The sequence below is a fragment of the Phocoena phocoena genome, chromosome 1 (genome assembly GCF_963924675.1).
Source record: "Phocoena phocoena chromosome 1, mPhoPho1.1, whole genome shotgun sequence".
NCBI classification, from domain to species: Eukaryota; Metazoa; Chordata; class Mammalia; order Artiodactyla; family Phocoenidae; genus Phocoena; species Phocoena phocoena.
In genome coordinates, this window is record NC_089219.1 from 12,650,042 (window position 1) to 12,789,399 (window position 139,358).

General features: G+C 52.8%; 4 protein-coding genes and 2 pseudogenes across 6 annotated transcripts; 1 reads left to right on the forward strand and 5 right to left on the reverse strand.

Moving 5' to 3' along the window:
* The first annotated feature begins 1,894 nt into the window (after nt 1–1,894).
* On the forward strand, nt 1,895–46,259 carry CROCC (ciliary rootlet coiled-coil, rootletin). The gene is made up of 38 exons (XM_065873452.1): nt 1,895–2,097; nt 3,104–3,197; nt 3,795–3,936; nt 4,557–4,711; nt 10,059–10,244; nt 10,344–10,427; nt 10,504–10,565; nt 10,650–10,815; nt 11,347–11,453; nt 14,403–14,639; nt 15,080–15,176; nt 15,858–15,941; nt 16,390–16,623; nt 17,228–17,427; nt 19,375–19,557; nt 21,209–21,353; nt 22,035–22,181; nt 22,572–22,802; nt 23,561–23,754; nt 24,004–24,131; nt 25,188–25,357; nt 27,215–27,394; nt 28,162–28,296; nt 28,692–28,835; nt 29,630–29,868; nt 30,351–30,510; nt 32,538–32,705; nt 33,904–34,276; nt 39,467–39,636; nt 39,735–39,855; nt 40,145–40,308; nt 41,956–42,171; nt 42,823–43,047; nt 43,477–43,626; nt 43,950–44,150; nt 44,356–44,487; nt 45,147–45,323; nt 46,173–46,259. The coding sequence occupies exons 1-38, from the start codon at nt 1,895–1,897 to the stop codon at nt 46,257–46,259; spliced, it is 6,291 nt and encodes a 2,096-aa protein (XP_065729524.1).
* A 2,082-nt stretch (nt 46,260–48,341) lies between these two features.
* On the reverse strand, nt 48,342–53,440 carry MFAP2 (microfibril associated protein 2). Of its 2 annotated transcripts, XM_065891767.1 has the most exons (9): nt 53,408–53,440; nt 51,546–51,623; nt 50,441–50,530; nt 50,229–50,255; nt 50,039–50,125; nt 49,869–49,913; nt 49,031–49,118; nt 48,738–48,811; nt 48,342–48,490 (listed from the first exon to the last, which is right to left on the reverse strand). In XM_065891767.1, the coding sequence occupies exons 2-9, from the start codon at nt 51,580–51,582 to the stop codon at nt 48,387–48,389; spliced, it is 552 nt and encodes a 183-aa protein (XP_065747839.1). In that variant the 5' UTR covers nt 51,583–51,623; nt 53,408–53,440; the 3' UTR covers nt 48,342–48,386. The 2 variants fall into 2 exon arrangements, with proteins under 2 accessions (XP_065747839.1, XP_065747842.1); XM_065891770.1 differs by lacking the exon at nt 53,408–53,440 and having other exon boundaries at nt 48,387–48,490; nt 50,441–50,527; nt 51,546–51,582.
* Nucleotides 53,441–57,051: 3,611 nt separating this feature from the next.
* On the reverse strand, nt 57,052–78,259 carry ATP13A2 (ATPase cation transporting 13A2). Its single transcript, XM_065877044.1, has 29 exons — nt 78,095–78,259; nt 71,149–71,243; nt 70,836–71,018; nt 70,458–70,516; nt 70,172–70,286; nt 69,837–69,916; nt 68,194–68,271; nt 67,942–68,011; nt 66,922–67,056; nt 66,767–66,833; nt 66,369–66,500; nt 65,626–65,781; nt 65,000–65,110; nt 64,869–64,915; nt 64,592–64,780; nt 63,226–63,432; nt 62,659–62,754; nt 62,414–62,573; nt 62,175–62,295; nt 61,913–62,037; nt 61,047–61,207; nt 60,808–60,924; nt 60,627–60,706; nt 59,964–60,116; nt 59,777–59,873; nt 58,712–58,935; nt 58,473–58,624; nt 57,561–57,730; nt 57,052–57,470 (listed from the first exon to the last, which is right to left on the reverse strand). Exons 1-29 carry the CDS (start codon nt 78,102–78,104, stop codon nt 57,336–57,338), a joined length of 3,525 nt encoding a protein of 1,174 aa, XP_065733116.1. The 5' UTR covers nt 78,105–78,259; the 3' UTR covers nt 57,052–57,335.
* A 6,806-nt stretch (nt 78,260–85,065) lies between these two features.
* Nucleotides 85,066–119,994, reverse strand: SDHB (succinate dehydrogenase complex iron sulfur subunit B). 2 transcript variants are annotated; one of them, XM_065873276.1, is made up of 8 exons: nt 119,673–119,994; nt 109,425–109,552; nt 95,434–95,519; nt 92,501–92,637; nt 91,739–91,855; nt 89,244–89,345; nt 87,845–87,967; nt 85,066–85,287 (listed from the first exon to the last, which is right to left on the reverse strand). In XM_065873276.1, exons 1-8 carry the CDS (start codon nt 119,742–119,744, stop codon nt 85,210–85,212), a joined length of 843 nt encoding a protein of 280 aa, XP_065729348.1. In that variant the 5' UTR covers nt 119,745–119,994; the 3' UTR covers nt 85,066–85,209. The 2 variants fall into 2 exon arrangements, with proteins under 2 accessions (XP_065729348.1, XP_065729358.1); XM_065873286.1 differs by having other exon boundaries at nt 85,210–85,287; nt 92,555–92,637; nt 119,673–119,744.
* LOC136138482 (protein FAM210A-like) lies at nt 105,902–106,989 on the reverse strand (annotated as a pseudogene).
* Nucleotides 119,995–128,518: 8,524 nt separating the features above from the next.
* On the reverse strand, nt 128,519–130,486 carry LOC136122292 (polyadenylate-binding protein 4 pseudogene; annotated as a pseudogene).
* Nucleotides 130,487–139,358: the final 8,872 nt, after the last annotated feature.

A 139,358-nucleotide genomic window follows, 5' to 3' on the forward strand; every position in this document is an offset into this window, starting at 1 on the left:
GGGCACAGAGCCTGGCTCATGGTTGGCTCAATATTTTTATTATAAGTTCTAGTCAGCAACTGGAGAATAAAGAAAGGATAAGTGGGTGAGAGCAGCTGGTATGTTTGAAACTCATGAGTGGCCTTTGAGGGACTTTTTGGCTAGGGCCTGCAGCTGGACCTGGTAAATGGCAGCTTTGCAGGGTGGTCAAAGGACTAAGCAGGACTGGGGAGGGAGCGAGTGCAAAGGGTGTGTCCTCTGTGTTTATTCGCCCAACCATGGCTGAGGGTCTACTGTGTACCAGGCAGGGTTCTAGACTGGGTAGGGCGCTGGCTGGGGAGAGGCACAGAATAATTCAGTTCAGTTCACCAAGCACACTGGGTACTGGGAGGAGCCAATAATATTAGTGATGATAACACTAATAATAGACAACACGTATGCACTATGTAACAGTGGGTAATCATTAAGGTAATTCTAGCTGATAGGATAGTGAAATCCTGAAATCTCAGTGGCTTAACACAACAGAAATTTATTTCTCATTTGTGAAAAGTCCTGTTCGGTGGCTTTCTACATGGTGACCCATGGACCCAGATCCCTTCCAGCTTGTGGCTCTCGCATCCCCTAGGAACTCAGCGTTATTTCCCTCCAGCTGAGGGGAGGAGAGGAGTCCTTGTGGGAGGTTTTTATGGGCCAGGTCCGAAGTGGCACACCTTCTTTCTGTCGTAATTCTGCTGGTCAGAACTTGATCACATGGCCATATCTGACTGCAGTGGAGTCTGGGAAATGACTTCTAGCCATATTCCTAAGAAGAATCAGAAATGTTTTTTGGTGAACACAGAGCAGCTTCTGTCACACCATATCCAGGCACATAGCTAAGCGTAGATCATCTTTTTTTAAGCCTCCTAATAGAAGCAGGCACTGTTTTTATCCCATTTTACAGAAAAGGAAACTGAGGCTCAGAGAGGCAAAGTCATTGGCCATTGGCCCAGGGTCACACAGCTTGTGGGGAGGCAGAGCCAGATTGGATTCCTGGCAGTCAGACGCTGAAGCTGTAACATCCAGATCTTTCCTATGAGGAATTCAATTGTCGTTCTGAGAATTGGATGGAAGCTGCAGACATTAGAAAATGCACATACACGCAGGGGTTAGATACGGTTTCTTGGGCTTTATAATAGAACCCAGAAGGACCTGAGGGTGAGAACTTCGTGGACAGAGCCAAGGGCTGGAATCACTCAGCGCCAAGGGTTCTGGCATCCTGCTCCCTTCCCCCATCCCCTAGGGCACTGGCTGGGGAAGGGCACAGAATAATGCAGTTCAGTTCACCAAGCACATCTGGGGCCCCCTCTCTTCCAAGCTGGGCAAGCAGGTCTGGAGAGCCTGGCCTGCGGGTGTTTGTGGCTTCCCCCTGCTCTGGTTATGGGTGTGCAGCCTGTAGAGGGGATTTCTGGAGGCTGTCTGGAGGTGGGAAAATGGAGTCCCAGGGTTTTGTAGTGACAGCTTCCCGCCTCTGGCTGAGTTTAGTTTTGCCTAAATCTGGCCTTGGTTGCCATGGCAATGTGGAGGCACTTATTTTTTTGGCCCAGTGTACCCTGTTCCCTGCTTTTCCATTTCCAGAGCAGATTCCCCAGTTGGGGGTGAGGGTTCCAGGCTCCGCTTGGACTGATGTACGTTTATGCAGCACGTGCTGCATTCCTGGGTCTGACTTAGACACGGTTGGTAGAGCGTTGAAGTACAAATGCCCCGGTCTTGCCCTTGAGGCACTTATTGGGAGGCTGCCTGGCTTAAGTGGAAAGAACTTGGGGCTTCCCACTTCCCTGCAGCAGTGTGCCACTTTGAATAGGTAAGAGCCCCAACCTTTCTGTGTCCCGGTTTTCTCATCTGGAAATGGGTTGAGGTGAGGATTTAATGGGATAACATGAATGTGCCTCCTATGGGACATGGCATTAGAGCAGAGGGCACCCTGAGGCCGTGGGCCAAGAGGGAGCAGGAGCCCAGACACATGGTGCTAATGACAACGGGAAGAGCAGCCGCCATTTACTCGCTGCTCACCACGTGCCAGCTGTGGTGCAAACCCCTTACACTGTTCAACCCATTTAATCTTCACAGTGACTCTATGTGGTAGGTGCTATCAGCTTCATTTTAGAGATGAGGAAACTGAGGCTCAGAGAGGTAACTTGTCCAAGGTCATACTGCCAACAAGTGGCAGAGCTGGGGCTCCGATGCGACCCCATATCTGACCCTGATTTCAGAGCTGACAGCCTAACCACTACACCGCACAGCCTCCTTGCCTTAGGGAAGGAACAATGGCAGGCAGTGGGTGGACCTCTGAGCCCTAGGGTCCGGGGTACAGGGACTGTACATTTCAGATCTTCAGATGAACGAAATCAGTACTGATCACATGCTCACTGTGAGCCCGGTGCCCAGTTGTAAGCTCTCTATGCCACCAGGTGACTCCATGGGATGGGTGCCAATAATTCGCATCTGACACGAAGACACGGAGGCTCAGATAGGCAAAGTTGCTTTCCCTGGGGCACACAGCTAGTGCGGGGGTGGGGCTGGGAGTTGGAGAAGGGGGATTCAGCTCCTTGACTGGGCAATTCCACAGCCTGCTCCTGATGTGGGAAAACGTCATCCCAGCACCCTATAAAGACATTCTTAGCAAACCCTGTGACCCCTTTTCTGGGTCAGTAAAGACAGTCTTGAAGACTGGCCTTTCCCGCCTCCAGTATGCTGACCCCACCCCCTGCGCTTGGAGAGGCTAGATGTGTGTGCCTGTGTGTGTGTGTGTGTGTGTGTGTGTGTGTGTGTAGTGGGGGGGGGTCTTCACCTCCAGGTCCCTTCCCCCTTTCCCTTCCCCCTCCTCTCCATCCTTTCCCTCTTCTTTCCACTCCTTCCCTTTCTCTCCAACCTCCTCCCCTCTCTCCTCTCCTCCCCCTATTCGTCCTTCCTCCTCCTGTTCCCCGCTGCCCAGCTTCCCGCCCACCCTCTCCTTTCCCCTCCCCTCCCCCCTCAGCCCCGCCCACCTCCCTGATCACGTGGGGGCGCCGCCGGATTTAAGCCTAATCTGCCCAGCGCTCAGCACCGCAGTCTGGCTGTAGGGTGGGCGGGCTGTGTTTGTCTCCAGGGCCCTGGCGCAGGGTGCCCACAGCCTCCACCCCATAAACTTGGGGCTGGAGGGGTCGTTGGAGGCCCAGCTGGCACTGGAAGCGGTTATCCAGGTGGGTCCTGGGGGCTGTGCCCACCCTGTCCAGGGCAGGGGAGTGTGGGCCTAGCAGGAGTGGGAGGCGTGGGCACATCTTAGGGGTCCAGGAGTGGGAGAGGTGTGGTGGTGGGGTGCGCAGGGACCCCAGCTTGCAGCTCCCAGCCAGACTGGTGGTAGAGGGGTGCTCAGGTCTCAACTCCGTGACTCCCTTATCCAGTGCCCCTCGAGTGAAGGGAAGTCCCTACTTCCAGAGTTTAGGGTTGAGGTGACCTCTGCTGGAGCAGTGGGGTCATCACCCATCTAGGGCGGGAGCTGGATTGGAGCCCCCAACGCTCTGTGCTGCCCTGGGAGGTCTGTGAGTGGGCCGTGGGCTTTGGTTTGCTTCTCTGGCCCCCGAGGGGGCCTCCTTCCCGGGGCAGGGGGCACACAGAGTATCCTCCCATTGGGCTTTTTGCGATTCTAACTCCCAGGCTTCCTTCCATTTGGGGATTTCCCGAGGGTCTCCTGGGCACCCACATCTTTGTTTGGTGCGGCAGGACTTTGTTTCTCTCCCACCCACACCAGGGAGCCCAAGGTCCCAGGTTCCCCGCAGACCCTCCCTCTTTCCCTGCAGACACTGGAGAGCAGCATCCTGGGGTCGGGCCAGGAGAAGGGCCTGAACGTGCAGGACCCGGCCCAGGATTCCCAGCCCATCTGCCTGCCTGCCCGCATCAGGGAGATTGTCACCCGCAACTTCTCCCAGCCTGAGAGCCCAGGTACCACTCCCCTTCACAGACACTGCCTGCATCTCACCTCTTCTCACATCCCCCTCCTCAACAGTCATAATGACGATCATGAGTGCAGCTTCCATTTCTTGAATAATCACTGTGAGGCAGGCACAAGCCTGTGATGGAGGGTCCCATTTTACAGATGAGGAAATGGAGGCTCAGCGGTGTAATTTTCCCAGACTTGTTCTCCATGCGATGCTGCTGGAAGGCAGGGCTGAGCACCCCCTCCTTGCTTGCAGGCAGCCTGCTGCAAAGACTTAAACCCCAAACACCACATTCTCTCCCAGGGAAGGTGTGAGCTGGGTGAACCCAAGATTAGAGGGGGAGGGCAGCTCAGCTTAGCTCAGGGCTTTGTAGAAGTATAAGGAGTGGCAGTGTCCATTCCCCACCCGGGCAGGAAGGCTGATGGGCCCCTGCTCCCCCTGGAGGGCAACACCCACACCTCATATTTGGGTCGAGAGAGTCTGGGAAGGGCCGCCTCAGCTACAGCTCCTCGTGGGGACCTGGTCTATCTTCCTGCCTCCAGGGATGGGTAGGGCACCTGTAGGGGGAGGCGGTCCCTCAGGATGCAGGTGGAAGCTAATTGTGTGCCCGCTGTCCCTCTCCAGCCCTGCTGCCGGCCACCGAGATGGCATCCATGCTGTCACTGCAGGAGGAGAGCCAGCTTCTTCAGCAGGAGCTGTCCCGCGTGGAGGACCTGCTGGCCCAGAGCCGGGCTGAGCGCGATGAGCTGGCCATCAAGTACAACGCGGTCAGTGAGAGGGTGCGTGCTGCGGGGGGCTGAGAGCTGGGCTAGGGGCTCCCCTGCCACAGGGGTGGGGAGACAGCCAGGGCAGGCCCACTTCCTGGGCAGAATGTGGGCCCTGGAGTCAGGCCGCCTCCATTCAGATTGTGGCTCTGCCCACTTGAGCGGCCTTGAGCAAATCACCCCGCTCTGCGAGCCTGCTTTCCGTAGCGGGGACAGTAATGTGACATGGAGCTGTGAGGAATCAATAAGACGAGGGGATGAAGTGCCTGGAAACTGGGGTATTTCATTCCTGGCTGTCCCAAGCCTGCTTGGGGGGTGGGGCACGGAGAACAAGACCCCTAGAGGCCCCTGCCACCCCTTGAGCCTCTGGGCATCTTCCTGTGCCCCCGGTTACCTGGGCCTTGGGGTCCACCCAACAGGCTGGGGTAGGCACAGGCAGCCACAGACCTGCCCTGCTCCCCGTGGGGGTGAGGCCCAGCAAAGGAAGGAAGGAAGGAGAAGCCGGGCCTGCCTGCAAGTCCAGGCAGGATTCATGTCCCCCGGGACCTGTGCCGCCCGGGCCTGGGCAGGAGGTCAGTGTGAGCGGAGTACAGGTGTTTCTTAGTGCATTTTCTCCTTTAGGCCTCCAGGCTCGTGGGAAATGACCCTGGGGAGTTGATGGTGGCTGAAAGTTGGTGAGAGAGTTGCATGAAGGAGGGAGTGTGTGTGCGGATGGGAGATGTGTGGGTGGTGATAACACTCATTATAGTAGCTGCTGGTTACTGAGTGCCTACTCTGTGCCAAGCATGAGCTGGGTGCTTTACATTTAATGCACCAAGGTCGGGACCATTATGATGCTCATTTAACAGAGGAGACAACCAAGGCTCAGAGAGGGAAAGCACCCTGCTTGAGGGTCACACAGCTGAGGGCTCTGTGTTACAGTTCTGTTTCCTGGGTATGGGAAGAGGCAACCGGCCTGGGAGTTCCATGGGGCACCTGGCCCTGGGAAAGCTGGAAGGGCCTCAGACGTGACCCCTGATGTTACAAACGGAAGATTGAAGCTGGCCCAGGGTCCCCTGTGTGGGACTAGCAGAGCTAGGGATGGCTAGACCCCTGAGCCGGGCCTGTCCACACAGGGGCTTGTATACCCGTGATGGGAAGAGGGATCTGTGTTCCTCTGTGTCGTTGTGGGATGTGCCTGTGTCCTGACATCCGCCTGCCTGGACAAGCCCCTGACGTGTTGGGACTTGCAGAAGAGCAGGATGGTGGCCGGCACTGGGGACCGTGCAGAGCTAGTTTTCCCAAGGTTTGCAGGGGGCGTGGCAGGTGGGCTGGGCGGAGTCTGTATTGTTGTTGGTGGGCCCTGAGACAGCCCCCTCCTAGTTTAGGCTGGTCATCTTTTGGCCCCTGGCACAGTGTCAGGCCCCTGGGGGCTACCTCTTTTACTTTTATTTATTTATTTTTGGCTGCCTCTTTTATTTTTATTTTTTATTTTTTATTATTATTATTTTTTTTTGTGGTACGCGGGCCTCTCCCGTTGTGGAGCACAGGCTCCGGACGCGCAGGCTCAGCGGCCATGGCTCACGGGCCCAGCCGCTCCGCAGCATGTGGGATCCTCCCGGACCGGGGCACGAACCCGTGTCCCCTGCGTCGGCAGGCGCCCTCTCAACCAGTGCCACCAGTGAAACCCTGGCTGCCTCTTTTAAATGCCAATTTCTGACTGACAGTGAGGCTAGCACTGCCCCTCAGGCTGGCATGGGGAGGGAGGAAGAGGTGGAGGTAGCGGGTCCCTTTTCTTCTAGGACACAGCTGTGGGGCTGGGCCGGTTGGGGGAGCTGCTTTAGTCTAGAAAGTTGCCTTGTGTGGCTGGAGAGACCCCTGAATAGCATGTAGAGCGAGCCTGGCAGGAGACTGTCCTCTGTCTGAGATGTGGCCCCCTGGAGGCAGGGGCTGCGTGACAGTGACCTTGAGGCCTTTCCTGGGGGCGGGTCCACAGGGAACCTCAGAGCCTGGAGATCACCTCATTAGAGATGGGGAAACAGGCCCAGGGAGGGGACGTGACAGGCCCAAGGTCGGTGGTGGAGCTGGGCCGAGACCCCTGGTCCGGGGCTCTGTGCTCCTGCGGCGCCGTCACTCCCTGCTGCCCACTTGTCCCCGGGCTGCAGGTGACAGGGCGCCCTTGTGGCTATAACTGCTGCACGTGTGCTGGCTTGGGGGCCAGTCAGTGAGGTTGTTCCGACCCCTTAAACCCCACAGCATCCCTGGGAAAGGGGAGTGGAGGTGAGGTCAGGGTCTCTGTCCTATTGACTACATGTAGGGAAACTGAGGCAGGGGCTCCTAGTGGCTACCTCCCAGGTCAGAGGAAGAACCTCAGGGTCCCAGTGGAGGCCCCCGCTTCTTCCTGTCCCTGACGAGCAGGTGCTGGGCGAGGCAGCTGGGATGGGAAGGAAGGAGTCGGCTCCACAGGCCAGGCCCCCTGCCCCCCCACCCCCAGTGTCCGTGGCAACCTGGACGGGAATGTCGGGGACTGGGGCAGCGGTTGCTAGGGGAGACAGTAAACTTCTTTCATCCCTGGCTTGGTAGCAGCCTCCTTCCCTCTTGAATTACAAGTAAAATTGAAAGGCTGCTTGGTGAGCAGCAAAGTTTGTGGAAAGGGGTGGGGTGTGGCCAGGAGTGGCTTGGGTCTGGCGGGGAGCGCTGGAGAAGCGGTGGAGCACCTGGCGGCTGCAGGAAGCCCTCTAAAGCCACGAAGCAGACAGCAGCTGGTTCACACAGATGTGCAAAATGCACACAACACAAGCCGCAATCAGACCCTCCCCACACACCAACACAAACCCACGTCGGGGAGACACTCAGATTCACAGAAGCTGCCCGGACACCGCACAATCCCACCCACACGCACAGTCACACACGTGGTGTATCCGGCACACGCACACCGCAGACAACACAGCATCGCCTCACAGCTCCTGGACACCTACAGCCAGACAAAGGTACACACAAGTGCACAGACGCGTGCAGAGCCCAGCTTCGCTCCCCAGGTCCGCCCACTTGTGACTGCACACAGTCATACAGACACATGGACACACGGGTGCACCTGAAGACGACCCATCGCCCGCAGCACAACGTAGACCCTGGACTGCAGCCGCCACCTCACCCGGTCCCTGTGAAGGCCCAGACCCAGAGACACACAGGGTCCCACATGGAGACAGATGACAAGACGCACCCCACCCACCCCCAAGGAAGCGCCCGCATCCATGCACAGCACACTCACAGCATCTCGGTGCCACCGTCACCACATGCAGACGCGGATGCTCTGCCCATCACCTGACTTAGGTGGACTTCGCGCAGATACTGGCCACGGGCCCACAGCACACCCTCCAGGTGGAGACCCCCTGCACATTGCCTTCTCCACCCTCAGACCGGATCCCCACCCACATAAGCTGAAGCCTCCAAGCAGCCTCCGTGGGCACAGTCACCCTGCCCAGCGCTGTCCCCGGGGGTGGGCGTGGTTTGGCCGAATATCAGCTTCCCTGTGCACCGAGGCCGAACAGAAATACGGAGACAGGGATTTTGGAGGAAGAGAGAGATGGCTTTATTTTTCTGCCAGGCCGAAGGCAAGACACAGCAGGCTAGCGCCTCAAGAACTGTGCCCCCCACCTTGGGAATCAGGGAAGATTTTATATGTGGGGCTCGCAGTCCGGGTATGTGATAAGGATCAGAGTAGTGAAGGTCTTGCATTCTTCCTTTCCTTTGCATTATTTCAAAACAGTCATAGCTGGCGTCAGGTTGCCCAGTAATTGGGGTCCGGCGGTCTGGTAATGGTGTCCGTTTGCCTCGTTCGTTTGCCTCTGGTTTATCAGCCGGCGACCTTGTTTCTGAAATGCAAAAACTATAGGGGGTGATTTGTTATCCAATGTAAGTGCTGGGACAAAGTAAGGTTAGGGATTGAGAGGCAGGGGATGTAACTCAAAGAGCTAGGCGTGATAGGTGCTGAACGTAAATTACATAGTGTCAGGGAGTGAGGTTAGCTTTGTAAAGTTACTAAAAATTAGTGACAGTTAAAGTAAAACGAGGAGTGATTAACTCTTTCAGGCCAGGTTATGTTTCTTCTCTAGCCTGTTCACTGTTCCCTTTGTTCTCCTTGTTCTCAGGGGAGGGAAAACTTCATTTCTATATTTGCTGCAACAGGGGTGGGGCCGGAGATGCCTCTCAGCTTGGTGGCTCACTGGGTCTCTCCTGCCATACCGCTTAACACAGGCCTGGAGGGCTGACCTGGCCTGGCCCCGCTACTAGCGTGGGTGAGAGTAGCTGCCCTTGCCATTGGCTTCCCTGGGACCCAGTGTGGGTGGGCGTGTGAATACCCTGCCCGGGCTTTTGCAGGCCAGGCACTGGGCTGGGCTCTCGTGCTGTTGGTTCTCCCTGGGCACTGTCGCTTCTCTGTTGGTCTTGCTTGTCCTCAGCGGCCTCCTCCCTCCTCCCTTCCAAACAGCTGGAGGAGGCTGAGGGGCCCCCTGGGACCAGCGGGTACCTAAGGGTGTTAGGGGGTTCCAGGCCAGCAAGGCAGTCAGAGCCGGCAGGCATCCTGCCTCTGCCCCCAGGGTTTGATGATGAAGGAGCTGCAAGCTGCCTGTGGGTAGGGGAAGGGCGGCGACCCACCGCAGAGGCTTCCCATGAGTCGAGGGAGAGGAGGGAGCCCAAGGCTAGGCTGGGCTGAGAGGGCGTTAATAAACCACACCTTATATTAGAACCCGTGTGCGCACCTCTTACAAACCTGAGCCCTGTGTATGTGGGGAGTGGGGGCGGGGTGAGTTCATCTGTGTCACCTTCGGGGTGTTTTAGGTGGCCTCTGTGTGTCACGTGCGTGCATGTCTCTAGGCTCAGATATGCATACGTGTATTGATGCCTGTGAATGTATTCACGTGCTCATGCTGCTAATTCATGAACATTGCGACTGCCACTGTTCTAGAATACAGTGGGGACAAAATCCAGGCTTTTCTGAGCTCGCTTAGGGTGGGGGTGGGGAGACAGGGGCATGAGTCCAATAATTATCCACCACGGGGGGTTGGGTGTCTTGGAGGAGAGGCTCACGGTGTACCCAGGGCCTTTAAGGTTTAAAACCAGGTGCATCTTTGTGCTTTGCATGCACACGTTTGTGGGCCCACCTGCATGTGTCCACGCACACCCAGTCTGTGTATCCGCGCTTGCCCAGTCTGTCTGTCCATGCACGGCTGCATTACCCGTGCACACGTGCATTGCATCATGGTATTGCCCACATGTGCCTGCAAGGCATTGTGGGTCCAGGTCCAGCCTGGCGCCCCCTGCAGAGGCCTGTGACTGCCTTCCCGGGGGGCCCAGGACTCTCACCCAGGGCCCTTCCCTGCAGCTGGAGCAGGCTGTGCGGCTGGAGTCTGGGGAGCTGGAAACACAGGAGCCCAGGGGGCTGGCACGGCAGAGCGTGGAGCTGCGGAGGCAGCTGCAGGAGGAGCAGGCCTCCTACCGGCGCAAGCTGCAGGCCTACCAGGAGGGCCAGCAGCGGCAGGCCCAGCTCGTGCAGCGGCTGCAGGCCAAGGTCAGGGCCACCCACTCCTGCTCCTGCCCACCCTTGCGCTCACTTGGCCTGGCCCCCATGCCCCCTGGGGCTGACCGGCCACTCTCCACCCATCCCCAGATCCTCCAGTACAAGAAGAAGACCTCGGAGCTGGAGCAGCAGCTGCTGGAGAGAGCTGCGGAGCTGGGGCAGCAGCGGCTGAGGGTGGGTGCCGGGCTGTGGCAGGGCAGGCGCTTCCCTCCACGTTGCCCAACCTGATGCCCCCGCTTCTCCCACCCAGGCCACAGAGCACAGCCATGACCTAGAGAGCGCCCTCATCCGCCTGGAGGAGGAACAGCAGAGGTGGGACACAGCGGGGGATAGCACGCGGCTGGCAGGGCTGTCCTCTCCGGCCACGCACCCACTGGTCCCTTTTCCCCCACCCAGAAGCGCCAGCCTGGCCCAGGTGAACGCTATGCTCCGAGAGCAGCTGGACCAGGCGAACTCGGCCAACCAGGCTCTGAGTGAGGACATACGCAAGGTGACCAGCGACTGGACACGCAGCCGCCAGGAGCTGGAGCAGCGGGAGGCAGCGTGGAGGCGCGAGGGAGAGGTGGGCACCGGGGAGCTGACCCGAGGGGAACAGCCTATGGGGGTGGGGGCGGGGGAGGGGGAGGGGGGAGGGGAGGGAGGGGGAGGGAGGGCCCTGCTGGTCAGGTGAGCCCTTTAGCAGAGGTAAATGTTGTCATAATAATAGCCTTGATTAGCACATACCACGTGCCAGTGCCAGGCAGGCAATTTCTCCTCTGTTCCTCATAGTAACCATATGTGGAAAGCGCCGTCATCCTCCTTCTAAAGAGAGGTTGAATAGCTGTCCAGTCATGCAGCTGGCTGGCAGCTGGGATGCAAACCTAGGTCCCCAGTGCTTTCTGCCCTTCCTCACTGCTCCTCGCAGTCCGTGGAGGCTTTGAAATCCAGCTCCCCGAGCCAGCGGGAGGCTTGAGCTGGTGACCATACAGCTCCGGCACAGCCCTGTATGCGGGCCCAGAGCCGGCCCACTGGGAGCCTCCGGGCGTGGTCAGAGCTGGGGCAGGAAGTGGGCCGGCCCCACTCCAGCCCCTCACTCAGCCCGTCTGCCCTCCAGTCTTTCAACGCCTACTTCAGCCACGAGCACAGTCGCCTGCTTCTCCTGTGGAGGCAGGCTGTGGGGGCCCGACGGCTGCTCAGCGAGGTGAAGATGTCCACCGAGAGGTGAGGAGGCCTGGCCGGTGGCGGGGCGGCTCGGGGAGACGCTGCAGCAGCCGGGAGACAACCCTGCTTTGCACACTGAATTCAACTCAACTCAGCTGAACTTCGGTCCAACCCAAAACACCTACCGTGTGCCGGGCCCTACGGAGATGCAGAGGCAACTAGTAATAATTAACTCTTACCAAGATCATGGCAGTCACTTAGTATTTACTTAATGTACTTGCTAAATTGGCTATTTATGACCAAATGACTAAGGCCAAATACCAAATACTATTTGGTATTTACTAAGTTTACTGTTTCCTAGTCATTACCAGTAAATAGTAAACGTTTACTAGGTGTTTGCTCTGAGCTAGGCTCTTTGTACATTTTATTTCATCTCATATCCACAGTGTCCCTATGAGGTAGGAACTGGAATGATCCCCATTTTACAGATGAGGACACTGAGGCTCAGAGAGGTAGAGTGACCTTCCCAAGGTCACACAGCAGTAAGTAAGTGGCTGAATCAGGATTTGCAGTTCCTGCTTTTAATCTACTATGATATTCAGCTTCTGCTAACAAGGACCTCGCAACCTCTAGGGAATTCCCTGGCGGTCCAGTGGTTAGGACTCCACACTTTCACTGCCAAGGGCCGGGGTTCAATCCCTGGTCGGGGAACTAAGATCCCACAAGCCGTGTGGCGTGGCCAAAAATTAAGTTAAATTAAATTTTTTAAAAAAGGAACTTGCAACCTCTAGACTGAGGAAGTGAGTGGTCAGTGACATGAAAGTGGAACAGAAAGGATGTCCTAGATGCTCAGAAAACTGGGAGGGGTGGAGAGGTCAGAAAAATGCTTCATTGAGGAGGTGGAATTTGCTCTGACCCCAAGGGATGGGCGTGGTTTTAACTGGCGAGCTGAGGGCGCCCCAGGCAGAGCAGCAGAAGCAAAGGCTTGTCGGTGCGAGAAAATGGCAACCAGTGGGGTTGAAGCAAAAGGCAAGTGAAAGGAGGTCAGGTTGGAAAAGAGCCTCAAAGGCCTCCTGCCGCAGAGGACTTGGTCCTGCTTGATCTTTGGGCAGGTGAGGCTGCAGAGGCGAGAGCCTAGAGGCAGGCAGACCAATTTGTTTCCTTTTGTGCCTTAAACATTTGTTTGAGAGCGATGATCTTTTGTTGAGATCATCTACTATTCTCCAAATTTACTACTAGTATCCAGATTTCCAGTTGACCCATCAGTGTCACTGATGGTGTTTCTTCACTTTTTGTCTTTAAAATTGTTTGAATTAGGATCCATAGATGTTCACAAAGTGTGAGTGGTTGATTTGTCTTCTAAGTCTCTTTTATTTGTTCAGGAAACCGGGACAGTTGTCCTTAGAGATTCCCACAGTCTGGATTCTGTGGCGTCCTTTAACACCTTTGTCCCCTGTAAATTGGATGTTGGATTTAAGGCTTGATCAGATTCAGGTTCCGGTTGTTGTGTTTTGCTTTGTTTTGTTTTGACAAGACGTCTTCATAAGCGCCATGTGTACTCTGCCATCAGGAGCCTCTGTCTGTGCGTTAGCAGCCCTTGACGCTCAATGCCAAGGTCCAGACGTTCGTCAGAGGCTGCAGAATCATTATTGTCTCATTCGGTCACTTCTTCATGTATTAACTGGAATTCTTCTATAATAAGGCACTTCCTCTTCTTACCGTTAGGTACCCAGTGGTACAGTTCATTCAGGAAAGGGGAGGATTTAACCTATGTGATATATTTAAAATACCTAATTTTTAATTAGCATTTAAAATGTTAACATCTTGCTTTTGAATAACTCACACAAGCACAAGGTTCAAATTTCAAAAGGGTGTATGGTGAAAACTCTTCCTGCCGCCTCTGACCCAGACACTCAGGCTCTATGTTTTTTTTGCGGTACGTGGACCTCTCACCGTTGTGGCCTCTCCCGTTGCGGAGTGCAGGCTCCAGGCGCGCAGGCTCAGTGGCCATGGCTTACGGGCCCAGCCGCTCCGCGGCATGTGGGATCTTCCCGGACTGGTGCACGAACCCGTGTCCCCTGCATCGACAGGCGGACTCTCAACCACTGCGCCACCAGGGAAGCCCCTCAGGCTCATTTGATACAAGCAAATACAGCAGATTGTACATTTCCCCCCCAGCCCCCACTTTTCTTTTATACACTCTTGGGAGGATTTCATCTTTGCAGTTCTTTTTTTTTTTCGGGCACACTGCACAGCTTGTGGGAGTTCCCCAACCAGGGACTGAACCCATGCTCCCTGCATTGGAAGCGCAGAGTCCTAACCACTGAACCACCAGGGAGTTCCCTTTTTGCAGTTCTTGAAGATGCTTTGTCCACCCAATAGTTATCGCTGGGAATTGGTTCCACATCAGGCTCTAAAGAGCTTCCCCATTCGTTTTTCTTGGCTCCAGAGTATTCCATTGAAGGGATGTATCATGATTTTTTTAATAGCAGCTCCCTGCCGAGTTACCTGGTGGCCTAGTGGTTAGGATTCCAGGCTTTCACTGCCGAGGCCCGCATTCAATTCCTGGTCTGGGAACTGAGATCCTGCAAGCCACGTGGTGGCCAAAAGAAAAAAGAAAAGGCGATAGCAGCTCCCTTTCGATCGATACTTAGGTTGCCACCAGTATTTCTTACATGAGCAAGGCTGCAGTGGACCCCCTTATACACAGGTCATTTTCCTTGCGCTGGGGCATATCTGTAGGATAAATTCTGAGCGATGGAGTGAGTGGGTCCTAGAACCTATCCATTTATAATTTTCAGAGTTCTTCTAATTGCCCTCTGTGTGGTTACACTCACCCTCCCACCAGGAGTGTAGGGAGAGCCTGTTTCCCCGCAGCCTCACCTACACTGCATTATGTGACTTTTTGTCCCCAGTCTGATAGCGACAAATGGCATCCCACTGTAGTTTTAATTTACACTTGGGAGCCCTCCCCCGCATCCCATCCCCATCCTGTGTTCTCTACACCAGGGACCTGCTGCAGCTGGGAGGGGAGCTGGCCCGGACCTCACGAGCCATCCAGGAGGCGAGCCTGGGGCTGAGCGCAGGCCTGCGGCTGGCCGAGAGCCGGGTCGAGGCGTCCCTGGAGAAGCAGGCCCTGCTGCAGGCCCAGCTGGAGGAGCAGCTGCGGGACAAGGTGCTCCAGGAGAAGGACCTGACCCAGCTGCAGGTGCAGAGCAACCTGGACAAAGCTGACCTCAATGCCAGGTGGGCGCCCAGAGGCACCACACGAGGCAGACCTCCCCACAGAGTGTACGCCCGGAGATTCAGGGAGGAGGGGGCGTCTGTTCAACAGGGATGGGCCCTTCCCCTGTGTGAGTTCAGCCAGTCTCCCCAGGCACCCCGTTTGGCAGAGGGGGAGATGGAGGTTCATAGGGCTCTTGCCCAGGGCATATCACAAACAGTTCAGCCTCTGCTCCTGAGACCTAGACTAGTCCCAAGGTGTTTTCCCATGAGATAAAGTGGGTGGCCACCTCATTCTCGTTTAGAGATGAGAAAGGAGAGTGACTTCAGGTCACACGGCAAGGGAGGTGAATCCTAGGGTCCCTGCCTCAGGTTTGGGTAAGCATGAAGGACACAGAGCTGGTGGGTTTGAGGAGAAGCTTGGGTGGGTCTCCCATTCACCTGTGTTGCTCCCCTACCTCCAGAGTGACTGAGCTGGCCCTGACAGTCGAGCGCCTTCAGAACCAGAATCTGGAAAAGGATCGGCTCAACAAGGCCCTCACTGAGAAGCTTGAGGCCCTGGTGAGATGCAGGGCAGGGCGGGGGGACCGACCAGATCCATGGACACAGGCTGAGGGCTGGGTAGCTTGGGCCAACCCCAAGCATCCCACTCAGACTCAGTTTCACCCCTCATTAATTGAGCACCTAGTATGTGCCAGCTTTAGTGTGAGCGCCTAGTGGGTGCCAGCTTTAGTGGTAAGCACATTCACCTCCTTTATCCCATTTCATCCTCTCAGCAGCTCTGTAGCATGATCCCCATTATACAGATGAGGAGCCTGAGGCCCAAGGGGAAATACTTGTCCAGAGTCTCAGAGCCATTAAGCTGGGGAATCAGGACTTGGACTCAAAGAGCTAGCCCAGGGCTCTTTCTTTTGGAACTCAGCTGCTGCCCCACCAGAGGGACCCCTCTCAAGGGTACTGCCTGGGTTGGTCATCCTTCTGTGTGGGGTCTGGCCTGGGTTCTACGTCCAGCTCTCCTCCAATAGGCTGTGTGACTTGGGGCAGGACACCACACCTCTCTGGGCCTGGTCTGTTCAGTGAGGAAACTGGGGCCGCTGTGGGGTCTACCGAGCTGCTGGCCCCTGGGCATGGCCTTCGAGGCCAACTGATTGGTGGTAGTCCCGTGAGGGAGACGAAGGTCGGGTTTCTGACTAGGGCAGAGACCCTGACCCCTCTTTGCCTGTCTCCCCAACACCACTCTAGGAATCCCTGCGGCTCCAGGAGCAGGCGGCCCTGGAGACGGAGGATGGAGAGGGGCTGCAGCAGACCCTGAGGGACCTGGCACAGGTTCGGAGCCGGGAGAAGCCAGAAGGGGTGGGAACCCTGAGCAGGGCAAGGCCAGGTAGTCCTGGGCCACCACGACCCCTGGTGGCCTTCAGCTGAACTGCAAGTGGTTGGGGGCCCTGGAAACCTAGGCTGCTGTTTAACACCCCTGCTAGCTCCGCCCAAAATCTGCCACCCCCTGCCCCCCACCCCGGGGGAGTTCCCCGTTGGAGAGGAGGCACTGCATGTTCCCCGCCCATCTGTGAGAAACGCTGAATCATGTCTTCCCAGTAAATGGGAGGCCTTACCTGGTGGGCTGAGGGCTGTGAGCTAGCGGAGGTGAGAAAGTGCTGCAGGGTTAGGGATGAAGCTAGACATGAGGACCCTGGTGGCCCCACTGCCTCCCGAGGCTTCTTTGCCCAACTAACCCCGCAGCTCCCCTTCTCCTTCTGCCTCCCTAACCCACCCTCAGGCCGTCCTGTCAGACATGGAGAGCGGCGTCCAGTTAAGTGGCTCTGAGCGTACAGCAGCCGCATCGGACGGCAGCCTGCGGGGGCTCTCGGGGGCCCGGACCCCGTCCCCACCGAGGCGCTCCTCGCCCGGCCGTGGCCGTTCCCCCCGCCGAGGCCCATCCCCTGCCTGCTCGGACTCCTCCACACTAGCCCTGATTCACTCCGCTCTGCACAAGCGTCAGCTGCAGGTCCAGGTAAGAAGGGGCATGAGTGTCCTGGGGCGGAGCTCGAGTCCAGCGGGGAGGGGCTTGGGCAACCTTGATCGGAGCCGGGGTCTTAGGGGAGGAGCCTGAGCATTCAGGCTAGAGTCAGAGCCTTGAGAAACGGCAACTGAGTCAGGACCCATGGAGGTGGCTGAGAGCACTGGAGGAATCTGAGTCTAGAGTGGGAGGGGCTTGAGAAGCTTGGGGCGGAGCCCGGGGTGGAGTAAGAGGCCTGGTATAGGGAGATGGGGTTCCCACACAGAGCCAGAGAGCCTTGGTGTGTGTTTGGAGGGGGGCGGCGTCAGAAGTAGGGGAGGGGAAGGAGTGTGCTTGGTGGTTTGTCTGGTGTCCTGGGGACTTAGGTTGCCTGGGACCCCAGGGAGATGGAGGCTCAGAGGCCTTGCAGAGGTCTCAGAAGGCTGGTCAGGGCACGATGCAGGGGAGTGGAAACTGAGTCTGGGGGCGTAGCTCCACTTTGCTGCCCCAGGCCTGGACCCAGGCCTAGGCCGCAGCATAGGCTGGTGTGCATTGTGCGGAGAGCGGGGAGGGTGCTTCACAGGGCTCCCCTACACTCAGTGATTCCCGTATGCCACAGGACATGCGGGGGCGCTATGAGGCCAGCCAGGACCTCCTGGGCACCCTGCGGAAGCAGCTTAGTGACAGCGAGGGGGAGCGCCGTGCCCTTGAGGAACAGCTGCAGCGTCTTCGGGATAAGACCGACGGGGCCACCCAGGCCCAGGAGGATGCACAGCGCGAGGCCCAGCGCCTGCGCAGTGCCGTCGACCTCCTGAACAGGTGCGGGGAGGTCAGAGGCGGGGAGCCCAGAGAATAAGTCAGCGTCTGGGCCCAACAGGAGCCAGAGCCTGTGAACATGCAGATTTGCACTAATATGGTCATAACTAGCCGCATGTGTCTGTTCAAATGTAAATTAAGTAAACATTTACAAATGTAAATGTTTGCATTAGCCACATTTCAAGTGCTAACAAGTAGGACATATGACTATAAAACATTTCCATCATCTCCAAGGGCCATATTGACACTGTTATTCTCGACTCTGTCTCTCGGAGATTTTGGAGACAAGAAATTATCCACTCTTAGCTGCCTGGTTGTTTTGATTATTTGGGTGCTTGTTTTTTGGTTTTTCTCTTTGTAAATGTAACCACATAATAAAAAGTTTGAAAAATTGAGGGGAAATAAAAAGATGGGACCTCCTCACAGCTTCGCCTGCTCATCCTAACCCCTGTTAATGCACTGGCTTTGCTTCCGGTTGTGTTTCCTGGCAGTCAGTTTGCAAACCTTTCCAGTATACCTACTATGTGCTAGGCTTATTGCCAAGTGCTTCCTGTGTATTATCTCAGTTAGTCTTCCCATCAAACTCATGCAGTTCACAACTGTTACTGTCCTGAGGTTGAGAGACTTGTCCAAGGTCACACAGCGACGTGGCTGGGGTAGGAATTAGGATTCAGGTCTATCTGACAGCAAAACCAGTGCTTCCCATGCCTTGGAAGGAAAGGGGCTTTTTATGTAGTTGGATTCCCAGCGAACACCTCATTTTTTTTTTTTTTTTTTTTGCGGTATGTGGGCCTCTCACTGTTGTGGCCTCTCCCGTTGCGGAGCACAGGCTCTGGACGCGCAGGCTCAGCGGCCATGGCTCACGGGCCCAGCCGCTCCGCGGCATGTGGGATCTTCCAGGACCGGGGACGCACCTGTGTCCCCTGCATCAGCAGGTGGACTCTCAGCCACTGTGCCACCAGGGAAGCCCGAACACCTCATTTTGCTTTCTACTATTTTTCTTAATTTCATGTCAAATGTTTTTTATTTTTTAAACTTGGACAGAGTTTGACCCCCACCCTTTTTTTTTGATAATTTTATTTACTCATTTATTTATTTTTGGCTGCATTGGGTCTTTGTTGCGGTACGTGGGCTTCTCATTGCGGTAGCTTGTTGCGGAGCATGGGCTCTAGGTGCACAGGCTTCAGTAGTTGTGGCACACAGGCTTAGTTGCTCCGAGGCACGTGGGATCTTCCTGGACCAGGGCTCGAACCTGTGTCCCCTGCATTGGCAGGTGGAGTCTTAACCACTGCACCACCAGGGAAGCCCATGTCGAATATTTTTTCCCACCTACTGCCAGCCTTCGTATCTAATACATCAATATTTACAGTTTGCCACTTTGAGCGCAGGGGGGCGGCAGTGGAGGATATGATAGCGATCAGCCCTAAGCCTGAGCTAGAAACCCCTGCCTTGGAAGGAGCCTCCTCCCTCCCCTGCCCTGGCTACCATGTGCTGCTGGCCTGGCAGCAGGCAGTTGTGGGATCTGGACAGACCCAGCTCTATTGAGCCTCCCAGAATTGAGGGGCATAGGGTGCTCTAGGGGGCATTTCCTGGCCACGTGGACTAGCAGAGCTGGCAACAAAATTGCCCACATGTCTCAGGAGCCTAGCCTGGCATCTTCACCTGGTGGGGTGGTTGGAGATAACGCCAGTGCCTCCATCCATTCCACTGGGCCTCCAAGTGGGCTGGTTGGGGTAGAAGGAAAGCTGAGTGCCCTATGCCGGGAAGAGTCAGCTCCAGGGAGACGTGGATGAAATGAGTGGGCCATGCTTAGGGGCAGGAAGGCTTTCTAGAGGCTGGGGCCTCGGAGGATGGGAGGATGTGGCTCCTGGCTAGGACAGCAGCACGGCCATCTTCCCCGGTGGGAGTGGCCTCTGCATCCCTTCAGCTCCCCCTCCCCTTGTCCTGCAGGGAGAAGGACAGCCTAGCCCACAGCCTGCAGGTGGCCCAGCAGCAGGCTGAGGAGCTACCGCAGGAGCGGGAGAAGCTGCATGCAGCCCAGGAGGAGCTGCGGCGCCAGCGGGAGCAGCTGGAGGAAGAGCGGGAGGACGCAGCACAGGACAGCGCACGGACACGCAGGGAGCTCGAGCGCAGGTGAGTAGCTTCTGGGTCCCTGCCAGGGCCGCTTGGATGGGCCGTGGTGCTCCCGACTGTCCCTGGGGGCTAGGGAGTACTGACTGTGTCTTGGGCCTTCTACCGTCTCGAGGATCCTCATGGCACCCCTCTGCTATAGGGTCTTCTCACCAGACCCATTTCAGGAAACTGAGATTCAGGGAGGTTTAGTCATTTACCTGAGATCAGAGAACTGGTAGGAGGTAGAGTGTGGATGATGATAACAACTGGACTTCCCTGGCGGTCCAGTGGTTAAGGCTCCGCGCTTCTACTGCAGGCGGCGTGGGTTCAATCCCTGGTTGGGGAGCTAAGATCCCACATGCCTTGCAGCACAGCCAAAAAACAAAAAAACCGAATATAACAGTAGTTATATTAACTATATAGCATTAGTATTATTGTTAATTAAGTTAATTAACAATAACATTAATATAACATTAATAATTTTAAAATTTAAAGTTATAATAATAACATCAGTACTTATATTACTAAGTACCAGGCACCTTTTTTTTTTTTTTTTTTTTTTGCGGTACGCGGGCCTCTCACTGTTGTGGCCTCTCCTGTTGCGGAGCACAGGCTCCGGACGCGCAGGCTCAGCGCCCATGGCTTATGGGCCCAGCCGCCCCGTGGCATGTGGGATCCTCCTGGACTGGGGCACGAACCTGTGTCCCCTGCATCGGCAGGCAGACTCTCAACCACTGCGCCACCAGGGAAGCCCCAGGCACCATTTTAAGCACTTAGATTCTCTTATTTAACCTTCATGATAACTCTGTGATGTAGGAGCTATTATTATCTCCATTTGGATGAGATGGATGGCGAAACTGAGGCACAGAGAGGTTATGTAACTTGCCCAAGGTCACACAGCTAGTTAGTGGAAGAGCCAGGATTTGAACTCAGTCATTGGGGCTTCAGAGTTAATCTCTTAACCACTTCACTATTTACTTCTGTGAGGCATTAGTAACAGTGATGTTTAGTACATTGTGGTGGTGGATATTATCCTTGTTTCCGAAGGCCCTTGGAGAGATATGTCAGGTACAATAAGGACACATATCCTTTTTTTTTTTTTAAATTTTATTTCTTTTTGGCTGCATTGGGTCTTCGTTGCTGTGGGCGGGCTTTCTCTAGTTGCGGTGAGCGGGGGCTACTCTTCGTTGCGGTGCGTGGGCTTCTCATTTGTGGTGGCTTCTCGTTACGGAGCACGGGCTCTAGGTGCGTGGGCTTCAGTAGTTGCAGCACACGGGGTCAGTAGTTGCGGCACGCGGGCCCTAGAGCACGCGGGCTTCAGTAGTTGCGATGCATGGGCTCAGTAGTTGTGGCTCGCGGGCTTAGTTGCTCTGTGACATGAGGGATCTTCCCGGACCAGGGGTCGAACTCGTGTCCCCTGCATTGGCAGGCAGATTCTTAACCACTGTGCCACCAGGGAAGTCCCAGGACACATATCCTTTTCACAACGTTATGAGGCGAGCGTTACCCCATTTTGCAGATGTGAAAACTGAGGCCCAACAGTGGGCTTGGCTGTCCTTGTGGATTAGGCTCCTGCCTTGGGCCTGGCCCCTGGCTGCTCCAGCATGTCTGGCCATGGGAGACTCAGGGTAGGGGAGTGACATGGGGCACCCCCCCACCCTCTGTCCCACAGCCATAGACAACTAGAGCAGCTGGAAGTGAAGCGCTCAGGGCTGGCGAAGGAGCTGGTGGAGGTGAGGGAGGCGCTGAGCTGTACCACGCTTCAGCGGGACATGCTGCAGGCTGAGAAGGCCGAGGTGGCCGAGGCACTGACCAAGGTGGGTCCCCGTTTGCCACACCGCCACAAACCCACCTCTACCCTAGGCCCCAGGCCTTCTCACTCTGGGTGCAGACTGACCCCTATTTCAGGCTCACCTCTGACCCTGGCCACACACTGATCTCTGATCCTAGCCATAAGTGAACTGACCTTTAGGACTGGTCATATCCCTGCTTTTCCAGATGCTTCTGGGGCAGGGCCTGCAGCTCAGGTCATCCAGTCCCATCTCTGGACACAGGTCCTGGGGTCTGTGAGGGTTGGGGGCACAGATCTTGGTCGGTGCCTGCCCTGCTGTCTGTGGTCTGGGCCCTGAGCAAGGCCACCCTAGACCCCACTCTGGGGTACCCTCTGACCTCTGGCCGCGCCCCACAGTGGGAGCCAGCTTCATTGGTCCTTGCACGGCTCTGGGTGCGCAGCAGCGTGGGCAGCAGGGCGTCTGCAGGGATTTTGTTTCTGTCTCGTGTTCTCATGTTCTGTCTCCCTCCTCGTGTCCCCCGCCCTGTCTCTGGGGGCCCTGTCTCTCCGTGCCTCTTCTCGTCACCTCCCTACCTCCTGCCTCTCCCATCTCTCTGCCTTTCTCCCCATCTCTCCTTATCTTTCCATGTCTCTGCACGTCTTTTCCCATCTCTCTCCATCTCTCCCCGCCTGACCGTCTCTGGCCGCCCTGGTCCCGACCCTGCAGGCTGAGGCTGGCCGCGTGGAGCTTGAGCTCTCCATGACCAAGCTGAGGGCCGAGGAGGCCTCTCTGCGGGACTCCTTATCCAAGCTGAGTGCCCTGAACGAGAGTCTTGCCCAGGACAAGCTGGGTCTGAACCGCCTTGTCGCCCAGGTATGTTGTGTGCCAGCAGGCCCTCCTGCCTTGCCCACCTGTCCTCCCCGCTCAGAGACCCCGCTGAGGCATCCCCAGGCCCAGCCTAGGCCCACACCCCGACATCTCCCTGTACACCTCTGTCCCTCTGTCTTGTTGTTCTGTCTCTGACTCCTTCTGTCTGTCTGTCTTCTCTCTCATGGTCTGAGAGGAAAGAAGCTCCATGGGCCCTTCCTTCTGCTCCTCCCCAGTGTCCACACACCCTAGGGCACCGCCCCTTACCCCCGGGAGCCTCCCACGTGCTGGCTGTGATAGGTGGGTGGAGAAGGCATCCTTGGTCCCGGGTGGGACCTCTTCGGACCATGAGGGCCTGGGCTGATCTGGTCACTCGCCTCCGCCTGGCCCCCACAGCTGGAAGAGGAAAAGGCAGCCCTGCTGGGCCGGCAGCGGCAGGCGGAGCGCGAGGCCGCCTCCGCGCAGGAGGGGCAGGTGCTGCTGGAGCAGCTGCAGCTGGAGCACGAGGTGGAGCGGCAGGGCCTGCAGGGCTCCCTACGGGCGGCAGAGCAGGCCCGGGGGGCCCTGGAGCGCCAGCTCCCGGAGTTGCACCAGGAGCGCTGCCGGCTGCAGGAGCAGCTGGCCCAGGTGGGTGTACGTGGGGTCTGGGGAGCAGGTGGGGAAGGGGTTCTAGGCTCTCGGCCTTTTGCATTCTGTCCTGGGGGACGTCACAGGCTCAGGAGCCTGCTTCCCAGCTGAAATCCAGCCCCACCTCTGCCAGCTGGGGGCCTTGAGCAAGTTACCCGACCTCCCCATGCCTCAGCGGCCCCACCTGTAACATGGGGCTAATAATTCTTACCACAAAGCGTTGTTCTGAAGAGTATACGGTGTAAGCACTTACAGAAATGAATCACCACTCAGTAAAGATTAATGATACGATAATTGGTAGAGAATTTTAGAATTGGAATCTTAGACTTGTTGGGAAATCATAGCTGGAAGGGACCTTAGGGTGTCTGTCCTGGAGGGCCTGGCTTCCTGGGAGGGGCCTCTAGGGAACAGACGACGTGGTGCAGGGAGCCAGGCTCTAGGTTCCCTTTCTGAGGCCTGCAGCGCAGCTCTCCTTTGCTTTCTCTTATACGTTCAGCTTCTCTGGACATTTTGGGGTGCAGGAAGTGTTTGGTTGCCACCCAAACTAAGTGACGACCCTTATGTTTGCATGTGCGTGCACTGCAGGTCCAGAGAAGGCTGTGATTTGTCCAGGTTCACACAGCACATCAGGGTACAACCGGGGCTTGAACCTGGTCTCCTGCCTGCCAGGGCCGGGTCGGGCCCAGGGTTGGGGTGATGCCCGATAAGCAGGCTGGGGGATTCCAGGGCTGGTGCTCACAGCGCCGGGGTGGGGCCAGCTCTCCCGGCAGCTGAGCGGGCGGGAGCATGAGCTGGAGCAGGCTCTGCGGGAGACGCAGCGGCAGACGGAGGCGTCGGAGCGGGCGGCCCGGGAGAAGGAGGCGCTGGCCAAGGAGCGGGCCGGCCTGGCGGTGCAGCTGGCAGCAGCCGAGCGTGAGGGCCGGACCCTGTCGGAGGAGGCCACACGCCTGCGGTGAGGCCTTGAGCTCTGCCCAGCCCGCCCTGGGGGGTCTGACGGAGCCACCCCGTGGCCAGCCACGTCCAACATGGGCCCTCAGGGGCCAGCTCATCTCAGCCTGGGCTCAGGCTTCCCCGGGGAGCGTGGGCACGGCTGGGCAGGTGGGCTGGCACCTGGCCCATGGTTGGCCACGCCCTGGGATTCACAGTGTCCTGGGGCCTGGGAGGCTGGGTCCCGGGGCCTCAGGGGTCGTGCGTGCTGCAGCTTGGAGAAGGAAGCCCTGGAGAGCAGCCTGTTTGAGGTGCAACGGCAGCTGGCGCAGCTCGAGGCCCGGCGGGAGCAGCTGGAAGCAGATGGGCAGGCCCTACTGCTGGCCAAGGAGACCCTGACCGGTAGGGAGGCCAGGGGTGAGGGGTGGGGAACCCCGGGCTCCAGCCCGGAGCTGGAGCTGTAACCTGTCGAGTTCTGGGGTCTCACCGAAACTGGGATCACTGGCTTTTGGTTGTGGCTGACCTGGCTTCCAATCCAGCCACTGTCAGCCGCTTCCCTCTCTGGGCCACGGGTTCCTCATCTGACAGTTAGAGGTGATGAGGCTTTGCCAGGATGAGGTGAGAAAAGCATGGCCTTGGCACAGTGCCTGGCTCTGCAGCCAACGGTGGCTGCTGTCTATCATCATCAGGGCACTTAGAGAGTTCTGCGTCTCCGCGGAGCCATCATCAGCTGCTTTTCTGACGACTCATTCCCGCCCAGTCTCTGAACTCACAGGTTTTTCTTGCTCAACAAACATTTACTAAGCACCTGCTTGGGCCGCGAAAATTAAGTTTTTCATCCACGTGAGCCAGACAGAACCGGGAAGGGAAATGCTGACAGTCTCTGGTGGACTTCCCACCCCGAGGATAGTTTTTAGATTGTCCCCTGTGGGGTGCACCCTCCCCTGGTCACTTTCATTAGTGCTGAGAGTCCAGCAAGTACGCTTATGGCAGTCAGTCATTAAAGGTGATGCCTCATGGAAAGCTGTGCAGCCTTGGGAGGTTACCTGTCTCCTCTGAGCCTCTGTTTTCCTCATCCGTAAATTGGGGATAAGCCACATGGGTGTGATGTGAAGCTGTGTTGTGCTCAGCCAGGGGCCTGCCCGTGATAAGCACACAGTCAGTGATGGGGGTTCTCATGTTTTTACTGTCCTCTCCATTTGGGGGGCCCTCCTCATCAGTCACTTCATCCTTTAGATGCCGCTCCAGGTAGGTAGGGAGGGGGACAGGGCTACTGGGCCCATGCAGTTGACGGGGAAACAGAGGCCCAGAGAGGGCAAGAATGTTCTCCAAGGGAACTCAGCTAGATACCGGTGGGCCCTGTCCCCTCTGGGATTTTGCCCACATAGCTCACCTGGCCTGAGTCTGTTGGCCCACTGGGAGGGGAGCTTGTTTCTCCTTTCCATCCCTTCTGTGCAGGGGAGTTGGCGGGCTTGCGGCAGCAGATAACAACTACAGAGGAGAAGGTCGCTCTGGACAAGGAACTGATGGCCCAGAAGTTGGTGCAGGCTGAGCGGGAGGCCCAGGCCTCTCTGCGGGAGCAGCGGGCAGTCCACAAGGAGGACTTACAGCGACTCCAGCGAGAGAAGGTTCAGGCAGCTGGGTTGGGGCAGGTGGTGGGGTGGGGGAGGGCTCTGAACCACTGTCTCTGTCTCCTCTGTGACCTCAGGCGAGTACCTTCTCACTCTGCATCAGTGAAATGGAACTTCATCTCTGTTTCAGGGGCTCTGGGGGCAGCTGGCAGGATCCGTCGGGGACCACTCCTTATCAAACATGCAGATTCCCAGGCCCCAATCTGGTCCAGCCCTGGTGATCCTGATGCAGGGGGTCCACGACCATATTTGGAAAATGCTGATCTAATGTAGAGTCAGAAAGCACTTTAATTTGCTAAGAAGTGCAGTTTGCATATGAAAGATCACTCGGGGGACCAGAGCACATAGAAAGGCGAGGGGCCAGGTCACCAAAAGACAGAAGTACCTAAGAACACTGGCTCTGGAGTTACATTGCCTGGGTTTCAACCTGATCTTGGCCAAATGCTGGTTATGTTACCTAAGGTCTCTGTGCCTTCATTTCCCCATTTAAAAAAATATTTATTTATTTATTTGGCTGCCCCAGGTTTTAGCTGCGGCATGTGGGATCTTCGTTGCCGCATGCGGGATCTTTTTTTTTTTTAGTTGCAGCATGTGGAATCTTCAGTTGCGGCATGTGGGATCTAGTTCCCTGACCAGGGATCGAACTTGGGCCCCCTGTATTGGGAGCTGGGAGTCTTAGCCACTGGACCACCAGGGAAGTCCCCCATTTCCCCATCTTAACAATGGGGATAATGATAGTATAATTTATGAGGATGAGGTGAGATGATCCTTACAAAGAGCTTAACATAGAGACTGGCACTTTGTAAATGCTCCATAATTGCTGGTTGTCATTATTACTACTGTACTGAGATACTCTCCAGAGTGGGCCTCTGGACAGGGGACCGGAGTCACTCATCTTGGACTGGGCTGTTGCTGACAGAGGTTCAGGCTGTGGCTCCTGACACCAGGGGGCGCCATTCACCTTGTACGTAATCTTTTTGGATTTGTGCATAGAATCACTTCTCCAGCAGGTGGCGACAGAGCATTTGAAGCAGAGACTATTTTCACACAGCTGTTAGGGACTAGTGCTGGGACCAGGCACCTCCCTCAGACCCCAAGTGGGCTCTGCCTGTGGGTTGTACCCACCCAGTCCCCAGGGAGCCAAACTCTCCTGTACCTTCCCTCATTCTCCCGGCACCAGCAGACTCAGCCTCTTAATGTCACCATACCCGTGCTCATCTCTGCAGCTATTCCGCCACCCCCAGACCCATGCCCTCTTATTGCTCACAGCTGACCCAGCTCCCCTCTACCCCAACCCCCAATCCTGGTCCCTCTTTCACAAACTCTCAACAACCCGCTATTCTAAAATTCAGATTGCTCCCTGTCACTCTGTCTTGAGGCTCTGCCGTCCCAACTGTCCTGAAAATCAGGTCACCTCTCCCTAAAGCCCACTGGTCTGGTCTGGCCTGGCTGCTGCCTGTGGCTTTGGCCTCGTCCTTCACCATGTCCTCCTCGTAGTCCAAGCTCCAGTGACCTTAAATATCACAGTTTCCCTGTTCGTCATGTTTCCTCTTTCCTCCGAGTCGTCTCCGGGGCTGTACTCTGGCCTGGGGTTCTTTTCCTTTTCTCTCTGCCTGACTGACGGCTGCTTGTTTCCTCCAGGAAACATTCTCTGACCCCTCCCCCTCCTCCCCCGGCCCACCCAAAGGCCAGGCCGTTGCTGCTCCTGGCGTGTCCCCATCACGGCCCGCATTATCACCCACCCACCTTGTAGTTCCCTGGTCACTTGCCCCACGGCCCTTGCTGCCCCAAGGTTGGCGAGGGGCTGTCTGGGCCCAGCCTCGTGGGTCACACGCACGTGGGCCTGGCCCCCAGGAGGCGGCATGGCAGGAGCTGGAGGCAGAGCGGGCCCAGCTGCAGAGTCAGCTACAGCGGGAACGGGAGGAACTGCTGGCCCGGCTGGAGGCCGAGAAGGAAGAGCTGAGTGAGGAGATTGCCGCCCTGCAGCAGGAGCGCGACGAGGGCCTCCTCCTGGCCGAGAGCGAGAAGCAGCAGGTTCGTGAGCCCTGCTGTGGCCTCCACTGCTGCCTGAGGGGCCCCTGTTCTGGGGCTGGTCCCCGCTCAGCCGCCCAGCAGCTAGGAGCTAGGAGTCCTTTTCTGGGCCTCGGTTTCCTCACCTTCAGGATGGGGGAGTTCAAGGGGTGCTTGTGAAGCGTCGCTGAGACCCCTGTCCAGCGAGCGGGCCCGGCACGTGGTGGGGGCTTACTGAGTGGCAGCCACAGTCATGACACCGTGAGCATTGTTCCAGAAAAGCTGACCCACGTTCTCCCATCCCTCCTCCCACCCCAGGCTGGGCATGGCGTCCCCATGACCGCCTCTGAGCAGTCCCCGCGAAGCCCACATGCAGCAGCTGACCCTCCTCAGAAAGAACTAACTCCTGACTTTCCCATAATGTAATGGAGACAGGGCAGACTGCGTCCATCTCCTCTCCTCACCTGCTGCGTCACCCTGGGCAAGTCACTTTACCTCTTTGAGCCTCAGTAGCCTCATCTGTAAAATGGGAATAATGAAAGGCCCTGCTTCAGGATGTGAGATGTCCGAGTTGTATCTGTGTCCAGGTTATTGTTACTGCTGTTGTACCCTTTCCTGGGGCTGCCGAGGGGGTGAGCCTGCACCTCTGCCCTGGCTCCACCTGTGGTGGCCCAGTCAGGTCCCCGAGCCCCCAGTGGGCACATTTCCAAGGCCAACGTGGGGGAAAGGCCCAAGCATGCCCCCCAAGACCACCCAACACCCCGAGCCCTTTGCTCCCTGCCTCTGCCCAGGCCCTGTCCCTGAAGGAGTCTGAGAAGACGGCGCTGTCAGAGAAGTTGATGGGGACGCAGCACAGCCTGGCCGCCATCTCCCTGGAGATGGAGCGACAGAAGCGCGATGCTCAGAGCCGGCAGGAGCAGGACCGGGTAGGCCAGGCGGGGGCGGGCGGGCCTCCATCAGAGCCGGGGTTGGGGATGGGGGGAACACAGCCCTGCCCGAGGGGGACACGTGGTTCTGCCCTGGGGGTTAGCATCCAGGCTGTTGGCGGAGCTTCACCCTTCCTTGGGAGTCCCCATTGGAGGGAGGTGGCACGGCTCTGCCCTGTGAATCCCCTAGTCTGAGGGAGAGACCGGCTACGTGCATAGCACTTGCCAGGCGTCAAGGGATCAGTAGAGGGCCCGGCAGGCCAGCATGAGGGGCCGCGTCTAGAGCCTCAAATGGACAGTTCAGGTGGCGCAGCTGGGATCAGTGGCGGTGGGGGTTGGGAGTGCGGGGGAGGAGGACACGGCAGTGCCAAATCTCAGGAGCCCGTGTGTCCTAGAGCACCGTGAATGCCCTGACGTCCGAGCTGCGGGACCTGCGGGCCCAGCTTGAGGAGGCTGCCGCGGCCCATGCGCAGGAGGTGAAGAGGCTGCAGGAACAGGCCCGAGACCTGGGCCGGCAGCGGGAGTCCTGCCTGCGTGAGGTGAGCTTTCTGCCCGTCCACCCACCCGCTTCCTCCTAGGCAGCGCAGCCTAGACGCCGCTGGGAACCCAGAAGCGTGTGTTCGAGGACAAAGGAATGCATGAAAGGAAGTAGGCGGCAGGCGTTAGGCGTTTATTAAGTACCTGCTGGGTACGTGTGGGACTTGGGCTCTCACCGAGAGGCTGGGCTGGGCGTCCCTGGCCTCTTGAGGTTGATCCACAGGACGATCTTTTTATTTATTTTATTTTATTTATTTCTTTTTTGGCTGTATTGGGTCTTCGTCGCTGTGCGCGGGCTTTCTCTAGTTGCGGCAAGCGGGGGCTGCTCTTTGTTGCGGCGCGCGGGCTTCTCATTGCAGTGGCTTCTCTTGTTGCGGAGCACGGGCTCTAGGTGCGTGGGCTTCAGTAGTTGCAGCATGCAGGCTCAGTAGTTGTGGCTCATGTGCTCTAAGAGCGCAGGCTCAGTAGTTGTGGCGCACCAGCTTAGTTGCTCCGCGGCGTGCGGGATCTTCCCGGCCCAGGGCTCGAGCCCGTGTCCCGTGAATTGGCAGGCGGATTCTTAACCACTGCGCCGCCAGGGAGGTCCCGCAGGATGATCTTGATTGATGTTTATTTCAGGCCAGAGCACCGCTGACTCCAACATGCTTTGCCCCAAATCAGAAGTCACACCTGCAGTCCGAGCTGCTGCAGAGGGATGGGGCAGGTGCCCCGTGGCCAGGGAGATGGGGATGGGCTCCTTTCCACCCGGCTTGAGTGGGCCCCGACCCCCGTATGTGGACCCCTGCTGTCCTCACAGGCAGAAGAGCTTCGGACCCAGCTGCGCCTGCTGGAGGATGCCCGCGACGGGCTGCGGCGGGAGCTGCTGGAGGCCCAGCGCAAGGTGCGTGAGAGCCAGGACGGCCGTGAGGCCCAGCGCCAGGAGGCGGGTGAGCTGCGGCGCAGCCTGAGCGAGGGGGCCAAGGAGCTCGAGGCCCTGCGGCGGTCCAACGAGGAGCTGCGGGTGGCCGTGAAGAAGGCGGAGAGTGAGCGGATCAGGTGGGGTGACACGGGGGCCCAGCCCCCAGCCCTTCACCGAGCCTCGTCCTTCATTCGCACTGAATGTCATCCCAGGAACTAACTTCACCCCCCAAGGTTCTGGGGAAATCGCACAGATGGGGAGTCTCTGCCCTCGAACCAGGCCTGGACTTGGTTTGTTTTAGGTGACTGTCCTACCTGAAGGAAGGGGAATGGTGGTCGCAGGCAGGGTTGGGTCCAGACTCTGACCTTACCCACTGGCATCACCCTGGAGACTAGCGTGTGTCGCTGGTCCACCTCTCTCAGCCAAGGGCCTGATCCACAGCCCTGGAGGGCTCAGCTCAGGAGAGGGCCACTTTGCAGGCAGCACTGGGGGAACCTCTAGGCCAAGAGCTTGCCAGACCCACTCCGGGAATCAGGGGAAGGGACCTTTGTGTAGGGCCACTCACCTACTCTTCCAGGACCTGGGGCTACCTCTGCCCTCTGCCCTCTGCCCCCTCCAGCCTGAAGCTTGCCAATGAGGACAAGGAACAGAAGCTCGTGCTCCTGGAGGAGGCTCGGGCGGCTGTGGGCAAGGAGGCTGGCGAGCTGCGGGCTAGGCTGCAGGAGGTGGAGCGCTCGCGGCTAGAGGCTCGGAGGGAGCTGCAGGAGCTCCGGCGGCAGGTAACACCCCTGGGCAGTCGCTGTGTGCGCTGGGCCACAGCACCCCCTTTTGGGAGCCGAGGTCCCTCATAGGTAAAACCAGGGCCTTGAACTATATATAACAAGGCTTGTTACCTAACCTTGGTATTAATGGATGGGCTTTGAGGAATCCTCAGACCCTGAAACCGTGTGTTTGTGTGTGCGTGTGTGGATACATTTGTGTTCACACTCGCTCACATTTCTCCAAAGACTGGGTCTGGGGCTCTTGTCCAATTCTCAAAGGAATCTGTGAACATCAAGAGGTGCAGATCCCGTGAACTAGGTCAGGAGCTGGCAACCTTTTTCTGTAAAGCGCCCAGTAGTAAATATTTCCAGCTTTATGGGCCGTACGGTCTCTGTTGCAGCCACTCAACTCTGCCATCGTAGGGAGGAAGCAGGTCTGGACGGTACCTACATGAGTGGAGTGTGTTCCATTAAAACTTTGCTTATGGACATTGAAATTTGAATTTTATATACTTTTTTTTATGATTAAAAAAATTATTTAGGCTCCATTGGGTCTTCTTTGCTGCGTGCGGGCTTTCTCTAGTCGCGGCGAGCGGGGGGCTACTCTTCGTTGCGGTGCGCGGGCTTCTCTTGTTGCGGAGCACGGGCTCTAGGCGCGCGGGCTTCAGTAGTTGTGGCACGTGGGCTCAGTAGTTGTGGCTCGCGGGCTCTAGAGGGCAGGCTCAGTAGTTGTGGCGCACGGGCCTAGTTGCTCCGTGGCATATGGGATCTTCCTGGACCAGGGCTTGAACCTGTGTCCCCTTGCATTGGCAGGCGGATTCTTAACCACTGTGCCACCAGGGAAGTCCCCTGAATTTTATATACTTTTCACGTGTCAGAAATATTGTTCTTCTTTTGCTTTTCTTTCAACCATGTAAAAATGAGCCATTTTTAACTACTTAAAAATGTACAAACCATCCTTAGTTCAAGCCCTTACAGAAGCAGATGACCGGTGGAATTTGGCCTGCAGAATTTTGGCCTGCAGTTTGCAGAGCCCTGAACTAGATGATTTCCAAGCCCATCAGTAACAGCAAGCATTTAACAAGTGCCTGCTGTATACTGGGCACTGCCCTGGACACTAAGGGCTCAGGCTTTCCCGCCCTAGAAGACCCGGCAGAACAGGAAACAGCCCCCTTTGGCACCCAGGCCCTGCCTCCCCAGAGATATTGCAGTCTGCATAACAAATAGCCTCCACCTCCCACCGATGTACCCCTCTACCCGGGCCCCCTCCCAATGGGCTGAAGTCCCAGGAAACATTAGGAATCCCTGAAAGGAACTGTGTGCCAGGCTCTTGCTGGGTGTTTTGCGTGCTATAGCACGTTTTCATATTCCCTTTGCTGTAGCACTGTGGGGTAAGTAGGCCTCATCCCCCCACCTGCTCCTCTGGGGAAATAGGGGCCTAGAAACATACCTTTGATTCTGCTTGTCTGAGATCAAGTCCCAGTCTGCTGCTTATGAGCTGTGTGACTTTGGGCAAGTCTCTCCACCTCTCTAAGCTTTCGTCTTCATGTCTGTTAAAGAGGGAGAATGTTAGTACTTACCCCGTATTGAGTTAATATGAGCAAAGTGCTTAGAACAGAGCTGGACACATGGTAAACACTCCATAAAAGTTAGGCATCATCGTAGAGGTGAAAAGTGACCCAGAGTTCCCGCCCTGCAGAACTCCTAGGGGTTCAGCACTCCCTACCTCTACTCTCCATGATAGGTAGTTATGATTAGGTGGTACATTGAGGTCATTGGTGCCCAGGTGCCTGGCGTGGCTCAACCAGGGTGGAGTTATCAGGGGCAGGCTCCCAGTGGATTGGGGTGGTGTTCAATGTATGTGTCCCTAGAGCAGTGGGTCCCAAATACCCTCTGTGCCTGGTTTGGACTAGGCAGGGTATAGGGGCAGAGCTGAAAAGGCTGCCATTGGAGCCTGCGGGCACTCTCCAGTACCCTGGGCTAGAAGGGGCTGTGGGTGCTGAGAATGGGTCCTAGGTCCTGCCTGTGTCCACTCTTTCTCACAGATGAAGATGCTGGACAGTGAGAACGCCAGGCTGGGCCGGGAGCTGGTGGAGCTGCAGGGCCGCGTGGCACTGGGCGAGAGGGCAGAAAAGGAGGGCAGACGGGAGGCCCTGGGCCTCCGACAGAAGCTGCTGAAGGGCGAAGCCAACCTGGACGCTGTGCGGCAGGAGGTAACTGGATGGTGGGCAGACTGCCTGGAGGAGGAGGATCCTCGGAGGCAGCCAGGCTGCCCTGGGCCTTCTCCAGTGAGAAGCAGTGGGGACTCCAATGCTGGAGTCATTCTGAGAGATCACTGCCTAGGACTGGTCCCTCTTCCCCACTCCTTGAGATTCTTCCCCAGGTATAATAATAACAGTAATAACAACTGCAAGAACTGTGTAGTGGGGGTGGGGGGAGTTTTGTAGACAGAATCTCGTTTGATTCTCCCAGCAGCCTCATGATGTAGGTATAATTAGGCCCGGTTTACAGAGAGAACCAGACACTGGGGCTCAGAGAGGTCAAGGGATCTACTCAAGGTCACACAGCCACCCAGGTCTGTCAGACTCCAAAGCCTACACTCTTTTCACTCTGTGTTTTCTGGCAGTGAATCTACTGTGCGACCTTGACCAAATCACTCAACCTCTCTGTGCTTTAGAGCACTCATGGGATAGAGGCTAGCACAGCAGCGGATGTATACCAGGTCCTTGTGTAGGTCTTGTCATCCAGGAGGTGTTCGTAGATGGTTTCCAGTGAAACTGATGACTGTGAGAGGTTGACTCATTCTCTGAACCAGAGGGGTAATGTGTGAGTGTGTGTGACCATGCACTTCACTAGTAAATAATTTTTTAGTACCTCCCCTCATTGTGTGATTTATTGATAAATTATGTGTACTGAGAGGCAGTGTTGCCTAATGGTTAAAGAGAAAAGGCTCTGGAGCCAGGGTGCCTGGCTTTGAATCCTAGCTCTCAGTTTACTAGCTGTGTGGCCTCCGGCAAGTTACATAACTGCCCTGTGCTCAGTTTCCTCATCTGTAAAATGGAGATGACTTATAGTGGTAATTAGAGTTGATTTTTTTGAGGGGAAAGTACTTAGTGCTTGGCACTAATAATTCCTATCTATGTAAGCATTAGCTGTTAGCTTATTACTAATAAACTGTGTACACTGCAAGGCATATACACAGAAGGAAGAGGTAAACAAATTCTAATAGTTTCCTTCCATACTCCCATGATGTTCCTGCATCTCCTGCCTGGGTGGAGACCATTAACGAAACAGGAGTTCTGCAAGCCACTTCTGGGCCCATGGGCTCCAGGCTGAGCCTGGGAGGGTGGGTGTCGGGTTGAGGGGCGGCCTTGCTGACCCCCACCTCCCGGCCTTGCCCCCTCACCCCAGCTCCAGGGAGCCCAGCGGAAGCTGCAGGAGCAAGAGGGCGAGTTCCGGACCCGCGAGCGAGGCCTGCTGGGCTCCCTGGAGGAGGCGCACAGCGCCCAGAAACAGCAGTTGGACCATGCCCGCGGCCTGGAACTGAAGCTGGAGGCCGCCCGGGCCGAGGCTGCAGAGCTGGGGCTGCGACTGAGCGCGGCCGAGGGCCGGGCTCAGGGCCTGGAGGCCGAGCTGGCCCGCGTGGAGACGCAACGGCGCGCAGTGGAGGCCCAGCTGGGGGGCCTGCGCTCAGCCCTGCGCCGGGGCCTGGGCCTCGGTGGTGTGTCCAGCCCTCCCCCGCGGCCTGCGCCCGTCTCTCCTAACCGGAGCGCGCCTGTTGGAGGTGAGAGAGCTCGGTGGAGAAGGGGAGGGTCAGTGGGCGGGCCTCGAAGAAACTCCGCCCTTTCTCTCCGCCCCCATGTCCAGTTCTGTCCCGCCTACGAGGCCGCCCTTGGCCTGGCCCGCCCCGCCCCTCTTTTGATGACCAGTCTCAAACCCCGCCCCTTCAGCTAGTTCCTTGCTGAGACCCGCCTACCTGCGCCCCCCACCCCCCTTACATCACTTTCTGGCCCTTCGCTGGGCCACGCCCCTCTTGAGCCCAGTCTCAGTCCTGCCACTCACCCAGGCTGACCTGCGCACAACGTAGCTTGCTGCTTTTTAAAGGGAGTAGAGAGGGTGCCGCTTTTTTTTTTTCCATTGAAATATAGTTGATTTACAATGTGGTAATTTCTGCTGTATTGCAAAGTGATTCAGTTATACATGTATATACATTTTTAAAATATCCTGTTCCATTATGGTTTATCACAGAATATTGAATATGGTTCTCTGTGCTATACAGGAGGACCTTGTTGCTTATCCATTCTATACATAATAGTTTGCATCTGCTAATCCCAAACTCCCACTCAATTCCTCTCCCACCCCCCTTTCCCTTTGTCAGCCACAAGTCGGTTCTCTGTGTCTGTGAGTCTGTTTCTGTTTCATAAAAGTTCATTTGTGTCATATTTTAGATTCCACATTTAAGTGATTATCATATGGTATTTGTCTTTCTCTTTCTGACTTACTTCACTTAGTATGATAATCTCTAGGTCCATCCATGTTGCTGCAAATGGCATTATTTTATTCTTTTTTATGACTGAGTAGTATTCCGTTGTATGTGTATACCATATCATCTTTTTAAAAAAAAAAACAACAAAATATAGGGCTTCCCTGGTGGTGCAGTGGTTGAGAGTCTGCCTGCTGATGCAGGGGACACGGGTTCGTGCCCTGGCCCGGGAAGATCCCACATGCTGCAGAGCGGCTGGGCCCGTGAGCCATGGCTGCTGAGCCTGCGCGTCCGGAGCCTGTGCTACGCAGTGGGAGGGGCCACAACAGTGAGAGGCCCACATACCGCAAAAAAAACCAACCAAACAAACAAAAAATATTTATTTATTTGGTTGCACCGGGTCTTAGTTGTGGCAGGTGGGCTCCTTAGTTGTGGCTTGCCAGCTCCTTAGTTGTGGCAGGTGGGCTCCTTAGTTGCAGCTCGCTGGCTCCTTAGTTGTGGCACACGAACTCTTAGTTGTGGGATGCATGTGGGATCTAGTTCCCTGACAAGGGATCAAACCCGGGCCCCCTGCATTGGTAGCGTGGAGTCTCATCCACTGCGCCACCAGGGAAGTCCCTGTACCACATCTTCTTTATCCATTCATCTGTTGATGGACATTTAGGTTGTTTCCATGTCTTGGCTATTGTGAATATGTGCTGCTATGAACATAGGGGTGCATGTATCTTTTTGAATTATATTTTTGTCTGGATATATGCCCAGGAGTGGGATTGCTAGATCATATGGCAACTCTATTTTTAGTTTTTTGAGGACCCTCCATACTGTTTTCCATAGTGGCTGAGGGTGCTCCTTCTTAATGCCCTTAACTCCTCTGAGTCTTTGAGTCTCCACCCTTTCTAATTAACCCCTGCCCTCTCTCCATCAGCACCTCATCCTCTTCATTCTCCTGTCGCTGGCTCCACACCCCTCCATACCAGACCTATGACCCCCATATCTACCCCAGAAAGATACACACTCAGCCCAACCCCCTTTCCAGGAACTTCTTCAGAAGAGATCCTCCCACCCACACCTGCTCCCAAGGCCCAGGGGATGACTCTGGGAAAATCAGCACTGTGTTTCAGCGGGTGCAAGCAGCCTTTTTAGGGAGCATTCATCTTGTCTCGGCCTGACCCCAATCTCACCTTGATTCCTAGGGCCTAGAATAGAACCTGTGGAATCTTAGAACGGTGGGAAATTTCACTATGAGATATTGAGTTGTTGCCTCTTCAAGTGCACGGATTTAGCCCCAGGATTGCATTCTTTCATTCAGTTCCGCTATTTATTAAGCACATACTATGTGCCAAATACAGTTGAAGCACTGGGGATGGAGTGGTAAACAAAACTGACAAGCATTTCTACTTTTATGGAGCTTATGGTCTAGGTATGGGAGTAGCAGGCAATAAAAGTGCTATATAAATTAAATATAGAATGTATCGGGTGGTGGTATGAGCTGGAAAATAGGTAAGGAAAAATAAGTCAAGGGATATTGCTGGTGAGAATGTAAAACGGTGCAGCCACTTTGGAAAATAGTTTGGCAGTTCCTCAAAAAACTAAAACTTAGAATTACCGTCTGACCTAACAATTCCACACCTAGGTATATACCCAAAAGAATAGGCACTTGAATAGATATTGTCCACCAGTGTTGGTTGTAGCATCATTCACAGTAGCCAAAATGTGGAAGCAACCAAAGTGTGAGTCGGCAGGTGAATTGATCATGTGATACCATTATTATTCACCCTTGAAAAGGAGTGACATTTTGATGCGTGTTACAACATGGGTAACCTTTGACAACGTTATGCTAAGCGAAATAAGCTACTCACAAAAGAACAAATATAGTATGATTTTACTTATATGAAATATTTAGAATAGACATTCATGGAGACAGAAGGAGTTTAGAGGTTACCGGGGGTGTGAGGATGGGAGAATTAAGAGTTATTGTTTACTGGTTACAGCGTTTGGGGTTGTATTAGTCTGCCAAGGCTGCTGTAACAAAGTACCACAAACCACTTAAACAACAGAAATTTATGTCTCAGGGTTCTGGAGCCAGAAGCCCAAGGTCAGGGTGTGACAGGGCCATGCTTCCCCTAAAGGCATTAGGGAAGAATTTGTTCCAGGTTTCCTAGCTTCTGGTAGTTCCTTGACTTATGGCAGCATAACCCCAGTCTCCACACGGAGTTCTCCTTGAGTGTGTGTCTCAATTCCCCCTTTTTGTAAGGACACCGATCATACTGGATTAGGGTCCACCCTACTCCAATATGACCTCGTCTTAACTCATGACATCCATAACAACCCTATCTCCAAATAAGGTCACATTCTGGGTATGGCAGTTAGGACTTCGACATACGAATTTTGAGGAAATGCGATTCAACCCATAATAGGGGTGATGGAAAGGATTTAGAAACAGTGGTGATGTTCGCACAACAGCGTGAGTATAATTAACGCCACTTAAAGGTGGTGAGAAAGGCATATTTTGTTATATATATCTCATCACAGTAAAATTTCTTTTTTTTAATGAATTTATTTAATTTGGCTGCGTTGGGTCTTCGTTGCTGCGCGCGGGCTTCTCTAGTTGTGGCGAGCGGGGGCTGCTCTTTGTTGCGGTGCTCTGGCTTCTCATTGCGGTGGCTTCTTTTGCTGCGGAGCACAGCCTCCAGTTGTTGTGGCGCGCGGGCTCAGTAGTTGTGGTGCACGGGCTTCGTTACTCCGCCGGTTGTGGGATCTTCCCAAACCAGGGCTCGAACCGGTGTCCCCTGCATTGGCAGGCAGATTCTCAACCACTGCGCCACCAGGGAAGCCCCAGTAAAATTGCTTTTGAAGCTAAGGCCAGGACGGGGGCTAAGGTGTCCCTGTGGGAGGCAGGAAGAGCCTCGCTGAGGAGGAGGTGGGGAAGGGAAGGGTGGAGAAGAGACTGAGGGCAAGTGGAGAAGTCCTGAGTGGCAGCACCCCTGTCCTGTGCACAGCAAGGGCCGCAGTGCTGCCGGAGTGTAGAGAGCAAGGTGGAGAGGTGTGGGACGTGAGGCCGTGGGACACCAGACCTGCTCAAGCGGTCCTTGCAGGCCGCCACGAGGGTACCGGCTTCACTCTGAGGGGAGGGAGGCAGTGGGTAGACGTCCCGCTCTGGGTCCTCTGGGTGCTGATGGAGCCGTGGGGCTGGTTGGGTGTCACTGCTAAGGCCGACCCCCGTCCTGCTGTTCTCATTATTGACTTCCAGGTGCTGTCCCATCTCTGTCCGCCCTGTCCCCTCCCACCTCGTCATTGCCCGTCATCTCCCAAGCACAGTTCAAGTTTTTCTGCTGGGAAATAGGGGCACCTGGGTTCAAATCCCAGCTCTGGATCTTGCAAGCTTTGAGACCAAGCAAATCACTTAACTGCTCTGAGCCTGCCCAGCCTGTGAAGGGGGGAAGTTGGTCCTTACCTCTCAGGGAATTACTGTGAGGATGAAACGAGATGATGTAGGGAAAGCATTGGCCCAGTGCCTGGCACGTAGTAAGTGCTCGTTACAGGGAGGTGTCGAGGAGATGGAGTGTCCACCCTTGGACTGGGCCCAGGGGATGCAGCCCTCATGCGCTTGTGGTCTGGATGGGAGAGGCAGACATCGGACCCCCATGAGGGTGGGATGAGCTCACCCTAACCCAGCCTGGGGTCAGGGAGGCCTCTGAGGAGTGTTCTTTTTTTTTTAAAATAAATTTATTTATTTATTCACTTATTTAATTTTTGGCTGCATTGGGCCTTTGCTGCTGCACGTGGGTTTTCTCTAGTTGCGGCGAGCGGGGGCTACTCTTCCTTGTGGTGCGTGGGCTTCTCATTGCAGTGGCTTCTCGTTGCGGAGCATGGGCTCTAGGCGCTCGGGCTTCAGTAGTTGCGGCACTCAGGCTCAATAGTTGTGGCTTGCAGTCTCTAGACTGCAAGGTCAGTCTGCTTGCAGGGTCAGTAGTTGTGGCGCACGGGCTTAGTTGCTCCGTGGCATGTGGGATCTTCCCGGCTCAGGACTCGAACCCGTGTCCCCTGCATTGGCAGGTGGGTTATCAACCACTGCGCCACCAGGAAAGCCCCTGAGGAGTGTTCTTTACACGTAGGGATGGGCCAGGCAAAGAGAAGCCATTGAGAGAGAAGGCAACAGAAGGTACAAAGGTCCTGGTGCCTTTGTAAGAGGGAATGTTCTAGAACGTGGGAGCTGTGGGTGATGTGAAGTGGCCAGCTTGTCAAGGGAGAGGGTGATGCTGGTGGGGGTGAGCGACAGGTGATGGCAAGGAAGCTGGGCTTGGTTCTGAGGGTTGGAAGGGCTGGTCAAGGGTTAAGCAAGAGGCTGAGGGGACCCAGTTTGTGCTGTGGGGAGCTCACTGGGCTGCCGGGCTCAGCAGGGATGGGCGAGATGCATTGGGAGCCTGCAGGCATCAACCAGGCAGGAGAGGCCTGTGGCTCCTGCATCCCCGAGCGTGTCTCATTCTCTAGGAAGTGGGGAAGAGCTCAGCAGCCCCAAGCCCTTGGAACGCAGCCCTGGGTCCCAGCCACCATCCCCAGGACCTGCCGCCTCCCCGGCATCTCCAGACCTGGACCCGGAAGCAGTGCGGGGGGCCCTCCGGGAGTTCCTGCAGGAGCTGCAGAGTGCCCAGAGAGAACGGGTGAGTGGCTGCAGGGGGAGCCCCGTGGCCCAGGGCCCTGTGAGGGGCCACAGGTCGTCCGAGCACGTCTTCCCTTCCCCCCAACATTGGGGTTGCAGGATGAGCTTCGGGCCCAGACGAGTACCCTGAGTCGCCAGCTGGCCGAGGCGGAGGCCGAGAGGGACAGTGCGACCTCACGGGCAAGGCAGTTGCAGAGGGCTGTGGCTGCGAGTGAGGAGGGTGAGTCTAACCCTCTGGGTCCTTGCTTTGCTCTCTCGTGCCCTTAGCAGCTGAGGCGGGAGGCTATGGGCTTGGCCTGAGCCACTCCTGCGTCCCTGCCCTGGCCACCGTGGCCTGAGTGGGCTGTCTCCTCTGGGGCCCCCTCCCTGGTCAGCCTCACCCCGTGTCCAGACCCACGGACCCCCAAGGGCTCAGAGAGGCAAGCCCTGCAGTGGGCGGAGGGCGAGCCTGATTCAGGTCTCAGGCTGTGTGCCTGGCCGGGCCTGACGGAGCTGGGTGGGGGCCGCAGCCCAGCGCAGCGTGGACGGGCGGCTGAGCGGGGCCCAGGCCGAGCTGGCGCTGCAGGAGGAGAGCGCGCGGCACAGCGAGCGGGAGCGCCGGGCTGTGCTGGACCAGGTGGCTGCCCTGGAGAGGGGCCTGCAGGCCACCGAGAGCGAGCTCCGGGCCAGCCAGGTAGGCAGGAGCTGAGGGCCAATGGGAGAGGGTGGCGGGGTGCGGGCGATCTGTGTGCTCCTGAATGGACGTCTGGAAGGCCTCCTGTGCGCACCTCTGTTCTGTCTGCCTGGGTCTGCCGGCACCCACTGACGTGACCAGCCTGTGACTTTCTCCAAAAGCACATTCAGGGCTTCCCTGGTGGCGCAGTGGTTGAGAGTCCGCCTGCCGATGCAGGGGACATGGGTTCGTGCCCCGGTCCGGGAAGATCCCACATGCCGCAGAGCGGCTAGGCCCGTGAGCCATGGCCACTGGGCCTGCGCGTCTGGAGCCTATGCTCCGCAATGGGAGAGGCCACAGCAGTGAGAGGCCCGTGTACCGCAAAAAAAAAAAAAAGGCACATTCAGATTTCATCATCTTGTTCCATATGAGGTCATTAGGCTACAGAAGAAAGAGCCTGGGCGTTTGCAGCTCACAGACCTGGGTTCAAGTTCTTGCCCTGCTGTGTGATTCTCGCTTTCCTCATCTATAAAAGGGGGAGAACAGTAACTCTCTCCCAGACGATCCACGTGCACTCTTAACACATAGACAGTGCTCAGCGGACCTGTTTCCTTCATCTCTGTGTAGCCACACCACTGGTGTCTGGGGGTTTTATGTGTGTTTGGGAGACATCTGTATATACGTGTGTGTGTGCGTGTGTGTGTGTGTGTGTGTCTGGGGCAGGAAGCACAGGCCCTGGTGGTGACGGTCCAGGCCGCCGAAGCCTTGAGCCCTTCTTGGAGCCGCAGATTCCCCCCCTCCCCTTTCCTCCTCTGGCCCTCCATGCCTGTCCCCACAGCCCACCCCAGGCCTCTGGCTCCAGGCCGAGCTTGAGCTGGATTGTTGTGTCTGCGGCTCCGGCTCTGGCCTTGGGCCCAGCCACAGGGGCCGCGGGAGGAGGCCAGGAACAAAGCTGGGCAGGAGCCAGAGTGGGGCTGCTGGGCCCAGACATGGCAGGGTTGGGGCTCTGAGCAGGGTGGAAGTGGGGCAGGCCTGGACGCTGTTGTAATAACACCCCCTTGCCCCGCCCTGTCTCTAGGATGGTGACAGGAAGAGAAGGACCCCTGTGTGTCTTCCTGCCCTATCCCCACTCCCCAAGTCTCCTTCACCAGCTGACCTCGCATCGGGAAGGGAGGAGTATCATCCCCTAAAGCCCAGGGCTCCTGCCCGACTCAGCTCAGGTCCCACATGCAGCTCTGGGCCCGCCTCTGGAGAGCGAGGCAGCAGAGCAGGGAAGCCCTGGAATCTGCATTTTTACACCTTCCACCCTCACCGCCCTGGGGCTCCGTAAACACCCAGGTTGTGGCGTCCCTGGACCGATCTGGTCCCTCGACCACACAGAGGTGAAATAGGGCCAGAGAGCAGGGACGGAGGGATGAGCAGGCCTGGATCACACAGCCTGTGAGACTTGGGCAAAATTGGAAAGTGCTCTGGGATCCTCGAGTCACCCTGTGAGCATGTGAGGAGACGGAGGCCCCAAGAGGGTCAGGGGCTGGCCCTGGGTCACACAGCAAGTGGTGTCTGTGACCACTTCCAGGCTGCTCCCCACTTCCTCCTAAGGGTCCTGCGGGCTGTGGGAGGCGTGGGATGGGCTGCACAGCTGGGGCCTGAGCCCTGCCCCACCCACAGGAGAAGATCAGCAAGATGAAGGCCAACGAGGTGAAGCTGGAGAGCGACAAGCGGCGTCTGAAGGAGGTGCTGGATGCCTCTGAGAGCCGCAGCGTCAAGCTGGAGCTGCAGCGGCGCTCGCTCGAGGGGGAGCTGCAGCGCAGCCGCCTGGGCCTGAGCGACCGGGAGGCCCAGGCCCAGGCGCTCCGGGAGCGGGTCGGCTCCCTGCAGAGGCAGGTGGGTCCCCTCCCCTGACCTCAGGCCCCTCTTCTGCATGCCCTGTGCCAAGTGCGTTATGGGGACTCTGTTTGATCCTCCCACCTACCCTGCGAGGCAGGTATTATCATCACCCCATTTCACAGATGGGCGGATGGAAGCTCACGGAGGTGACGTCATTGCCCAAGATCCCATAGCTAATAAGAGGCAGGGCCAAAATGAGAATTCAGGACTGTTTGTTGACGGAGTCTGCACTCATAGGAGGCATGTGGGACCAGTTGGAGACATAGATTTCACTCATTTTCTTTTTTTTTGCCTTGGCCGCCAGGAAGCTCAGCTCTAACTGGAATGTTCAGTAGCTCTGCTAGCCCTACACTGTCACCCACCTAAGTCAAGAACACAGAAAATCTCAGGGTTGTGGTGGTTACCCTTTCTTCTCCATAACAGGGAGGAAAGGGGAATGAGAACCGGCAGAAGACCACGGGGTCTGGGACAGCCAGGTTGATGGCATTCTGTGTGAGGGTAGTTAACTGGCAGTGCGACCGGGCCCAGGTTGTAGTCACCTGAGCCAGTGGGAACGCATGGGAACAGTATCAGTGAGAAAGGCCTAGAGAGAGGTGGCAGGGGCTTGGGTTAGTCACACCTGGACCGTCCTGTCTGTCTTCCCACCAGGTGGCAGACAGTGAGGCGAAGGCGGGGACTCTGCAGCTGACGGTCGAGCGGCTGAGGGGGGCCCTGGCCAAGGTGGAAGAGAGCGAGGGGGTCCTGCGGGACAAGGTGCAGGGCCTGATGGAGGCTCTGACCCAAAGCAGCGCCAGCCTCACCAGCACCCAGGACAAGAACCTACACATGCAGAAGGCCCTGACTGCTTGTGAACATGACCGCCAAGTGCTCCAAGTATGGGGGTTCCAGGGTCTGGCTGCGGGCGGGCCCAGTGAGAGTTAGCCTACAAAGGCAGGCTTGGGGGCCCTGGTGGAGAGCTGACCCCTGGGACGGTCAATAAGAGCTGCCTTTGAGGGAGGGGTGGGCCCAGTAAGAGCATCAGCCAATGAGGGGAGGCTCTGGGGGGAGGTGGGATCAAGCCTACTAGGACAGGCTGCAGGACCCAGGGGCAGGCTAAGGGAAGAGCTGGGGTCTGAGGGCTTCCCCACCTTGTGTAGGTCAGTGGCTAGGCTGTGGGCCAGGCCTGCTGTCTGGCTTACTCTCCAGGTGAGAGGACTACCTGTTTAAGGGGCTGTGAACCTGGCCCGGAGGTCCCGTGTAGAGAGGAGCCCCTCGCCTCAGGGCTCCTAGGACAGCCTGGCACCATCAGCCCTTGTCCCGCAGGAACGGCTGGAGGCCACGCGGCAGGCGTTATCCGAGGCAAGGAAGCAGAGCAGCTCCCTGGCCGAGCAGGTGCAGACCGTGCGGGGCGAGCTAGCGGACCTGGAGCTGCAGCGGGCGGAGTCCGAGGGCCGGCTGCAACAGCTGCAGGAGGTGAGGGCCAGGGTGGCCCTTCCGTTCCCAGGACTGTGAGGCCCTCGGCGTCGGGACCTTCTCACCTGTCTCCACCCGATCCCAAACCTAGGCCCAGCCTCCTGTGAGGAAGCATGGTTCACTCGGTCCATATCCCCATTATAGAGATGGAAAAACTGAGGCCCAGAGAGAACTGTCTGGCCTCGGGTGACCATTCCCTGATGTGGGCCTCATAATAGCCTTACCTAGAAAGTGGGCCTGGCAGGCTGGCATCATCATCTCCAAGCTTCCGATGCACACCCTGAGGCCCAGAGGGATTAGGGACTCGCTGGCTTGTGCTGCAGGCGCTGCGGCAACGGCAAGAAGGTGAGGCTGCGGCCCTACACAAGGTCCAGAAGCTGCAGGATGAGCGGCGGCTGCTGCAGGAGCGCCTGGGGAGCCTGCAGCGTGCCCTGGCTCAGCTGGAGGCCGAGAAGCGGGAGGCGGAGCGCTCAGCTCTGCAGCTGGAGAAGGACCGGGTGGCCCTCAAGAGGGTGCTGGACAAGGTGGGCTGTGTCCCTAGGGCCCTCCCTTCACTTCCTTGGGTCCCAGCCCTGGTTGGTCCCAGCTGTGTGTCCCCAGGATGTGGGGGCTGCAAGTCCCCCCGGCCCTGCTACCTGTAACCCAACACCCCTTTCTGAGCTGCTCCCACTTCCTGGGACCTCCCTCCTTCCCCGGGCACCCTGACCCCCTCCCGCTCTCCCCACCTAGGTGGAATGGGAGAAGCTTCGCAGTCACGAGGACACGGTGCGGCTGAGCGCAGAGAAGGGCCTCCTGGACCACACGCTCACAGAGGCTGAGTTGGAGCTGGCCGAGGCCCGGGGGCAGATCCAGCTGCTGGAGGTCTAGCCCCTGCCCACCCAGCCCTGGACACGCTTTCTCTCCCCAGCCCTGGACCCAACTCCACCCCCACAGTCCACGAGCCCAGAGCCTTGGAGGGGGTGCCCAGAGCCAGGTCCCAGAGGGAGGGGTCCTCCCCAGAGTGGAGAGGAAAGAGACCTGTCAGCACACGCGCCTGTGTGCTCACGTTGGTCGTGGACGTGAAGAGCTATGAGTGTATGTGAGAATATTCTTGCGCATGTAGCACGAATCTGGTGCATGGATGTGGCATATCTAAGTATTAGGGATGTGCCTGTATCTTTGTGTACAGGTCTCTTCTTGTATGTAGATGTATGTGAGAGTATTGGGCTTTTGTACATATGCATGCATCCATGTGAACACAGGTTTGTACATGCTTGCTTTTATCTATCTTATCTATATCTGTATACACATATGGGCTTGTCTCTGTGTTTGAATGTGTCTGTGTGTGTGTTTGTGTGCCTGAATGGGGGTCACTAACTACCCTGACCCAGGATTTGCAGGCCAGGAGGGCTGGGGGGTGGGAGAAAAACAAGGGTCTCTCCTACATCCCCTGCTTTGCCCCAAGGGGCCCTCAGGCTCCCACCCCAGGGAGGTGCCTGACACCCTACGGCCAGAGGCCTGACCCGTGGGCCCTCCTGCAGGCCCAGGTGGCAGCACTGCAGCAGAACCACAGCCCAGCGCGGCTGGAGGTGGATGAGCAGCGGCTGGAGCTGCAGCAGGAAGTGGATCGCCTGCGCAGTGCCCAGGTGCAGACGGAGCGCACCCTGGAGGCGCGGGAGCGGGCCCACCGGCAGCGGGTGCGTGGCCTGGAGGAGCAGGTACTCAGGCCTGGTGGGCTCTGGCCCTTCCCCAGGGGGCGGCAGCATCGGCAGGACTCCCCCTTCAGGAGGCTGGGCCAGGATGGAAGTGTGGAGCTGGGGGAAGGGGGCAGAGGAAGAGGAGGGGGCGAAGGAAGAGGAGGGGGCGAGGGAGAGGCAGAAGTGGGGGCAGAGAGAGGGCTGGCAGTAACCTCTTGGGTAGAAGCGGTCAGTGGCACCCATAACTGAAACGGTCCGGGTGGATCTGTGCTGCCCTGAGCCACGGCTGGACACGGGGGCTCAAGTGATGTCATTGGAACTCAGTCCCCTTGCCACGGCTCCATGCCCGGGCAGGCCGTCTCCCCGGGTGGCACAGGTGGCCTCAACAGCTCCAGCCTTGGGTTATCCTAACAACCCATGATCCCAGCGGAGAGGGGGGCCCTTTTCCCTGAGATCAGCAGCACAAGTCCCAAGGATGAGCCTCATTGGCCAGCTGAGACCGCAGGCCCCCTCGTGACCATCTCTGCCCTGATCATGTCTGCAGGGCAAGGCTGCTTTGGTAGGCCAGGCCTGGGTCACAGGTCCACCCCTGGAGTCCAGCTAGCTCCAGGCCTGGCCTAGTGGTGAGAGTGGGGATGGGTGGCCCCCAAAGAGAGGCCGAGCAGTCTGGAGACATCCCACTGCTCCATGGAGCAAAATGAGAAGGGGAGGAAATACCCTGGCTCTTAATGACACCTGGTTTTTCTGAAACAGGCAGCACTGGGTCCCTTCTGGTGTCCTTCCATCAGTCACACCCCACCCCCGCCGCCCCGCTTTTTCTGAAACCAGGCTGGGGTCCTGGGCTGGCCCTACCACCTCTTTCTTCTCCAGGTATCCACACTGAAGGGACAGTTGCAGCAGGAGCTTCGAAGGGGCTCAGCTTCTTTCTCCCCCTCCTCCGGCCCCCCAGAGAAGTGAGCACCTTGCCGGCGGGCACCCTGGAGAGCAGCCCCGTGGCCGGGGCGGGACAGGGGAGGGGGGACTCTGGCACCAGGCCAGACCTGGCAGCGCCCTCCCAGCCTCGTCAGAGCCGGCCACCCTCTGTGGGCTCCCCACTCAGTCCAGCCCCCTCTCCCCCAGGATGAGCCCGTGTGAGGTCCCCCAGGACCAGTTTGAGGTCCTCCCTGAGTGTCTGAGCCAAAGCCAGGGGTTGGAGAGACCTCCCCTGCACCTTGTCTCTGGCCAACCCTGGAGCACAGGAAAGAGAAGGGATGTCCAGGCCTGGGGCAGGGGACCTTCTCTGGCTTCCCAGAGATCTCTTTGCCTTAGTTCAGAGTATTTGTCAGGAAATTCCTCAGAGTTCAGAGTCCCTGTATTTTTGTACCTTTTTACAATGTTAACTGTTCAGAACTGTTGTGTTTTTTGTAACAAGACGACCCCATTTAAAAAAAGACGGTTTGTACAGATGTGTCCCTTTACTATTAATGTGCCTTCTCCATCTGGGAGACAGGAGGGGGACAGGAGGGCCCTGGGGCCAGAGGGATGGGGTCCCCTAGTGGGTGCTCAGGGAGATGGGGGCAGTTTTTGAAAGGCCTGTGATGAAAGGTAAGGAACTTACCAACCTCACAGGATGTCGGGATGGGGAGGCCTCCAGGGTCCCGGGCCACCCACCCCATTTAACCGATGGAGCTGTTGAGGTTTGGGATGGGACCCAACCTATGCCGCTCGACTCTTTCCAGCTGAAGCTTTCTGCCCTTTTCTCTGGCTCCTCCTCAGGACAGGGCCCGCCCTCTGGACAGTAACAGGCATTCCAGGCGGTGTGGTAAACAAGGGCAGGCCTGGGAGTGGACGTGGGGTCTTGCCTTGGCTCCGCTGGATGATCCTGGGCAAAGCCGCTTAACCTAGCAGAGCCTCAGTTTGCTCCTCTGTAAAATGGGAATGTGCCTCCCGGGGTGGTTATGAGGAAGTATACACAGAAGATGCTCCGTGAGTGTTTCCAAGGAGAAATTCCATTCATCTCGTGGAGTCCAGTGGAGTCAGGTTCAACCCCAGCCCTGCCACTTACCACTGTGGACCCTTGGGTGGCTTACGTAATCTAGGCTTAGTTTCCCTGTCTGTAAGATGGGAATATTAACTGTACCCAGCACATAGGCCTGGTTGGAGGGTTAAATAGGCCTGCGTGCTGAGCCCTCAGACAGAGCCTGGTCTCCATATGCTGGTCAGAGGGAGGTGTTGTAACAGCTTGCCCTGTTTCTGCCCTCTGAACTACACCAGCCTTCCCTCCTGCCAAAGCCCTTGATATCAGAGTCCACCAACCTTGACCTCCCGCCTTCCACCCTATACGCTTCCACGTGGGCGGCCTCTCATCTTGCCTTGCACCCTTCTCTGGTGATGGGGCACTCACAGACTCACCAGGCAGCCCTGACAACGAGGAAGCTATAGTCCTGAACCTTCTGTTTCTGATACAACCCCCTGCAACACACACACACGCACACACACACACCCTGGAGGCGGGGGGCAGTTGTCATGGCCCATCTTTCTGGGCAGGTCAGAGCTGAAGCGGGTGGATGAGGAGGCAAGGCCACAGGTCACCTGAACCTACCCTTCTCCCGAAGGGGCCTGGTAGCCCCTCCGTGAGGACATGCAGTGTTGAGGCACCTGGCCATCTCTGTGCCCTCGACCGAAAAAGTGACTCTGAATCTTTTGTAAAAACCTGTTTTTAATTTTGTATAAAACAAAGGTGGTCTATGCCCAGGGGCTGTAGGAAATCCAAGCAGACCAGCTGGGGTGAGGGTCATAGCCTACCTTGGGGGTGGGGCTGGAGTGGGGGACTGTCCTCAGAGGGATGGAGAAGGCACATCAGGGGCCCAGGTCCCGTAGAGAGGCCTGGGATGTCCCCCAACTGGGGGCGGAGACTGGAGCCCCCTTTGTGCCCCAGGGGTGGCCACAGGCTGCGGGAAGGGCCTGAGGCAACCCCCGGCGCTGCAGCCACTAACATTTTACGGGATAAAAGGAACGTCTGGCTGGGGAGAAAAGCACCAGGTCAGGCAGAGCCTGAGGGCCCCAGATCGAGGAGGGTCCGGGGCTCGGGGTGCCAGTCCCACCCTAGCAGCCCCCGCAGCTCCTGGCACAGGAGGCTGCCACAGATTGGCACAGGCCGCTGCTGGCCATCACGCCACATTTGGAGAACTTGTCACGACACAGGTCAGCTGTTGGGGGTGGCAGGAAGGAGTGGGGGTCAGGGTGCGGCTAGGTGATGGAAACTGCTACCCCCGCCCCAACCGTGGTGATGGGGGATGTTCTGAGGATAAAAAGCAGCCGGGAGGGGAGCTCAGGATTCCCCGGAAGTGGCCCTGGATTGAACACATGTTTAATAAACATCAGATGGGTGGACGCGTGGATGGATGATGAGTGGGCATGGGGGCAGGGGAAAGAGGAGGGTGGAGGCCTTCCTACCTCGCAGGAGCTCCTCGTGGGCACAGACCGTGCGGACACAGATTTCCTTGTTGATGACATACACACGGCGGAGGCTGAGAGGGACAGAGGGACGGGGCCCGGGAGAAACGTCAGCCCCATCCTCACCTGCCCCACGGGAGAGCCGGAGCCCCAGCCCCTAGGCCTGGGCTTGACCAGAGTTGAGCTCAACCTTGGGGTTCACTAGCTTTCCCCACTCCCACGTTGCTGGCTGGAGCTGTGGTTCCCCTCGCTCCCCTGCCACCCCCGTCCCCCCAGTCCCTGCCTGCGCTCACCTGTAGAAGCAGACCTCGTTGAGACACTGTTTACAAGGCTTGTGTATGGAGTAGAGGCGGGTACACGGGTACTGCTCCTCGCGGCAGTCTGAGTGACAGGTGGGATCAGACTTGGGGGGGCTGCAGCTGGGGGCTTTGAGCTGGGTGGCGGCCCCCAACCGCACCCGTGGGAGACTGGCTCTCAGGGCCTAGGTACCCCTGCACCCTCAGGCCCAGCCTAGACCTGCGTGCACACACCAACACATGCACACGCGAGCCCTGTTGGACCTTGCGAGGCTGCCCAGTTTTAGTATATTTATACATATACAAATTCACAACCACGCTTGGAAGCGTATATTCAAACACAAATCTGTACCCGCACACAGTCACGAAAGTCCACAGCAGCCTCACAGGAGGTCCACACACTCACACGCCGAGCTGTGAGACAGGGTCCCTCACACACAGGCTGGCTCTTGGGCTCTTGGCCAGGGGAGGTCCGCTGAGCTGGCCTGGGCTTCCCGCCCCATCCTCGCCTCTCCTGCCTCTGAGCACCACCCTGTCCTACCGCCGACGTGCTCCCGCCCCGCCCCAGTGTCTGGGAGTAGAGGCCCCTCCTGAGGCTGCAGCCAACTTGGCCTCCAGCAGGGCCCAGGGGCAGGGGGATCTCCCAGAGCTGCCTCGGGGGGGCCCTGGAGTTGCCAGCCTAAAGCAGGGGCACCTCTGCAAGCCCCTCACCCCACCATCCACCCCAGCGAGAGCAAAAGGCCTGGCTTTCTCTGTCCTCCCAGTGCCGCACGCCACTGCACCCTAACTTCCGGGGCCATGCCTCTGTCCCTCCAGTTGTCAGGAAGGTTCTTACCCAGAGGCCCAGGCTCCGTGGGCTCCGTCTCTACAGTTCCTGGTTCTGGTGTTGGGGGAGAGGCAGGCAGAGATCACTGGGACGGGTCTATTCAGGGCAGGGTGAGGTCACCTCTCCCAGCCCCGGACAGACCTCCCCACTCCCGGGGCTGGCTGGAGCTGGTGGCCTACCTAAGGTGGGAGCTGGGATGACTTCCTGTTGGACTTGCTGCTGGGACTGGAACTGAAACTGCTCCTCCGGGGGCCGAGGAGTCACCTCTGCAATGAGAGATGATGGAAGGGTCTGCTCCCATCGCCCGCAGGTCTCTATGGACTCCCCACCCAGCTGCCTGCCCATCCTATCCTGCCCTCAGCCCTTTACCTTGATAATCATAGTAGTCCGGGTTGTCTGAAAATAAAGATGAATGTGGAATTGGTGGGGGTCAGGCTAGCCCCCAGCCCCAGGTCACAACTGAGCAAGGGACCATACCCCGAGATTCCATCGCCCTACCACCCCACCTGATCCCTGGCTGAGCCATGCAGATCCAGGGAGCAGGGCTGGCGGGGAGGCCTGGGGGCGGACAAGGCGCTTACCGATCTGGTCGCTATAGTGGGTGTACTGGACGTGGTCTGGGAACGGAGGCAGCGGATCCAGGTCGTACTGGCCCTGAGCCAGCAGGCCTGCTGTGGGGAGGCAAAGCTGAGGGGACGTCCAGCAGGGAAGGGCAGCAGAGGCCCCAAAGCACTTCCGGGGGGGGTAGGTAGAGGTCCCTAGGGCAGGCCTGTAAGACCCTAATATCCTCAACAGACTCTAGACCCATAGGAGGCAAACGCCTTCCTTGACCATAAAGGCCCTTACACTCCCTGGTCCTGTGTCGCCTCACGGGTCATATCCTGCCCCTCTCCCCCATGCCGGCCGCTGTCTGCCCCAAGGCCTTTGCACTTGACTCTCCCTGGGCCTGTCATCCTGATTTGCTTCTCCTCCTTCAAGTCTCAACTGAAATTTCAGCTCTGCTAAGAGGCCCTCGCTGGCCCACCCACACTCTCCATCTCGTTCTCCTGTTTATTTCCATCATAGCACTCAACATAATCTGACACTTATCACATCTCCCTTCCCTAGACTGGCAGGCAACACCATGAGGGCGGGGGTCTGTCTGCCTGGTTCATCACTGTGTTCCCAGGGCCTAGCCCAGTGCCTGGCCCAAAGCAGGAGTTCCACAAATATCTGTTAAATTAACGGATGTTAGACCTGGCAGGGCCTTTGGGGTCCCCATTGATAACTCCTCACTTTGACTAACAGGGACTTCTCCAAGGTCAAGATTGTATAGGTTAGTTGGGCCCCAAAGCGGTCTAGAACCCAGGCCTTCAGACTCCCTGCCTTAGGGGCCAGCATTCCTGCACCTCAGCTCCTGGGAGGGTCAGTAAGTAAGAAGAAAAATGTGGATCCTGGTGTCTGGGCCCACTCTCCAGAATCCTGCCAGTCTGCTGCTGTGGAGGGTTGAGGAGGGGCCCAGGAGGTGCCTCTAGTCTTTGGGAGGGGTTGCCAGCTGTCTGTGGCCCAAGAGGTGGACGGCCCTGGGAGCGATGGAGCTGAGTTCTGGCCATAGGACACGACAAAAGCTTACTGCCAGCTCCCTCCCCCTACAAACTCCACTCCCACCCACATAAAGGGAGCCCCACCCACCTAGGTGCCACTTACCAGGCAGGAACAGCAGGAAGAGGTAGGCAGCTCTCATGGTTACACAACGAGGCGGGCTGGACTGGTGTCAAGGGACAGCTGGAGGAAGAGGAGGGGGCAAGCTGTATCCCGGGCCACTACCCCAGGGCTGCAGAGCCCACTTCTGCTCCCCCGAATTCAGCCTGGAGAAGGAGGGATTCGGAACAGAAGCCAGGCAGGTGGAGGGTCATGGAGTCTGGGCCCAGGGGGAGGGGACTACTTTGGAGGGACATCCTCTGTCCCTGATGGCCCACTGGGTGTTCAGATCCTAAGGGACTCGGCCTCCAACCTGGCTCCAAGAGCTGATCTTGACAAACAGACCCTACCCTGCCCTGCTCACTAAATGGACATTTCTAATCCTCTATCAGCCCTGCCCCTGCTCTCCTTGCCACAACCCATGCCAACCCTCTGGTTCAGCACTTCCCCAGGTGTCTAATGCACTGATCCTGACCCCAGGCCCATCCTCGGGACCCCAACCGTGCCCAGCCAACATCGAAGCCCAGACTCAGCAGGAAACCACATGTGTGCCTGGGCCTCAGTGGCCCCTGGGACAGCCAGGCCTGGGCAGGGCTCCCACCCCTAGAAGATTCCTCTCCTGCCAGGCCTCCAGGCCTCCCAAGACCTGGCTGACTTCATCGCACACTCACGAGACTGAGACTGAGGTCTCCTTGTCTGCTGCAGCAGGAAGCACTTAGGGTGGAGTCTGAAAAGCGCCTCTCCAGATCCTAGAGGGTAGCGCTGAAGGGGACCGTGATGTCCCCCAACCTGACATTGTATGACAAGTGTTATGTGTGTAGCTTTTTGGGGAGAGGGCCGTGGTCCTTAGTTTTCACTGGGCTCTTGAAGTTCAAGAGCTCCTGGTTGAGTCTAGCCTCCAGTCTTTGACCCCACAGTGGACTTGGCAGAATCTACAGGTCCTCTTGTCCAGTCCCAGCTCAGTGCGGGGCAGCCCCAGGGCTGTCGGCCTTCTGCCAGGAGGGCTGGGAGAGAGTCCCCGGGCTCACCCGTCCGGAGGACCCCTGCCCTGCCACAACAAGAGGAGTTCTTCCGGATAGCTGAAAGGAAACCTAACTTTGCCCCATCGTGCCTCGCCCAGGGAGTCGAGGGAGAGGGGGAGGGAAGGAGCAGAAACATGGGCATCTTTCCCTCCTTCTGCCCAGTCCCGACGCTTTCGTGACCCGCTGCCTGTCTCCTACATTCAGCCTCTCGCTCCCTCCTCAACCCTAGCTGCAGTCGATGGGGTGGGTGGGGATGAGGTGGGGTGGCGGAGGCGAGACCTGTGACTCAAGCTGCCCCACCGGCCGGGGACATCTGGTTCCCACATCCCCATTCTGAGCACCCTTGGCCTCCTCTTGGTGGGGGACTGAAAGGCCTGGAGCTCCCCACAAGGCCTCACTGTCCCCTATTGCCCCCCAGGCTGGTGGCAGGCAGGCTAGCTGGAGCTGTCACCACTCAGGAGAAGGCCCCGAGCTGGGGAGGTTGGTTGGGGGGCGGGGGGTTCTGTGGGTCCCCAAAGCCCCTCCTAGGCCTCTCAGCCCCCTGAAAGGAGTCTTTCCTCCCCTCGGAGGTTGAGCACCCAGGCCCAGGCTTATTGGGGGAAGGAGGGCTGGGCTGTAAAGAAGAGAGTCCCTGTGGCAGAAGCGGGTCCCTCCAGGGGACCACACCTCCAAGCACATCTAGACGACAGACTGTTTGGGTGTCGGGAGGCCAGGACCTGCCTAGGAGGCCTGTTCCTGGACCCTGGCCCCTTCCGCGGCTGGGACGCCCCCTACCCTCTGTGTCTGGCGAGAGGGGCACTAGCGGGGCCTCCTCCGGGCCCCCTGCCCCCACGCTCACTGACTCACTCTGCTGGAGGCTCTGTCTGCTCCAGAGGCCGGGCTGGGGTCCGGCTGGAGGAAACCAGATGTTGCAGCGCCGCACAGCTGGGAACAATCAGCCACGGAAACTTGCTCGGGCGCGCTCCCTCGCGCTCTCTCGGTCTCTGATCTCTCTTTGTCTCTCCGCGTCTCTGTCCCCGCCGCTCCCGCCGGACACCCACACCCCAGCCGCCGCATTCCAACCTCCCAGGGAGAACAAAAGCCGCCCCATCCCCGACGCCCCCCAAATCGGGCTCCCCTCCCTTCCCAACTCGCGTCTTCCCCTCCAAACGACTCCAAACTTTCCAAGTGCCCTCTTAGCATCTGCTCAGACGGCCCCGGACTCAGGGATCCCGAACGGAAAGCCGCCCCCAGGATCGGGGTCCCGCAGAGACCCGCACCCTCAGTACCTGGGGGCCCTCCGACGTCGCGGCCCACGACCCAGTCCCCCCTTGCGCCCCCGGCCCGGTCAGGCCGCCAGGCCCGCGCCTACCTGGCCGGGTCACTCCGCGGCCCGCTCCGAGTCCGCCCGCCGGAACCGCCCCTTTGCCCGCTCCGAACCCCCCTCCGGGCCCCCGACGGGGCCGGCGCCCGCCCTCCAGCCTGGATCCGCTGGGTCCTAACGCGAGCGCCGCCGCCGCCGCCGGGGCCGCCACGCCGCGACCTCGGGTCTTCAACCCTCTTCTGGGGGCAGCCCCGCGGGGAGGAGGCGCCCACGGAGCCAGCCTCACGTCTGTTCAGCACTTTCCGCTGTGCAAAATGCTTTCTCCTCACGGCCTCATCACAGCTGGAGCGCAAAGTGGTGAGATGGGTGAAGTGGGCGTGCTGCCCCCATTTTACAGAGGAGGCTCGGAAAGATGATTCGCCTACCGCGGCTCAGCGAGAAACAGCCTCGCCCTCCCTTTTGGCTTCTCTCAGCTTCCAGGACAGCCTTCCTGGCCTGGTTTTCCTTCTGCCTCTCTGGTTGTGCCTTCCGGGTCTCCCGAGCCAGCTCCTGGCCGCAGCTGCCTTCCATAACCAGCATTTCTTTGAAACCACAGGCTACAGGCTACCGGGCCTGGCCACACGAATGTCCCCAAGGCACATCCAATTCAACAGGATCCAAGTCCAAATTCACAACATCCCGACCTTCCCCAGACCTGGCCCTTGAAGGTGTTCCCATGCAGGGAATGAGCCCACCGTCCTTCCCTTACCCGGCTGACTGTAACTCCCGTGTGCTCAACCCCTTCAGCCAATCCAGCTCCCACCACTAATTCTGAATCTGTAATACCTCCAATCTAGGCCTTCGCAAACGGGCCCTGCCCTCACCCACTCACCTCAGACAGGGTGGGGGGCAGGGAGGCTTCTACCTAAAGCCTTTCACTGGTTTCCCAAGGTACCCGGGAACAAGGCTAAACTCCCCCGGGGCCCCCAAAGGCCCTACCTTTCATCACAGTCTGGCTCTGCCTCCTCATTCTCTCTGCCTGGTCTCCCAAAAGCCTCAATGGCTTTCTGGCTGATTCTCAGTAGACCCCTCCCTTCCTCCACCTGCCACCAGGCCTTTGCTCAAAATGTTTCTTCCTTCTGCAACACTGGTGAGGTTTTCCTCCTTCAGATTATAGATCAAACCCTCCCTTCCTCAGAGGCGGCTTCCCTTTCTCCCTGTTAGAGCTCTTAAGCATCAGCTGTTGCCCTATGTCTGAGACCATGTGAATCCCGCCCCTCTCCCCGACGAGCCTGTCAGCCACGTGGAGACAGGGACAAGGTCTGCTTCTGCTCATCCTCAGTTTTTGCTCACTAGGCACAGTGCCAGGCTCAGAGCAGCTGTTCAGTAAACATTTGTGGAATGAATAAATGACGTACAGTGGATTCTCCTGGGAGGCTGGCCGGGTGTGGGGTTGCAGGTCTCCTGCCCCTGGGGCGGTCCTGCCTGGTCACGGGAATCTAGGCCTGGGGCAGGGGCCTCAGGCTGGGAGGCGGATCAAGATGCCCCTTGATTCAGGCCCTCACCTTCAGGTCTCCTTAGGCTGCTTGTCCCTTAGACACTGAATCCCGTTAGGCAGGGACTGACCATGTCCCATGCATCGTTTGTTCCCCAGTGCGGGTCTGTCAAGTGAATGGAGGAATGAATAACTGTCAGCCACCACGCCCCCCTCCCCGCTCCAGTGTCTATGGCAGAATAAGCAGGGATTTTTGTCACGTGGAGCACTATGGGCCCCGGGGGCCAGCCCGGCACTCTCTGCCCTTCCTTAGCCCTTCACTGCTGCCAGATGCAATCCCACTAGTGTAGGAGAGGAAACCGCCTGGCAGAACTGCTGTCCCCTACGCTTGACAAAAAGGGGAAACTGAAGCCCCAAAGCTGCCACCTCTAGTGTCCTGGCTCCCAGATCCTCTGCTGCTTCTACCCACTCCTCTGGCGCTAAGGACCCAAGCACAGGTGGCAGCTATCCGGGGAGGGAGTAGCAGGTGTGGGGACTCTTCTCCCAGTGTTCTTGGAGATTTGCTCCTTCCCCGCTCGCCTCTCACGCCACGTTATAAGCTACACCCAGGCAGAGGTCATGTTTTTTGTTCACCGCCGTAGCCCCTGTGCCTGGCACACGACTGCCCAACAAATGCACGAAGAACCAGCTAGGGGTAGAGGTGGGAATCAAACCCACGCCTCGCCGTGTCCTCCAACCTCCCTTTGAACAGCATCTGCCACCCTGAACCATTGCTGTCTGATGACTCAGTGCCCAGTGCAGAGGGTCTGTGGATGCGCCTGGTGTCACAGGTTACCTCCTCACGCCCCCCATCCTTGTCCTCAGTTTGATTCAACATTCGCTGAGCTCCTACGAGGGTGGGCTGGGGGTGGTGCCAGGGCTTCCAGTAATGAGGTTGGCGGGGGCTTTTCTTTCCTGTTGTCCCCTGCCCAGCACAGATGGACCAGATGACGGAGCTGCATCTCCAGAGCAGGGCTTGGCGAGGGTCCCACTGGTGGGATGAGGTCAGAAGCACCCACCCTTCCCCGGGGGATGGCGCATGTGGTTCTGGCTGGGAAACGTGGGCTCAGAGCCTGGATCGCATGTGAGGGAAGAACTGGACCGTAAACACATCCCAGGATGCGGGAGGTGGGGAAAGCAGGGAACTGCCCCAGTTAAACGCCTTGTAGGTGCTGGTACTCGTTTGAGTCAAGCCCCATTCTCTGCTGCCCCTGCAGGAGGGTAGGACGGTTAAGACTGTGGACTCTGGAGTCAAAGCAATCTGGTCCCAGCTCTGACTACCTGTGTGACCTCTAAGCCTCAGTTTCCATATCTGTAAAAGGGGGACGGGGAATTCCCTGGCAGTCCAGTGGTTAAGACTCAGTGCTTTCACTGCCACAGGCCCGAGTTTGATCCCTGGTCAGGGAACTAAGGTCCTGCAAGCCATGTGGTGCGGCCAAAAATAAAAATAAAAAAGGCGGGGGCAGTACTCCACAGTTATAAGGATTAAATGATGATGCCTATAAAATGCTGAACGGAGCACCGGGCATGTGCTCAACCTGGAGATATGACTGTCAGATGAGGAAACAGAGGCTCAGAGAGGGGAGTTGTCCAACATGATCTGAAAAATCAGGGGATGCCGGGAGCAGACACGTGCCAGGGGCACCCAGGTCAGTGGTATCAGGCAGGCCGAGGCAGGAAAATATTATGACTTTATTTGCTACACTGACAGTGGCTCTGAGTGCGGGTGGTGGCCGCTGTCTCTACAAGGGGCGTCCGAAGTGGGGGACAAGGATAGTTAGCATCTCCCCAGGCGGGGGCAGGGAAGGCTGGGCCGGGCAGACGTGGGACATGAGTGTGACAACCGCCAACCTCAGGGCTGCAGGAGCGATGGCAGTGGTGTCTCTGGAGATGGGTCCTGGCCGGTGGCTCAGAAGCAGGGAGATCCAGTGTTTAGGGTGCCGGCCGGCGGGCCTGCGCTACCTCCCGGGCCCGGCGGCCGGTGGCCAGGGCTGCTCGGCCAGCTCCTGCTCCAGCTGCTTGAAGCGCTTCTTGGAGGCCCGTTTGGGCCGTAGCCACCGCAGGCAGCCTGGGAGGCACTGGTCCAGCACGCTCTGCCGGGGACAGGGAGGGCACAGGGGGGCAGCTGTGGCTCAGTCCCACCCCCAGAGCCCCCTGCCACCCCAGCGCGGGGCGGGCCCCACCTCCAGCATGAAGGCCCCCACGAAGTTGAAGGCGACCAGGCCCAGCAGCAGCAGCTTGAAGTAGGTGTCAGCGATGGTCCTCAGCGCCAGTAGCCCCTGCAGGAGGCCGGGGGCCAGGAGGAGGCCCACCAGGACAGAGCCCAAGAGCACCAGGGCCACCAGGAAGGGCACTGGGGGTGGGGGAGTCCGTCAGCCAGGGAGCCCCGCACACTCACACCCGTGCCCGACGGGACCCCACAGGCACCAGCCCCACAGCCCTTCCCTCCATCACATCCCCCCTCGCTCCATCTCATCCCTCCCCTCCATCTCATCCCCCCTCCCTCCAGTTCATCCCCCTCCCTCCAGTTCATCCCCCCTCCCCCATCTCATCCCCCCTCCCTCCATCTCATCCCCTCCCTCCAGTTCATCCACCCTCCCCCATCTCATCCCCCCTCCCTCCATCTCATCCCCCTCCGCTCCATCTCATCCCCTCCCTCCAGTTCATCCCCCCTCCCCCATCTCATCCCCCCTCCCTCCATCGCATCCCCCCTCCCTCCATCTCATCCCCCTTCCCTCCATCGCATCCCCCCTCCCTCCATCACATCCCCCCTCCCTCCATCTCATCCCCTCCCTCCATCTCATCCCCCCATCTCATCCCCCCTCCCTCCATCACATCCCCCCTCCCTCCATCACATCCCCCCACTCCATCTCATCCCCCCTCCCTCCATCACATCCCCCCTCCCTCCATCTCATCCCCTCCCTCCATCTCATCCCCCCATCTCATCCCCCCTCCCTCCATCACATCCCCCCTCCCTCCATCTCATCCCCCCCATCTCATCCCCCCTCCCTCCATCACATCCCCCCTCCCTCCCTCTCATCCCCCCTCCCCTCCATTACCCCCCCCAGCACATCCCACCCCCAGCACAGCAGCACCATTGGTGTAGAGCGGCCGGCGGAAGGGCGCCCCCTTGGACACGGCCACGGCCAGGATGAGGTACTGGAAGCTGGACAGACAGAAGACCACCGTGTTCTCATAGTTGGGCAGGTTGTCTGGCGCGGGTACCGTCCTGTTCAGAGGCACGAACCTGGGAGCACAGGGACCGGGCGTCACGGAGCGAGGGTGAGGAGGACGGGGCATGGGTGGGATCTGGGGTGAGCTCCCCGCTACTCACCAGGGCTGGGCCACGGTCAGGAAGTAGCCCCCCAGCTGCACGCTGGCCACCAGGGCCACCTGTAGCAGCAGGCTGCTAAGTGCGGGCACGCTGAGCAGGGCCCCCGGCGGCCGCGCCCGACCCAGAGCCAGCGCCGGCCCCGTGCGGCTCATGAGCACCGCCACCGTGGTGGTGATGGCCAGGTCGATGACCAGGAACTGCACGTCGCCCAGGTTGGTGTTGACCTGCCGGCAGGGAGGGAGGGCGGAGGGGAGGATAGCTCCTAGTCTGATGGGACAGGCACCAGCCCAGCCCTTGAGGAGTCTGATGGGGAAAGTGTTTCCTTGCCCTGCGACGTGATGGGCAGACGCGCCCTCCTGCCTCTGGGAACTCCCAATCTGATGAAGGAGACACGGCCCTGCCTTCAGGAAGCCCCTCTCCCCATCTGAGGGAGAAGGCATCCCTGCTGACCTGATGGGAACTACCAGGCTGAGAGGGAGGCTGAGGCTCTGCCTTGAGGAGCCCCAAGGTTTCTGGAGGAGACACAGTTCCTGCCCTCAGGTTTAAGGTGGACACAGGGACAAAAGCTGGCGCAAGGCCTGCAGTGCCCCATGGCGTCACCTGTTCCCAGTGTGGGGGAGCAACGCGTGCGCTGAGCAGAGGAGTGGGTGATACCCTTTGGACAGGAGACTGGAGGCACAGTCGAGGTCTGAGTTAGGGCGAGCGGGGAATGGGCGGATTCATGGGAAAGGGGCAGAGGCCTCGGGTGTCCCGCTCCTGCCTCTGCCTCCTTCACCCCTGCCTGGGCTCTGCCTCAGGCCCCCCTGCAGATGGGGAACTCCCAGAGGACAGGGATGAAACGCTAGCACAGGACAGCTGCTCCCGTTTCTGAGGACCTACTGTGCACCAGCTGCTCAGGGCTTTCATCACCTCAGACAAGCCTCACTGCCGAGGCTCCGGAGCGCCTAAGCCACGCGGCTGGAGCAGGATTTGAGGCCACGCTGTCGACTCCAGAGCCTGCCGGCCTCCTCACCGCGCTGCTGAGGTCCCCGCCCCGGGCCCGGCACGGGGCCTGCAGATACTCACCGTGTAGAGGATCAGGACAGAGATAAACTGGGTCAGGCTGTACAGGGCCATGTACTTGAAGACGCTGAACGACGTGTCCAGGGAACAACGACCTTCCCTGGGGAGCGGGTATGGGCATGAGGGGGCCCAGGCCGGCTGACAGGCCCTGCCGAGACCCTGCCCCCCACCAGGCCCCTGCCCGCCTCACCTGATGACCATGGGCACACACTCAATGTTGGCCACGCTCGAGGTGAAGGGCGAGACCACTGAGGCCTCGGCCTGGGACAGCGAGATGCCCACGTCAGCCGCCTTCAGGGCCCCGCAGTCGTTGGCGCCATCCCCACACATGCCCACACAGTACCTGTCGGAGAGGGGAGGGCAGGCGCGGCCTGGACTCACGTGCTGGCTTTGAGCCCTGGAGGGCCCTCCTCAGCTGCGAAATGGCCCACCCACCTCCCAGGCCGGCTGGCAGAACCCGGGGACGGCTGCATCCCGACTGCCCGCCGGGTGCCTGGGAAATGCTCAGTAAATGGTACGCAGTAGGTGCTCGGTAAATAGGTGCAATTACAGTAGCCACAGGGTCTGTATCCACATGGTCTATATCCACGGGGTCTGTATCCATGGATACAGAGAGCCGACTGTACTACACCATTTTACATAAGGGACTCGGGCATCTGTGGACGTTGGTATCTGCAGGGACTCTCAGAACCAATCCCCCGCAGAACTGAGGGCGGTGTACTACCGTCAGCATGACAGAGCCGGGGGTGCCTGCTGGGCTCTCTGAGGCTGATGGCTCCTGAACGCCTTGGGTGGGAAGCAGGGACATAAGGGCCAGCTGGGCCCCCACAGGCCCCTTCCCATAGGCACTCACTGAAGCTTCTGTAGTTCACACACCAGCTCTGTCTTCTGCTCGGGAGCCATGCGGGCAAAGACGGTGCCCTGGACCAGGACCTGGGAGCACAGGGAGGCAGGGGAGGGGCTGAGGCAGCCAAGAGGAGGGGGCAGAGCGTGGCGAGGTGTGGGGCGACCAGGGAGGTCCGGGGCAGCCCTACCTTGGGCAGCAGCTTGGGGAAGTGCTTCATAAGGACACCAAAGGTGGACCCGCTGAGGGCCAGGTGGCTGGATCGGGGGTCTGGCTCCATGGTGTAGCTTGCGGCCTGGTCAGGATCCTGGGGGCCCGGGAAGCTCAGCTGAGCTCCCCCTGCCCACCCTGAGAGCTGGGGCCCGGGACAGCTGAAACAGGGGTGGGGTCATGGGTGGGGTCTGTGGCGGAACTCGGGGTCAGCCTCACCTGAGCCCCGTTCACGGCTGCAGAGGACTCCACTGGCAGAAGCTCGAGGGAGGCAGGCTGGCCCCGCTCAGGCGGGTTGGCGTGGATGATGACCAGGCGCTCCTGGGGGCCCACCATGCCGCAGCCCTGGGCCACGGTGACCGCCGTCTGCAGGTTGTCCCCTGAGGGTATGGGGCAAGGTCAGGGTCCAGCTGCTACTGAGGGGGCCATCCTCACCCTGACACGTATAGATGGGAAAATTGAGGCCGGACAGAATCTGTCTGCCATGCCTGGCTCAGGCAGGCCATCAGTGTCTCTGAACCTGGGTTTCCTTGTCTACAAAACTAGGGATCAAAGATCTAAGGAGAAACTGGGAGCCTGGGTTGGAGTTCTACATATACCTTTTTTCTGGCCACGCCATGCGGCACGTGGGACCTTAGTCCCCTGACCAGGGATCGAACCCGTGCCCCCTGCACTGGAAGCGAGGAGTCTTAACCACTGGACGCCAGGAAGGTCCCCTGAATCTTTCTTTTCTTGCTCCATGAAATTGTCACAACCTTTGAGGCTGACCTAACTTCCCCCATTTCTCAGAGTTGGAAACTGGAACTTGGGGAGAGGTCACCAGCAGCTGAGCTGGAACGCTGTCCAACACCAGCCCCAGACTCTTTGGAAGTCACTCTACTCCTCTGAGCCTCACTTTCCTCATCTGTCAACTGGGGTGACAATTATCACTCAGGAGGGAGACTGTGAAGACACCTGAAACGTCTGAAGAGGACCAGGCCTGAGGCAGGGGCCCAAAGAGATGCCCCAAGAAGGGACGCCAGGTGCCCTTATCTCTGCCCGGGATGGGGTAGATTCTGCCCTCCTAACTCAGGCCCTGCTGGTACCTGTCACCATGACCGTGCGGATGCAGGTCCTCCGCAGAGCCTGGATGACGGGGGTCGTCTGTGGCTTTAGCAGATTCTGCAAAACTAGCAGCCCCAGGAGGCTCAGCCTCCACTCCACTGCGTCCCTGGAGGGTGGGCAGACCCGGGTCAGAGGTCATGCAGTGGCCACGACCCCTCCCCCAGCCACTGGGCAGGGGCATCGGCCCTGGGCTCTGCCCCCCTCTGCCCTCACGAGGCCGTAAGCTCAGTGCCCAGGGCCCACCTTGTCAGTTGCTGAGCTGCTTCCATGTTGGGTGCAATGGGCAGCGGCTTGCTGGCGAGGGCCACCACGCGGTAGCCAGCAGCTGTGTAGCTCTGCAGCATCTGGGCGAAGTCGGTGGGCACTGCCAGGGAGAGGCAGGTGTCACTGGGACGGGGAGGTGGAGGCAGCGACACGGGCTGGGCGCCCACCCCATTCCGCGCCAGTGCCGACCTGCAGACCCTGGGGCCCTCCCCCTTCACCTGTCTTGGGGTCGCAGAGGCCTGCCACCAGCTCGGGGGAGCCCTTGACGCAGGCCTCGGGCCGAGCCGCCCCCGGCCATGCCACCACCACGCTCATGCGCTGTAGAGCCGATGAGAAGGGGAAGTGGCTGAGGATGCTGACCGGCACCAGGGGCTCCTCCTGTAGGGTTGGGGGGCAGCTGAGGGGTTGGCCTGTGGAGCCCACCCCTCCCAGCCCACGCCCCACAGGCACCCCCTCAGCTCACCATGCCCTGCAGGTGGAGCTCCTGAAGCGGGGGTTTCATCACCGCTAAGACCTGGGTCCCAAATGTCGAGTCCGCAGCTGATCCCTCCTCCAGGACCTGGGAGGCAGGCAGAGAACACTGGCATCGAGGGGCCGGGTGCTGGCTTGGCCTGGGGCAGCCAATCCTTGGCCCGTGGAGAGAGGCAGTGGGAGACACTCAAGTTAAACTCATGGAGGACTTCCTTCATGGGAGACTGGATAGAACAGAAGTCAAGAATGTGCGCTTTGGAGTTGGGAGGACCCAAGTTCAAACTCTGGCTTTGCCATTTACAAGCCGCTGGGTGACCTTGGACAAGTTATTCCACATCGCCCTCAGCCTCAGTTTCCTTCATGAAGCAGGTTTGAAGCTACCTCCCTGGGGCTATGGGGAGCAGTACACGAGACGAGGCCCGTAGAGCGCTGGCACGGGGTAGGTGCTCAGCACTAGGCCTTGGCCATAGTTATTCTCGGTGGTGGGCATGATAGAGACGCCCCCTGGAGGTCCTAGAATGAAGACTGGGTGGGCTTAGTTAGGGCTCGGCCTCCTCACCCAGCCAGTAGATTCCACCATCTTGAGGTCCATGGGGTCACCCACTGGGGTGTCCCGGAGCCGGCTGAGGGTGTGGCAGGTGGCCAGTGCCCGGAGCAGGGGCCCCATGGGAAGGCGGCGGGGCTCTGGGACCAGCGGCAGGAACTCCTGCCCCTTCAGGGGCACCACACCCATCACGTCCAAGCTGTCCTCTGTGAGTGTGCCTGTCTGCAGGGGGCAAGCGGGTGGGCCAGTGATGAGTCCTGGGGTGAGCTGTGCCCCGCTGCAGTGGGCGCCCACACCCCTGGCCAGGCGGGGCCCATGGGAACCCCGGGAGCCAGAGCTGGGCCTTTGCTCAAGCAGGTCCGTCTGCCAGGCTGTCCTCCCCAACCCACGGTGTTTCTTGGTCTGGCATCGTTTCCCCCAGGAAGTCTTCTCCTTTAACCCTACAGTTGGGTCAGGTAGTGCTTGCTCGGGGCTCCCACCCATGGCCTCGTTACTACTCCATCATTTGTTCACTGTGGTACCAGGAAGAGGGCCTGGCCATGGACAGCTCTCAGTGTAATGAATGAATGAATGAGTGAATGAATGAGTGAACAGATGCCTGCCTTTCCCATACCATATTCCAATGGCTCAGTTACACGTCTGGCCCCTTCGCTAGCCTGGGAGCTCTGCGAAGACGATCAAGCTCCACCCTTTCAGTTTAAATAACGTCCAAACTCCTCACCAGGGCCCGCCCGCCTCTGATGGATCAGGGCTCTGCCCGTTTCATCTTGCCCCCCTCCCTACTGTTCCCCGAGCCCCAGGCACACCGCTCTGTTCCTCCAAGGAGCCATGAGCCACTCTACTTCTTCCCCTCCACCTTGCCAGCCCTGCTCTCCTCTCAGTGTGGTCCACCCCTCAGAGGTCACCAAGGGACCACAGGAGCCTTCCTTGACTGCCCTCTAAGGGAGTGACCCCCATGTACCACCCATCACGTACCCCATTTGCTTCCTCCCTAGAACCCATCACCATCTGCAGCTCTCTGTGGTCCCTGGTTCACTCATTATGGTGGTGGGGACATCTCTGTGTGGGTCACTGCTGGATCCCCAGTGTTGACAGCAGCCCTGGGTACCCAGTAGGCCCTCAATGGTTCTCAAACAAACAAATTAAATGAGTTTAGACATTTCATGCTCCAGACTGTGAGTTTGATCCAGGTGGGAGCTGGGGGAGAGGGTGCCTCTGAGTGTTTCCATCCCAGGACAGGACCTGGCGGTGGCCAGTGTTCACAGCAGCGGTGCACAGGCAGGCGGCGGGGCTCTGGGCTCAGCAAGCCCTCAGTCAACGTTGCTGAGTGAGGGATGTGGGTGTGGGGGCCCGGCCGTGTCCCCCACCCCACGGCCCCCACCTTGTCGAAACACACCAGCCGGAGCTTGCCCCCCAGGTTGATGCGCATCGGGTGGGTGCAGAAGACGCCCTGGCTCCGCAGCCGGTTCTGGGCGTAGAGCGTGCACACAGTCATGGCGGCAGGCAGGGCGGGCGGCACTGCCACCGTCACCAGGTCCAGAGCCCGGATCACGATCTCGTCCAGAGGCACCTGGCGGGGGGCACTGTGAATGCCAAGGGCCAGGCCGGGTGGGCCCTGGGCCCCCAGTGGCAGCCCCCGCCCGGCCCCCAAGGCTTACGTGGTTGCGGTGGAGGATGAAGATGCTGTAGACGGTGCCGAGGAGAGCTGAGGAGACAGCAAGGGGCTCAGCGGGACTGGGCACGGGGCTCCGGGGGCCACTGGCAAAGTGGGGTGCGGGGGGCCACTCACCCAGGACGGAGAGGGCAGCCACAAACTTCACGCTGTGTTTATAGAACTTGAAGTTGATGGGCCGGGGATGCAGGATGGAGCTCACCAGGGCCCCTTTAGCCGTGCAGAACCCTGGGAGGAGATGGGGAGACTGAGGCAGGGGAAGCTGAGGGTCAGGATGACCCCACCCCTCCCCCACACCACCCACACCTCTGGGGTTGTAAGGCATGCTGCTCCTGGGGTCAGCAATCACCCAGTTTGGCGGTCACATGGGATGGCCACAGGCCTTGCCCAGGCTTCATAAGCTTAGTAAATAAGGAATTAGTAGTACCATCTACAAACTGGGTGGTTTCACTTAAAATCCAGATGTGTGGCTTTCGCTGAAAAATGTCAAATCTGGTGACACACTGGGTCCCTTTCACACGTGGCAGGCGCCTGCTGGAGATGTACAGCACTGCTCTCTTCCTAAGGGGTGGGCTCCTTCCTTCTTGCCCCGTCCCTGCCCACTCCAGCCAATCCCAAGTAGGGGTGGGACGTGCCTGAGTCGCACAGCAGGGCAGTGGTAGAGATGGGTCCTGCCCGGCTCTGTGTCACCTGTCCTCTAGGTGCTGGGCCCAGCATCCCTCCCCACTTCCCAGACTCGTTACCTGTCTGGGTCACCACTGCCAGGGCATGGGGTCCTACAAAGGCCCGGGCCTGCAAGATGAGGGTCCCACAGAAGAGCGTGTGCCGCTGGTGGGTCTCTGGGAAGTAGGGCACCGGTCCCTCCGGCAGGGCGGTCTTCAGCACTGGAACGCTCTCCCCTGGGAGGGATGTGGTATGAGGCCCATGCTGGTCCCTCCCACCAACAAGACCAAGCCTTATGCCTAGAACTGTTACGGAAGCCCCAGGTCTCATTTAACACTTGTAACTATGTGTGAAGAAATCACTGCCCCCATTTTACAGAGAGGTACACTGAAGCTCAGAGAGGGCAAAAGACACAGACACAGTGAGACAATCCTGGGACGTGTGCAGCCAGTTTCCAGGAACCATCTCTCAGGGGAGCCAGAAAGAGTTGTGAGCATACAGCATGGGCAGAGTGGGGGGCCAGGGTGGGGGGCTGGTGTTCTCCTTCTGTTGGAATTATTTTGTAACAAGCTGTGTTACTTTTATAGTTCAAATAAGATATTGACACGAGAGGGCTTAACCTCTGTAAAGCCCTGAGCTTGCTGCCTGGCAAAGAGTAGCAGTGCTTCACCCAGCATCTGCAGGGGTAGGACCTGCTGAGGCCGGGACTGTTACCTGAGCAAAGGGAAAAGAGAACTCCATCTAAAAGTTCTGACACAAGGCAGAGAGGCTCAGTGGCCCGGCAGGGGGGATGGGAGGCTGCTGGCCAGGGGCAGGAACTGACCTGTCAGAGAGCTCTCATTGACCATGCACTCGCCAGCCACCAGGGCAGCATCGCAGGGCATCAGCCCACCCTCCTGGGGCAGCACCAGGCAGTCTCCCGGCACGAGCTCACTGGAGTCGACCCATTCCTCCTCTTCGGGCAAGCAGGGGCCTCAGTACAGCCTGGAGGGGACTCCCCCACTGCCTCCCCCAGTCTCCCTCACTCTCCCAGCCTCTCACCTCCCCCAGCCAGCCTCCCTCCCTCCTTCCCAAGCCTCCCTTCCACCCCCAGTTTCTCGCCTCCCCCAGCCTCCCTTCCACCCCAGCTTCTCACCTCCCCCAGCCTCCCTCCCTCCCCCAGCCTCTCACCTCCCCCAGCCTCCCTCCCTCCCACACCTCTCACTTCCCCCAGCCTCTCACCTCCCCCAGGCCGGCACACGCACACCTGTACAGACAGCTGGACCATGTCCTTCAGAGTCTGGCTTTGCTGTGGGCAGGGGGACAAGCAGGGAGTGGGTGGGTGGAGGTCTCCTTGGACACCGCCTGCCCTGCCCCATCCACCCCACACCGCACACCTTTCTGGTCTTGTATATCGACACGCAGATGGAGACCATGGAGATCAGGAAGATGCACAGGGCATACCAGTAGTAGTAGTCAGCCAGCCACAGCCCGATGCTGAAGGCCTGGAACCCATAGTAGGGGTTCAGTGCCTGGGGAGGGGCGGGGAGGCAGCGTCAGGGCCCAGGTCCCCCAGGGCAGCCCAGCCACAGGCTGGGTCTCCTGTGCCCACGGAAGCAAAGGGCCCGGCAGTTGCCAAAGGACTAAAGCCAGGCCTGTCTCCTGGTCAGTCCTGTCCAGATGTCCCTTGAGCCAGCAGCTTCTTTGCTCTAAAGAGGACACACGGGTGTTTACACGCCAGGCCCCTGCTAAGCACATCATCTAAATGTCATACGATGGTGAGGACAATTCCACAAGGCAGATGCTACCATCAGCTTCATTTTACAGCTGAGGAAACTGAGGCACAGAAGGGTTAAGTCACTTGCCTAAAACCACACAGCTCCCAGGTGGCCGACTAAAGTTTACATCAGGCCAGACTCCAAGGCCTCCTCTCTGTCTCACAGGTGTCTGCCCCTGGCTCAGAGGGCTGGGATGTTAGCAGTGTACTCTAGGTGTGTCCAGGTCACTGGCTTCCCTTTGTCCCCATGTGACCTTGGCCATGCCATGTCCCCCCCTCTGTAGCTCCGGTTCTTCATGTGTGAACGGAATGTCCCTACCACGAGGCTGTTGGAGCGTGAAAGTGGGTAATGCACGGAAAGGACCCAGACTCTGGAGCCTGGCGCTTGGCACACAGCAGGAGCCCAGGCTGTGTGGGTTTGTCTCTTGGCCTCTAAGCCCCAGCCCCAGCCTGGACCAGAACTTCCAATTCCTCTCCCTGAGCTTACTGGGGCTGGTTCTGAGACAGCTCTCCACCATGGAGAAGAGGACAGCTGGTACAATCTGCCTCTGTAAGGGTGGCCCAGAGAGGGCAAGCCCCTGGCCCAGGTCACACAGCCAGCTCAGGCCAGAGTGGGGGCAGGGCCCAGGGACAGCCCTACCTCGTCCACCAGCAGCTGGGGATAGGACTTGACTGGTACACTGATCACGTTGGGGCCGTAGATGGTCTTCCTGTAAGAGGAAAAGCGGCAGGGCCATCAGATGGAGGGGCCGTGGCAGCTGTACCCTCTAGCAGTCGTGGAGCGCCCTACTTTCCAGCTGGGGAAACTGAGGCCCAGAGAAGGCAGGTGACTGGAAGAAGGCCACACCCAGGGGGGTAAGAGAGGGGGCCCAGCTCTCAGGGCAGCACCCACCTCACGGTTTGGTCCTGGAGGCTGAGGCCGGTGCTGGAGCAGTGGAGGTCGTCACAGGTGCGGCCGTGGTCCAGCAGGCTGGGAGGATGGGAGGGGCACTTGTGTGGGTGGTGGGGTCTGAGCTCTGCACCCCCCACCCCTCCTGGCCCACCTCTGCTACACCGAGCTCCCGAGAGAAAGCTGGTCCCTCACGAACTCTGGGCCTAACTTTCTCCTTCTGTTCCTCTGATCGGGCCCCAAACCATCTCACCCAGGAAAAACGATGAGAGATGATGATAATACTTAACAGTGACAGACAACAGCCGCTATTATTTAGTGACATTTAGAGCTTTCTTTACAATGATGCCTTCTTAGGTAAGTCACTTAACCTCTCTGGGCCTCAGACTTCTCATCTGCAAGATGGAGACGGTGACAGCATCTCCCTCACAGGGCTACGGGTGGATTAAATGAGGTAAGTTTTGCAAAGTGCTTGGACGGTTCCTGGCACTTACTAGGTGACAAAGGTCAGCGATTTTTTTTTTTTTTTTTGGCTGCGTTGGGTCTTCAATGCTGTGTGCGGGCTTTTCTATAGTTGCAGCAAGCGGGGGCTACTCTTCTTTGCAGTGCATGGGCTTCTCATTGCAGTGGCTTCTCTTGTTGTGGAGCATGGGCTCTAGGCATGTGGGGCTTCAGTAGTTGTGGCTCGCGGGCTCTAGAGCGCAGGCTCAGTAGTTGTGGCGCACAGGCTTAGCTGCTCTGCAGCATGTGGGATCTTCCCGGACCAGGGATCGAACCTGTGTCCCCTCCGTTGGCAGACAGATTCTTAACCACTGCGCCACCAGGGAAGTCCCACGTCAGCGAGTTTTGCTATTCCTCTCACGTAGCAGAGGCTGTTGGTGCCCTCCCCACACCCCCTAGGAATTCACGTCTGTGCGGTGCACCCTCTTACTGGAAACACCTGTCCTGGCTTGAGGGCTTCTCCTGGCTGCATAAGCATGGTCTACCCGTGAGCTAGGAAGGCCCAAGTTGTGCAAGAGTTCATGTATTCCGCAACTGGTAACGGTAGGAAGGTGATGGGTACGTACCCCCTGGTTTCCTCACTCCTTGGGTGAGGGCACCCTGAGGTGCGTGCTCTACACTGGCTCAAAGGGATCCCCAAGGGACTGTGCTCCAGGTGCCCACATCAAGGCCCCTCCACCGGCTGCCTTCTCTTCCCGGCCTCACTTCCCCTACGTCTCCTGGCATCACCTTGCAAACAGATTCCCTGCACTTGAATCCTTGTCTTGAGGTCTGCTTCTCGGGGCTCAAACTAAGACATAAACTGAGCTCGTATTTATCAAGCACTTAGTAGGTGGCAGAGCGGGTACAAGACGCCCAACAGAAGGTCCAAGTCCAGAGCTTACGCTCTGATTCACAGCAGTGTTGCCACCTCAGGCCGGGTGCCGTGCCAAGCCTTACATGACAGTAATATACTTTACCCTCGAAACAACCCTAGGAGGCCGGGATTCCCTTCATGAGCTATTTACAGACAGGCTCAGCGAGTTGAGGGGGCCAAGGCACAGAGCTGAGAGGGGAGTCCAGGCTGGGCCACCTCATGCCACCTTCTCTGCCCAATGCAGCACCCGCTGTGGGCGTGGTGTAGCGTCGCCGGCCCTGACCCCTACCTGACTCGGCAGAAGGCCTGCTGGGTCTCGATCCAGACATAGCGCTGGCCCCGGAAAAGGTAGTAGCGCAGCGTCCGCTGCTGGGTGGGAGAGAGGAGAGGTGGGCTGGAGGCGGCCCCAGGAGGAGTGTGTGGGGGGCGGCAGGGCGATGGCACAGGAAAGAGGCGGGAGAGGCATGGAGGGGTAGAAGGTGATCGGCCAGCATCCTGGACGATTGGGACGAGAGAACCAGAGGCGCCCAGAGAACAGCTGGAGTCCAGTCCCCATTGTACAGGGTGTGAACCTGAGGCCCAGAGACAGGCAAGGACTTGTCCAGAACCCAGCTGTCCACTTACTGCCTCTTCGGTCCTGTGGAGCTGGGCGGTGTCCTTCCATGTCCCCTCTGGTAGTGTCCCCACAGCTGCCTGGCTCCGGCCGTCCTCCGCCTGGGTCTGTGGGGGCAGCTCCAGGCTGGGGACGGGGGTGGGGTTACCGTGGAGCCCTGGGAGCTGCCCCAGCACCTCCCCATCCCCACAGAGCCACCTTCCCTCTCTCAGATGGGAGGCCCCGGGATCAGAGCCTTCATGGGGGGAGGGCAGGGGGAGCAGGGGCTCCTGGGAAGGGGCGATGGGGCTGCCTCACCTGTCTTTGCTGATGGCCTCAGTCTGCACCTGGACAGTATAGAGCTGCCACGAACTATCCTGGAACACGGAGGTGTGGACTCAGTCCTGGAAGAGACCCCTCCCCTCCCCGGCCCCACCCGACAGCCAGGTGGCCCCTGCTGGAGGAGGCAGGGATCAAGGATAGAGGTGACCTCCTTGGGAATCACCCACCCCGTCCCGTAAGCCCACTGCTCAGATGGGAAAGCCGAGGTCCAGGGAGGAGAAGCACCTGTGTAAGGTCCCACAGAACGTCAGCGGCCAGGTTGGGCTGAGAACCCGAGCATCCTCCGCCCCGCAACCCTGAGCCACCGCCACCCCACTCCAGCTCCAGGCTCGCCCCTGCTCCCCCGTCTCTCACCTCTTTGTCTCTTATTTCGATAACGAGGGTTTCGGCGCGGGCCAGGCTGCACGGCTGGAGCCGCAGCCGCACCCGCCACATGGGCTTCCATCGGAAGAGCAGCAGAGGGATCCCCGCCATCATCCAGACCACGATGTGATAGCCGATGACCCTCCATGGACTGCCACAGTAGCCGCTGAGCCTCTGTGGACATGGGCGAGAGCAGGCCAGGTAGTGGGGCGGGCGGGGGCTGGAGGAGGAAGCCAGGGTATCTGGGTGGGCCTGGGTACCACCCCCACCTGGAGTTGCCCCTGTCCCTCCCCTGCCCACGTACCACGGATGAAACTGAGGAGCTGAGGGGATCTATAGATGTCTCTATCGTCAGGGTCCCATAACCGGCGGGCGTGTTGCCCACGAGCGGGCTGCTGTCTGTGGACAGAAGGGAGAAATGTCATTTGGGGGGTGGGTTGGGGGGGGCTCCTCCTTCTTTCTTTAACCACGACTTAAGCACAGTCATTTTATAAATCTGGTCTGATAAATCCAGTAACTCGAGTCTTCACGGGTCTGTTACCGGGCTGCCCTGTGGGTCCTCACTCGTAGGACCTTGTTTCCTTGTGCGTCTGGCGATTTCTGACTTGGTGTGGGCGCAGAGTCGGGGGACAGGGCCTGTTGAGCACTTTGGGCTTCAAGAGCACCCCCACACACATCCAGCTATTAGCTTCCTGGGAGCTCTGTGTCCCACATTCCATCTGGTCTACACTCTGAGGGCAGGGACAGGGCTGCTCATCCTTTTTCTTTTTTTAGACGTCATTTTTATTTATTTATTTATTTTTTGCGGTACGCGGGCCTCTCACCGTTGTGGCCTCTCCCGTTGCGGAGCACAGACTCCGGACGCACAGGCTCATTGGCCATGGCTCACGTGTTCAGCCGCTCCGCGGCATGTGGGATCTTCCCAGACCGGGGCACGAACCCGTGTCCCCTGCATCAGCAGGCGGACTCTCAACCACTGCGCCGCCAGGGAAGCCCTATTTATTTTTAATTTATTATATTTTTTTAAATTTATTTTTGGCTGCGTTGGGTCTTTGCCGCACGTGGACTTTCTCTAGTTGCGGCGGGAGGGGGCTACTCTTCGTTGCGGTGCGCGGGCTTCTCATTGAGGTAGCTTCTCTTGTTGCGGAGCACAGGCTCTAGGCACATGGGCTTCAGCAGTTGCAACATGCAGGCTCAGTAGTTGTGGCATGCGGGCCCTAGAGTGTGTGGGCTTCAGTAGTTGTGGCGCATGGGCTCAGGAGTAGTGGCATGCGGGCTCTAGAGTGCAGGCTCAGTAGTTGTGGCACATGGGCTTAGTTGCTCCGCGGCATGTGGGATCTTCCTGGACCAGGCATCGAACCTGCGTCCCCTGAATTGGCAGGTGGATTCTTAACCACTGAGCCACCAGGGAAGTCCCTGCTCATCCTTTTTCAACCTTCATGCCCAGCACAGGCTTGGCAGTGAGCAGATGCCGAGAAGTCGAGTATGGACTGATAAAATGTCAGGGCAGCCATGAAAGGGGCAGCTTCACTCTGAAGGTGAAATGGGAGGAGGAGGAAGGAAGAACCCAGTCACTGGGGGTGGGCTGGAGAGGAGGGGTGAGCTGAGAAAGCCCCCAAGGCTCAAGGAGAGAAGCTGCTATGTGCCAGGGCCCAGCTGAACAGCTGACAGGTTCCTTCTGTGAGGAAGGGCCCACTATCACCCCCATTTTACAGATGGGTAAACTGTGGCTCAGGGAAGACCAGTGGGCATCTCTACTGTAGAAACTCTTTTTTTTCTACTGCCTCCCCTGCTGTAGTGCTGCGGTCCTAGCAGAGCAAGCAGACAGTGGGTGTTCTGGGGCCTGGGACGGGGTGGGGCTCATGGCCTCTATCAGGGTTTCTCTAACTGTGCTCCCTGGACCTCTTGGGGAACCTGTTAGACATGAAGATGCCTGGGCCCCTCCCAGACCTGCTGGCACAATGGCAGTGGTGCTGAGCATCTGCATGTTTCCCAGGAGCCTCTGGAGAAGTTCACTAAGGGGGATGGGAAAGCAGGGAAGGTGGGGGGCAACCTGCTGGTTTTCTGGGCTCCCTACTCCTCCTCCCCAACTGAGCCCTGCAGAGGCCTGATCTGAAAGTTTCCACCCAATAAGCCCAGGGTGTCCCAAGCAACTGCCTGTCACAACATCCCCAGCCCCTCAGCTGTTCTGTCCCCAAACACTTAGGTTTCTGCAGCTTCTCCAAGCCCCAAAGCAACCATGATAGTCAACATTTCCCGAGGCCCCACTACGTGCGGGCTCTGCTCCTGGTCCTTCTTACATGGCTAACGCAATGACCCTGCCATGTAAGCACAATAATTATCCCCCTTTTTGTTTTTTTTTCTTTTAGCTGTACGCGGGTCTCTCACTGTTGTGGCCTCTCCCGCTGCGGAGCGCAGGCTCCAGACGCGCAGGCTCAGCGGCCATGGCTCATGGGCCCAGTCGCTCCGCGGCATGTGGGATCTTCCCGGACCGGGGCACGAACCCGTGTCCCCTGCATCGGCAGGCGGACTCTCAACCACTGCGCCACCAGGGAAGCCCCATCCCCTTTTTATAGAAGAAAATTAGGCTCAGAGAGGTTAAGTAACTTGCACAAGATCACACAGCCAAGTACATGGTAGTGTCAGGATGCAATCCTAGGCAGGCTGACTCCAGGGTGGGGTTTCTTCTTTTTTTTTTTTTTTTTTGGCTGCACTGGGTCTTCGCTGCTGCGCACGGGCTTTCTCTAGTTGCGGCGAGTGGGGGCTACTCTTCGTTGTGGTGCCTGGGCTTCTCATTGCGGTGGCTTCTCTTTGTTGTGGAGCACGGGCTCTAGGCGCATGGGCTTCAGTAGTTGTGGCACACGGGCTCAGTAATTGTGGTTCACCAGCTCTAGAGCGCAGGCTCAGTAGTTGTGGCGCATGGGCTTAGTTGCTCCGTGGCATGTGGGATCTTCCTGGACCAGGGCTCGAACCCGTGTCCTCTGCATCGGCAGGCAGATTCTTAACCACTGCGCCACAAGGGAAGTCCCAGGGTGGGTTTTAATTCCCATCAGACCACGCAGAGTCTGTTCTGTCCTATCGCAGTCCCCCATATCTCCACATAAGGACAGTGATAATAATTACTATGGTAATTACCATAATAAGAACAGCCAATAACCATTAAGCACTTCCCAGGTGACAAGAGCTGCGCTAACCCTCCACGCGAATTAGCTCATTTAACCCTCTGGCAACTCGATGAGGGGACTCTTATTTTTCCCATTTGTACAAATGAGGGAACCGAGGCTCAGAGTCACCAAGGTCCCCTGGTAAATGGTGGAGCCAGGAAGTCAGAGCCCAGATCTTGTGTTTTGGGGGCCAATGTGGGCACTTCCAGAGAACAGGGCATATGCCCTCTGCCACCTGAGGCCTCTTTCAAACAAGAGGACTCAAAACCCAAATTAACCCAAGCTCCACCCACGGTCAATCCCTCCCCTGTCCACTGGGTGACTCAGAAAATATACGGAGCTGCCACCAGCTCCAGAAAGGGCCTGGTCTCTGGGGAACTCACACACATACACCGCTCCCACACATACACACGAAGCCTGTAGCTCTCAACCATCCGGGTGTCTGGCCAACGGTAAAGTCGCAAAGCCAGAGGGCAGGAGGCCTGGTCAGCCTTCTGCCCTGGGGCTCAGAGACCCCAGCCTGGGTCCCCTGGGGTGGTCCCTTTTGCTCTCTGGTCCCGGCCGGTCCAGCTTGTGAGTGAGGCTTGTCAGGGCATGGTTTCCTTCCCTTCCTGACAACAGCCCGCAGACAACAGCCGAGGCCCTTCTGCTCTCTGGTGTGTGTGTGTTGTGCAGGGGCGGGGGAGGCTCGCCCTGGATGCTGTCTTGTGGGGGCAGAACAACAGGCATTCAGGGCAACTGACCCGGTCTGGCAACCTGGGTTCTGAGGTCCTTGGCCACCAACAAGCCCCAGCCCTTTTCTTGTCCCCTCCTCAAAAGGCCACAGTCCCAGCTGTCCTTCTTGCCAAAGCCCCTCACCAGCCCTGGAGACCTGCTCCTTGAGTGGGTCAGGGCGGGTAGTTTCACCCCCTTTAGGGCTCTTGTCGGGCAGTTTCTGGGGTATAAGGAAAAAAAGCACCTTAGGGGGGACTTCCCTGGTGGTCCAGTGGTTAGGACTTCGTGCTTCCACTGCAGGGAGCATGGGTTCGATCCCTGGTTGGGGAACTAAGATCCCCCACAAGCCCTCGGTGCGGCCAAAAACCAAAAACAACAACAACAAAAAGAGTACCTCAGGGCTATCAGGGGCTGACACAGGCCAGGCACTGTTCAGGGCTTTATACACATCGATTCATTCATTCCTCACCACTGTGAAGCGGGGACTACTTTTATCCCTATTTTACAGATTAGGAAACTCAGGCCCAGAGAGGTGAAGTAAGCTGCCCAAAGGCCACACAGCCAGCACGCGGTGGGATGTGGATCTAGGCAGTGCGGCTGTAGGGTCCACGCTCTTAACCACGGCACTACCAGCGCCATCGCTGTCGTTCCCATCAGTCACTGTGCTCCTGGCTCTCTCACAAATGACTCAGCCTCTCTCCAGGCTTCCGTTTCCCATCTCTAGGATCATAACCCCAAAGTAGCTGGCACATGGGGTGTTCGAAGTTCCTGAAGCATGGCCTGTACAGGAGGGCATTGCTGGCTCCCCTGCCAAGGAGGTGTGGCTTCCGCTCTGACCCATTTCTCAGGCTCCCCTCTACATTCCCATTGCCCTGTCTGAAAACCCACAGCTGTGCCATTGCTCCCCTGTGTGCCCTCAACAGCTCTTCCCCGGGCCTTCAAACCCTCAGGCCAGCAGCTGTGCTGGGGATGGGACTGCAGAGTGCTGCACTGACCCCACGTGGGCCACTTTGCTCCTGCCAATCTGCTTTCCTCCTGCAACAATCAAGCAACTTATCCCATTTTACAGATGAGAAAACTGAGCCTTGAGAGAGGCAGTGTGCCCACCAATTTGTCTCGCAGCCTTGCTCCAACATCCTCTCTGCCCACCTCACCCCCACCCACGGACACCAACACATCAGGCTTGCACAGGTGTCATCGCCCTCCTGCTCACACTGCCTGGCATGTGGCTGGGACTCAGGAACCATTTACTGAATGAACCAATGAATGAAGGTTGTACACCTCACTGACAGAGCATGGAAGCAATGGTGCAAGAGTCAGTGTGTCCACCTCCTGCCTCTGGGTCAGCTGGGAGGTGCAGAGGAACAAGCCTCTTCTTGAAGGGCCCTGCCAGAGACCATCTGGAGCTGTCCTCACTGGATCACTTCCCCCAGGACCTAAACAATGTTGCCTCTGGCAGTTCTTCCTTGTGTCTATCACACACCCATCATTTCACAAGGATGCTCTCTCCGTCAACCTGGGGAAGGAGGCAGTCACATCTGTGGAACGCTCTAGTCTCCCAGCAAGGTCAAGCCCAGGGCATGCTCTTGCAGAACATCTGTCAAAACACTCAGAAGGGATGGCAGGGATGTCTCCCCAGGGATGGCACAGGAAGGTCAGAGCAGTGTCTGATCTCTTCCGGCACCACCAGCTCAGGCCAGCTGCTTGGGATGGGAACACTTTCACAAATGACTGACTGCATTGCTCTTCTGAATAACCGCGACTGGTCTTCACGCGTAACCCTCTGAGGGAGGGACTATTATCATCTCATTTTACAGTTGGGGAAACTGAGGAACACAGCTTCAAAATCCCTTGCCCAGGGCTTCCCTGGTGGCGCAGTGGTTGGGAGTCCACCTGCCGATGCAGGGGACGCGGGTTCGTGCCCCGGTCCGGGAGGATCCCACGTGCCGCGGAGCGGCTGGGCCCGTGAGCCATGGCCGCTGGGCTTGTGCGTCCGGGGCCTGTGCTCCGCGACGGGAGAGGCCGCAACAGTGAGAGGCCCGCGCACAGCAAAAAAAAAAAAAAAAAAAAAAAAAAAAAGTAAAAAAAAAAAAAAAAAAAAAATCCCTTGCCCAGGGTCACACAGCTTGCAAGGGGAGAAGCTGAAAATGAGTGGGTCTAAATGAACACATTCCTCTCAGTTCATCCTCACAGCCACCTCTCCAAAAGTATGGATTAGGATTCCCATTTAAAATGAGGCACAGAGGTTGATTAACATGTCCAAAGTCACACAGCTCTGAGTGGTCAAGATTAGACTTGAACCTAGTCTGACTCCCTGGCCCTGGGGCAATGCCACGAGTACTGCAGAGCGGAGAGGCTGGCGTCAAAGCCATTTGGGAACCTCTTGTTTCCTGCGGAAGCATGGGTTTCCTCCTGATGACCTGGCAGAGGCCCAGGGCAGCACTGCTGCCTCCTCCCTTGCTGTGCTTCTCCTGTGGCCAGAAGCTCCTCTCCTGGGCCAGGCTGAGTGTGAGGGATAATCTGCCAGGAGCTCCCTGATCTTTGGATCTGGAGTCCAGGGACCATATGTCCTCAGCCTTTCCCCTTCCTCACCCTGGGTGCACCCCAGAGTTGGAGGGGGGGATGGGGGGGAGTAAGGTGGGAGACCGGAGGGAGAGACCTGAATGAAGGGTCTGCAGCTGCAGAGAGGATGCTCAAGCGTTGGTGGCCCTTGGCTGAGGTCTAGGCTCTGAGTGACCCACGTGGAAATGAGACCCTTCTAAACGCGAGAGGTCTACTGGCACCCTTTGCAGCAGGTAGAATTAGACTCTGGAAAGGGTGGCCTCCAGACACAGGGCCTGGGACAGGTAACATGGAGGGTGTGGTCCCTGGACCGGCGTGCTAACAGGCTTGCTCTGGGGGCCTGACTCAGGGGATCAGGAGTGGCATTTGTGCCCCAGGGCACTCCGATCCAGGGACTCAGGAGCCCTGGCTTCTCCAACCCCATTCATGCATTCAACCAAGAGGAACAACCGCTCAGAGGCCCTGGATGCAGCGGCCTCCACATCTCTTCCCCCACCTGGACATCCGTCACTGCGCGGGGACACTTCCCTGCGCCCCGCCACCGCGGCCCCCGGATTATCCTTTTGCACGGCGGCGCCAGGCGCTTCCTCTCCCAGGGCTCTAGGAAGGTGCGGAGCGGACGGCTCTGCGCGGTGCCATCCCCGGGCTCCTGGCCTCTCTGGGAAGGGGGAGGGCATGGGCGCGGGGATGTCCCGGGGGCCGCTCCCTCGGCCTGCGCCCCAGCGGTGGGGGTGTCCCCCCATGACAGATGCGACGACGGGCGGTCCGGGGACCGCGCCCGGTTCCTGTCGGCTGGGGCTGCGCGCTCACCTGCGCTCATGGCGGCTCCTCGCGCTCATCGCCGGGCCCGGGCGTCGCGATGCCCCGCGGTCGGGGCCGAGGCGGAAGGCCGGGGGCGCGGGGCGCTGCGGAGCTGGGCGGCCCGGGACACCTGCAGGACCCAGCGGCTGGAGCGGCGGCGAAGGTGCCGCAGTCAGGCTCTGCGCACCGCCAAGCCCCGCCCCGCCCTCTGCGGCCCCACGTCCTCCCGCGCGCCGCGGGGGCTGCCGGGATTTGTAGTCCGAGGCCGCTCCCAACGCGCACGCAGGGGCGGGGCGCCGAGAGACAGACGTGACAGCCCTGGGACAGACTGACACATAGAGAGGAGGACACTCAGGGAATCCGACAGGACAGCCCTCAGACACATGAACACATAGACACACACTCAGAGAAACAGCCCTTAGATGCGCAAACACAAGTACGCCACGCCCCTCCCACTCCTCACAGATTCGCCTAAAGAGAGAGTTGTGACCCAGAGATGCACAATTCTCAGACACGCACACAAAAGCAGGACACTCAGGGAAACAGGACAGCTTTGGTACGCAAACACACAGGTACACCACAACCTTGGACACACACATAGATACACACACACAGAGGCTAGACTCCCAGGACACAGACACAACACACAGATTCACACACAGAGGTGATACTTAAGAGACAATGCACACATACCCAGTAGTGTGACACTTAGAAACAGGTAAGACAAGCCCCCACCCCCGCCGTTAAGTACAATGCATGGCTGGTTCAAGCTGGTGCATCTCTTGTAGGCTCTGTGAACTTGGGCAAGCCACTTAGCCTCTGGGCTTCATTTCTTAACATACAGGAGGACAATGACATTAGCGATACCTGCTCGATAGATTGCTGTGAGTCCCACAAGAGAAAAAGCATGTAAAGCACGGGACAGTGCCTGGCTCTGCTGCATAAATGTCAAAGAAAGAAGATAACACCTGCCCAGAGACTCACAGGCTCAGATACGTCTCACAGGGATATGTGTGGACACAGGGAGGCACTGCAGTGATGCACGGAAGGCCTCTAAAATGCCACAGAAACAACCGAGGCATAACCCCCGTCTCAGAAGCCTCACAACATGACTGCAGACAAGCCTGCACAGGTGGGAACAAGGAAGCCCCTGAAGGGCACCAAGACCTCGTGTTTGTATGCAGTGTTATCACATTACCTCATAGCGACAGGCACAGACAAGGTGTCCCCTGACCCTGGGGTTGATGGCTTCTGGACTAAGGATCTCCAAAGGATCAGAGACCCCAGGCTCTGGGGCAAACCAGGGAAGGATCACATTAGGGCCAAGGCTAGGACTGGGCTTGAGCCATCAACATGTATCCAGTATGAATTTCTGCAGTGCTGGGCACTGTTCTAGGAGTTAGGAACGGGAGGGTGAACAAACAGATATGGGGAGCAGTCAAAGGCCAGCAGAGGAAAACTCCACAGTAACCTGTGGTGGAAAGGGCTGGAAGGAGACAGAGCTGCGATGGAGAGTAATGGTGGGGGAGAGACTCCAGAGGGGAAGCAGGGAAGGCCTTGACAGTATCTGGTCCATACCGAGAACTCAATACATACACTTGATAAAGGGGTACATATCGGCAGGACTTGCTGATGCATGGGAGGTGGAGGTATAGGAATGGAATCAAAGATGCCTCTCCTCCCTGGGTTTTGGTCTGAGCAGGTAGGGGGTGGTGGAGCCATTCACTCGCTGGCGCAGGCTGCTGGTGGAGCAGGTTGACCACCTGGGGGATGGGGCTGGCTTCACTCAGTTCAGGTGAGAAGACCTGTTTCTTCTGCTGATGCCTCAGTGAGGGCAGCCTACTGAACTTTTCAGAGCCCCTGTTTCCTCCTCCAGGGCTTAGCTGGATGTCTGGCAGACCACTTAACCAGGGGAACCCTGATTTCCATGGCAGGCAGGATGGCTAGGTTTGTATAAATGACTTGCTCGATGGCCTTGCCAAGAGGCAGTGTGGTACAGTGGCAAGTGGCTGGGCTCTGGCACCAGAGAGACTTGGGTTTGGATGTGCATCAGTTGCTGTCTAGCTGTGTGAGCTTTAAAAAGTCACTTTCCCTCTCTGAGCCTCTCTCCTCATCTGTGAAATGAAAGCTGCTGGAAAGATGAAATGGGGTGGCAGGAACTTGGCAGAAGCCAGTTGCTTTCTTGAGATCCTGGTGCTGGGCTAGAAGCTTCATAAAAGCAGGGGGCTTGGGGACTGCATCGCAAGATTGGTCCCTCATTCTTCATATTGCTACTTGGCATTTAAGAGACTCCATCCTCTGAGCCATCTGGGAAGGAGCTGCACCTGCCGCTTGGTCCATGGTCTTCATGAGGCAGGAGACCAGATGAAGCTTCCTTCCAAACCACAGAGGATGTGGAAGGCCTCGCCTCTGCCCAGGGTTACCTTTGGGGAAGTGGCCCTCACTGTGGTCATCTGGGCAGTCTGTGGGCTGGGCTGCAGTCATCTGTGGGCTAGGACCCATGGAGAAGACTCCCTTCTGCGGCTGTTGCTCCCTTGGGGGCCCACAGGAAGGACATAATATGCCTGGTCCTGCAACCAGGTAGGGTAGGGAGAACCCGGAGAAAGAAAACCAGGCACGGCTTTCTTGACATAAGAGAAGCCGTCTTTTGTGATCTAAGCCTGGCCACAATCCTTGACCTAGAACAGATCTCAGTAATTAATGATCTTAAGGGAACAAAAGAATAGACAACTGTTATCAGGCAAGAGAAGTAACAATAGCAAAGATATCAGTTGTAAAGACTCCCAGTTCTGTTTCAGTGGTGAACATTAGCCTGAAATGCTCAACTGGAACCTGAGGGATGATGATGACCTTTTCTGACCCTCGTGACTTCAATCAACTAAAGCTTGGACTCTGTTGAGCGCCCAAGCCCCTTCACGAATAGGTATGTACCCTTAGCTTAAAACTTCTCCAGTTTTGCTGTTGGGGAGACACTGCTTTGGGAGAGATCCCGGGGTTCTCCTTACTCGCTGCAAAGAATAAATCCTTCCTTCTCCTGACCTTTGCCTTGGTTGTGTCTTTTGGCTCGACACCTACCAAGAGGTAAACCCAGTTTTTGGGTAACAGTCCGAGTGGCAAAAAGTTGGAGAATTCACTAATTTGTACTGGTTTATTCTAGAGCATTGCCAAACTTCTCAGTTTCTCTAGTTTCACTAGATGTTTGCAACAGAAGGGATTTTCTCACCTAGTGACAAACCCCATGACAAGATTATGGCTGTCTAGACACATAAGGTGCAGTTTCAGCAGTCTGTCTTGTATATAGTTTCCCAGGCAAGGAGGAGGCTGGAAGAGAATTTGAGTGTTGGGAGTCAGCGGCACACCCTCTGGCACCCAGCAGTCAGTGTGATGTGGGAGACGAGAAATGAGCATTTTTAGTCTTGCACAGATAATCCATCCTCTGAATGGGAGGTCTCTAACTCTAGCCAGCCGTGTCGGAAATACACCAGTTTTCAAGTCCAGAGAGCTGTGAATTAATCACTTTTTTTTTTTCCTGGCTGTGCTGCGTGGCTTGTGGGATCTTAGTTCCCTGACCAGGGATTGAACCTGGGCCCTCAGCAGCGAAAGCGCGCAGTCTTAACCACTGGACCGCCAGCGAATTCCCAGGGAATTAATCACCTACTGTAGGATTCAGCCTTCCACACAGTAGGTATTTGAGACAAATCAGTTAAATTGAGTTTATGGAGCATTTGCTCAACTGCAAGCTAGATGCTTTTCACATTTATTATTTTTTAAACTCATCTGTGTTAAGAATTTATTTTTAAAGTTCTTTTTTTTCAGCTTAAGTATAATTGACAACATCGTAAGATATTTAAAGGGTATGATGTGGACTTCCCTGGGGGCGAAGTGGTTAAGAATCCGCCTGCCAATGCAGGGGACACAGGTTCAAGCCCTGGTCCAGGAAGATCCCACATGCCGCAGAGCAACTAAGCCCACGTGCCACAACTACTGAGCCTGCGCTCTAGAGCCGGCGAGCCACAACTACTGAAGTCCGCATGCCTAGAGCCTGTGCTCCACAACAAGAGAAGCCACCGCAATGAGAAGCCCCCACTCGCCGCAACTAAAGAAAGCCCGCACACAGCAATCAAGACCCAACGCAGCCAAAAAAAAAAAAAAGTGTCTGATGTGATGATTTGATATATCTATATACATTGTGAAGGGATTCTTCCTCATCAATTAACACATCCACACCTCACATATTTACTTTTTTTTTTTCTTTTTGGCCAGAATTCACATTTATTCTTATGTAGACTTTACCCACAATTCTGAGAGGTAAATGCTCTTAATTCCCATTTTACAGATACGAAAATAGAGGCTCAGAGGTTCAACAACTTGCACAAAGACCGGGTAAGAAGGGATGGCTGGCTTCAGCCTAGAGAAACTTGAAGCATTCCACAGGATGATTTTTGTGAATGAAAGCACATTGTCCGGACACTATCAGAGAACAGAAGTAGCATAAAGGACAAGACACTTTCTCTGCTCAAGCCTGCAGTTTTATTAGTAAAGTCTTTGTGACTTGAAATAGAACATTTGCCTGCAATCCTATGAAAGATTAAATAAGCAGTAAGTTAAACTATCACTTGATAACATATTCTAATTTAGCTCGAGTTTAAGTGGGGTGAGTGACCTACAGTTGCAAACTTGACGTCTGATGAAGCTGATTTGAAGTGGCAACTCCCCAGCCTCTCCTCAGAAGCTGGCTGGTGCAGAACTCATCTTTACAAGCCATTAAATTAGTCGTGAGAAAAAAACCCATCTTTCTCCATACAGGTCTAGTGATTAGAAGCAAAGTCAAATTACCCATGAATCCAAGGAATGCAACCTTCTGCGGGGCTGTCTGAAACCATTTAGGTGTGAACAGACCTGGAAGGCAGATTTCACCCTACTGCCCTCCCAGCCCGGGTATGGAGGGCTCCCTGAGGGTTTTCCAGTTCTCACTTCCGAATCTGGAGCTTTAACATCTGAGGACTGTGTACTGTGTGGTCTTACTAAGGTGGCCACGAATTTTTAGATGCTAACATAAGGGCAAAGACTGTGTTCTCTAAATTTCTAATAATTTAATGTTTGTTCCTTTTTTCTTGGTGAACTTGGCTCCTAGGTGGGAGGGGACAAATCTTGTTCATCTTTACCTCCAGCACCTCACCTCTCACAATGCCAGACACTAGTGCTTTTGAACCATCCCCCCCCTTTTTTTTTTTTTTTGGCGGTACGTGGGGCCTCTCACTGCTGTGGCCTCTCCCGTTGCGGAGCACAGGCTCCGGACGTGCAGGCTCAGCAGCCATGGCTCACGGGCCCAGCCGCTCCATGGCATGTGGGATCTTCCCGGACAGGGGCACGAACCTGTGTCCCCTGCATCGGCAGGCGGACTCCCAACCACTGCACCACCAGAGAAGCCCGAACCATCCCCTTTTAAAGCCAGAAATGCTCATTAAGATTCATTCTTGGTGAGTCAGACGTTTTTCTTAGCCTCCTGATACAAGAAGCCTTTGTTTCCAGGATGATCTCAATGCTACAACTTAAAAACAGCCTTGAAGTATTCCTAAGAGTGAAAATAGGGTCCACCTGAATGTGCGTTAGCAGGGGAAATGGGTAAATAAGTAATGATGCATCTACGCCACAGAGCAAGAAACCAGTGGTTAAAAAAGCTAAGGTTGAAAATAAATTTCACACACATACAGGTAGATCTTTAGCACCAGAGGCCCTTGTATATCGTGGGGTAAAAGTAGAAAGCTGCCGTTATTCACAACAGCTAAAACATGGAAGCAACCGAAATGTCCATTAATGGATCAATGGCTAAACAAAATATGACACATACATACAATGGAATATTATTCAGCCTTAAAAAGGAAGGGAATTCTGACACGTGCTGCAACAGGGATGAACCTTGAGAACTTTATGCCTAGTGAAATGAGTTACAAGAAAGACAAATACTATATAATTCCACTTATATGAGATAGAGTGGTCAAAGTCACAGAAATAGAAAGTGGAAGTATGGTGGCTAGAGGCTAGAGGAGGAGAAATGGGGAGTTAGTGTTTAATGGGCAGAGTTTGAGTTTTGCAAGATGATAACAGCTCTGGAGATAGACTGGAGTGAGGGTTGTACGATAACGTGAATGTACTTAATACCACTGAATTCTCCACTGAAAAATGGCTGAGGTGGTAAATTCTGTATGTATTTAACCACAATGAAAAAAAAAGACAAAATAGAAAGTTGCTAATATCAATATTTTGTACCTTATTTCTGAAGCGAAAAAAACCTTTACATATGCTGTGCATTGTAATGACATAAAGGTCTGGAGGAAATGTGTCAACAGGGGATGTGAAACTTGAGGAGTTTAAGGGGTTTCCATTTTTAACTTGACAAACTTTTACACTGTTTGCTTTTTTAGTATTACCGCTTTTGTAGTAAGCGTCAGAGCCAAGGCAGCAGTGGTGGGAATTCATGCTTCCCGTGCGAGGTCTCTGGAGGTCATTTGTGGAACTAACTGGAGTTTATAGCTGTGCTGGAAGTATCTGTAACCTGGCCTCAATGAGACAGAAAGGGACTTACCAAGATTTGGTTTGAAGAATTCTAATACTGAAAGCTGTAGAAACTGGGATGCCGTATAATGACGAGCCACTGTTTACTGAGCACCCAGAGTAAGTGCAGGCATCCTCACACCAGGTGGCGGAGGGTGGCACAGCTAGGAATCCCATTTTACAGGTGGGCAAATGGAGTAGCAAAGAGAAGGGACTTGCCCAGTGTCATCAGCTGGTGAATGGGAAAGCTGGGAACAAGCCCCAGGTCCTGTGTGACACCAATTCTATGCTTGTCCCCATCGTAGTCACCCCCAATGGTGGCTCAGTTCTGGAGGCCTGGCCCCCTCTTCAAGGACAAGGACTCCTCCTTCTGGCACCTTCACATCCCACTGCAGCAAGTACAAGGAACAGGCTTGCTTTTTTGTTAATAAAGTAGAATAACATTTATTTATTAACATTTTTATTATACATGCTGTATTTGTGGGAAATCGAGACCTTCGAAGGAACTCAGATTAGATACAAATTACGTTCAGCTGAGCTGGTTACAGTCATGTTTAGCATGGGAACACTTAGGCTGAAGCTTTCTTTTCCTTATAGGTTGCCATCATTTTCTTGATTTCAGCAATAGCTTTCCCTGGATTCAGCCCCTTGAAAAAAGAGAAGAGAAGCAATACCAAATGGTAAGTGAAACTGAATGGAAGAACCCCATGACCTTGGGCGACCCAGGACCTCCTGACCTAGCTGGTCAAAGCACGGTGATTACAAACCAAGTCCTTTAATACCCAGGGGTTTGGGCTAAGAGTTCTCTTCTGTTTCCACTCTTAGACGTTTGAAAACGGCCAGCTCTCTCTGGCAGGAGCCCTGTCTCACTGAATTCCTGCTGGTGAGGCTCACTGTGGCACGTCAACAAGCCCAAGGAAGAGTCATCTCTTCTATGACTACAGTGTCAAAATTAGCCCATTATCTCTAAAGGTTTCACATCATTACCAGTATCATTCAATCATCATCACCAGAAATCTGCATCTGCAAGCCCTCAAAGGTATGTGGGAGAAAGGAGCCTCTGTTAACCTTCCTAAGCACCACTGGTGAAGTGGCCCACAACACAGGATTAGCTGCAGTTGGCCTCACAGCTGTAACATCTGTCCCGCACGAGGTATGGCGATTAAACCCACTGGGGCCAGTCTCGCAGAAGCAGGAAGTGAGATCACCAAATATTTGGTAAAATTAGACGAGCACTCATCTGAGGCTAGTGAAGGGTGCCCTCGTTCAATTCAATTCAATTATTTATTGTATGTGGGTGGCTCTGCGCTGAGCGGCATGCGGAATCTTAGTTCCCGTGCGCCCCTGCAGTGGAAGCGTGGCGTCTTAACCACTGGACCGCCAGGGAAGTCCTGGGTCCCCTCATTTTAGAAGGACAACTTTAACTCTGAAATTAAAGTGTGGAAAGAAAGAAAAAGAAAAAAGATCTTCAGAGAGACAGAAAGGGAAAGAGAAGACACTCCTTAAAAGACTGATGTGGAAGGATCCCCGAAATGTGTTAAGTGAGAAAAGGTAGACACTGTGACAAAGGACACGTGGAACATTTGCGTGTAGCACAAACTACCCCTGGAAGGACACACAGGAAGCTGATAACACCACCAGGGAGGGGGCTGGGGAAGGAGGAAGGCCCTCCACAGTACTTCCTTTTGAACGCTGAGCCTGCCCCATCAAAAGGAATTTAGAGTCAGTAAACAGACTGTACCCAGTCCCAGCGCAGGAAGGAGGCACTGGGAGGCGGGGGGCCTGCTTCTAGGCCTGCCCTGCCCCCAACCTGAGAGTGACCTTGGCAAGATGCCCCCACCCCCAACTCCCGCTCATGGGCTCAGCTTCCGAACCTGTAAAAGGGGCTGCACTTGACGATTTTTGAGGTCCCTTCTAGTTCAAACAATCTGGGCCTATGTCTAGCCTCACAGCCCCAGTGTCCACCCCTGCTTTACTGAAGGGGAGGGCAGGACACAGAGAAGTCTGTCCTCGGTTGTCTGGTCTGTCTGCTGTCCTCTGCGATGCAAACATTCACGCCTAGGAGCGCACCGCAGGATCCCCTGCGGAGACTTTGAAGAAATACACAAGCCAGGCCCCAGCCTTGGAGAGGCTGTCTTCTGACTGACCGGCTCAACCGAACAGAAGGTCCCACTGAGTGCTTACTGTGTGCCAGGCACTGTCCTAAGCACTTCAGGGGCATGACTTGCCTCAGAAGCCACAAGCCTCGCTGAGCAGAGCCTGGGTAGCAACGCAGGCAGCAGGATGCGGGGCCTGAGCTCTCCCTCACTGCTCGGGACCCCACCAGGCCCCAGGCCCACCCCAATGCCGATGGCACATGAGAAGCATCTGGCAGGGGAAGGGGGGCCCTTGAAACGCTGTGGAATTACCCAGTCTGGATTTCACGTTTGTTAAGATGTGCTGCCCTTTCTTTCTTTTTTAAGCTGCTAACTGGTCGTGCTAGAGTTTTCCACCCCGCTGCCTGCTTACTCACTGCACCTTTAAAATGAAATTGCTCTGCCCACAGTCTCTGCTCCAAGGGCAGCCCTGGCTGTTCCCCGCCCACCGACCGGACCAGGGCTGGCACCTGACGGTAGCTGGCCGGCCAGCTCTGACCGTGCGTGGGCTGCGCCGTGGAAAGCTAAGCTGGGCCAAGGAGACTCCCTCCGAGGAATGTGAGCTGAGAAATGCTGAGAGAAGCCAGGCAGATGCTGAAGCCGCAGGCAGGGTGAGTATGAACAGGAAGCAGGAAGTATGAACAGGAAGAGGGAGTGAAAGCTAAGCAAGCAGGAGCCCCGAGACTGAGGACAGACACGCAGAGGAGAAAGCACAGGCTGGCTGCCAGGGAGCCGAGCGGACCGGCAGCCATGTTGTCACACAGAGACCTCGGGGCCCGGAGAGGGAATGTAGCCCTCACAGCTGCCTGTGCTCAGACGTCTTTCCTCCCGTGGTTCCCACAAAGTCAGGGCAAACCCAGGTTCCTGTTCACGGGTTCTCGTGGCATCCTTGACTCCCACCAGGCCCGTGTGAACCCGACTTGAAAACCCTTCTCAAGGGGGCCTGAGTGAGCCTGTGCCCCGCAACTAAGCGCCAACACCCCCAGGCTCCCACGGAGGGGAGAGTGCTCTCTGCTCCCCGCCGAGCGCACGTCAGTGCTGGGCCGTGCGGGGCGCCGCAGCCGCGTACCTTGGGGCAGGAATTCGTGCAGTTCATGATGGTGTGGCAGCGGTAGAGAGAGAACGGGTCCTGCAGCTTGGCCAGGCGCTCCTCTGTGAAGTCGTCTCTGGAGTCGATCATCCAGCGATAGGCCTGGGGGAACCGGGGACTGGTGGGCTGAGCTGTCACCTTAACTGGCCAGAGCAGCCCTCTGGTTCAACTCAAAGCTCCAGGCGCGCCGAGGAACAGGAATTCTCCGCTTGGAAGCCACCTCCACACTTTACTTGTTGCCATCTTTCAAGGAAAGCCTCCCAACCCTTTGTAACATCTCTTGATCACCTTGACTAATGAGCCGCACCGACCTTTGAACCACACGCCCCTGGTCGCTGGTGCTTAATAATATACCATCGAGCATCACCTTCTACTGACTTCGCGCTGCTCATTAGCTTCCTCCCTAGAACATGAACGAGCGAAGGCAGGGACGGTGTCCTCGACTCTCTTTAATTGCCTTCAGAGCACCTACCCACTGCCTTTGGGTGAACTGGTAACAGACCTGCACAGAGAGAATACTGGTTCTACTTACTGCTTCTTTTGATTAGCACACCCATCCCAGAAGCCTGAGATCAGCCAGCTGAAAACCGATTAAGCTCCTGGTCACCGGGCCGGCTCCAGCAGTGTTACCGACACCACTTTTACATTTCCCAACAACTCAGATCACTGGTCCAAGCGCCAGCTACAAATGTACCTCATTACTCAATCTTCAATTTGGCCAGGAATCAATCAGTACTGCTAACGGGTCACACAACCACAGAACTTCTCTTTTTGTGGGAAAATGAGAAACAAGAAGTTTCTTTGAGTTGCTTCAGAGTCTGTGAAGAGCACTGGCCACAAATCTAAAAAGTATGAGCTTTCTGGGAACAAAGACAGTGACTCTGTCTGCAGTGAACTACACATATAGTGAAAGACGATGAAAAACAATACTGCTTTCTTTCCAAGCAACCCCTAAGCCCAGTACTGCAGGCTTTCACTAGCCTGGAAACAATTTCCAACCTCGCAGCTGGGTAACTGCTCCTCAACGAAATTTCTCTCTCCCCTGCTTCCACGTTAAAAATCCCGTGAGAGGGAGATGGGGAGCCTTCTGACAGACGCGGTCCGGGGAAAGCGGGCAGGTGGGCGGGGAAGAGCCAGCAGCACAGGAAACATCTGAAACATCTGCAAGGCCTGGTGCACCAACCCGCAGCCACCGCCCCTTGGCGTGACCCTCACCACACTAAATGAAGGCATTCTGCAGATGAAGCCCCAGGTTTACCGAAAGCCAAGTGAAGGTGATGCAACCAATCACCGTTTGTAATGGATGCCAAAGAAGGAAGCCATCGCCCCTCAGAACGTCGGTGTCCATTTCTCTTACAGTAATGGAGGAGCGCCTTACCTGCATAAGAACCGCGGGTCCCAAGTACTTGTCTCCATTCCACCAGTAGCTCGGGCAGCTGGTGCTGCAGCAGGCGCAGAGAATGCACTCATAGAGCCCGTCCTGTGCGGGGAGAAAGGGCAGTCAGGAGCCCACCAGGGAAGAGATGGCCGTGTTCTGAGCCGATTAAATGCGAGGTCTGGGGTCAGTGCACGAACAAAGTGCCTACTCGCACGTGAGTTTTCTTGGCAAAATCCTAGGAGTGGTTTGCAGAGATTTATCAGATTCATAAAAGAGATCTTGGAATTGAAATTTAGACATTTGCCGGATTAGAGCCCAGAGTTCTTAAGTCCAAGTACAGTGTATTCATCCTTTAATAAATAACCCCTCACTTATCTTAAAACAAAAACATGAAAAGAACTTGCCACCTCGAATGCAGTCTAGCAGAAATTAAAAAGGCCCTGAGTGCTGAGGCATCTAGAGTCTACAGCAGCCTCCGCCCTGGCTCAGCAGACACCTCAAGTTTTCGATAGGAACAGCAACATTATCCTAAACAGCCAACCAGCACCGAGCACCACGTGCCTTACTGACTACCTCATTTGATTGTCACAATAATCCTGGGTGAGTGCTATGAGACTCCCGTTTTACAGGTAAGGAACTGAGGCTCAGAGAAGTTAGGTCACGTGCCGAGGGTCACACAGCTGCAAAGAGCAGAGCTGGGATGGGCCCCCAGGCGGCCTGACTCTGGAATCCCTCCTCTAACACTGCCACACTGACTCAACACGCCCAACCAGTTCTAATTGGACTTTCTGATTTGGGGAACAACAGAAACTGATTAAAAATGGCAAAACAGGAGGGCACGCTGACATCTGAAGTGACAGCTGAAAACAGATGACAGAGTTGATGGTCATGATTGTAACCAAGAGTCTTCAACAAAATTTATGTTCTGTTCAGGCAGCTGGTGAGAGCGTAAACTGGCTCCACTGTCTAGAAAGCATAAGGTCACAGGATCAAGAGCCTTCACGATAGTCATATTCTTTACTTATAAAAGGGTAGTTGTCGATAGAGATTACCTTTGGGTGGTGGAATTATAGATTATTTGAAAATTAGTTCTCTTTTCCAATTGCCTATAATGAGCATTATGGCTTTTAAAATCATGAAAAAAAGTTAGGTTCAGCAATATTAATTTGAAGAAGTGAAAAATGCGAAATAAGCAAATGTTTGGTATTTAAATGAGTGAATTTTGACTACCTAGAAAACATGCTCAGGGGAACCCTCCAATCCCTAAAAATAGTACATCAAGGAGATGTTTATAAGCTACAAGCTTTCCTACCTGAGGACTGTGAGATGACAAGCTGGGCCAGGGTGGCCAGTTCCAACCTGGACCCTGGGGTGCGTCAGACTCCCTGGAGTTAGAAACTGGGGCAGAGCTATGTCCTGAGAACAAGAAACTCTTGGAAGAGAAGGCAGCTGCTTGCTCTGAATTACAACATCACCACGCTGACCCTCAACATCTCGATGACGACAGAGCTGGGCATTCTTACCAGGACTTTCCTTTCTTAATATTTTATGGGGAAGAGGAGAGGGGCTACATGTTCCCCCAGACCTAAAAGGCAGAATTCATTTCTTCATTCACACAACTCGTATTTGTTGATAAGACAGCACATGCCAGGATCCAGAAAGGGGTATAAGACACAGCCCCTGCCCTTGAGGTGCGCTCAGTCTGCTAACGGACTGTCATGTAAACGAATGAAGTGGTGACCCTGAGACAGCACGAGTCCTTCCCTCGTGTAGGCATGATGTTGGGACCTATCTCCATCTGGTCCCCTTCCCACTTCTTCCAAAGGACACCAAGTGTGCAGGGGGTGAGTGTGCGTGCCTCCTTCTTAGAGGAGGTAGAAGTGTACACGAGAAAGAGACTACAAGCTCGCTAATAACCCCTTCACTTGCAGAGACTTCATAGCCTGTACCCAGGGGTAGCAACTCCAAGAGTGAGTGGGCCTGTCACAAGCCCACACCGCGTCACTAGACGTGTGGTGTCAGGAAAGCACCAAGTTCTAGTTCCAATTTTGCTATCGGCTTCTCTCACTCCCATCTGCAAACAGGGTGGTGGCAGCAGGACCGCAAACAGCCGGCATGTGTTTTATTTGCCCACAGGGTTAAAGAGTAACTGATTTAGCTGTCAACTTTTCAAAACCTGGCGATTGACATCCTGGTTTCTTTTGAAAAAGACAAACGTCTGGCAACACGGTAGCAGTGAGCCCCTCTAGGCAGAGCACTCCAGGGCCTTGGTCCTCTCTGCGCCCTTCATAGGTTCTCACTACCCACCTGGCCCCGACAGGATGGGTGTCCAACCCTTGGACAGATGGTTCTCAAGTTCCTTTCCAGAAGACGCTGAATGTTCTGCATGATCCCATGCTGTGCCCCCCAGCCCCTCTGCCCCTAAGCCCCACTTCCTGACAAACATCTCTGCAACAAAATTCCTCAAGTCAAGACAATGAACAGGGACTAATGACCAGTTTCTCACGATCTTCAATGGACTGCAGATACTGCTCCTTGCCTTCCTGGGATTCATCCTTCTTCTTTAAATAAGGCTCAATGGACTTGTACTGGGCATAGAAGTTGCTCAAATCCTGAGGTTAAGAGGAAGAAGAAGAAATGGGTCAGATTCCACCACCACTCCTTAGCTTTCCTACTTATCCCATTTTTGGGACACCGCCCACTTTCCTGCCCTGTGACAGGCAGTAGTCAGACTCTCCTCCCTTGGCATGGATACATGCAAAGGTCACGAAAGGAGAAGTGGTCACATGTAAGCGTGGTTAGGGAATTTCTCCTTCACCCACTTGGGAAACTTTCCAATCCCACAGTCCTTTCTCCCCAGATGCCCTTGAGAACACCCAGCCAGGGAAAGGGAAGGTGGTCAAATATAGGGAGGTAGACATGAAAACACATAAGAACGGCTGCATTCCCAACTGGTATTTGCCACATGAACTCTTTGTTGTTATGGCCAAATTCTTCATTTCTGAAACTGTTCCAGGTCTAAAATTCTGTGCCCTGTTATTCCCAAACAGTCCTCACCAAATGAGCTGCTGGATGACCTTCTAGGCCATTTATCTTCTGCCATTCAAATTCCTTAACTAAACTCAAGACAGGAAAAAACCCTGCCCTGAAGAACTATAGCACAACACACATACCTCCTGCCCCCCTTAAAAAAAAAAAAGCGGGCGGGAGGTGCTGGGGAGGTGGGGAGACACACACACACACGGGCAGGAACTCACAGGAACAAGATCCTTTATCACATACATATGTGGAAGAGGGTAGATTTTTGAAACTTTGTTGAGGTTGATGTCAATCCTTCGGGTACAAGCTAGAGTGTTGCCTCCATTGATGTTCATGGCACAGGAGCCGCAGATGCCTGAGACACAGTACAGTTAACACTCCCCTGCCCAGCTGCAGGCAGCCCAGCTGCAATTCTCCCTTCCCGACTGTCCTTACTCTACCAGCAGGAGTAGCACTGACATGGAATACACCTGTGCAGAGGTGCCCGCTGCCTTTTCTCCTTCCCATTCTTCTTAGAATGTAGATCTAACGGCTGTAGTTCCAAAAACCATGTTGTGAAACCAGGAGGCAACCCTGAGGTTGGAAGCTATCTGCTCAGGATGGCACTGGAACACAGACGAGCCTGGGGTGCTGCTGGCATCACGGAGGGCCCACACCAGTCCTAGTTCCTTGCTTCATGTATTTTGAGAGAAAAACCAGTTTTTTTTTTTTTTTTTTAAAGTCACTGTTATTTGAACTCAAACTCTAGTTTTCTTAAACTTTTTTTTTTTTGGCCGCACCACAAGGCTAGTGGGATCTTAGTTCCCTGACCAGGGATTGAATGCAGGCCCACGGCAGTGAAAGCGCAGAGTCCTAACCACTGGACCGCCAGGGAATTCCCTGGACTCAAACTCTTAACAGATATAACACCCCAAAATAAATCAACACTGTCTTGGTCATCTTAAAGTTGAGGCCTGGATACAGATTGTCCAGAGACAGATCTCATTCTATTGTCTCCACAAAGTCTACACTGGGGACATGAAACCCACAAAAGCTGCCTTAGCACTGACTTTTCAAGGAGGATGAGCTCATGTGAAACCAAACCAAAGTAAGCAAAATAAGGTGCTGACCAAGGACCCTGAAACGAGAATTTTCTTAGCCTGGACTCACTTCCTGTGTATGGAATTTCCTAGTTATTTCAGAGTTACAAATGACTATGCGCTCTAAGCCCCTGCTACCACTTCTTCTGAAGCTGTTTTTTGAAAGTAGTTAGGCCGGAGAAATGTGGTTACTTGTGAAACTTGGACTGGGTTATCACTTTCTCTCCCTCTCCCGTTAATCTTAATAAAAGTATAATAGGACACAAATATCCACTTAAGCAAACACTCCTACAGTTCCCCAAGAGATCGAATATTATCATCACAGTTCTGTGAGCCTGGCACCCAGCAGAGCAGTACGCTTTGATAAGAAATGGTATAAATACAATAGTAATAAAAATCCAAGGAGACTTCTCTTAAAAAGGCTCCCCTGGAAATTCTCTTCACAAACTACAAGGGAAACAAAAGTAGCCACAATTAATATCATTCTGCCTCATTTTTTTTTTTTGCTCACATGGGCCACACCTTGTGTTTCTTGGCTCTGAAAGAGTTTTATGGGGAAGCTTACTGAAAAGCGTCTATTTCCTGTGTTGTCAGGACTTATGTGGGAAGGCTGGTACTTAATTACAGCAGAATATTCCCTAAACAGCAGGATTCAGCCAAACTATCATACCCTTAGCATCTGCTACACTGAATCCAATCCTGTAAGATTAGCTGAATCAAAACAGATGTCTTGGGCTTCCCTGGTGGCGCAGTGGTTGAGAGTCCGCCTGCCAATGCAGGGGACACGGGTTCGTGCCCCGGTCCGGGAAGATCCCACATGCCGCAGAGCGGCTGGGCCCGTGAGCCATGGTCGCTGGGCCTGCGCGTCTGGAGCCTGTGCTCCACAACGGGAGAGGCTACAACAGTGAGAGGCCGGCGTACTGGGAAAAAAAAAAAAAAAAAAAAAAAAAAACAGATGTCTTAGAAGTAGGACTTTACATGCTTGAGATGTACGGCAGAACACAGATAAAGAGCGATGGGCCAATAGCTATAACGACTTTTTCTTTTATGGAAGGTTATTTTAGGGAGAAAGTTCGATCACAGCCCTTGGTCTTGGCCCCAGCTGCCCTGTTTTGGTTTTATCGCAGGTTTTCTGAGCCCGGCCAGTGACTGTATCACCTGAGAGTGCAATTCTGGAATCTGACAACTTTGGCTGAGTCCTGGCTCCCGACTCACCATCTCTGTGTCCTTTCAGAAGTCCCTTAACCTCCCTGGGCCTCAGTTTCTTCACATGTACGCTGAGTGTAAATGGTAACAGCACCTGTCTATCTCACGTGAAGTGCACAGAATGGAGTCTGCACAGTCTGTGTTCCACAGCCATCAGGATCAGTTAGCTGTCACAGCACCCCTTGTGATTTTTCCCACACCTGAGAACCATCTGAATGATTACTTAGGAGTTTACTTTAAATCAATTCATTTTACCTTAAATTCATATTTAAAAATCATTTCTATCACTGTTACACTGTCATTAGTAATTATATTTTTCTAGTACATAAAATCAATACATAGCTATTAAAGGGTGTCGGTACGCACACTGCCTGGAATCAGCAGCACACTGTAGGAATCGCTGTTTCCATCCAGAACATTCCTACTGACCACCTGCTCTGTGCACGTGTAATGCTGGGAGCTGGAAGGGGACGCACGTCCCCCTTGTTGGACAAGTGTTAAGTGTGCACGAGCACCAGCTAGAAATTCCCCACTACCCCCCTAAAGAAGAGCTCCGCGGTGACCAGCTAGCATATCTGAGCTGGTCCTTGAAGGATGCAGCAGCTCACAGGGACCGCCAGAAGCAGTAACCATGCAAGTGAAAGCACCTGAAGGGAAGCAAACTTAGAAACCAGAACTTATACCACAGTTCAAATTTCCAACACTTCTGCCTAAGAAAAGGAAGTGTGACTTGTGGCAAGGTCACCTGGCAGAGCACTGCAGCCATCCTCCAGGTATCCCCTGGTATCAGTTCTGGCCAGCCCAGGCTTCTTTTGGGGAACAGAACGAAAGTGTCCAAGCCTAACAACAGGGAAGAAAATGCTTACCTTCTCTGCACGATCTTCGGAAGGTCAAGGTAGAATCAATTTCATTCTTAATCTTGATTAAAGCATCCAACACCATAGGACCACAGCTGACCAAAAAAAAAGAAAAAAACTCACAAAAATAAAAGACCCAGTTGTCCTTATGTGAAGTTCAATCTCCCTACACTTTATCAAAATATGATCTGAGACAGCTACATATATTAGCTGCTCTTCTTATCCATGGCCTTCTCAGGTCACATTCAGAATTTTTTCCATAGTTTTATTTTTGCACATTCTTACACATTTTAAGTACAGCAGAATTCTTACACATTTTAAGTGCCACACTGCATATACATTTCTAGGAAATGGAAAGCTAAAGAAGAAGAGAAATATTTAGGTTAGGAGACAACTTCCATATACTGGCAGTTTTTATTTTTTCTTCTAAAGCTCCCTGAAAAGTTTTCCCAAATAATTTATTTCAAATTTTAGTTTTATTTTTTTGGACAAAAATAGTAAGTAGCTTTATATGGTTAGTTAACAGCTTCCTATCTACAAAGCACAGAGAGCAACGCCCACATCTCACAGGACTGCTGCAGGTGAATTAACATACAGGAAAATGAAACACTCAGAGCAGTGTCTGCCACATACATTCGGTCTCACTATGATTATCATCATGCAGACTGTGACTCTACGGAAATGGCTTATTTTCTCTGAGCCTCAGTCTCTTTATCTGTAAAATGGAATTATTATTTGTATCACAGGATTATTATGAAGATTAAATAAAAACATGCAACAACAAGGTCCTACCGTATAGCACAGTGAACTATATTCAATATCCTGTGATAAACTATAACGAAAAAGAATATGAAAAAGAATATATGTATGTTTAACAGAATACATGTATGTATAACTGAGTCACTTTGCTGTACAGAAGAAATTAACACAACACTGTAAATCAAATATACTTCAATAAAATTAAAAAACAAAACAAAACGTGCAATTGCTATAGCACCTGGCACAGAGAAGCGCTCAGCAAATCTACTTCCTGGTTGCCACCGCTACCTGCGCTCCTCTCAGTAATTTTCTATGAATGGGATTTAAAAAAATTTGCGCCCCCCCCCCAATTTCCTTTCTTTGTCTCTATTTCTTTTTTCCCCTCAGCTTTGAGATTATTGACAAATAATAGTGTGTAAATTTAAGGTGTATAACATGGTAATTTGATATATAGTGAAATGATTACCATAATAAGGTTGGTTAACGTACCTGCATTATCTGTACATATTTCTACCAACAATATGCTATACCCTTTTCACTGTACCTCTGCTAACACTGGGAATTGTAACCTTTAAAAACCTCTGCTATTCTGAGAATGGAGAAGTTATTACTGTCAGTGTTTTAATTTGAGATCTCTGAATACTACAGTGGTTGAATATTTGTCATAAATTCACTGAGGTTTCCTCACTTACCAATTATTTACTGAAAGCCTGCTCTGTACCAGGTTCTGTTCTAGGTGCTAGAGATACACCAGAGGACAAAACAGATGCAAATTCCTGCCCGCACAGAGCGTTCATTCTAGTGGACTAATTCTATAGACTCAGTCTGTCCATGTTCTTTGCCTCTTTGTTTACTGAAGTCTGGGGATTTTTTTTTTTTTTTTCTTTTAAAGATCTGAGCCTACCATCTTCTAAAACAAAAACTCTTCTGTTTTTCTGTACTACTAACTCCCAATACTTCACTTCTGGTCACCAAATGTGTGGGTGTCTTTCCCATGCCAAGCAATTCTGCAACACCAAGTGGGGGTCCCACAGTGTAACTCAATTCTGCCACTATCAATCGGAGTGGCTCACAGAATTAAAAAAAAAAGTTTACTGACTAGATTACTGGTTTATTATAAAAGGATCAACCCTGCAACAGCCAAATGGAAGAGACACACAGAGCAAGGTATGTGGGAAGGGGAGGAGAGCTTCCATACCCTCTCCTGCAGGCCACTCTCCCAGCACCTCCTGGAGTTTACCAACCCAAGCTCTCTGAACCGTGTACTTCAAGGATTTTTATGAAGGCTTAATTATGTAGGGATGATTGACTATACCATTGGTCTCTGGTAACTGATTCAACTTCTACCCCCTCTCCCCTCCTGGGAGGTCAGGGGATGGGGCTGAAAGTTCCAGCCCTCTAATCACACGGTTGGATTCCCTAGCAACCAGCCCCCATCCAGTGGTTATCTAGGGGCTTTTTAAGAAATCATCGCATTAATATAAACTCAGGTGTGGTTGAAAGGGGCTTGTTATGAATAACAAAAGATACCCATTTCACCTTTATTATTTTCTGAAGCTATTTCAGGAACTGGGAACGAAAACAAAATATAACAAAAGATGACCCTATAGTTCTTATTCTTTAGGATTACAAGGCTTTTAGAAGACAGAAACCCAAGACCAAATATATACCACAGCATCACACATCTAATACATCTGTTGCTAATCTTGCTCCCACCCTCAACCAGCAAGTGGCTATCTGACTTCTGATTTTGGTAATCAAATTTTTTTTTTCACTTTTATTTTTTTTTAAAGGCCGCTCCACGCAGCATGTGGGATCCTAGTTCCCCGACCAGGGATCAGACCCGTGCTGCCTGCACTGGCAGTGCAGAGTCTTAACCACTGGACCCCCAGGGAAACCCCCAGTAATCAAAATTTTCAAACACACATAAAATTTAAATGTTTACATTGTTAAAAGCTGACCACTTTTCCCCTTATGATACTATCCTCTTTTAAGTCTAAAAGACCACACTCCTTCCTGAGGTTTGACGAATATTTTGAATTTTCTTCCATTTTAAAATTATTTCCCCCAAGTTGCAAAAATTGCTAATCAACTGCCCCAAATCACTGACTGACTAAACCCTCTTTTGCTTCTGATTTGTGATACTCCCCCTCCAACCGCCCCATTCTATACTAGAATTTTATATATAATGTAGTCTATTTTGGAACTCCTTTTTTTTTTTTTCTTTTTTTTGGCCATGCCACGTGGCTTGCGGGATCTTAGTTCCCTGACCAGGGATTGAACATGGGCCCTCGACAGTGAAATCATGGAGTCCTAACCACTGGACTGGCAAGGAATTCCCTAGAACTTTTTTTATTCTAATGATCTGTCTATTCTTGTCCTGGCATGTTTTAAGTTATGTACATCAATTCTATTTATTCGTTTTCTTTAAGTTACAAAAGCTAGTATTTGCATTTTATAAAAATTTCAAATATAAATAGCTAAAAAGCTAAAGCTCATCCTTTAAACTGTCTCATGCTAAATTTCATAATAGGTAGGCAATATGGAGAGTTTGGTATAAATTTTCTCAGACTTAAAAAAATGCAATATATATATATGATAGTATCTTGCTTTTTTCATTCAAAACAACTCGGCCAAGGGACTGTAATTACGTAACCATTTTCCTATGGAAGAACACTTAGGTTGCTTAAAATCCTTCCCTGTTACACACAATGCTGCAAACAACATTTTGGTACGTAGAAATCGCTTGTTCTGGTTATTCTTTGTCCCTTGCATTTCCAGATGAATTTTAGGATCAGCTCGTCAATTTCTGCAAAAAAACGCTGCTGGGGTTTGAGAGTGATTACAGCGAATGTGTATATAAACTTGGGGGTGCACTGCCACCTTAAAAATATTAAGTCTTCCAACCCAGAAACATGAAATATCTTTCCATTTATTTAGGTCTTTGTTAGTTTCTTTCAACAATGTTCTATAGTTTTCAGTCTTGCATTCCTTTTGCCAAGTTTGTTCCTATTTTATTCTTTTTGATGTTACTGTAAATGGAATCATTTTCTTATTTTAGGATTGTTCGTTGCTGGTGTACAGAAATACAATTGATTTTTATATACTTATCTTGTATCCTACAACTTTGCTGAACTAATTTATTGATTCTAATAATTTTTTGGTGTGAATTTGTTAGGATTTTCTATATACAAGGTCATGTGATCTGTGAAAAGAAAGAGTTTCCTTCTTACTTTCCAATTTCCTTTCTTCCTTTTTGTTGCCTAATTTCCCTGGTTAAAACCTTAAAATTCTGAATGGTTGATGCTAGTATAAAAAAATTATTTTTGCATATTGACCTTGTATCCTGCAACCTTGCTAAATTTACTTAGTATGTTCTTGTAGTTTTGTAGATTCCTTGGATCCTTGGAATTTTATACGTAAACAATCAAGTTATTTGTGACTACAGACAATTTAATGCCCTCCTTTTCGATCTTCATGTCTTTTCTTTCATTTGCCTTTAATGCACTAGTTAGAATGTACAGTAAAATGCTGAATAGAAGTGGAGAGTGGACATCTTTGTTTTGTTCCAGGTCTTATGGATAAAGCATTCAATATTTCACAATTAAGCATGTTGTTAGCTGTAGCTTTTTCCATACATAGTCTTTTTTTAAAAAAAAGATTTATATTTATTTATTTATTTACCTATCTGTCTATCTTGGCTGTGCCGGGTCTTAGCTGTGGCATGCATGCAGGATCTAGTTCCTTAGCCAGGGATTGAACCCAGGCCCCCTGCATTGGGAGCGTGGAGTCTTACCCACTGGACCTCCAGGGAAGTCCCTAGATACTCTTTATCTGGTTGAGGAAGTTTCCTTCTTTTTCAGATTTGCAGAGTTATGGCTTTTCTCCTTTATCCTTTATATGATGAATTACAATGATTGATTTTCCAGTGTTAAGCCAACTTCATATTCCTGAGATAAACTGAAACTTGGTCATTAAGTCATTATCCCTTTTTATAGATTGCTAGATTTGAATTGCTAAAATTTCTTGAGGATTTTTGTGTCTATGTTCACGAACGATACCAATTTGTAATTTTCGTTTCTGTAATGTCTTTGTTAGATTTTGGTATCAGGTTATGATGGCCTCATAAAATGAACTAGGAAATGAATATTCCTTGTTTATTTTCTGAAAGAATATTTGTGTTAGGTTTTTCTTAAATGTGTGATATGATTCACCAGTGAAGCCACCTGGGCCTGGAGTTTTCTGTGTGAAAATGTTTTTGATAACACATTTAATTTCTGTAACATAAAACTATTCATATTTTCTATTTCATCTTATGTCAATCTGGTAAGTTGTATTTTTTCAAGGAATTTGTCCATTTCATCAATTATTGAATTTGTCATAAAGTTATTCATAATACTCTCTTGGTATCATTTTAATATCCATAGGCTCTCTTTCCATCTTGATACTGGGATTTTGTTTTCTCTTATTTTTCTCCAGTCTGGCTAGGAGATGATCAAATTTGTTTCCAAAAAAACCAACTTCTGGTTTTATTTTTTTCTACCAGCTGTCTTACCCCCAGCCCCCATCCTATTTGCTCTTATTTTTATTATTTCATTTTTCTACTTGCTTTTGGTTTACCTTGCTCTTACTTTTCTGCCTTCTTAGGGTAGAATCTTAGATCACTGATTCTAAACCTTTTTTCTTTTAATGTATGCTATTTGAAGCTATAATTTTCCCCATAAGCACTGCTTTAGATGCATCTTGCATATTTTGAAATGCTATATTTTCATTATCATTTAGTTCAATATCTTCTCTAATTTCCCTTGTGATTTCTGCTTTGATACCTAAAATATCTTGCTGTTACTGCTTTAAATTTTAATTCTACTGTGATCAGAGATTATACCCTGTAAGATTCCAACTTTCTGAAATTTATTGAAATTTGTTTTATGGCCCAGTATCTTAGTGAATGTAGCATTGTGCACTTAAAAAGAATGTGTATTTCATAATCACATTTATGATTATTATGTCTTCCTGATAAAATGATCCCCTTATCATTATGAAATGTTCCCTCATTTCCAGTAGTGTTCTTTGCCTTGTAGTCTACTTTATCTGATACTACCATAGCCACTCTTTTTTATGTTTAATGCAGATTGCATGTATATTGTTTTCCACTCTTTCACTTTCAACCTATCTGTGTCTTTATATTTAAAGTGCATTTGGGGGGACTTCCCTGGCAGTACAGTGGTTAAGACTCCACACTTCCACTGCTGGGGGTGAGGGTTCGATCCCTGGTCGGAGAACTAAGATCCTGCATGCCCCACAGTGTGGCCAAAAAAATTTTTAAAGTGCATTTTTTTGTAAATAGCATGTGGTTGAGCTTTGCTTCTTTACTTATTCTGACAATCTCTGCCATTTAATTGGAGTGTTTAGTCTCTTTTCATTTGATGTACTTATTGATATGGTTGGATTTGGGTCTATCATTTTACTATCTGTCCCAACACTTTCTCCCTGTTCTCTCTTTCCTGCCTTCTTTTAAGTAGTATTTTTAGATTAAGTAAATGTTTTCAGAATTCCATTTTAGTATATATATAATTTATATATTCCAATTCCATTTTAGCTATATATCTCTCTGCATTAAAAAAAATGGTTACTCTAGAATTATATGTCCTTAACTTCTCAGTCTATTTAGAGTTAATATTGTACCACTTCATGTAACAACATTCCAACCTGTATGTAAGTTATATTTTATGTAAGACAATGTTATAATTTTGTTCTGTTTTTTAAAAATGTTATTATTTATTTATTTATTTAGGCTGCACTGGGTCTTTTAGTTGCGGCATGTGGACTTCTTACTTGTGGCAGGTGAACTCTTAGTTGCGGCATGACAACTCTTAGTTGCAGCATGCACGTGGGACCTAGTTCCCCGACCAGGGATCAAACTCGGGCCCTCCGGACTGGGAGCGTGGAGTCTTACCCAATGGACCATCAGGGAAGTCCCTATGATTTTGTTTTAAACAGTCATAACTGTTTTAATAAAGTTAAGACAAAAAAATGGTTTTGTATTTATCATATATGGTGCCTTTTATTACTTTTCTAAGAGTTGAGTTTCTACCTGGCATTATTTTTCTTCAGCCTGAAAAACTTCCTTTTTCATGTGGCATAGGTCTCTGGCCCACCTGGTATTATTTTTCTTCAGCCTGAAAAACCCTCTTTCACGCAGTACAGGAAGCTATGACTCCTTTTACTTTTTGTTATCTGAAAATGTCTTAATTTCATCTTCATCTTGAAGGATCTTTTTGCTGAATACAGAATTTCAGTTGACAGAGCTTTCCTTTTAGTAACTTAGAGAAGACATTCCACTGTCTTTTGGCTTCTGTAATTTCTGACGAGTAGTAAACAATCATTCATATCCCTGCATACAATGTGTTTTTTTCTCATAGCTTTCAAGATTTTGTTTATTTTTATCTTCAGTAATTTGATTATGATGTGCTTGGGTGGTTTTCTGTGTATCTACCCTGCTTGGAGTTCACTAAGATTCTATTCTATTTATTTATCTATCTATCTATCTATCTATCTTGGGCTTGGAGTTCACTAAGATTTTTTAAAAATCTATCTATCTATCTATTTACTTATTTATGGCTGCATTAGGTCTTCGTTGCTCTGTGAGGGCTTTCTCTAGTTGCAGCGAGCGGAGGCTACTCTTCATTGTGGTGCATGGGCTTCTCATTGTGGTGGCTTCTCTTGTAGCAGAGCACAGGCTCTAGGCGTGCAGGCTTCAGTAGTTGTGGCACATGGGCTTAGTTGCTCCGCAGCATGTGGGTGGGATCTTCCTGGACCAGGGCTCGAACCCATGTCCCCTGCATTGGCAGGCGGATTCCTAACCACTGCACCACCAGGGAAGCCCTCACTAAGATTCTTAAATATGTAAATTATGTTTTTCACAAGCTTGAGAAATTCTTGGCCATTACCTTTTTTTTTTTTTTTTTTTTGCGGTACATGGGCCTCTCACTGTTGTGGCCTCTCCCATTGCGGAGCACAGGCTCCGGATAAGCAGGCTCAGTGGCAATGGCTCACGGGCCCAGCTGCCCTGCAGCATGTGGGATCTTCCCGGACCGGGGCACGAACCCGTGTCCCCTGCATCAGCAGGCGGACTCTCAACCACTGCGCCACCAGGGAAGCCCGCCATTACCTTTTCAAACATATTTTTTGCCCATTCTCCTACTCCACTCTTTGTGGGACTCCCAATTACACGTGTGTTAGACCTTCTGATACTGTTTCATGGATCAATGAGGTTCTTTTTTAAACATCTTTTTTTCCTTTTTGTCTTAAGAATAGACACTTCCTAGTAATTTACTTTCAGGTTCACCAAATCTTCCTACTGTCATTTCCAATCTGCTGTTAAGCCTATCCAGTGAATTTTCTATTTCAGATATTGTGTTTTTCAGTTCCAGATTTTCCATTGGTTCTTTTTAATTATCAATAGTTTCTAACTCTGCTGAGATTTCCTATCCCATCATGAGCGTATCTTCCTTTATCTATGAACACAATTATAATTGCTTAAAATCCTTTCTGCTAGTTCCCACAACTGGGTTGCTTCAAGGCTGGTCTCCACTGATGGTCTTTTAACTTTTCACTGTTTCTTTGTATGATTAGTAATTTTGGGTTGTATGCTGGACCTTATGAATAACATGCTGTAGTAACCCTGGACTGTATCATGCTTCTCAGAAGAGTGATTTTTTTTTTTTTTTACACCTTCAGAGAATGTTTCACTAGAGAATTTCAAAGCACTCCCCAGCGCCTCACTTTCTGTAACTGGACAAACACAAGACAATTATGAAACTGTATGGCAACAAATCTCAAATGGGCTGAACCAAAGGTGGAAACTCAGGATTATTAGTGCTTCTAAGACCCACAATTTATCCTCATTGGAAAACACGCCCTATGCAACATGAAAAGTAAATTTCATATAACACATGATTTTAAACCAGGCAGTCTCAGTGGTTAAAAATAAATAAATTCGTTCATATCTATCTTAGCATTTAATATACTCAAAAATGTGAATTATTTAATAAACAAGCTAAAACATGTTCACTGTTTTTGGATTTGAAAATGTGCTGTCAATCTGAAATCACACGTTCGTTAGATCTGTATCAGGAGACAAACCATCCTGCCTTATCAGGCCTGCATGTGGCAGAGTGAGCCCTGCCCCCTCACCACTCCACCCACCCCCACAAAGAAGAGTCCAACCACAGCAGAGCCAATATAATGATTAGACGTATCAAATGTAAACATTATTTTCCCTTTAAAGTATTCTCAAAATTTGGCCAAACTCAGTATTTAATACGAAAACCCGGCCTCACAGCAGTGATGCCTGTGGGACTATTTCTGGCATTCTCTTGCCTTATCAGATCACCCATAACAAAGTCTAGAAAGAGGCCCGTTCCCTCTTTCAATTCAAAGGTTAGAACTGAAGTAAAGGCAGAGCAAGAGGAAACACACAAACACATCCTCAAACACACCCACACAAACTGCGGCAACTTTCACATCTGACATGACTGAATTTCATTCCAAGCAGGTTTTTTTTTTTTTTGCATTACGCGGGCCTCTCACTGTTGTGGCCTCTCCCGCTGCGGAGCACAGGCTCTGGACGCGCAGTCTCAGCGGCCATGGCTCACGGGCCCAGCCACTCCGCGGCATGTGGGATCTTCGCGGACCGGGGCACGAACCTGTGTCCCCTGCATCGGCAGGCGGACTCCCAACCACTGCGCCACCAGGGAAGCCCTCCAAGCAGGTTTTAATGATAGCTTTGCTATTTAGAAAATTCAAGTAAAATGCTCAAGTAAGGATGTTTCAATGCAAGAGGAAAACAGCGGCTACAATCTTAAAATTTTACTCCAAAATGGAATCAAGACAGACTCTGGCTGGTGGAGACCGGGTGGCAGGGACAGGCAGGTCCCATCCTCCCAAACCTGCACTGCTGAGAACCACAAGCTCCAGGCACTGCTAAGGGTGTTTGATCTCTACCATAAACTTAAGGTGTGATGATTTTCCCTTTTCCTCTGAGAGATCAGTTGGAGAGGACATGATGCAGGAATAAGAGTTTTACGTTTTGGGTGAGAAAGTGCTACGCTGCAGATTTGCTTAAAAAATTTGATTCTGGCATGCTTCAGGTAAAAATCATTTTTAAAGGTCAATTTTTCATTTACATATAAACAATACATCTTATTTACATATACATGACCCAATTTTCATTCAGCTTTCTTCATATGAAGTCTACATTTTAACTGGTATGTAACCGTTATATACTGTCTTTACAGAAAGACACAAGCAGTTCTGATGATAACAGTTTGTCTCCACATTGAGAACTGAATATAGTTAAAACCTCAATGAATAACAAAGATGAAGACCTAGAGTTAAATCTGTGGAGGGCTGCATCAGCTATTCAAGGAGAGAGCAGCTGCATCTAAACACAAAGCAAGGATGACTGAAGGCATGGACGACTGCTTAACGCTGCTACGGACGTGAAATTCTTATACTGGATTCATTTTTTCTTTTCTAAAAACACTGATTTTCCTAGTGATGTTTAACTTTAAAAAGTTATCTTAGTTCTTTAACCCTCAAAGAACTGCTATATTTAGGCTGCTAACCAAAAAAATAATCAAGAGCATGTACCTTTGTCCATAGTCTCCAAGGGTTAAAGTGCAGGAACTGTCTATAACCTGGTATATAAGGCACCCTATTCCACTTTTTTCTTAAAAGAAGCCTTTCCTTTGGTCTCTTGCAGTTTTTCACTGAGCCTGTCCTTTGTCTCCTCCAGCTTCTCTGTGAGGAGCTCCTTTGTCTCCTCCATCCTGTCTTGCGGATACTCCTTCATAGGAGGTGGCGTCGACATGTAGCCACAGCTGAGCAGATACTTCACAGTGAAGGAGGTCCCCCCCAGGGTCACAGTGTACCGTGTAGGCATTGCATTCTTCAACAGGGCATATGCTGTTAGTGCATTTCCACTCTGGGAATTTTTCAGAATGTTTACTACGCTGTCAGGTAACCCAGTAAGTTCTAGAAACTTTCCCATATTATCTAAATGTTTTCTTTTTTAAAAAATAAATTTATTTTTATTTATTTTATTTTTGGCTGCATTGGGTCTTTGTTGCTGTGCGCGGGCTTTCTCTAGTTGCAGCGAGAGAGGGCTACTCTTTGTTGCGGTGCGCCGGCTTCTCATTGTGGTGGCTTCTCTTTGTTGCGGAGCACGGGCTCTAGGCGCACAGGCTTCAGTTGTTGTGGCACGTGGGCTCAGTAGTTATGGCTCGCGGGCTCTAGAGCACAGGCTCAGTAGTTGTGGTGCACGGGCTTAGTTGCTCCGCAGCACGTGGAATCTTCCCGGACCAGGGCTTGAAATTTTGTCCCCTGCATTGGCAGGCGGATTCTTAACCACTGTGCCACCAGGGAAGCCCTAAATGTTGTCTTAAATCGTTGGTAAGGACTAACTGATCTGTCTTGTAAAGGATCAGGTTCTTCCTTTTTTTGGAGGGAGTTCCTGGGGATGTAGCACTGGATAAGATATCCTGCTCCCACTGTTTATGGGAGGACCCCTGGTTGGCGTGTATGAGCAATGAATGGCTTCCTTTCCTTTGCAGCACACTGGGCAGCAGGTAAGTGCAGCCATCGTTTCCGAGGGCCCGGTACCCAAACCACTCTGGATTCCGACGTATATAAAAGTAATGGTTCCTTTATGTTTTGACAGTGTCCCCAAAGACCAGCTTTATCTGGTTCCATGCATGTCCTACATGCCAGTCGGAATACAGTCTTTGGTACATTTCATTGCATTTTGAAGAACAGAGATTGATGGATTTCAGCTTCTATAGAGATTCAGGACCTGAGGCCGCTGCCGCCGCTCCCCCGCTGTGCAGCTGCTCCGAGTCCCCCCACCGTCCCTCCAGAGTGACAAGCCGAGCGTGGGTCAGGGTGCTGGAAGCTGTGGGCTCAGGCGACTCAGCTTCCAGCCCGCCCACCCGACACACCAGCCCCACCAGCCACCCGCTCACACCCGCTCTTGCCGGTGCCCTCAGTACGGCCTGATTGTTTTTTAAAGCAACAATTAGTATGGCTGAACTCAACATCTGGGCACAGTTCATAAACAGAATTTGGGGCTCCCCCTCTGTACTTCTTTCCAGGATTTCCCCCTCATTTTCTGGTGCTATGGTAGCTTCCAAGTATTTCATCTGGTTATTCAAGCTAGTGACCACACTAAGACTGTGGGGTTTTTTTGTTTTTGTTTTCAATAAATTTATTTTCGGCTGCATCGGGTCTTCGTTGCTTCGCGTGGTCTTCCTCTAGTTGCGGTGAGCGGGGGCTACTCTGTTGTGGTGCGCAGGCTTCTCACTGCGGTGGCTTCTCTTGTTGTGGAGCACGGGCTCTAGGCGTGTGGGCTTCAGTAGTTGTGGCTCGCAGGCTCTAGAGCGCAGGCTCAGTAGTTGTGGCGCACAGGCTTCGTTGCTCTGTGGCATGTGGGATCTTCCTGGAACAGGGCTCGAAACCATGTCCCCTGCATTGGCAGGCGGATTCTTAACCACTACGCCACCAGGGAAGTCCCTAGACTGTGATTTTTTTTTATTGAGTTTTAGCCCTTGCACTCCCACATCAACCGGGGCTTGCCCTCAGGTAAAAAAACCATGCAAAAACCGTTTATTTATCTGAGCAGCACCCTATACTTCCAAGTGTCAACTCCCTTCCAGTGTCTGCCTGCTTTGCTCACTCTCCTGTGCCTTCAGGTCATTGCTTCTTATATTTATCTTATAAACCAGAGCGTACAGTTATTATTTGTTGAAGGGTTAGTATGAGGGAAACCATTCTGCCATTACTAGAATAAACGCAATGACTTTAAATTTTATCGTTAAGAACAGAGTTATGAATTTAACTCTTCCAGTTTTAATCACATTCTGGAGTTTTAATTTGCAATGTTTTTATTTTCTAAGTATCTGATAATAATATTTTTATTATTCCTTAATCAAGTAGTTATTTAAAAGAGTGCTTTAAATTTCCAAGTAATTAGGGTTTTTTTGTTCTTAATATGAATTTTTAGTTTTATTGTATTATGGTCAGAAAATGTGGCCTGTACAATTTCCCTTTCTTTGAATTTTATTAATAATTTTTGGTTGCTGAATATTTTGTCTGAGAAGAAGATTATATATCAATTAACTCTATCTTATTAAAAGAGTTTGTGTGTTGATAGAGTTTGAAAAAAGCATTTAAAGTACCTGTGGTTTTCAAACAATTTTTTTGGTGCCATGGAAGCTTTTGTTCAAAAGAAATACTTATTCATTTACAAATAAAACAGATCATAAAACAGAACAGCGCTGGTTCTACTTGGGAGGTGGAGGTGTGGAGTGGTGGGAAGCTAGAGCCCAGCCCCCTAGATTCTTCTTTCCTTTTGGCTACCTGTGGAGATTCTTTAAAGACGGAAGAGGAGTGGTTCAGGAGTGGTAATGGGAAGGACTCAACGTGCTGTTGCTGGCTTTGACGATGTGGACTATGAGCCAAGGAATGCAGTTTCTCTAAAAACTGGGAATGGCTCTCAGCTTTTAGCCAACAAGAAAACAGGGACCTCGGTCTTACAACCATAAGGAACTAAATTCTGCCAACAGCTCGAAGGAGCAGAAAACGGATTCTCTAGTCTCCAGAAAGGAACACAGCCTGCTGACACCTTGGTTTTAGTCACGAAAACTTTACCAGACTTCTAACCTACAGAACTATAAGATAATAAATCTATGTTGTTTTAAGCCACTAAGTTTGCGGCAACTGTTACGACAGAAACAGAAAGCTAATACGTAGGTATGGATCATTTTTAATATTTGAACTACACCCCTATCTTGGCCTGTCACCAATCCAGCCAAGTTTACACTGCTTATCGCTGTTATAGAATACATAGGTCCATATACATAAATTAACATAAAAACACTGAGTAGTTTTAAATTGCTAATGTGTTAAGGACTTCAGATACTATGCATCATGCCATCCCTGTCAGTATTCCTAGAAACTGTTATACTTTGATTTGCAGGAAGGAAACGAATTCTGTAAAAGTTGTTCTTCTTGGTATTATGTTTTTCAATCAGGTATCTACCTCGTTTTAAAAATAGATGATAAATTCCAGAGCCATTGGATAATCTGTTTTTAAACCTTCCAAGGATGGGAAAAGCATGTCCCTGAAATAGATCAAGAGCTCACCTTCATTTATCAAATACCTAGCTTTCAGAGATACTCACTTATTCAAATCAATTTCATAAGTCTGCATATGAGGTTTATCTCCAGTCTTGTCTGGGTCCCATCGATAGATGGCAAATTTCTTCATTCGAGGAGCTGTGGCTGCAGCTGTCTGGGCCCCACGGCAGGCCTGAAATTTAAAAAGTTCACAGGAAGGAAAAAAAAAATCATTAAAAATGCAAGATAAATCCTTCTATTTAGTTGCCACTATAAACTGCAATACTGGATACAAACCCACACATTACTGACACAGTCTTGGGATAGGCAGTCATCCAATATCCAACACACAATAAGTACCTGTAATATGCCAGACATGGTGCTGGGGGCTGGTGAAATGGTGCTTAATAAAACAGACATAGTCTTTGCCCTTGTAGAATCTACTTTGTAGTGAACAAGAAGAGAAATGAAATATTCACAATAAAGTACAGAGAGGGAAGAATGCAGCAGAGACTTGCACTAGTCTAAGTGGTCGGGGAAGGCTCTATAAATGATACTTAAGCTGAGGCTTGATGTATAGGGATGGAGGGGAAGGAGAACAGGGTGTTATAAACCTAGGAACAACACATGTAGAGGCCCGGGTGGGGGAGAGCACAGGCACCCGTGAGGACGGAGAGAAGTCCACTGTAAAGCAGGGTGACTTGACAAGGGATGGAAGAGTGGCAGACTCAAGGAAGTTAAGAAAGACTTGTAAGTTTTGATTTTACCCTAAGAGCAATAAGAAGCTAATAAAAATTTATCAGGTGGGTGACACAATCATTTTTATTTTTGAGAAGAATATCACTGGCTTACAAAGGCAGAATTGTCACATGACATCTGGGGAAATCAGTTAGAAAGCCACTGCAGTTGTCAAAATGAGATGCTGGTGTTTTTAGATTAGGTGTCTTAGTCTGGGCCATTGTAAAAAAATCCGAAGACTGGGTGGTTTAAACAACAATCATTTACTTCTCACAATTTTGGAGGCTGGGAAGCCCAAAATCAAGGTGTCAGCAGATCTGATGTCTAGTAAGGACCTTCTTGGTTTGCAGAGAGCTACATTCCTGCTCTATCTTCACATGTCGGAAAGGGATCTCATGTCTTTTCCTCTTTTAATAAAGGCATTAATCCCATCATACAGGTCCTACCCTCACGAGCTAATTTAACCCTAATTCCCTCTCATAGGCCCCATTTTCAAATACCACCACAGTGGGGATTAGGGCTTCCACATATGAATTTTGGAGGAACACAAACATTCCATCCACAGCATTATGGCAGGAAACAAGATAAAGAATATTGTATCTTAAAATAAATTTAGGGAACTAACAAACAGCTGAGACCTGCTCTCTCTGATGATTCTGTTCCATCTCCTGGGCACTTACAGCCCCTGCCAGTGGGTTTCACACAGCGAGCCAAGGAATCCTAGAGTGCCACCCAAGGGCTGCCGAGATAGGATAAGGTTAAGAGGGTAGGCCTGACTTCTCTCACTCCTTCAGCCAGAACAGCCTCCCCATAAAAACATATTTGCAAAAAGGGCGCTGTTGCTCAAAAAAAAGTTTTATATTTAAGTTTATACTCATTAAAAAAACCACTATTATTGCCTGGCACCAAATTAAATGCTTTATATTAATTACTCCATTGAATCTTCATTTTAAAGATGAGAAAAATGAGGCTCTGAGATCAAGTGATGGGCCCATGATTACAGAGTTGGTGAGTGGAGCCAGGATTGGAACCCAGGTCTGTCTGTCTGGCTCCAGAACCCATGTTCCTAAACACCGTACTATTCATTTGTGAATATTCTCAGGTCTCTTCTTGGTGCTGTTTTCTTCTCTTTACGTCTTAACTCCTTAAGGGCAGGTGTATTAGTTAGGGTTCTCCAGAGAAACAGAACCAATGGTGTATATATATACACACACATATATGAAAACAGATTTATTATAAGGAATTGGCTCAGGTGATTACAGGGGATAACAAGTCTCAAGATCTGCAGTTGGCAAGCTGGAGAGCCAATGGTAGAGTTCTAGTCCAAAGGCCAGCAGGCTCAAGACCCAGGAAGAGTCGTTATTTCAAGTCCAAAGGCAAGAAAAAAAAATCAGTGTCTTAGTTTGAAAGCAGTCAGGCAGGAGGAACTTCCTCTTATTCGAAGGAGCGTCAGCCCTTTGTTCTACTGAGGCCTTCAGTTGATTGGATAAGGCTCATCCATGTTAGGGAGGGTAATGTGCATTACTCAGTCTATCAATTTTTTAAATTTAATTAAAAATTTTAATACAATTTTATTTTTTTACTTTATTTTCTGGCTGCGCTGTGTGGCTCGTGGGATCTTAGTTCCCCGACTAGGGACTGAATGCCGGTCCTCGGCAGTGAAAGCGCGGAGTCCTAACCACTTACTGTATACAGTAGGTCCCCTACATAAGAACCTTCTAGTTGCAAACTTTCAAAGGTGCAAACGTGCATCTGGTTCCAGCAAGGAACCATCTCCCACCTCCTCTGCCTCCTCCCGTCAGTAGCTCTTCTTGTCTGTTCACTCGATGCCAGCCCCTGTACGCCAGCTGTTACACTGTGCTACTGTACTTTTGAGGTACTGTACTGTAAGAGTAAAAATGTCTTCATCTTTGTGTTTGTTTTTTATGTATTATTTGTGTGAAAAGTATTACAAACCTATTACAGTACAATACAGCCGATTGTGTTGGTTGGGTACCTAGGCTAACTTTGTTGGACTTACGAACACACCGGACTTACGAACGCGCTCTCGAATGGAACTTGTTCGTATGTAAGGGACTTAACTGTAATGCTAAGCTGCCCCCATCCCATAGTCCTTGAAGCCCTTTTGCATTTAGGCAGATGAAACAAGGTCTCAGCAAGTCCTGCTGAGCTTCCACTATGGTGATGAGGGATCCTGCCAGTCCAAAGAGCACTTATAAGTTGAAGACAGAAATATTCAGATGGTATTCCAGGCCAGCTATTTCTCTTATACACTGTTAAAGAAAGTAAAAACTCTTAAGGTTAACTGAGTAATTACAAGAAATGCAATGGAGTTTATTACTTGCTGGCAAAAACCGCCCCAAATTAAGTGAAGCTGAAAATATCAGCTCTCAGCATAAAAGAAGAGAATGTATGAAGAAAATGAAAGTGAAGGTGAGGATGAAAGCTGTATTTTATCTTATCACCAAGCTGGCTAAGATCCTTAATAAAAGGAAAGTCATTTCTACAAATGAACACTTTTCACTAGGGGCTCCATTGTGAAATGACAGGAACGTTTGGCTAATGCCACCTTGTGGTGTTTAAGAGGAAGTGGAGGAAGTGAAAAGATTCCTGAAGACATTATTATTATTATTTTTTTGGCCGCGCTGCATGGCTTTCGGGATCTTAGTTGCCCGGAACCTGCAACCTCGGCAGTGAAAGCGTGGAGTCCTAATCACTGGACCACCAGGGAATTCCCTCTTGAAGATATTAGCTCCAGCGGCTTTTGCTTGCTTCACACATCCCCTTTTTTGTTTTTGTTAATTTAATGAGGTATATTCATTACAATAAAATTCACTAATTTTAAGTGTATAATTTGATGAGTTTTGATAAAGTTATATAACTTCCACCACAATTATGACAGAATATTTCCATTCAGAAAGTTCTCTAGTGTTTCTTTGCAGTCAGCACTCTCTCCCCACCCCTGGCAATTGATCGGCTTTCTATCACTACAGATTTGCCTCTTATAGAATTTCACATACATGCCATGTGACAGTACATCTTGAGTCTAGCTTCTTTCACTCAACACAATGCTCTGAGATTCACTCATGTTGTTGCGTATATCCATAGATTTGTTAGTTTTTTAAATTACACTTCTCATTTGGAAATAACTGTAGAATCACATGCATTTATAAGAAATAATACTGAGATCCCGTGTACTCTTCACTCAATTTCCCCCAGTGGTAACACTGTACAAAACTACAGCACAGTATCATAACCAGAGTATTACCACCGATATAGTCCAGGTACAGAACATTATTTCCATCTTGGCAAAGATCCGCTCTTTTACAGCCACAGCCATGCCCCTCAGGCCTCCCATTCCTACTCCTTCACCCCTAGCAATCACTAATCTGTTACATTTCTGTAATTTTGTCATTTTAAGAATGTTATATAATGTAATCATCTCATATGTAATTTTGGGAGACTGGTTTTTTTCCATTCAGCATAACTCTCTAGAGACTCAGCCAAGTTATGTGCCTCAACAGTCATTTCTTTTTATTACCACGTAGTGTTCCATGGTCTGATGCACCTCAGTTTGTTAAGCCATTCACCCACTGAAGGATACGCAGGTTGTTTCCAGGTTTGGGCTATCATGAATAAAGTTTAATGAACATTTGTGGACAAGTTTCTGTGTGAACATAAGTCTCCATTTCTCTAGGATAAATGCCCAGGAGTGTAATTGCTGGGTTGTATGGTAGTTATATGTTTAACTTTTTAAGAAACTGCTAAACTGTTTCCCAGAGTGGGCGGCTGCTATGCCTGAGGCAGGTAGTAGGGGGAAAAGGATAAAATGCCTTTAAAAAATATACAGGGGGGCTTCCCTGGTGGCGCAGCGGTTAAGAATCTGCCTGCCAATGCAGGGGACACAGGTTCGAGCCCTGGTCTGGGAAGATCCCACATGCTGCAGAACAACTAAGCCCGTGAACCACAACTACTGGGCCCGCGCTCTAGAGCCCGCAAGCCACAACTACTTAGCCCACGAGCCACAACAAGCCCGTGCGCCTAGAGCCTGTGCTCCGCAACAAGAGAAGCCACCGCAAAGAGAAGCCCGCACACCGCTACGAAGAGTAGCCCCCGCTCGCCACAACCAGAGAAAGCCCGCGTGCAGCAACGAAGACCCAATGCAGCCAAAAAAAAAAAAAAAAAAATTAAAACAAACAAAAAACCCACACAACAGAGTATCTGAAGGCGATAAAGCCCAACATAAGTTTTGGGGTACCCCAAAGTGTCACTAATTTTTTTCCAGAACAACTAATTTAAATTCATTTTGAGTTTTGTATACAACGTATTTTATACAACATTTGGTGGGGTAAGGGGGGGCTAAAAGGAATGAAGAGAGAAGATACTGAAATCAAAATGGCCAGGGCAGGCTGTGGTTCTAAAAGTGATGGAACTTTGTTCATCTTGAGGGCTGAACTAAGAGTTAATCCACAGGATTATGGGAGCTGTGATTAAAACAACATTCCCCAAACAAAGAAATCTAAAAATTTGTTCTGTAGGTGTCTATGTAGTAGAAAATAATAATAATAGCTTTCATCACTCAGCCCTTACCACGTGCCAGATGTCGTACTAAATTATGTCTAATCTTTACAACATCTCTATGAGGAAAGTTTTTTATTCTTAATTAAAAAATGAGAATAAGGTCATATAACAGAAGAGCCAGTATTCAAACATAGGTCATCTGACTCCAAAGTCCAACCTTGTAGCTGCTATACAGTGGTGAGAATGCAAATCCAAAACAAAACAGCACAAAAAGATAATTCCTCTCCCCCAAAAGATCCACAGAGCAAAAGTTTTTACTCTACTTATACAATCAGCAAGATTTTAGGTGGTAGTTGGTCCAGATATAGTCATTCACTTATTAGTTCAACTACTATGCTCCAGGCACTGTTCTGGGCTTTGGGGGAATCAAGGACCAAACAGACATACATCCCAGTCCTGTGCAGCTTGCACAGCGATTGGAGGAGACGCACACAAATAAAACCTATAGTTTGTCAGGTGGTGATAAAGGCCATGATGGGGGTGGAGGGAGGGGTAGAAGGGGAATAGGGATCCTGGAGACAACTCTAAATGGGGTGGCCAGGGAAGACTTCACTGAAAAGCTGACACTGGAGCAAAGACCCAAAGGAGGTGAGTAAGCAAGCCACACATAAATCTAGGGGAAGAGCACAGAACGCAGAGGGAGCATGGAGCACAAAGATCTTCAGGTGGGAATGTGTCTGAGGAGAAACGAGGCGCCGGTGGTAGCTGAGAATGGAGTGAGTGAGAGGGACAGGAACAGGAGAGGAAATCAGGACGTTAATGGAAGAACCAGACCACGCAGGGCCATGGAAGGACTTTTGCTTCTACCCCGAGTAAGATGGGAAACTACTGGAAGGTTTTGAGAAGAGGAGTGACAAAGACAAGTTTTGAAAGGATCATGTTGTCTCCTGTTTTGAGAACCAACTGTAGAGGTGCAAAGATGAAAGCAAGAAAAGCAGGAAGTAACTGTGATAATCAGCTAAGAGATGATGATGGCTTGAACGAGGCTGGTGGCTGTGGAAATGGTGAAAAGTGGTTAGTTTTTAAATACACTTTAAGAAGGAACTGACAGATTTGCTTATAGATTGGGAGTGAGGCAAAGAGTAAGGATGACTCCAAAGTTTTTGGCCCAAGCCACGTGAAGGATGAAGTTGCCATCAACTGCGATGGGAGGGAAAGTTGGTGTGTGTGGCAGGATTTTGGTTTTAGGCAAGCAAAGTTTATTAAATATCCATGAGGAGATTTTGAGAATACAGTTGGGTGGCCATCTGAATCTGAAGATTTGGGGTGAAGTCTGGGCTGGAGACATAAATTTAGGAGGTATCTAAAGCCCAAAGGAGTGTCTATAAAGACGAGGCCTAAGGACTGAGCCACAGCATTTAGAATTTGGGGCAAAAAGGAGAAATCAGCAAAGGGAGACAGAAAGAACTACCAACGTGCAAGGGGGAAACCTGAAGCCTGGGATGTCCTGGGAGTCAGGCCAAAAAAAGTGTTTTGAGGAGGGAGTGAACAATATGCTTCAGAGAGCAAAGTACCATGAGAACTGAGGACTGACGTTGGATTTAATAAAGCCAAGGTCACTGGTGACCCTGACCCAGGTACTTTCCGTGAAGTGGTAAGCGTGAAAAGTCTGACTGGAATAGGTTCATGGGAAGATGTAGGGAGATGAACTGTGGTCAGCGAGTTTAGACACCTCTCGAGACATTTTTCTATAAAGATGAGTGGAGAACTGGGGTGGTGGCTGGATCCAGCTTTTCTTTGTTTTTTTTTTTTTAAGACGGAAGAAATTACACCATGCTGTGTGCTGCTGCTGCTGCTGATCCAACAGAGAAGGAAAACCTGATAAGGCAGGGGAGAGGGGAGACTTTCTGGAGAGCTATCTTTGCCTCTTTATTTATTCACATACAAATCTTGTGGGGTCTTAGTTCCCTGACCAGGGATTGAACCCATGACCCCTGCAATGGAAGCGTGGAGTCTTAACCACTGGACAGCCAGGGAATTCTCATGGAGAGCTTTTTTTTTTTTTTTAAATAAATTTATTTATTTTATTTTTGATTTTTGGCTGTGTTGGGTCTTTGTTGCTGCACGTGGGCTTTCTCCAGTTGTGGTGAGCTGGGGCTACTCTTCATTACAGTGCACGGACTTCTCAGTGTTGGGGCTTCTCTTGCTGCAGAGCATGGGCTCTAGTAGTTGTGGCAAGTGGGCTCAATAGTTGTGGCGCACGGGCTTAGTTGCTCCGCAGCATATGGGATCTTCCCGGGCCAGGGCTCGAACCCATGTCTCTTGCGTTGGCAGGAGATTCTTAACCACTGAGCTGCCAGGGAAGCCCTGGAGAGCTATCTTTGAATAAGCAGTGGGACAGAGAGCACGAGTGAAGGGCAGCCACTGGAGTGCTGCCGACTGTCCCACAGTAACAGGCAGAAAAGGAGGATATACAGGAGGAAGTGGGGAGGTGGGCAAAAATTTGAGTTTTTTTTTCTTTGTAGCCTGTCCAGAAATTTATACCACAAACCTACGACCAAGGTGGCGGGGGGCGGGGGGCGGTCCTTCAAAAACATTTCTACCTCAATCTACAAAACTAGTGAGTATTCAAGGCTTAGCGCACCTTTGTAGGAAATCTTGGATAAGATGAAACCCACAGTTTATAATTTAAGGGAAGAAGCAAGATCATCAACAACTGGACTGAAACCGGATGGAGGGTGAGAAGGGGGAATTCTGTATCATGCTGAAGGCAGCTTGTTATGTCCCTAGGAAATCTTCCTTAAGGAGTAGGCTTGGAGCTAGATGTGTGAGTGGCATGGGTCCAAAACCAAGCTCTACCACTTAGTAGCTGGATGTTCTTTGGTAAATTACTTAACCTTTCTGATTTTATTTCCTCTTCTGTAAGAAGGTTGGGAGTATTAAAATCTACCTCATAGGATTAACTAGAGGGCCAAGTTTCTAGCATGGCTCAGGAAATAAGTTCTGCTTTTTAGTATTGGCAACCGTATCAGTTCTCGTATTATTCTGATTGGCAGATAGGTATCCTAAGCCCTGCCAGTGCTAGGAGCAATGATACACACAACTGAAAGTAGGTGGTAACTGCCTTCAAGGAATACAGAGTCTAGACGAAGAAATGAGGCAACAACACAAACAACACTTAATACATTAGTTAAATACAGGCAGAACTGTGGTTCGGTGGTGCAAACTAAATAAAAGGAGTTCACAAGAGAAATCCTACTGTGTCCTAGACTCCCAGGAACCTGAATGTGCTCAGAGCTAATACACCGAGCTCATTACTTTTTAGGGGGCTTTTGTGGGTCTGAATTCATATTCCTACAAGGGGGTGTATGTGTGGGGGAATCTTCTATTTTCTCTGCCCTCGGGAGGCCCTACGATGGCCTCACTTGGAATTACAACACTGACCTATGAAACCAGCCTTTCCTATAATTCATGCTTGGAAGAGGGACCCGAGCTTTAGAACTCACTCTCATTGGTGGGGCTCTCACAACTTAACTGCTTGCTCAGCAGCTATAAAAGGAACCGGTAAAAATGTCGTCATCAATCACCAATTTTTTTTTTTTTTTTTTGCGGTACGCGGGCCTCCCACAGCTGTGGCCTCTCCCGTTGCGGAGCACAGGCTCCGGACACGCAGGCTCAGCGGCCATGGCTCACGGGCCCAGCCGCTCCGCGGCATGTGGGATCCTCCCATACCGGGGCACGAACCCGTGTCCCCTGCATCGGCAGGCGGACTCTCAACCACTGCGCCACCAGGGAAGCCCAATCACCAATTTAATGTTCAGAGGGCACAAGCTTGAGGTTCTGGTAGGCAGTCCTCTTTCTCAGGCCTCCTTCTCAGGAAGACTGTAAAATGACTTGTCTAAGTTCACGTGTAGCATAGTGGAAAGAGCTGGCATTAGAAGATGGGCCATATGCACGGGGCTGTGCAGCCAGAGCAGTTACTTAAGATGAGACGTATTCTCATGGGAGTGCAAGAAGAGGAGAGGACCCAATATTTCTTGTACACCTACCATGTGCCCAGATCTGTGCTAGGAGTTTTTCACACATTATGTTCAAAACACTGAGTTTAGGTCCTGGAACAACTGGTTCTTGGCTGTGATATTTTTGAGCAAGTAAAAAAATCTTCTTTCTGGGGCCTCAGTTTTCAAATCTCTAAAAAGGAGGTTAGAATTCCTGCTCACCCACCTTACAGGGTTTTTTCAGGAGCCTAGAGGAGGAAAAAAGACTTGAAAGGTATTTGTAATACCTCAGTCCCTGATATACACAGATTGCAATGGCAGTTTCCCTTCCCCTTCTACCTGTTTCCATTTAGAATGCAGATCTGAAGTGTGTAGTTTCCTGACAATACAAGGGGCGTGGAGGAAACGTATCAATGCCCCAGGAATAATATAAATAACATCAGTGCCAAGTTCTGTACCTGTGATCCAAGCCCAAACTCTGTCGGTATTATGATACGTCCTTTACAGACAGGGACACTGACAGGATGACGCTGCTTTAAGGAACCCAGATAGATCCTCAGGGGGCTGAGTGGATTTTCCTCCGTCTCTCCCTTCCCCTTTTTACTGAGACCTCAACCTTTGCACCCCGGAGGAGTGCCTCGCCTCCCAGTCCCATACTTCACGCTCCGGCGGTTCTTTCTCAGAGGGGATGGTTTGGTGGCAGAAAAAGGGCTTGGCGTTCAAATGTTTGGACTCGAATTCTGCTTCCAAGCCAGTCGTCACTCGCTCGCCACGTGACCTTGGGCAATTCAAGTCCCCTCTCTGAACTTCTTCTTTATTCTTATGTCTAAAAAAGTCCTCTCCGCCCAGACTAACTCACAGGCTGCAGAGAGGTGCAGAAATATAACCAGCAGGGATGCTCCCGTCCAAAATCAGAGCCCTGGGCAAGCGGGAACTGCTATCCTCCTCCCTGAGGCCTGGCCCTGTGCGCCCCTCAATCTCCTCCGCCGCCCCCTCAACTGCAAGCCATCTCTGGACTTTCATCCCTGCCCTTCCCACCCCAGAGCCGAAGCTCACCTGCAGGCAGGCTCTGCCAAGGGTTGTGGCCGGGAACCCGCGCCTCAAGGAGACTGCGACCACCGCCGCCATCTTGGATCCTGACGTCGAGTCCCACCCCTTAACCCCTGTCACTCCCCGCCGGCGTCCCGCCGAGCACCGCGGCACCGAGCCAGGATCCACCGAGGACCCGCTAGCCGCGCAGGAGCCACCGAGTTGGAGGCGGCTTCCGGTTTTCTGAGTGGGAGGAGGGAAGGAGGAGAAAGCCAACAAGAGCGTGCGCAGTTGCGGTGGGCTCAGCGCATGCCCACTTGGCTTCCCGCGTTGGAAGGTGACCTTCCTCAAGGAAGGGGGCGGAGTCTGAAAAGGAGGGCAGTGGAAAGGGGTGGGACAAAGAGCATGATGGGGCGGAGCCATCTGATACAAGTCTTAATCCGATTTTTTTTTTTTTTTTTTTTTTTTTTTTTTTGCGGTACACGGGCCTCTCACTGTTGTGGCCTCTCCCATTGCGGAGAACAGGCTCCGGACGAGCAGGCTCAGCGGCCATGGCTCACGGGCCCAGCCGCTTCGCAGCATGTGGGATCTTCTCTGACCGGGGCACGAACCTGTGTCCCCTGCATCGGCAGGTGGACTCTCAACCACTGCGCCACCAGGGAAGCCCCTTATCCCGATTTTAACCCCTTTCTTCCTGAACATTTATCAATCAATCACGTCACTCAACTCTGTCGCTGAGTTCTGTCAGACACAGTGCGGTTTGCCTGAGACTGTCCAGGTTTCAACACTCCCACATTCTGAGAACCCCCTTAGTGGCGGGCAAATCAGGGGGGCTGGTGAATGAACCGAGGGGACTTCAAAGATGACCGGCAGAAGTGTCATCCATTCATTCATTAATTCTGATCTCGGGTGGCCTCCGCCTTGCAGCGGCTTGAAAGAGGGTTTCAGTTCCTGGCCAGTGATTGAGGTTAGGTCGCAGCGGTGAGAGCACGAAAACTAGCCACTAGACCACTGGTCAGTGTCAAGGCCTTGTTTCTTCAGCTTTGCAGATAAAGAATTCCCACAAAGACGGAAAGTAGTGAAACAAGTAAAGTGTTTATTAGGAGAAAAAAAAGAGTACAGTACGTGGGGATAGATACACGGGCGGACTCAGAGAGAGAATCGCACCCTTTTGGTTTGAATCACTTTTATGGGGCATTTCTTCCGGGTTTCCTTTGATTAGTCATCTTGCTTTGCCTGGTTCTGAGTCGGTATTTGGTATATCCCAGGGTCCTCCCCTGTGTGCGTGCTCATCTCTTAGCCAAGATGGATTGTAGTGAAGAGGCCTATGGGTATTTCACATCACTTACTATGAGGTGGCGCCCCCCTCCTCCCCTTTTGACCTCCAAGAAGCCTTTCTTTTTTTCTTTTTTTTTTTTTTGCGGTATGCGGGCCTCTCACTGTTGTGGCCTCTCCCGTTGCGGAGCACAGGCTCCGGACGCGCAGGCTCAGCGGCCATGGCTCACGGGCCCAGCTGCTCTGCGGCTGTGGGATCTTCCCGGACCGGGGCACGAACCCATGTCCCCTGCATTGGCAGGCGGACTCTCAAACACTGTGCCACCAGGGAAGCCCCCAAGGAGCCTTTCTGCACATGTGTAGTCGAGGAGGTCTCCCTGATTCCAAGAATGAGGAATAGGTGGTCTTTTATCTCTTATCTGGTCAGGGCCCAACTCCTCCATCATCCTGTTTTTATAGAGTTTCTGCTATCATGGAGTTTCTGTCCACAGGGGAGAAACTGTTCAGCCTGGGGCCCATCTATCTCCTGCCTCAATTCATTTGTTTGTTCGTTCCTTCGTTTGTTCAAAAATCTGCATGGAGCACCTATTATGTGCCAGGAGCTGGGGTGCTACAATGTGTGAACAAGCCAGGCGTGGTCGCTGCCCTCACTGAATTTACTCTCAAATAGGCAAGCAACTGGACAATTGCAATACAGTAACCTCTGTTCTGTAAAAGAGGGGTGAGAAGGGAACCAGGCCCTTCATGGCTTAGCCATTTAGTGTCAGAAACCATGTCTTGAACACCTGCTATGTACCAGACGTTATGATCCATCATCTTACATAATCCCCACAACAGTCCTATGAAAGTGTTGTGTGTGTGAGTGTGTTTTTTTTTAATTACTTTTTACTGGAGTATAGTTGCTTTACAATGTTGTGTTAGTTTCTGCTGTACAGCAAAGCGAATCAGTTATACGTATATATATATCCACACTTTTTTAAGATTTCCTTCCCATTTAGATCACCGCAGAGCATTGAGTAGAGTTCCCTGTGCTATACAGTAGGATGTGTGACTGTGTTTTAAGGCTCCATTTCAGTCATATCAGCTGCTTTTTCCAGACCCCTGCTTAGGTCATCTCAGACCTGGGACCTGGGACCTGAGACCCTTTTCTGCAGTGCTTGTACCTGGACAAATGGCTCCTGGAGCAACAAAATATAAAGAAACTATAAGGGACTATAGTTTGGGCAAATGATGGACAACAAGATACAAAAAGACCAAAAACCCAACTGCCGCTTCTGAAGAGCCGGGAGCAAAAGCAGGGTACTGCGCATGCCCCCTGCACACACCACCACCAAAGGGGAGGACAGATCCCCTAAGCCACCCCTCTGGCCTAACCCCTGGACACACCCCTACCCAGCTCACCCCTCCTCAGTGAGCCAGCAAGTGTTCTCGCTCTCTCCTGCTGCAGCAGGAGCCCCAATAAAGCCTTGCCTGAATTTCTTGTCTGGCCTTTTATCAATTTCTATTAAGGAGGCCAAGAACACAGATCGGTAACAACTCTGGGGGCTTGATTGCCTTGGGCAGGTGTGGCCTCTGTCTTTCAAGTCACAGGGTCTCTTCAGTCACCTCCCACAGTTTATGTAGTTAGCTAACTTTGCAGGTACCTGTGTTTCCCAGGATGATGTTTTTCCTTCTCTGCCCACTTGTTTCTGACAGATGAAAGGCAGGTTTTTATTTTTCTTTTCTTTATTTATTTAACAAATTTATTTATTTATGTTTTGTTTTTGGCTGCGTTGGGTCTTCGTTGCTGTGTGCAGACTTTCTCTAGTTGCGGCAAGCGGGGGCTACTCTTCGTTGCGGTGCGCGGGCTTCTTATTGCGGTGGCTTCTCTTGTTGCGGAGTATGAGCTGTAGGCGCGCGGGCTTCAGTAGTTGTGTCTCGTGGGCTCTAGAGCGCAGGCTCAGTAGTTGTGGCATACGGGTTTAGTTGCTCCACGGCATGTGGGATCTTCCCGGACCAGCGCTCGAACCCGTGTCCCCTGCATTGGCAGGTGGAGTCTTAACCACGGCGCCACCAGGGAAGTCCAAGAAAGGCACCTTTTAATTTTTTTATATATTTTTAAAATATTTATTTTGATTTATTTGGCTGCGCCGGGTCTTAATTGCGGCACATGGCATCTTTATTGCCGCATGCACGATCTTCTTTGCCGCACGGGAGATCTTTAGTTGCGGCATGCAGGATCTAGTTCCCTGACCAGGGATCAAACCTGGGCCCCCTGCATTGCGAGCGTGAAGTCTTAACCACTGGACCACCAGGGAAGTCCCTGAAAGGCACCTTTTTAAAACATTGAGGGAGTTCCCTGGTGGCCTAGTGGTTAGGATTCAGCACTTTCACTGCAAAGGCCAGGGTTCAGTCCCTGATCAGGGAACTGAGATCCTGCAAGCTGTGTGGCATGGCCAAAAGAAAAAAAAATTTGAGGTTGTAGGTTATGTATAATATTATATAAGTTTCAGGTGTATGACACGATTCACAAAATTTAAAGGTTATGCTCCATTCATAGTTATTATAAAGTACTGGGTATATTCCCTGTATTGTACTATATATCCTTGTAGCTTGTTTATTTTTCTTAGTAGTTTGTACTTCTTAATCCCCTACCATTGTGAAAGGCACCTTTTTATATTCTTTGGCTTCCACACTCACATAATTTAGATGCTACTGGAGAAATTAAGGTGGCCAAATGAATTGGTGGATGAGGCTTAGTTTCTGGAGTCCTGGGCTAGACCTGCCACGTGGCCTCATTAGAGGAGGTGTGTAGTGAGGCCACGAGAAACAGCCAGGACCCCTGGATCTAACCTTGAATCTTCCCCTGGAGACTGTGTGACCTTGGACTAGTCCCTCCCCATCTCTGGCCTGTAGTTCCCTTGCCTGTATCATCAGGGTGTTGTACCAGCTGATTTAAGATTCTGTGATTCACATGGCTGCCTTGGGGGGCTGCCTTGGGCGGCTGCCCTAGGGGTAACTGGTGACAGGGCTGTGGTCACCTTGACTTTTCACTGGGGCTGACCCCGCACTGGAATAGGGCTCCTCCAAGTCTGCCTCAAGGGGCTACCCAAATTGGATGAACTCATGGGAAGATTATCACCCTCCCTCGAAGTCCTCCTGGTTGCATTACCTTCTGAGATGAAGGAAGAGCGACCTCTCCTTCTGAGGGATGTGTTTCTAGAGAATTGGTCCTGTAGGCATTTGCAGGGTTCTTTCTTCTCAGAGGCAGATGCCACTCCTAGGTTAGTGACTACCCTTTTGCTTTGCCCGGTCACCTTGGAAAAAGCAGTCTGAGGCCAGCGGGAGTGAGACCTTGATTTATGGAGGTGCTCTTGGTGCCAATGGGCCCACGCGCCCTGCAGTCACATCATTCCTGGGCTTCACGGGGATTTGGGGAGCTCAAATTTATGGAGAAATAAATTCCTGGGCGGCTGTACCTCCGCCCTGAACTTTGGGATTCCAGAAAGGCACAGCTACGGGAGGACTTAGAGATTTTCATGGCCTGCTCCTGACATATCTTCCCAAGGTGTCTGTGATAAGACCCAAAGTTATTTAGTTTGTTTCCACTTGTCTAGCTAGTGAAGTACTGCTTTTCGCCAGGTTAGCTAGAGGCTTTATGTTTATTCTGAACTTCATCACTCACAAATGTGTTTACATAAGCAGTCTCCTTTAGTCCTCATAACAACTTTTTTTGGGGTTGGCATAACTAACTCCATTTTACAGACTTCAGTCTTTGGATAACGAGAAAGCTGAACAATTATGGGTGGGGATCTTGCTTCAGGACCTCTTTCTTCTCCAAGGGCTGGAAATTAAAAAGTAAAACCAAAAAGCATAGAATCAATTGTCATTTGTACACTCAACTATGTTTTGAGTGTCTTGTGATTTAGGGCAACCAGACTGGATTCCCTCCAGGCATAGGGCTAAGGAAAGCTGAATTTAGGGGGGAAATACCTGATGATTTTATACCCTGGGAGAGTTTTGTCTCTGAGAAAAACTCACTCCACCCCCATAGATCCCTGTGCTGGGACTCAGGGGCCTTCTCATCCAAAATTCAGAATTTTATTTGCCTTCGACTAATGGGCCATCGTCTTCCATCTCTCTGGCTGACCCTCTCTCGTTTCCAGCCGTCTTCTGAGCATTCCCACCTGGGGTCCCAGTGGCCTCCAAGACTGGCCCCTCCTGTCTCGTCTCTCCCTGTGATAAAACCAGCTCTGCTCCCCTCCTTGTTCCTCACCTCCAAGCCTTTGCTCACTTCTGTATTGGATCTGGGGTGCCATTTCCTCCTTTTCCATGTGGCCAGTTCCTCACCATTTAAGATTCAGCTCCAACTTTCTCCTCCCTAGGAAATCACCTCTTGTCCACCTCCATTGAAACATCCTCTGCATCTGCCATCCATGTGCATAACACCTGGTTTAACAATTACCCATTTATATGTCTGTCTCCCCAGACTGTGGGCATTTTGAGGGCATGGCCTATTCACTTTATTTTCCTTGTAGAACTTACTGCTATCTGCAATAAGTTTGTTTTTAATTCTTTACGAATATATTTATCGTCTGAACTTCTCACACCAGAGGTCAAGAACTATGTCTATCTTGTTCACTGTTGTGTCCCCAGAGCCTGGCACAGTGACCGGGCACCCAGAAGGTGGCCAGAAAACATTTAATGAATGAACAAATGCGTCTTTGTCTCCAAAGTGCCTGGCTCGGGACCTAGCACATAGTAGGTATGTAGTCAGTATTGGTTGAAGGAAGGAGTAAATAAAAACAAAGGGTGAGCTGTCCCTGTTCCTTGTAGAAGGTGAAAAGAGAGATGGGGTTAAGGGTGGGTTGTTTGGGGAGAAGGGAACCCAGTGGAGACCCAGGCAGCTTTAATCTCTGGGCCAGGACTAGTGCAAGGTGAGTGCGCAGAATTTAAGATGGTCAAAAAACTCGGTTCATTAAGATAAGTAATATTTTAGTGCACTATTAAAAAATGCAAAAAAATTCATGACGAACAAAACATCAAAAAAAATTTTTTTTTAGCTTAAGTGGAATAGATACTCCCATTTATGAAGTTCTTTACATCCAGACAACAGTTCTTTGGAGAGACAGTTATTATCACATTCATTCATCAAATGGTCACTGCGTGCCTCTGTGTGGCAGGCACTTTTCTAGGCATCAGGCATTCAGTGGTGAGCAAAGCAGACCACTTCCTGACTTCACAGGCCTCAATACCCTTCCTTTCACTTAAAAGGAGTGGAAACCCCTAAAAGCTCACAGTCTGCCTCAAATCCTCCACGTCATAAACGGCAGAACCAGTTCCCCTAAATCAGGAATTCTTAACTCGAAATCCGTGTTGGGTGCTCTTGTAACATTAAAACATCAAAATTTTAAGTAAAGGAAGTATTCTCCAAGAAAAACCAGAGAACTGAGTCAGTCAGGGGAACTGGGAGCAATCACCCTGGTTCCTTTTCGTCCTGGTGAAGACCAGAGTCTACTCTTCCTTTACTTATTTTCAGTAACTTCTCCATCTTATCTTAGTCTTGCTAACCTCTGTTTGCTTCCCTGATGTTAGCATGAGAGACCTTTTAGGATACGTCAAGAGGGTTGGGTGCTTTTGCAGGGACCAGAGTGAAGGAAGGAGTGAGCCTGGGTGGGCAGGAATGGTGGAAGAAACGGATGGTGGTGATCACAGCCCAGGCCTCCACCTGGTCCAGCCCTCTGATCTATGGGGGGTGGGGGGAGGTGGGGAGGTGGAGGGAGGGGGAAAGCAGGACACCCTTACAGAGAGGCTGGGGGCTGAGTCACGGTAGGAGACAAAGTTAGACAGAAGGGACTCCTTCCTTCCCTTCAGCTGTAGAAAGAGTCCCTTCTGTGGATCAGTGTGAGCAGGTCCACCACTGTGAGATTTGCAAACATCTGGGCTCCTCCAAGTATAGCCCAGCTCTCTGCCTGGGGTATTTTGCTTCCGGGGAGCAGCGTAATTCGGCACCATGGGGCTCTAGGGAGAAGAGGAGGCGAAAACTGTCTCCCAGAATTGGAATAGACATAGTTGGTAAATCAAAATGCTTTCGGGCTGCCTGGCCCCGATTTCCTCCAGCCGCTGCCCCAGCCCTGCCTGTGCTTGCTCTCAGAGAAGCCCTTCTCCCTCTGCTGGGTCACTCCGTCGTCATCTTTACTATTGTTCAAGATGCCAGTGACAGTGACAATGGGGCTGTTGCTGCTACTGCCTCTGCTGGTAGTAGCCGCCGCATTTGGAAGACTTACTGCGTACCAGGCCCTCTGCAGAGCAGTTTGGGTGCATTTTCTCTCTCTGATCATTACAGCAACTTTACGAGGTAGGGGTTTTTGTCCTTTACAGTTGAGGCAACTGAGGCTCAGAGAGGGTCAACAACTCACCCTAAGTCACACAGCGAGGAGGTGAGCATCTTCTGTTAGGGGGATGGCTGGGCTATGGACATGCCCCCAAGGCCCATGGGAACACAGTGGTTGCAGCCCCTCTGGTTTACCTGCAGAGGGCACCCCTGCCTCACAGAACTTCCCAGGGCTCCCTATCAGCCCTTTCCAGCCTGCCCTTAGAAAGGGCTTATCTAAACCCTCTCCCTTCCACCCTCACTATATAATTAGACTTCTCAAAATATTCTGTCTGAGTGGGATGGGGACAATCATATGCTACAGACTTCTCCAATTTCATGAGCAGTCTCTATGAACTCCCGGAGCAAAAATGTCACAAGCCACCCCCATTCCAGATGGGGCTGCGTTTCACACAGCTGAAGTCAGCTCATCTGCTGGGACTTAGCAAGTGGCCTGAGGCCTTCTGGGGACTGTCACGTTGGTGGACCCTATAGCACCACACACACACACACACACACACACACAAATTAGAGCTCACCCACACTGCCAACCTCTGTCTCGCTCTCATCTTCCTGCCACATCACCAGCATACTCTCAAATTAGCAGTTAATTTGGTCTTCTGGATGTGTGTGGGTGTGTGCTTTTTAAACACAGTATGTGATAAAACTCCCTTTCCAGCTGAATCTGAATATTGAACACCCCTTTGTATCAGAGACAGAACCATGTAAATGAAATGCAAAAAGGGAATGGTGGTAAATTTCATTTGTAACGGCTAGATATCGGCTCAGTGAAAGCAAAAGAAGTCAGAGGGATGCAGAATATTAAAAGCAAATTGACTTTCCAGAGAGGCAGGGAGATGGAATGGTTAAGTATGCAGTCCTTTGGGAGGTTCAGATCCTGCTATATCAGTCATTTTTATTTATTTATTATGGAGATTTTTTTCTTTATTGAGAAACTTAAGACTTGGGTACATCAAACAAAACCAATTTTGGGAGGAAAAAATCAAAACTGACAATAGAAAAACAAAGTTAACACTGTCCAGGCCGTATCAGAACCCAGAGAATATATTCTTTTAATTGAAAAATTCTAGGCACGTCATAATTGACCTTTTGATACAAAATGACCTACTAAATTCGCAATTTGTGGTTCTTGGTGTTGAGGTCCATAGGACAAGCTAGGAAGTCTTCAAAGCTTGAGCTGAATTCCATGAGGGTTTATTTGGCTTGTGAATCGCTTTGTCCTTGTCTAAGAGGTAGCAGCAGCAACAGCGCCCACCTTCTGGGCACCTTCTTTCTTGGCACGATGAGCCTGTAGGACTGCCACAGCTTCATCCACATGGGAGCAGAGAGACTCGGGGACTCCAGCACGTGCAGCAGCTCCGAGTTGTCAATCTCCAGCAGCATCCCCGTAATCTTCCCGGCCAGGTTTGAGTGCATCGTCTGGATGAGCAGGAACAAACGTTCACCCAGCATCTGCTTCTGCTCCTTGGGGGGAGGGGGTGCTGCGGCCAGCATGGAGGCGGTCAGCGGCTCCTGGCCCTGCACATGGACCGCAGGCTGGGGTGCCTGCAGGGGCTGGATGGCAGGGTGAGGGCTGCGGACACTGGAGCGTATTTGTAAGGTGCAACAGCCCGAGCAGCAGCGGCAGCAACAGCAGCACGCTAGGTTCTGCCCAGCTGCGGAAACACCTCCAGACTGGCAGCTGTCAGTCGGCCCTTGCTGGCGGCACCAGCCCCACCAAAGTCCATAGCCAAGCGGTCTGGGCACTCAGACCCGACTCTCTGAGCGGTAGTAGGGAGGCCGCGAGAGGCCAGAGCATTACCAGTAGGAGCCAGATGGCGAAGAGCTGGACGAGGCCCAGACTGGCGTATAGCACTTGGCATTCCTTGGAAGCCTTGAGGTCTCCCACCTTGCTGCAGCGTGGATTAGGCCTCATCTGTGCTAACTGGTTAGGTAATACGGAGGTCTTCCAACTGGGCCTGTGGAACTGCTGGCACAAAGTAGCCCCCAGCTGCTGGAACTGATTTAAGATGGCATTGGCGGGGAGCGCTCTCATCCTGGCCACCCACTGCATATACTGCTTGGTCAGCTGAGCCTTTCTCTCTTCCTTTCTCTGGGCCAGGGTGACATATAGTGGCTTGAAGCCCACGATGCGTCCGTTCATCTCCGTGACTGCTTTGGTTGCCTCTTCAGGGGATGAGAAGCAGACAAAGGCAAACCCTTTGCTTCTCCCATCCTCCAGCATCACCTTAGCACTGCTGATTGATCCAAAAGGAGAGAACTTTTCCCTTAACTTCTCACCATCAATGGTGTCATCCGAGTTCTTAATTTAGAGATTCACCCCCTGATAGCGACTAATTCTCTCCTGTTTCAGCTGTTCAAATTTTCGCTTTAACTCGGCCTGCCGTTCCACTTTCTTCTGTGCGCGGCCGACGAGAATGACTTTCCCACTGATTTCTTTTCCATTCATCTCTTCCTCGGCCTTATTGGCATCCTCGTGTTTTTTGTAACTCACAAAACCAAAGCCTTTGGATTTCCCACTAGGATCTCTCATCACCTTGACACTTAGAGTCTTACCAAACCGGCTGAATAGCTCTTTCAGACTCTCATCATCCACCTCTTCCCCAAAGTTTTTGATATAAACATTGGTGAATTCCTTGGCTTTGGCTCCAAGCTCAGCTTCCCACTCTTTTCGATACTTGAATCTGCCCACAAACACTCCGCGGTCATTGAGGAGCATGCCGTTCATCCTCTCGATGACCTTGTCGGCAGCCTCCTGGGTCTCAAAGTGGACAAAGGCATAACTCTTAGAGCCGTTCTCATCACACACCACCTTGCAGGACAATGTTTCCGAAAGCAGAAAAAGTATCATACGGTGCCTTGTTATCTATATGTCCAGGTTCTTGATGAAGGTATTTCCCACACCAAATTTTCTCAAAGAGGGATCCCTCTGAGCCCACATGATATGGATTGGCTTTCCCTTAATCACATCAAAGTTCACGGTATCCAAGGCCCGCTCCGTGAAAGCTGTCTGCTGGAAGTTGATGTAGGCATAACCCAGGGAGTGGCGGCTGAGCATACCGCGGCAGACCCAGATGGACAGCACAGGCCCCGCAGGACTGAACTTTTCGTTCAGCATGGCCTCGGTGACGTCCGAGTACAGGTCACCCACGTACAGGGGGACCCTGGGGTAGCTGCTGGCCGCAGCGTTCATCTCCCCACCACCCCGAGCCCCGCCAGGAGGACTTCTTAGAGGGACCACACAGGACAAAGGGGGCTCACCTCCGAGCCGTGGCCCGTGCCGCGGCTCACAGGTGGCCGTGAAGCTCAGAGAAGCTGGAGTCGGCTCCGAGGGGAGGGCCTGAGAGGAGTTCGGAGACAGCCCGGACGAGAATCCCAAACCGCAGACAAAAGGCTCTCAAAAACAATATGGCTCTCCCTGGGAGTTTGTAAGTTTCAGCTGTCCTGGTCTGGAAGCTCCCAATTTCGAAAAATGAAAAAAATTAAAACGGGGACTGCCCTCCAAATTACAAAAATTCTTCCAGAGGCAACCCAGTGGTGCCCACGGCGGCCTCCGGAATGTGCGTTTCTCTATAAATATAGGCCTCGGGCTCCCGGCAGTTTAAGATTACAGCAGCCCAGGGAAGAGGGAAACCAAATACTTGTTGGTGCCCACTCGGCAAGCCCGGGGCCGCCAGAGCGCGCAGCTGCCTCCCACACGCCGGGCTGGAGAAGGGCTGCGTGGACACGTGGAGCGCGGAGGCCGGCGCGCTGGGGGCGAGGGCGGCAGGCGCGGGGCTGCCACGCTGCGCGGCGGGTAGGCAGGTGGAGGCGCGTGAACACGGGCGCCCGAGAGGCTCACCGTTGCACCAACGGACGGGGACCGATGGACGCCTAGGTGCGGCGGCAGCGGGCAGGCCGGAAGCGTGCAAAAGTGACTGCCCCGCGGGTCCTAGGAGGAGGATTCGCTCTTTTCTTTCTTTCTTTCTTTTCTTTTAAGATTTAAAAAAAAAATATTTATTTAATTTATTTATTTTTGGCTGTGGTGGGTCTTCGTAGCTGCGCGCAGTCTTCTCTAGTTGCAGCGCGTGGGCTTCTCATTGCGGTGGCTTCTCTTGTTGTGGAGCATGGGCTCTAGGCACATGGGCTTCAGTAGTTGTGGGTCGCAGGCTCAGTAGTTGTGGCGCACGGGCTTAGTTGCTCCGCGGCGTGTGGGATCCTTCCGGACCAGGGCTCGAACCTGTGTCCCTTTCATTGGCAGGCGGATTCTTAACCACTGCACCACCAGGGAAGTCCCTGGTGGATTTTAAAGCGTTTTGGGTTTTTTTTTTTTTTTAAATCCTTTTCTCTTTTTTTTTCTTCAGGCTGCTAGGCCCGAAAGCGGTGGAGGCTGCAGCGACCCGGGGCGGAGAGAGGACAGCCATTTATTACGTGACCTTCAGCAAGTTACTTAACCTCTCTGTGCCTTAGTTTCCTATTGTGTAAAATGGGGGGGAAAAAAATCATAGTCACCTCACAGGGAGGAGGAGAAAATGAATTAGTATCTGTAAGGAGCTATCAATTTTCAACTGGTGGTGGGAGGCCCAGCTGGGGGGAGAAAAAAGGTAAAAGAGAACTGTGAATTATTAGGAGAAAGAGATTATGCTAATCAGGATGGAAAGACTTCAGCATAAATAGATGCCAAGGGTTTCAGGCAGCTTTAAAAACTTATTTAAAAGTACATATGTAATTAAATTCTCACTGTGTAAAAATTTCAAGCAACACAGATAAATTTTAAATCCCCTCAGTCACGCTTCTTTTCCCAGAGGTGATTACTATTGTCAGTTTCATGGGATTGCTCCCATACCTTTTTCTTTGCGTGTGTATACACATGTATGTGTCTACGGAAATCCATGGCTTTGCTTTTTTATATATCAACTGCTCTGTCTTGGAGCTCTTTCCATGTCAGTACACATAGATCTATTTCATCTTACATGCTACAAAATATATAAATGGGATGTACCATGGTTTGATCATTCCTCAGGTAGTTTCTTTTTTTAAAAAATTTTATGTTATGTGTATTTTAAAAAAATATTTTATTTATTTACTTATTTATTTAGTTGCGGCAGGCGGGCTCCTTAGTTGTGGCATGCGAACTCTTAGTTGCACATGCATGTGGGATCTAGTTCCCTGGCCAGGGACCAAATCTGGGCCCTCTGTATTGGGAGCATGGAGCCGTAACCACTGCGCCACCAGGGAAATCCCTCCTCAGGTAGTTTCTTAATAGCAACAAAGGAATATACGTTACTGTCCTCTTTCTAAAATACAGGATTGGTCATGTGACTGCAGCAGCCCCAAACCTTCAGGGGGTTCCCATTGCTCAAAACCTAGTATTTCCAATATGACTTCAGTCTATATCTTTGCCATTCCCTATACTCACCACTTCTCAAGCTTGTCATATACTTACACCCCTCTGTGTCCTTGCTCAGCTCGGCAGCCTTTCTTCCCTTCTCTGCCCAGTCGTGCGTTCCTGCGTTCATTCAACAGTCTAGCCCAGATGAACACCAAGGCCACCCTTGGTCACTCTCCTGGCTGGAAATAATTGTGTGTGTGTGTGTGTGTGCGCACGCGAGTACGTATGATTCCACAGCTTTTGTGCCTTATTCATTCCCCCATTCAGCAAATATTTATCAAGTGTCTATTCCGTCTGTTTGCCTCTTTGTTCTCCTGTCTCCCTGACTCTCTCAGTTCCTTGAGGGATGAGATCATGTCTCAGACACAGGGTTTTCAGGGAGAAGCGACATCCTGGTTTGCTCAGCATGGTCCCAGTTTTCATCTGTTAAACTGGTAGAATTATTAGTAGTGCCCCCTTTCATTCTGGTTTAGATGAAAAATTATATGATCACTCCAGTTTCACACACAATAGATGCTTACAGTAATATTAACAAAAAAGAATGAATGGGTGGAATGAATGACTATAATTTACATTTCATGGTTGTGAGATGCCATCTGACTCGGAGAGGAAGACTTGAGAGCGTATTCTGTATTATGTAGAAGTTATTTCACTTTGGGCTCTATTGCCTTTGAAGGGTTTACAGGAATCCTATAATCTCCAGACACTTGCTTGCAGGTAGCAGGTGCTCTCGTTATAAGATTCGAAATAGTTCATCTAGTATGCTAAAAAATGACAAGTGCAAAGGCAGCATTTATGAAGAAAAGAATGATGACTCATTGAACTTCGGTTAGAAAGCTGTTCCTGAGGTGAGGTAGTCAAGAGCAGGGGTTCAGCGGGCGAGCTCTGGAATCAGACCACTTGGGTACAACAAATCCAGGTTCTGCTGCTTCCTGCTGTGTAAACTGGAGCAAGTCACTTCCTCTCTGAGCCTCAGTTTCCTCATCTATAAAGTGGGGATAATTCTCACAGCTTTGTTGTGAGAATTAGATGAGATGATGAATGTAAACTGTTAGGCTGAACTCTATGAAATCATCCCTATTTGACCCTTGTGACCTTTAAAAATGGCATTTCATATAGTTCAACCTGGCAGGTGCCTGACAGGTAGTCAGTGTTTGAGAAATGGTGGCTATTATTACCTCATCTGATTGGGCTATTTCTGCTTCCATTGCCTAGCTGAAGAGGCGTTTCATTGTTTTATTCAAAACACATTTGCTGAGCACTGTCTATGTGCCAGGAACTGCCATCGGGAGGAAAACAAAGCAGTCCTTTTAAAGGTGTCTTTTAACACTTCAGTGGCAGAGAAGCTTATGAGTAGGGCCCTAGAATGCCAGTCAGAGACTGTCCTTAAAGGGTCATCATGGGGTTTACCCGTGACTGTGATAAACTGGGCCTTAGCTTGCAGACCGTGAGGGGCTGAGGCAAAAGCAAACTGAACTGGGTAGTTTGCTTAGAGACTAGCTAGAGACCAGGCCTTTGCTTTCTCAGAAGTCAGGGCTGAACCGGAGCCCAGCTGGCTGGGGGGTGAGGCATAGGTAAAAAACCAGATTGCCACATCAGCCAGGCTTGAGGCAAGGCTGCAGAACTGAGCTCTCTACCTGGACATGTCTTTTTCTTGTTGTCCGGCTAGAGGAAAGATTCCACGTGCTGCCATTTGGTGTCACCACACTGTATTGAGTTACCAATAACATTGCCGTCAGTCCCCTGGAGCTGATGCCACTTGGGCAAGGATCCCGGAGAAGTCCCACTGGGCAGGCAGAGTTCATCCCTGGCTGCTCTTTTGTTTAGGGGGGGAGGGATCCCACTCCCACAGGCGTTTGGCTATGTCAGGGTCTGGATCAGATCCTATCTGGAACGAAGGGGCTGAGATAATGGGGACCCCAACTCCCCTCACCTGGGGACCAAAGACATCTTACATTAACATGCAGAATCAAGTTGTATCCCGGGGAATGATGAGGGGAAAGAGGCTAGAGGTGAGGGAATTATGTTTTCCCTTTCCATGGGGCTGGTGGGGATTCGCTTCCTAAAGTGGGCAGAGGGGACTTGGCCAAAGGCACTCCCCTTGCCAAGAGAGAGGCCAGTCCTGGTAATGTGGCAGCAGCCACGGTTCAGGCAAGAGGACCTTCTGAAGGGACAAGGCTCTGTACACCAGGGCCAGGGAGGGCCGATGTCTATCTTCTGTCTCTCTCTCTGGTATTATAACAATCAACTTTTAGGAATTCCCTGGCAGTCCAGTGGATAGGACTCTGCACTTTCACTGCTGCGAGCGCGGGTTCGATCGCTGGTCGGGGAACTAAGATCCCGCAAGCTATGTGGTACAGCCAAAATCAAAAACAAAAGAACCCACAGTCAACTTTCGTTAGCATTGCAGTTGGCCTAGCTGGATTCTGGGGATTTAAGGAATGTGCCTATTTCTATAACTGGGACTCAGCCTGGTAGAGAGGATTCTACAACTGCGCCTTCCAATATGATCCGCTTGTGGCTATCGAACACTTAAAATGTGGCTAGTCTTAAGAGAGATGTGATATAAGTATAAAACATATACCAGCTTTCAAAGACTTACTACCAAAGAAGAGAACGTGAAATATTTCATTAATATTTCAAAATTTTGGTTACCTGTCAAAATGATAATTTGGATATACTGCAATAAAGAAGACATTATTAAATTAACTTCACCTGTTTTTCACTTTTTAAAATGTGGCTACCAGGAAATTTAAAATTACATATGGGGCTTGCATTGTATTTCTTTTCTTTTTTTTTTTTTTTTTTTTTTTTTTAATTTTTTTTTTTAGATGTTGGGGGTAGGAGTTTATTAATTAATTAATTTATTTTTGCTGTGTTGGGTCTTCGTTTCTGTGCGAGGGCTTTCTCTAGTTGTGGCAAGCGGGGGCCACTCTTCATCGCGGTGCGCGGGCCTCTTACTATCGCTGCCTCTCTTGCGGAGCACAGGCTCCAGACGCGCAAGCTCAGTAGTTGTGGCTCATGGGCCTAGTTGCTCCGCAGCATGTGGGATCCTCCCAGACCAGGGCTCAAACCAGTGTCCCCTGCATTAGCAGGCAGATCCTCAACCACTGCGCCACCAGGGAAGCCCTCTTTTCTTTTTTTTAAGGGGATGGGGAGCTCTCTGGGAACTCTTGTTTTGTTTTATAAATTTATTTATTTATTTTTGGCTGCATTGGGTCTTCATTGCTGCGCGCGGGCTTTCTCTAGTTGCGGCAAGCCGGGACTACTCTTCATTGCGGTGCGCTGGCTTCTCATTCTGGTGGCTTCTCTTATTGCGGAGCATGGGCTCTAGGCGCATGGGCTTCAGTAGTTGTGGCACACGGGCTCAGTAGTTGCGGCTTGCGGGCTCTAGAGCGCAGGCTCAGTGGTTGTGGCTCACGGGCTTTGTTGCTCCGTGGCATGTGGCATCTTCCTGGACCAGGGCTTGAACCCGTGTCCCCTGCATTGGCGGGCAGATTCTTAACCACTGTGCCACCAGGGAAGCCCCTTGCATTGTATTTCTATTGGAAGGTGCTGTTCTAGACGTCTCAGGGTGACTTTCAGCAATCCTGAGGTGAGTGAGTGGCCAAGATGTGAAAACACCAGCAGGATGGGTTTAACACACCAGCATCCCTTGGGGAGTCTCAGAAATAGGTGCATCAGGAAAACCCCATAGAAGATTGGCTTGGGCCACATTAGTTGGGTATAAAAGGGAAGAATGACCTCAGAGGGCTGGACCCATGGGCTAAGTCCAGGAATAAGCGAACTAGTGATTTTCATTTTGCAGTGGCCTTTGTAAATGGCTGCGTCAGAACATCTGTCAAGAAACCCAAGATGGGGCTGAGGGGTAAGAACCCCCCAGGTGCATTCCAAAGTGCTTGGAAGTGGCTTCTAGGTGTAGCAACCAATTAGGTGGTTCTATTTTAGAGCCTCGGGGGTTTGTTCACAAAGACCCTGTTAGATCGTGGCTATGTTGTATGGATTTTATACCATGGGTCAAATCATAAATACCCACGTGCAACAATTCCATATTACGAGAACATGATATTACTCAGAGCAGTGGACACAGTCAGTGCTCTGTCCAGATCCTTTTCTGGCCCATTCCCCAGCTCTTGTGACTCTGCTGCTAGAAACTACAGCTGTGGAGAATTCCCTGGTGGTCCAGTGGTTAGGACTCTGCGCTATCACTGTTGCCAAGGGCGCGGGTTCAATCTTTGATCAGGGAACTAAGATCCTGCAAGCCACACGGTGTGGCAAAAAACAAAACAAAACAAAACTACAGCTGCATGATTGTCCATAGGCTACGGGTGCCCCCCTTGCCTGTTCAGAGAGCCAAAGTCCCCATAGCTAATGACCGACTCGTGTAGGTACACGAAACTCGGCCTCCAGATGGAACAACTGAGCTGCCACTTATGCTCTAGAGCTCTCCTGTGACCAGGCTGAGGCTACATCTGAAATCACACTCTTGGCTTCTTCCCGTTCCTGGCCCTGCTCCCTCCACTCCCTTCCTGGTTTCTCCTGGAGGCTCTTCCTTAATAAGTCACTTGTTCCCAAATGCTCACCTCGGGGTCTGCTTTTGGGGAGCCCCACCAGAAACACTGTCAGACTTTACTGTGGGTGTTGGTCTTGACCTTGGCTGGTGGCCATTTAATACACACCTACTGAATGCGTGTGGGAGTCCAAACCCTTGAGGTACCCTTGCTGAGAGCCCTGACCCTGTGTGCAGAGGGGCAGGGGCTGGAGGACCAGGAGAGGGCCCGCGTATGGCCTGCCTCCTTCCAGGCCGTGGCCGTGAAGCAACCATGAACATCACACCAACAGCCACATGACTTCCCATCTGACCATTTATTTTCTTGCTGTTTATTCAGGTTCTTCCCCAAACGTCTTTTGATCTCCAGCATGGCCTCTCGTCCAGAAAAAGCTGAAACTGTGCCCCACTTGTTGCCATCTTCATGATACCTCCTGCTCTCTTATACAAAGTATTTCAAAATAAAGATTGAAACAGGAACTTAGCTGAGTTTTGCAACACAGAAGTGTATTCTAGGTCTACATTTATAGAAAGTGGTGGGTGGGGAAGACTGATGAGCCCGGGGGGACTGGGGGAGATGTCCGTGCCAAGGGTAGTCACATGAGTGGGCAAGCAAGATGGGAATGAGTGAGTCCTCGGGGCTCCAGAATCATCAGAAGTTACTGACTTATTGATGGGGAGAGCCTTAGAAAAATCTAGAAACACACACTGTCTCCACCTGGGAAGCACTCACTTCCCTTTAAGGCAGACTAGAAAAAAATGAAAGAAAGCCCCAAAACCCATATTAACCAAACACACGCACACACACACACACACACACACACACACACACACACACACACCCCCCACACACCCCAAAGTCTAAGTCTCCAGATAAACATCCACAAATAGGCACTTGGTGTCTTCAGCTCTGGGGTTGGAGAGATCTGGGGCTTTGGCCCCCAAAGGCAGGAGCCACTGTCCCCAAAGGGGGGTACAACAGTTTCTGAAGGCTCTGGGGTCTGATCTGTTAGGTGGTACTGGCCCAGCTGGATGGGAAGGAGGCCTGTTTAAAGAAGACCCAACCCCCTCATTTCACTGAGATAGTGACTTGCTGGAAGCTCTGTGTCCTGTACATTTCCTGAATATAGCGAATTGGTATTTCTAAAGAGCACATCCCTGAAAGGGCAAATGCTGGCCGTTTAAGTGTGGGCATCTCAGGTTGGGAACTGACCGGCTCCATGAGGCAGGGGCCAGATGCAGTTTGCTACTAAGCACTGTGTCCTCGGGGCCCACCACTGCGCCTGGCACTTAAGGAGGCATACAATATACGTTTGCTGAATGAGTGAATAATCCAAGAAGAAAATCCCATTCTCTAAGAATACAAATTTACAACATTTTCATTGGTTATATATCAGTTCCTCTCTAACCCTCAAAGTGGAATTATAATTCACTTCTTCTCCTGAATCAGCTGCCCTTAAAGGAATATTTTTTAGCTGAAACTGAGTCTTTTCAGTTGGAGCCAGAGAATGAATCTGATTATGTCCAAATGAGAAGGTCTTCAGCAAATGCACTGAGAAACTTCAATGGGATAATCAATCCGTCTCTAAGGCCAGCAGCTGGCCCAGAACTGGCTGTTCAGGCTGGAGGTTAGGACAGGGTCTTTATGTGTTGGATCTGAGGTCTGGAGAGGAGAGGCAGGTCTTTCATTGTGTCCTGGGGGAAGGTCTGAGCCTGGCTGGTGGGGAAGAAGTCCTTGTCTAGCTGTCTTGAGAGACGGCATTGGAATAGGAAGTGGAGGCTGTGAGAAGAGGGAGGTTAGGAACTGGCAAGAGAATCAAGGACCCAGCAAGAGAAGATGGATATGGCTCACCCTGGAGCATCTTGATACAGTGAACTCTCAGGCCACAAGGATGCTGGTGTGGGGAGCAGCCCCCAAGCATCTGGGAGAGCCTGGGTCCATGAGAAAGAAGAAGCATAAGAATCTTGTAAACAGGGAAGGCTGCTCTGATAAAATCCACTTCCAGGGAAGGTTGTAAGCTCAATTACTGGACCCTCAGGGAGTCTAAGTCTAAGGAGGCTAGCCAACGGTGTCTGCACGGCAGAGGGAAAGCCAAGGGGATTTGACCGAGGCTGTTAAGGAACGAATAATTGGGGGTGTCCAGG

Bases quoted from the DNA above. Each gene is read 5' to 3' on its own strand.
- CROCC (XM_065873452.1), top strand. From the start codon at position 1,895: ATGAATGTGCCTCCTATGGGACATGGCATTAGAGCAGAGGGCACCCTG. The intron at 44,488-45,146 runs GTCTAGCCCCTG...GCCCTCCTGCAG, and splicing joins GGCAGATCCAGCTGCTGGAG to GCCCAGGTGGCAGCACTGCA. The intron at 45,324-46,172 runs GTACTCAGGCCT...TTTCTTCTCCAG, and splicing joins TGCGTGGCCTGGAGGAGCAG to GTATCCACACTGAAGGGACA.
- MFAP2 (XM_065891767.1), bottom strand. From the start codon at position 51,582: ATGAGAGCTGCCTACCTCTTCCTGCTGTTCCTGCCTG. The intron at 49,914-50,038 runs GTAGGCCACCAG...CCCCAACACCAG, and splicing joins CATCCCAGCTCCCACCTTAG to AACCAGGAACTGTAGAGACG. The intron at 48,491-48,737 runs GTAGGAAGGCCT...CACCCCCAACAG, and splicing joins CCACGAGGAGCTCCTGCGAG to CTGACCTGTGTCGTGACAAG.
- ATP13A2 (XM_065877044.1), bottom strand. The intron at 58,936-59,776 runs GTGAGTATCTGC...CCCTGCCGGCAG, and splicing joins CTGTCCTGATCCTCTACACG to GTCAACACCAACCTGGGCGA. The intron at 58,625-58,711 runs GTGAGTAGCGGG...CTGTGCTCCCAG, and splicing joins CTGACCGTGGCCCAGCCCTG to GTTCGTGCCTCTGAACAGGA.
- SDHB (XM_065873276.1), bottom strand. From the start codon at position 119,744: ATGGCGGCGGTGGTCGCAGTCTCCTTGAGGCGCGGGTTCCCGGCCACA. The intron at 95,520-109,424 runs GTGAGTATCTCT...TTTTTTGGTCAG, and splicing joins TATGAAATTGATTTGAATAA to CTGTGGTCCTATGGTGTTGG. The intron at 85,288-87,844 runs GTACGCGGCTGC...TCTTTTTTCAAG, and splicing joins GCACGAATTCCTGCCCCAAG to GGGCTGAATCCAGGGAAAGC.